This window comes from Somniosus microcephalus, chromosome 32, assembly GCF_052327205.1.
Source record: "Somniosus microcephalus isolate GS21.2 chromosome 32, FLI_Smic_1.0, whole genome shotgun sequence".
Lineage (NCBI taxonomy): Eukaryota > Metazoa > Chordata > Chondrichthyes > Squaliformes > Somniosidae > Somniosus > Somniosus microcephalus.
In genome coordinates, this window is record NC_141018.1 from 20,829,356 (window position 1) to 20,973,534 (window position 144,179).

Sequence of the window (144,179 nt, forward strand, 5' to 3'; positions counted from 1 at the left end):
GGTTGAGGACATTTTTATTACCTCTGGCCACTTTGAATGTGCATCCACCGCAATTAAAAACATCGAGTCCATAAATGGACCAGCAAAATCAATGTGTACCCTTTGCCATGGAGATGAGGGCCACTCCCATGGATGTAGAGGGGCTTGTGGTGGGGCGTTTTGGACCTTCTGGCATCCTGTACAGCTCTTGGTCATCTCTTCGATTTCTCTATCGATTCCCGGCCACCACACAAACGCTCTGGCTGCAGTTAACGAGCGTGACGCAAAAGCTATCGGCCTCTCTGAACCATCAAGGGATTTATGTGACAGTACCGCTCCAACACCGTAGGGAGACGCATCACACGCCAGTCTTATCGGTAGTGATGGGTTGTAGTGAGCCAATACTTCTCTAGAAGTGATCAGGCCTTTACACTTCTGAAAGGCCCGCTTACATTCATCGCTCCATTTCCATGCTACTCCAGTTTGTAGCAGGGCGTTCAGTGGGTGCAGAATTGTGGACAAATTCGGCAAAAACTTATGGTAGTAATTCACCAATCTGAGGAATGACCTCAGTTGCGACACATTTTCAGGCACTGGAGCCTTAACTACCGCTTCAATTTTGTCAGGGGACTTATGTAACCCCTCTTCATCAATCACGTGGCCACAATACGATATTTGTTTCTTTAAAAACTCGCACTTGGGGCAATTGGCTCGTAGCCCATGTTCTCTTAGTCTAGTGAGCACCTGCTCTAGGTTGGCAAGGTGTTCACTGTCATTTTCACCTGTCACTAGGATGCCGTCCAAGTAACACTGAGTCCCCGGAATCCCTTGCAGGACTTGTTCCATCGCTCTTTGCCATATAGCCGGAGCTGATGCAACTCCGAATACCAGTCGATTATACTGGTAAAGACCTTTGTGAGTGTTTATCGTGAGATATTTCCTAGAGGATTCTTCAACCTCCATCTGCAAATATGCTTGCGCTAGGTCAATTTTTGTAAAACGTTTCCCCCCAGATAGTGAGGCGAAAATATCTTCTATCCTCGGAAGAGGATACTGTACTGTCTGAAGGACTGGGTTCACAGTCACCTTGAAGTCCCCACAGATGCGAACCTTCCTTGGCTCCTCAGACTTATTGTTTAACGTTTTCTTCATGACAGGAACGATGGGTGTCGCCCACTCGCTCCAGTCTACCTTAGTTAGCACGCCTGCATTCTCCAGATTCTCCAGCTCTGCCTCGACGGCTGGATGAATTGCATACGGTACCGGTCTTGCTTTGAAAAACTTGGGAAATGCATTCTCTTCTATTTTTATCGAGGCGGTTACGCCTTTAAGAGTTCCCAGTTCTTGTTGAAATACCTCTTTAGCGTTAGCCAAGATTTTTGACAATCGTCCAGGTGTGACGTCGTCATCCTTTTTACTAGCCACCGTCAGTGCCTGAATGGAGTGCCAGTCTAAACTTATCTTTCTGATCCATTCACGTCCCAATAACGGTGGTCCACCATCTTGCAGTATGTACAGATACAATTTCTGTATCTCCTTGCCGTTGTATTCGACAGGCACCCTTATTTTCCCTCTGGGGTATACTTTCTGCCCCGTATATGTCTTCAAGACAATGGATGTGTTTTTCAAGGGTATGTGTGAGAATAGCCGCTCGTAGTCTCGTCGATTCATGACGGTCAGGGCTGATCCTGTAACCAATTCCATTTTGACTTGGGACCCTGCTATCGTGAGGGTGACCCAAATGGTTCGGTGATCCTCTTTTGTGATTACGTTGTGTAGTTTGAGACAGCTTAGTCTCTTGTTCTCGGATTCACTATCGCCCTTCTGGTCTTCGGAACTACTGTCCGTCATCTTTTGTACTTTCCTGTACTTTTCCTTAGTAGTCTTTTTGTTGTCGTTAGTCTTCTTCCCGGACCTGCAAACTTGTGCAATGTGTCCCATCTTTCCGCATTGCCTGCATGTTTTGTCCTTGGACCAGCAGTCCTTCTGGTCATGGGTTGTTCTGCCGCAGCGATAACATTTTTCAAATCCTCGTGTCATTTCATGGGTGCCGTATTCCTGTGGCTTTTGCTGTATTTCTGCAGCTCCCCTTGCTGCTGCTTCGTATGATACTGCCACGCTGAAAGCCTTATCTAGCGTCAGCTCTTTCTCTGAGAGTAACCCCTTCTGGGTTCCTTCACTCAGGAGTCCACAGACAAATTTGTCCCGTAGGGTATCTGCCAGTCCTGCTCCGAACTGGCAGTGCTTTGATAGCTTGCGTACTTCCGTAAGGTAATCAGCATTGCTCTCATCTTTATGCTGATTTCTCTTGTGGAATTTAAATCTTTCTGCTATCAGCAGCGGTGTAGGATTTAGGTGTCCCTGTAGGATATCAACAATTTCGTTAAAACTCTTCGCCATCGGTTTGACTGGAGTGATCAGGTTCTGCAATAGGCCGTACGTTCTTGCGCCCATTAAGTTTAGTAGTACCGATGCCTTTTTCTCCTCGGCTACTTCATTTGCCTTGCAATATACTTCGACTCTTTCCACATACGTGGTCCAGTCTTCTATTGCATTATCGAAGGCAGTGATATTGCCAGTCTTCGGCATCTTGGAGATCTAAGATGGCGCCTCCCGCACTTTGCCTTCTTCCCCGATTGAACAAAATGGCGCCTCCTGCACTTTTCCTTCTTCCCCGCTGGATTAAGATGGCGCCTCCCATGCTTTCTGTCTTTTCCGCTGCTGCTAGCGCTGTTGCTGGCGTTTTTATGCCTTGATGGCGACGCCCTATGGTCTTCGCGCACTTCCCCCCCCGTGCTGCTGCCAACGCCGCTCTCCGCGGTCCCCGTGGCAAACTGCAGCTCCTCGCAGCTTTCTGCGCTTCTAATTTCTTTTATTTTAATTACTGTTCTCGTCGTCAGAGCAGACCCTATGGGACACTTTCCTCCCTCTTCTCGGGTCTGTACGCTGCCCGGCTTCGTAGCACCGGCCGCGCCCTGTGTGCTCCACCCTCTCTCTCTCTCTCCTCTTCCCGACAACGCTGCTCGGCCCCGTTGAAAAGCCACCCGATCGAGCTCTAGCCCGCCGCAGCCCAGGAAGGATCAGTGTACTACCTGCCACCAGCCCGATTAGCTGGAACACCATAGACTGGATAACCAAGCCCAGCTCTCGACAGCCTCTCCTGCAATCTTCGAATTCGATGAATCAGAGGGCGGTTGCCCACGGTCGACGCCTGTTTCTTCTGTTTTTTTCTTTTTTCTTTTTGGATTTCTTCCTTCTGGCCTCGACCTCTAACAACTTCGCTTCAGGGATGGATCCCCGTGAGGTGGTGCAGAACTGTAGGTAAGTTCGGATCTGTTCGTCGCCAGTGTAACGTCCGTGTGTAATTGAGACACGGACTGCAGGAGTTGGTTATAACAGGTGTTTACTGAATGGAGACAAAACTGGAACTACTATACAAAGTTACTACACAGGCTTATATACCGGGGTGGTCACTACTGGTACTGCAGTATACAGGGGCTGCAGAATATAGTTCCTTCTTCAAAGTACATACACTACACCAGCAAGCCACTCAGTTGTACTAAACCGCTACGACAAAGTCAGCGCTGTGGGAGTACCTTCACCACACGGACTGCAGTGGTTCAAGAAGGTGGCTCACCACCATCTTCCAAGGGCAATTCGGGATGGGCAATAAATGCTAGCAAAACGCCCACATCCTGTGAAGGAATAAAAAAAAAACACTGAACTTTTTCTTAAAAAATCAGTCAGTCCAGTTTGTGTCCTACATTTCCCCATAACATTATGATTCCATTTTTATATATATATCTATAGATAGAGAAAGAGAGAGATATTTGTTTCTGGGATGTGGACAATGTTGGGAAGGCCACCGTTATTGCCCATCCTTAGTTACCCTGAGAAGGTGGCGGTGGGCCTTCTCCTTGAAGTATTACAGTCTGTGTGGGGCTGATGCTCATCACTGTTTGTGGGAGCTTGCTGTGCGCAAATTGGCTGCCACGTTTCCTCCATTACAACAGTGACTACACTCCAAAAGTACTGCACTGGCTGTAAAGCGCTTTGGGACATCCTGAGTTTGTGAAAGGCGCTACATATTACAAAGTATTTACACTACAGAAACAGACCAATCCATACAAGTCTCCCCGCTCCCCCCTCCGCCCCACCCTTCTTTATCTACATATCAACATATCCTTCTATTCCTTTCTCCCTTATGTGCTTATCTAGCTTCCCGTTAAATGCAACTATGCTATTCGCCTCAACCACTCCCTGTGGTAGCGGGTTCCACGTTCTAACCACTCTCTGGGTAAAGAGGTTTCTCCTGAATTCCCTACTGGATTTATTCGTGACTATTTAAGTACACTCTGGACACCGCGGTCCATTAAGCGAGTGCTTTTTTCGTGTATTTACATGGCTTGTCCACGTTGTCAGTCCAGCATGTGCCACAGCATGGGTTGGGGCGTTGGCGGGGGAATGGGATGGGCAGGGCCTGGGGTACAGTGTCTTAGGGCCTCACATGCCTTCAAGGGTGTCAGAATACCAGAGTTTGTCCTTCAGCATTGTGTTCTACCTTGAATTCGAGCTGGGTAGACGTTGTTTAGGTTTATCGTTTTTTACATAGAAACATAGAAGATAGGAGCAGGAGTAGGCCATTCGGCCCCTCGAGCCTGCTCCGCCATTTAATGAGATCATGGCTGATCATCCAAACTCAGTACCCTGTCCCTGCTTTCTCCCCGTATCACTTAATCCCTTTAGCTTTAAGAAATATATCTAACTCCTTCTTGAATATATTTAATGAATTGGCCTCCGCTGCCTTCTGTGGTAGAGAATTCCACAGGTTCACCACTCTCTGGGTGAAGAAATTCCTCCTCATCTCTGTCCTAAATGGCTTACCCCTTATCCTTAGACTGTGACCCCTGGTTCTGGACTCCCCCGCCATCGGGAACATCCTTCCTTCATCTAGTCTGTCTAGTCCTGTTAGAATTTTATAAGTTTCAATGAGATTCCCTCTCATTCTTCTAAACTCCAGCGAGTATAAGCCCAATCGACCTAATCTCTCCTCATACGTCATTCCTGCCATCTCAGGTATCAGCCTGGTGAATCTTCGCTGCACTCCCTCCATGGCAAGAACATCCTTCCTCAGATAAATTTGATGTGCTCGGTTAGTGTGGATGTTGGTCTCTAACCTTTGGTGCAGACATTGTATTGGGTTACATGTCACTGAATATTTGTAATATTTCCAGGGTGAGTGCTAATGTAAGCCTGGATATCTTTTTCGAGAAGGCTGTGTACCTTATAGTTATGGCCCCTAGTTCTAGTCTTGCCCGCAAGTGGAAACGTCTTCTCTACGTTTATCCTATCAAACCGTTTCAATCTTAAAGACCCTCTATCACGTCAGCCCTCAGCCTTCTCTTTTCTAGAGACAAGAGCCCCAGCCTGTTCAGCCTTTCCTGATCTTCTTCTTAGGCAGTCCCTTGGAACCGAGGATGACTTGCTTCCACATTAAAAATGAGCTCGCAGGTGACTGATGAGTCCAATGCGGGACCTACAGTCTCTGTCACAGGTGGGGCAGACGGTGGTTGAAGGGACGGGTGGGTGGGGTGCTTGGGTTGATGTGCGCTCCTTGCGCTGCCTGCGCTTGGCTTCCGCTTGCTCCCGGCTAAGAGACTCGAGGTGTTCGGCGCCTTCCCGGATGCTTCTCCTGATTTTCCTGATAGGTATAAGCTCTTTGTGTAAATTCAAGTTTTTTTTTTCTGTCTACTAGTTTGCCAACATTCACAATCTAGGCTCACGCGTTTGTCGCATCAGCCTACTCACAATGCTATGATTTAACTGACAGGCTTTTGCAAGATTACATAGTTAACATTGCATACCTGATAGAAAAGAGATTAGCTTCACTCATCAACGACACATAATTTAGCTACACTATATCTACTGATAATCACGCATTGCACACATATTACTGAATGAATTTTCCACACTATGATTGGAAACTATTTGAGTAAACTGATAAAAGATAACAACAATGTAGAACCGCTTAAAAAGGCAATCTCCAATTTACATGATTAACTTTGCCTCTCCACCCCATATACTGATTAGATTATAGCAAAACACTGCAGATGCTGGAAATCCGAAATAACAACAGAAAATGCTGGAAAAACTCAGCAGGCCAGGCAACATCTGTGGAGAGAGAAACAGAGTCGACGTTTCGGGTCAAACCCTTTTTTGAAAAAGGGTTAGACCCGAAACGTCGACTCTATTTTCTCTCCACGGATGTTGCCTGGCCTGCTGAGTTTTTCCAGCATTTTCTGTTGTTATTACGGATTAGATTAGCCATTGTCTATAGAAGTGTCGGTACTTGTAAATTCAACTGGTTGGTTTCAAAGTCAAAAATCACGCACTTCCCCCCATTATGCTCCAGTGGGCAGATTCTATCCTTGCATACTATATGGTAATATGGTGCTTACCAACTAGTTTCAGGGGTGCTGGCCAGTACATAACACAATCCAACTACCACTCTTGTTTATGGAAGGGCAGTGTTCATCTTGACAGACAAGCTGCAAGGCAGGGAGCCAGCTGCAGGAACGAGTCCTCGGGCTGATCAAGTAACTCTCAGGGATTATCACAGAAATCACAGAAACCCCACAGTGCAGATAGAGGCCATTTCGGCCCATCGAGCCTGCACCGACACATATCCCACTCAATCCCCGTAACCCCTACACCAACACATATCCCACCCTATCCCCGTAACCCCACGTATTTAATCCCCCTAACACTAAGGGTCAATTTATCATAGCCAATCAACCTAACCCGCACATCTTTGGACTGTGGGAGGAAACCAGAGCACCCGGAGGAAACCCACGCAAACACGGGGAGAATGTGCAAACTCCACACAGACAGTCACCCGAGGCCGGATTCGAACCCGGGCCCCTGGCGCTGTGAGGCAACAGTGCTAACCACTATGCCACCGTCCTGCCTAGTCTTTGACTGGGATCACAGGCAACCATCCAAAAACTTGCATTTATATAGCGCCTTTAACGTAGTAAAAAGTCCCAAGGCGCTTCACAGGAGCGTCATCAAACAAAGTTTGACACCGAGCCACATAAGGAGATATTACAGCCAGGTTGGTCAAAGAGGTAGGTTTTAAGGAGCGTCTTAAAGGTGGAAAGAGAGGTTGTGAGGCGGAGAGGTTTAGGGAGGGAATTCCAGAGTTTAGGACCTCAGCAGCTGAAGGCACGGCCACCAATGGTGGAGCGATTAAAATCAGGGCTGCTCAGGAGGCCAGAATTAGAGGAGCGCAGATATCTTGGAGGGTTGTGTGGCCGGAGGAGGTTACAGAGATAGGGAGGGGGCAAGGCCACGTCATACAGAGCACGGGCAACAACAGAGAGCACAGACAGGAAGGAGACGGGAAGGTCTTCTTCTTAGGCAGTCCCTCGGAACCGAGGATGACTTGCTTCCACATTAAAAGTGAGTTCTCAGGTGGCTGATGAGTCCAATGCGGGACCTACAGTCTCTGTCACAGGTGGGGCAGACGGTGGTTGAAGGGGCGGGTGAGTGGGGTGCTTGGGTTGACGTGCGCTCCTTGCGCTGCCTTCTGGAAAGGCACGGAAAGGTAACCAGGAAGCAAATAACACAAGAGAGAGAAAAGGAGTAACACAGAGACTGAATTAAATAAATGGGATAAACTGGCAAAGAATTTGCACTTGTATCATACTTCATTATGTCTCTCAAAGCACCTCACATACATTGTGCAAGTTGCTATTCTTATGCAAATAAGCGTAACAGACATTTTGTACATATCAAGATTACACTCCAGAGACTTGAGCGCAAAAATCTAGGCTGACACTCCAGTGCAGCGCTGAGGGAGTGCTGCACTGTCAGAGGTGCCGTCTTTTGGATGAGGCGTTAAACAGAGGCCTCGTCTGCTCTCTCAGGTGAACGTAAAAGATCCCGTGGCACTATTTTGAAGAAGAGCTGGGGAGTCCTCCCTGGTGTCCTGGCCAATATTTATCCCTCAATCAACATAACAAAAAAACAGATTATCTGGTCATTTATCACATTGCTGTTTGTGGGAGAAATTGGTCCTCATTGCATTCATTTTCAGGCGGAAAATGAGAGACAAAAAGGGCCATTTTCGCGATGTAAAGTGTTGTGCCCGATCTGCCCTGCGTTAGCAATGCCGCCATATTGGTAAAGGCAATTTCCCACCCGCCTGAGACAGACGCCTGGCCCCTTGCAAATCAGTGGCCTTGCGCCTGTTTGAGGACCTCTGCCAGAAACCCGCCTGCCCAGAGCGGAGCAGGCTCTGCTCTGCTCGGGATTATCGTGGCCACGTGCCACCCAGCCAGCGGTCCATTGGAGGTCCCAACTTTTTCATACTTACCTTCATGGTGGAGCTGGCAGGAAGAGGAGTGCTCCACCCGGCTCCACCAGCACCACTACAACAGGCCACTGCCGGCCTGCGCTAGTCTCCCCTCTCCTCACATACCCCCCCCCCCAAACGGACTTATCCGAGAGCCGCTACCAGTGACGGCCCATACGGTTCCCACAGCAACATGAGACCTGCCACTACGGGCGTGACGGGCACCAGTAGCTCATCGCAATTGTTAAAATGAGGACTGAGGACCACTTTCGGGTGAGCCGCGGGCTTCCAGGACACGTTGGGTTCTAACTGACCGTCCTTTGCCCGAACTTGGACCGAGACCAACCTCTTCCCCCATTGTATCTCCTTTAACGCTGGACTTTGCCGCCATTCTTCCATTGTTTCATTAAAACCCATGAATAAATACAGAATTCTTCCATTACAGCCTAATTATATTCCTGGAGCTCAACTTGAAGCATCCAGCTGCACCGTGTTAGTCACAGATTTAGATCATTTACTTTGTTAATGAAGTATGTGTGTAGTAGAAAATCGGGTCTGTTTTTTTTTTGCTCTCTCTAGTTCTGTATAGAAGTCCTCACATTCACCCTTTCCTACAAGAGCCAATCCTTCTTTCTTCCACTGCCACAAATATTCTTTCATAGAGTCTTAGAATGATACAAGATGGAAGGCGACCATTCGGCCCATCGTGGCTCTCTCTTGAAGTTGGTCACTCTTTCGGGGGGAAACACTGCTTCATGGACGAGGCACTGAACAGCTTCCGGAACCTAAGAGACCACCCTTTGTGTGTGACCCCAGACAGGGACTATCAATAGATTATTCAACAATGGGCGGGACTGGGGGGGCAATCACATGCTGAGCTTGGTCCCTGTTGACACGTACACACTTGGAGCAGGTTAATGGAGAGTAGGGGTGGGGACTTTGGCTGTTTTTTTGCCCCTTTTCTCCAGTCTGGAGAACATAAGAACATAAAGACATAGGAGCAGGAGTAGGTCATTCGGCCCCTCGAGCCTGCTCCGCCATTCAGTAAGATCATGGCTGATCTGATCTTGGCCTCAACTCCACTTCCCTGCCCACTCCCCATAACCCTCGACTCCCTTATCGTTCAAAAATCTGTCTATCTCCACCTTAAATATATTCAATGACTCCGCCTCCACAGTTCTCTGGGGAAGAGAATTCCAAAGATTCACGACCCTCTGAGAGAAGAAATTCCTCCTCATCTTCGCTTTAAAAGGGTGCCCCCTTATTCTGAAACTATGCCCCCTAGTTCTAGATTCCCCCATGAGGGGAAACATCCTCTCAGCATCTACCCTGTCAATCCCCCTCAGTATCTTATATATTTCAATAAGATCCCCTCATTCTTCTAAACTCCAATGAGTATAGGCCCAACCTGCTCAACCTTGCTTCATAAGACAACCCTTCGTCTCAGGAATTAACCTAGTGAACCTTCTCTGAACTGCCTCCAATGCAAGTATATCCTTCCGTAAATAAAGAGACCAAAACTGTACGCAGTACCCCAGGTGTGGTCTCACCAACGCCCTGTACAGTTGTAACAGGATTTCCCTACTTTTATACTCCATTCCCTTTGCAATAAAGGCCAACATTCCATTTGCCTTCCTAGTTACTTGCTGTACCTGCAAGCTAACTTTTTGTGTTTCATGGAGACATGGAGATGAATTGTTGTGCTACTACTGCCATAAGGTTAAGATCAACCAAGTCAGCAAAGACCAGGAATTGAACCTTGGATCATTTATTTACCAAGCCGCCAGTCCTCATTCTTTACTTCACAAACTACTACACAAGAACCTTTGATATTATTTGCTGCGACCTTATACTAAATGAAGACATTTGCCACAAACATAGATTCAAACTGATGAGACTCAACCTTGGAGGAGATGGCAGGAAGTTCCTGTTCATGCAAAGAGCGATTGACACTTGCAATGGACGTTCACGTAGAGGCAAAAACCTTGGAGCCATTTAGGAAAGAAAGACTTGTCTTTCACGACCTCTGGACGTCCCAAAGCAATTTACAGTCAATGAAGTACTTTTTGAAGTGGAGTCACTGTTGTAATGTGGGAAACGCGACAACCAATTTGCACACAGCAAGCTCCCACAAACAGCAATGTGATAATGACCAGATAATCTGTTTTAGTGATGTTGGTTGAGGGATAAATATTGGCCCCAGGACACCGGGGAGAACTCCCCTGCTCTTCTTTGAAAAGTGCCAATGGGTCTTTTACATCCACCTGAGGGGGCAGGCGGGGCCTCGGTTTAACATCACATCCAAAAGACAGCACCTCCGACAGTGTAGCACTCCCTCAGCACTGCACTGGAGTGTCAGCCCAGATTCTTGTGCTCACGTCACTGGAGTGGGACTTCAACCCACGACCTTCGTGACTCAGAAGCACGAGGGCTACCCACAGAACCACGGCTGACAACTGCACACTGCAACTGAGGAACTGCGGGTTCTTCGACATGGGCCAAGTAACCGTCCTCCTCCACGGTTATCTTTTGCTATCACTCTTGAAATCTTTCACCACAGGTGTCAGTCGTGGCTCAGTTGGAAGCACTCTTGCCTCTGAGTCAGAAGGTTGTGGGTGTAAGTCCCTACTCCGGAAGACTCCAGCACAAAATCTAGGCTGACACTCCAGTGAGTGCTACACTGTCAGAGGGTGCTGGCTTTCAGATGAGATGTTAAAATGAGACTGCCCTCTCAGGTGTATGCAAAAGCTTCCATGCCACTACTTCAAAGAGGGGCAGGGGGAGTTGTCCCTGGTGTTTTGGCCAACATTTATCCCTCAACCAACATCACTAAAGCAGGTTATGTGGTCACGATCTCATTACTGTTTATGGGACCTTGTTGTGCATTGCAACAGTGACTACACTCCATTAGTTGTAAAGCACTTCGGAACACCCTGAGATGTAAATGCAAGTCTTTTTCTTTCCTTAAAACCACAATCATTTGACTCCAGTCAGGCGACCATTCGTTGTGCAAGGAGCTTCGCTATAGAAACATAGAAGATAGGAGCAGGAGTAGGCCATTCGGCCCCTCGAGCCTGCTCCGCCATTCAATGCGATCATGGCTGATCATCCAAACTCAGTACCCTGTCCCTGCCTTCTCCCCATACCCCTTGATCCCTTTAGCCTTAAGAAATATATCCAACTCCTTCTTGAATATATTTAATGAATTGGCCTCAACTGCCTTGTGTGGTAGAGAATTCCACAGGTTCACCACTCTCTGGGTGAAGAAATTCCTCCTCATCTCTGTCCTAAATGGCTTACCCCTTATCCTTAGACTGTGACCCCTGGTTCTGGACTCCCCCGCCATCGGGAACATCCTTCCTGCATCTAGTCTGTCTAGTCCTGTTAGAATTTTATAAGTTTCAATGAGAACCCCTCTCATTCTTCTAAACTCTAGCGAGTATAAGCCCAATCGACCCAATCTCTCCTCATACGTCATTCCTGCCATCCCAGGAGCAGAAAAGGAGCAGCGCTGGGTAATGGGGCTTCTGACAGCTTTGCGCTGAAATCCGCCTTCTGCTTTTGAGATCCCGAATCATTAGTGGAAGCTGCTTATCCTGTTATCTACCTTCTGCAGTCAATGATTTGAGTGGCAGCATATATGAAACGCGTGAGGCATTAGCACTTGAAAGGATCTGTTGCAATCGACGTCCTGCTGTGATCTTTGAAGTGCCCAGCCTCTGATTAAAGCCAGATATCTTGAGAGAAAAAAATTGTTTCATCTCGAGAAGTTGTGTACAAACACTTTGACTTTTATTTTTTAAATTGCTCATTTATTTTCTCTTTGTTTTAGTCCTCCACTTCCATTACATCCTCACCACCAAACCAGAGTCCCACTCCAGAGACTTGAGCACAAAAATCTAGGCTGACACTCCCCAGTCCAGTGCTGAGGGAGTGCTGCACTGTTGGAGCTCCGTCTTTCAGATGAGACGTTAAACCGAGGCCCCTTCTAGCTCTCTCAGCTGGACGTAAAAGATCCCATGGCACCATGTCGAAGAGGAGCAGGGGGAGTTATCCCTGGCGTTCTGGCCCTCAATCAACATAACAAAAACAGATTATTTGGTCATTATCACATTGCTGTTTATGGGAGCTTGTTACAACAGTGACTACACTTCAAACGTACTTCATTGGCTGTAAAGCACTTTGGGATGTCCTGAAGTCAATATAAATATAAATACAAGCCTTTCTTTTTTTCCAAACAGAGATTCCGTTCAGACAATTTCATTTTGCGGGGAGGGTCACCTGGATGTGTGACACGTGTGCAAACCCATTTCCAGGAGTCTCCAAACCATTACAGAGAACAATTGCAATTTCTGTTCAATACAGAGTGCACGTTCCCTCCCTGCAGGGACATGCTCCTCTTACCCAAGTCCACAGGCCTTGGGCACAGATTGGCAAAGGCCAAGGCTGAGGGATCTCCCAAGTGACTGAGATTGAATGTGCCATAGGGTACTGCTAGGGTTTAACCCAGCTAACGGCACACTGTGTCAGCCACGGCTCGCTGGTAACACCCTCGCCTCGGAGTTAGAAGATTGTGGGTTCAAGTCCCACTCCAGAGACTTGAGCACAAAAATCTAGGCTGACACTCCCAGTGCAGCACTGAGGGAGTGCCGCACTTTCAGAGGTGCCGTCATTCGGATGAGATGTTAAACTAAGGCCCCGTCTACCCTCTCAGGTGGACGTAAAAGATCCCACAGTACTATTCAAAAGAAGTGCGGGGGAGTTCTACCAGTCAGTTTCATATTTCAGCTTTATTATATTATAGGGGATGTTAAGTCTGTGGGTTGTATTGCAAATAATACACAGACTCCAAGATTAACAAATAAAACAGGTCTTTACTATTCAGAGGTTCGGGCGAATCTGCCCTAGTTAACGTATCACAACCCTTATATACTGGTGTGGTCACTATCGGTATTACAGTATACATGAGCCAACAAATAGTGCCACCCTAAAGTAGTGCTCTTAAAGGCGAACGGTTACATTCTATAGTTCCCTTAAAGGTAAACGGTTACATACACAACACTCCTCCCTTTTTAGCTTATTAATTACAGAATCCCCTTTAAACATACAATCTTCAACTTCATATAAACAGTTTACAGATATACTCTCGATGGAGTCAACATCATATAACTTCATGTTTAACATAACATAATAACATATATAACTTCATGTCAAACAGATCACAGATTCAGTCTCTGCGGAAAACAGTTCACATTGCTGAAGTGACTCATTCAATAGTCCTTACAGATCACAGATTCAGTCTCTGCGGAAAACAGTTCACATTGCTGAAGTGACTCATTCAATAGTCCTTCCATGGATTTAACAGTTTGAACTTCCGAACTGATTTGGCTCCGTTCGGAGGGACCACGTGTGTGATCTGGTAGAGGTGATAATGGTTCAGATGGGTCATCTTCTGTTTTGACTTTTCCTTTTCTGCTTCTTGGAGACTCTCTGGGCTCCACTGTCAGCTGCCAGCTGCCTGCGCAGTTCCTCCTTCTCTGCCTCCTGTTTCCGTCGTAGAGCCAGCTTCACCCGATGTTCCGTAGACTTTTGGTGCTCCTCCATGATTTCTGCACTTTGGGAGTTGAAGTTACAAGCTGGGCAGGACAGGACATCGCAATATTCGGTGTAGTCCACCAGGTCATGGTAATATTCGGTGTTGTCCTGAGCTAGGCCAGCGAGAGGGTCGTCTATTTCCTCCATACCCAGCTGGACGTTAGCCAGCTCTTGTTCCAAATCCAGACATCTTTCCTGAAGAGACTTCTTCATGTGTACCTCTTCATCCAGCTTTTTCTGGGCTTTCAGCAAGTCGTTTACTAATGACCTCATTTGTGATTTTAATACTTCAACTTCCTTTGGAGATTGATTGATCAGACTATTCAATCCCTCTACCGGAGCAGCTGTTTCAGCGGTCTGTTGTTCTACCTTGACGTGAGTCAGCGTACTTTTGGTATCCAAGGGTTGCTCTGCTGCCATCTTCTCAGTCTGTGTTGCAACCTCAGCTATTTCAATAACTTTTGAGAGCTCCAAACCCCTCTCCTCTTCCACCACTAATGTTTCATCTATGGATGGAATCTTTACCGATGAGGCAGCCTTGGCCTGGAGCTCATCAAACATTTCCTGCAGCCTTTGGACTTCTTGCTCATGTTCAACCTTTAGTTGTTCATATGCTTCTACTGAAACTAGCTTTTCGGGGGTTGCCGAGTTAATCCCCTCCAGAATTGTAGTCTGGGCCTGTCCATACTATTCTTTCAACTTCTCACACTCTGCTTGTAAGGAGTCATAGAGAAGGACTGGAATAAAATCCTGGCTTCCTGAAGATTCCTCTGCAATTGTTTTTTTTGCAATTTCCTGTTGGAGTTCAGCCAAGGCTGTTATGCTATCTGCCTCTTGAAGTCTCACTGCCATCAATTCTTCTTTATTCTTGCAGTCTATCTCAGCCATTTCCCTTTTACTCTCATTTAACTGAGTGAGTAGCCCCTTATTCTGGGCTGAGAGATATTGCACCTTCTCATGTAGACCATAGCACTCCTTCTCTGCTCGACATAGCTGATTTCTGCTGATTTGGTTCTGTGTTTCAAGTTCCAACATCCTTTGCTTAGCTTCTTTCAGTTTCGCCTCAATAATCCCCTCTCGCAACATGTCCACATTATTCACATCAGGTAAAGAAGCGTTTCTCTTTTCCATGTCCAAGATTTGTTTCTGCATCTCCTTAAGAGCACACTGCGATTCAACTTCTCTTAACCTTGCCTGCACTAGCTCCGTCTCTAATTGCAGAACAAAATCCTCAGTGTAGCGTGGTTTGCCCTTCTGCTGTATCTCTAGATCATGCAAATATTCTAACTCCTGAACATCATAAGGGAGATGTGATCGGTAATTGGTCACGATGGCTCTATGGTCACTCTCTGCTTTAGCCAGTAGGTTCTGTTGTCTTTCCAGACCCTCCCATTCGGTGTCATAGAACTTTTTCATTGTTTTCATCTCTTGTACGAGGCGGTAACTTAATTGTTCTAATTGTTGTTGTACTTTGAAATAACGTTGAGTTCGAGCCCGGTGTTCCTCCGTAATGCATATGTCTGTAGCTTGAACAGACTCAGAATTCTCTGTCTTTATGCACGCCATCGATTTTCCAACCTTGTTTTTCATACATAAGCTGGACTTATCGTCTTCCGGCTCGGAGTCTGAGCTGCTTGTCTGCACCGAGTCCTCACTCGTCATTGCTTGTAGGTAGTGCCATTCCATGTCTATTTTCTTGATCCACTCCCGTCCTAGAAGTGGTGGTCCTCCCTCAGGTAGTACGTACAAATTCATTCTTGGGTGTACTTTACCCCTATCTCTCACCTTGACTCTTATTTTCCCCATGGGGTATACGTTATGCCCCGTATATGTCCGTAATACGAACTTGGTATTTCTTAAGGGTATGTGAGAGAATAGCCAGTGGTAGTCCTTTTGGTTGATGACTGATACAGCTGATCCCGTGTCCAGCTCCATTCGTACTTGGACTCCAGCTATTTTTAGTGTGACCCAGATCGTCTGTAGATCAGTCACTTTACCCACATTGTGGATTCTCAGACTATCCAACTCCTGGCTGTTTGGGTCTGAGTCTGAATTTTGTTCGTCTGAACTCTTTTCAGCCACCTGATGTACCTTGTTGTACTTTCCTTGTGGTGGTGGCTTCCTTTGCTTGTTGGTCTTCTTTCCGGACCTGCATACCTTCGCGATGTGACCCAGTTTGCCATATTTCCTGCACTCCTGGTTCTTAAACCAGCACTGATTCTGGTCGTGCGTTGTCTTTCCACAACGGTAGCATTTGGAAGTGCTTGCAGTAATTTGATCCTTCGCACTGCTACGATCTCTTCGAAGGTCTGGTCCATTGGTTTAACTGGTGCTATTAGATGTTTCAAGAGCCCATATGTTTTTGCTCCCATCGAATTTAACAAAGTTATTGCCTTGTCGTATATGGCTACGCAATATATTCCTATGCGTTCCACATACGTGGCCCAGTCTTCTATTTCAGCATTAAAATCATTAATATTTCCTCGCTTAGGCATCTTCTTCTCTTTCCGAGAACAGCACAAGTATTTCTTTACTTATTATTAATTTTCTTCTCTTCTTGAGAACACCACAAGTATTGCTTTACTTATTCTTATTTTTCCTCTCTTCTTGAGAACACACCAGCCTTTCTGAAAATTCTAATTAATTTTCTAAGATGGCGGTTTCCCGCTTCTGTCTTCTTCCCCAACGGTTTTCCCGCGAAAAATGGCGGCTTTCCCGCGCTTCTCGCTCTCCCCGCCCACTTCAATGGCGGTTTTCCCGCGCTTGACGGTCTTCACCTGACTCCCGACGCTGTCATTCAGCCCGAGTGCGGCCCTTATCTCCGCCGCGATCGATGGCCCGCGCTGTTCACCGCGGCTCTCGCGCCTTCAGTGTCTGCCGACTCTGCCCTACCAGCCCGAGTGCGGCCCTTATCAGGGATTGCGATCGATGGCCCGGCTGCGCCCCTCACTTCAAAGCGGCCCAGCCCTTATCAGTAGATGCGATCGATGGCCCGCGCTGCGCCTCTCGCCCGAAGCGGCTCTCGGCCCTTATCGCTGGTGCGATCGCTGGCTCGCGAAGCGCCTCCCGCTCGAAGCGGCTCTTGCTCGCTCCCTCTCGGGCTCTGGCTCACCCGCTCGCGCGGCTCTTGCTCGCTCCCTCTCGGGCTCTCGCTCAGCCGATTCAAACGCCTCTCCCCGACCTCCCGCAGTCCGGCCCTTTCCTCCCCGGCTGCGGCTGATTCTTCGCGGGTTATTTCGTTATTTATTTATTTATCGCCACCGCGCCTTGTGATCCTGGTCGCTGTCCGGCCTTTTTCACCCCCTCGACCATGGTGGTCACTGCCCTTATCCTCCGGATATTTTCCACACTTTCCCCTACTCACAGTCGTTGCGGTCGCCGGTTGCTTTCTTTTGTTAGTTGATCGACGCACTCCGCACCATGGTAAAAGGGTAGTTGTGCCTGTTGCTGATGAACTTTCGTTGCTAGTCTGCTTCCTGTCTGTTGCTGCAGCCTCGTGTGTTCTTCCAGCAGCACGACGAAGGCGGTTGCCTCACTTCGACGCTCCTTAGTAGCTTAGGAAGTACTGTTGCCGCAGGGTACGATCGTCCTCGTCGCCATTGTTAAGTCTGTGGGTTGTATTGCAAATAATACACAGACTCCAAGATTAACAAATAAAACAGGTCTTTACTATTCAGAGGTTCGGGCGAATCTGCCCTAGTTAACGTATCACAACCCTTATATACTGGTGTGGTCACTATCAGTATTACAGTATACATGAGCCAACAAATAGTGCCACCCTAAAGTAGTGCGCTTAAAGGCGAACGGTTACATTCTATAGTTCCCTTAAAGGTAAACGGTTACATACACAACAGGGGAGACTTCCATTTAGGAGCAATTTGAGTTAACGCTGGCAAACGGTAACGTGCTGTACTTTGCTACAAAGCTTTTGTGGAGCAAATGCTTTTATCTCCTTAGCTGAACTCTCCGTACCTTTAGTCAACCTTGAATTACTTCTGCAGCAGCTTTCAGAGCACCAGTCTTTACACACCAAAAATGTTTCCTTTTGACAAGTACACAAAACTCTTTACAAGTACACGGGCTCTTTACAAGTACGTGTATCGCACAATTGTTAAATTCGGAACTAGCAGCTCTCCTGCTGATGGAAAGTCAAAGGGGAGGAACGCTTTACCGTGTGATGCACAGTGTTCTCCTGCTGCTGAGGGGATGAACTGCTCGGTCCCTTTGAAGGCACAAGGGCTGAGTGCGGTCACATTCGGAGGTCAGTTGGAGGCTAATTGCTCCGACAGATTTCTCAGTTCAGTTTGAAGGTATTTTCTGACATTTCCCTTTTTTTTCAATACTTTGAAGTGTGACACAGAAATTTACATGGCGCCTGCAATGCTACAGATCTGTTTCAAAATTTTTAACACATCTAATTTTATTTTTTAATTTGTTCTCAGGGTATGGCTGACTGGCATAGCCGCATTTATTGTCCATTGCTATTTGCCCAGGGAACAGGAATGCAAGTAGGCCAGTCAGCCCCTCGTACCTGCTCTGCCATTCAATTAGATCGTGGCTGATCTGTATCTCAACTCCATCTACCCGCCTTGGTTCCATAACTCTTAGTACCCTTACCCAACAAAAATCTCTCCATCTCAGTTTTGAAATTGATAGCTTTTTGGAAGAAAGTATTCCAGATGTCCACTACCCTTTGTGTGAAGAAGTGCTTCCTGACATCACCCCTGAACGGCCTGGCTCTAATTTTATCTCCTTAGCAGTGGCAGGCAGTGACTAGTGGGGTACCGCAAGGATCGGTCCTAGGACCCCAGCTGTTCACACTATATATTAATGATCTGGACGAGGGAATTGGATATATCTCCAAATTTGCAGACGACACAAAGCTGGGTGGGAGGGTATGCTGTGAGGAGGATGTCGTGAAACTCCAGTACGATTTGAACAGGTTGGGTGACTGGGCAGAAACATGGCAAATGCACTATAATGTGGATAAATGTGAGGTTATCCACTTTGGTGGCAAAAACAGGAAGGCAGACTATTATTTGAATGGCAATAGATTGGGAGAAGGGGAAGTGCAAAGAGACCTGGGTGTTCTTGTGCACCAGTCGCTGAAGGTAAGCATGCAGGTGAAGCAGGCGGTTAAGAAGGCAAATGGTATGTTGGCCTTCGTAGCGAGAGGGTTCGAGTACAGGAACAAGGATGTCCTGCTGCAGTTGTACAGGGCCTTGGTGAGACCACATCTTGAGTATTGTGTGCAGTTTTGGTCGCCTTATCTGAGGAAGGATGTTCTTGCCATGGAAAGAGTGCAGCGAAGATTCACCAGGCTGATACCTGGGATGGCAGGAATGACGTATGAGAGATTGTGTCGATTGGGCTTATACTCACTGGAGTTTAGAAGATTGAGAGGGGATCTCCTCAAAACCTATAAAATTCTGTCAGGCCTGGACAGACTAGATGCAGGAAGGATGTTTCCGATGGCCGGGGAGTCCAGAACCAGGGGTCATAGTCTAAGGATAAGGGGTAAGCCATTTAGGACTGAAATTAGGAGGAATTTCTTCATCCAGAGAGTGGTGAACCTGTGGAATTCTCTGCCACAGAGGGCGGTGGAGGCCAGTTCATTAAATATATTCAAGAAGGAGTTGGATATATTTCTTAAGGCTAAAGGGATCAAGGGATATGGGGAGAAGGCAGGGACAGCCTACTCCTGCTCCTATCTTCTATGTTTCTATGTTAAGGTTCTACACCCCTTGTTCTGGACTCGCCAACCAGAGGAAATAGTTCCTCTCTATCTACCCTATCAACTGCTTTAATCATCTTAAACACCTCAATTAGATCACCCCTTAGTCTTCTATACTCAAGGGAATACAAGCAAGAATATGCAACCTGTCCTCATAATTTTACAAAAAGAAAATACTGCGGATGCTGGAAATCTGAAATAAAAACAGAAAATGCTGGAGAAACTCCGCAGGTCAGGCAGCATCTGTGAAGAGAGAAACAGAGTTAACGTTTCAGGTCGATGACCTTTCGTCAGAACTGGAAAAAAGCAGGAAATGGAACAGATTTTTAAGCAAGTGTAGGGGCTGGGAAAGGGGGGAGGGGAGGAAAGAACAAAAGGGAAGGTCTGTGATAGGATGGAAGGCAGGAGAGATTGAGAAACATTAAGAGATATTCAAGGCAAAAGGAGATGGTAATGGGACAGGTTAAGAAACAAAGGATGGCTCGAGATGAAGTGTGAATTGTGCTGGCGGAATGAAGGACAGCTGCCATGTGGGAGAGAAGAAAAAAAGACAGACAAAAAGTGTGGATAAAAAATATATATGTATATATATATATGATAGGGGCCGAAATTATGATCTGAAATTGTTGAACTCTATGTTGAGTCCGGAAGGCCTAATTGGAAGATGAGGTGCTGTTCCTTGAGCTTACGCTGGGTTTCCGTGGAACAATGCAAGAGGCCGAGGACGGTGAGGTCCGAGTGGGAGTGGAACGGTGAATTAAAGTGACAGGCGACCGGAAGCTCGGGGTCCCCCTTACGGACTCCTAATTTGACCCTTTTAGCCCCGGTATCATTCTGGTGAATCTGTGCTGCTCCCCACTCCAAGGCCAGTATATCCTGAAACGTTAACTCTGTTTCTCTCTCTCTACAGATGCTGCCTGACCTGCTGAGTATTTCCAACGTTTTGTTTTTATTCCAGTATATCCTTCCTGAGTTGCGCTGCCCAGAACTGAACACAGTGCTCCGGATGCGGTCTAACCAAAGCTTCCACCTCTTTGCTCCATATCGACACCTATTCCTAACAAAAATCCATCGATCTCCGTCTTGAAAGCTCCAATTGTTCCCCCAGTATCCACAGCCTTTTGGGGCAGAGAGATCCAGATTTCTACTAACCTGTGTGTGAAAAGGTGGCGAAGGGTCTTGTAGTGTCCGTGTGTAGATAAAGACACTGAAGACAGGAGTTGGTTCATAGGTATTTACTAAGCAAGTCTGGGGGGGGGGGGGGGGGGGGTTTCTAAAGGATATACACAATACACAGGCTTATATAGCCCAAGTGGCAATTACCGGCATTACGCACACCTGGGGCTCTTAAAGGCACATACACCATAATTGCTCTTAAAGGCACATACACCACAATTCCTCCCCTTCTAGCTAACTAGTACATCATATTTTAAGTAATTATTAATTACATGTTATATGCAAAATAATATACATTGCTGTATTAATTAATTATAAGTTAGTCTCTCAGGAGGCTTCCTGACTCGGTCCGGATAACGCCTCGGGGGTGTAGTAGTTTCTGGTGGTGTAGTAGGTTCTTCTGGCAAGGCTGATTCGGCTTGAAGGCCAGTGTCGGGTTCATCGGGCTCCAGTATCACCGGATCGGAGGTAGATATGGGTATCTCTACTTCATCGTTAGATGTATAGAGTGGTGGTGTAGGTTGTCCCTTTTCGGATGACTTGATGATTTGGTCAGCATGGCGCCTTATTATGCTGCCTCCGATGTCCACGGTATACATCAGTGGTCCTAATCGTGTGCAGATAGTTCCAGGCTGCCATTTCTCGGTACGGTAGTCCCGGGCCAAAACCGGTTGGCCTATCTGGAAGGCCCTAGTTGGCCTTTCATTCATGCCCTGAAACTGCCGGTTCTCCACGTCCCTTCGGATGTTGGGCTTGACCAAATCCAGCCGGCATCTTAGGTTTCTATTGTAGAACATCATGGCGGGAGTTTGGTTAGTAACCATCTGCGTTGCATTCCTATATGCAAATAAGAAGTTATCCACCTTGTGCTGAAGTTTTAATGTCTTCATTACCCATGGCCTTGATGGCCTTCTTGAAGGTCTGGACAAACCTTTCAGCCAATCCATTGGTGGCGGGATGGTATGGGGCGGACGTGTAGTGCTTTACCCCATTGTTCTTTAAGAACTTTCTGAATTCTTCGGACACAAATTGCGGTCCATTATCAGAACATATCTGCTCCGGCAGCCCATTCCTGGCAAATATGGTCCTTAATACTGTGATGGTATTTTCCGTGGTGGTGGAGGACATCTTTATTACCTCCGGCCACTTGGAGTGTGCATCAACTGCGATTAAGAACATTGAGTCCATAAATGGACCAGCAAAGTCGATGTGCACCCTTTGCCAGGGAGATGAGGGCCACTCCCATGGATGTAGAGGGGCCTGTGGTGGAGCATTTTGGACCTTCTGGCATCCTAGGCAGCTCTTGGTCATATCTTCGATGTCTCCATCGATACCTGGCCACCATACAAACGCCCTAGCTAGGTTCTTCATTTTCACTCCACCCAGATGCCCCTCGTGAAGCTCCTTTAGCACTTTATCCTGGAGTTTGGGTGGAATCACCACTCTGGATCCACACACCAAGGTTCCTCGGCACACTGACAGCTGTTCTCTTCTTTGCAAGAATGCTGGCAACAGTGGTTCGCCATGTGCTGGCCATCCCTTCACTGTTAAATCGTAGACCCGTGAGAGAGTAGGGTCATTTCTTGTCTCCCTTTCAATGGCAGAATTTGTCACCGGTAGACATTCCACTATGGTAGAGTGGAATATCTCTACTGGGTCTACTGTAGGTGCCTCTTCTATCGTTCGCAATGGTAGGCATGATAAACCGTCAGCATTCCCATGCTGTTTTGACCCTTTGTATTCAATGTTGTATTGGTGTGCCCCTAGAAAGAGGGACCACCTCTGTAGTCTTTGTGCCGTCATAATGGGGACACCTTTTTTAGGGTTGAATATGGAGATGAGGGGTTGATGGTCAGTCAGCAAGGTAAATTTTTGTCCGTGTAGGTAATGGTTGAATTTCTTCACTCCCCATACCAGGCTGAGTGCTTCCCTGTCTATCTGGGCATAGTTACGCTCAGCTGAGTTCAATGAGCGTGACGCAAAAGCTATCGGCCGTTCCAAGCCATCAGGGAATCTATGGGACAATACCGCTCCTATGCCGTAAGGGGATGCATCGCACGCCAGTCTGATTGGTAGTGATGGGTTGTAATGAGCCAAAATTTTCTCGGATGTGATTAAGTCTTTACATTTATGGAAGGCACGTTTACAGTCTTCGTTCCATTTCCAAATCACTCCTGTCTGTAGAAGATCATTAAGAGGGTGTAGAATAGTTGATAAGTTCGGTAAAAATTTATGATAGTAATTTATTAATCCCAGGAATGACCTTAATTGTGAAACATTTTCAGGTGCTGGGGCTTTTATAACTGCTTCAATTTTTTCAGGTGACTTATGCAACCCTTCCTTATTAATTATGTGGCCACAATATGATATCTGATTTTGGAAAAATTCGCACTTGGGGCGATTTGCTCGTAGGCCCCGTTCTTTCAGCCTAGTGAGCACCTGCTCCAAATTGGCAAGGTGCTCGTTGTCGTTTTCTCCTGTTATAAGGATGTCGTCTAGGTAGCATTGAGTCCCCGGAATCCCTTGCAGGACTTGCTCCATAGCTCTTTGCCAGATAGCTGGAGCTGATGCTATTTCAAAAACCAGTCGATTGTACTGGTACAGGCCTTTGTGTGTGTTTATTGTGAGATACTTTTTAGAGGTCTCCTCAACCTCCATCTGTAGATATGCCTGTGCCAAGTCAATTTTTGTGAAACGTTTCCCTCCGGATAGTGAGGCGAAAATATCTTCTATCCTCGGAAGAGGATACTGTACCGTGTGAAGGACCGGGTTTACAGCCACCTTAAAGTCCCCACAGATGCGAATTTTTTTCTGTTCCTCGGAGTTATTTTTCAATGTTTTTTTCATGACTGGAACGATGGGTGTTGCCCATTCGCTCCAATCTATTTTGGATAATACGCCTGCCTTTTCCAAATTCTTCAGCTCTGCCTCGACTGCTGGACGTATTGCGTATGGCACCGGTCTTGCCTTAAAAATTTTTGGAATTGCTGTGTCTTCCACTTTTATTGAGGCGGTGATGCCTTTCAAGGTTCCTAGTTTCTCTTGAAACACTTCTTTGGCGTTGGCCAAGATGTCTTTTAATCGTTCAGGTATGATGTCATCATTGTTTTTTTCCTTACTGGTCACCGTCAGCGCCTGAATGGAGTGCCAGCCTAAACGTATACCACAGGCACCCTTATTTTTCCTTTGGGGTAGACTTTCTGCCCCGTATATGTTTTTAAGATAATGCATGTGTCTTTTAGAGGTATATGCGAAAATAGCCTCTCGTAATCTCGTCGATTTATTACGGTTAGAGCTGATCCTGTATCTAGCTCCATTTTAACTGGGGACCCTGCTATTGTGAGGGTAACCCAAATGGTTTGGTAATCCTCTTTGGCAAGTACATTATGTAATTTGAGACAGCTTAGTCTCTTGTTTCCGGAGTCACTATCGCTATTCTGGTCTTCGGAGCTATTGTCCGTCATCATTTGTACCTTCCTGTACTTTTCTTTATTGATTTTTTTGTTTTCTGTCAGTGGATTTATTTTGTCCAGATTGGCATACCCGTGCAATGTGTCCAATCTTACCACATTGCCTGCATGCTTTGCCCTTGAACCAGCAGTCCCTCTGGTTATGGGTGGATCTGCCGCAGCGATAACATCTTCCGAACTCCTGTGTCATTTTATGGGTGCCGAAGTCCTGTGTCTCTTGTTGTATCTCTGCAGCTCCTTTTGCTGCTGCTTCGTATGATACAGCCATACTGAAAGCTTTGTCCAATGTTAAATCTTTTTCAGAAAGCAGTCTTTTTTGTGTTCCTTCACTTAAGAGACCGCAAACAAATTTGTCTCGAAGATAATCTGATAGTCCTGCTCCGAATTGGCAGTACTTTGATAGCTTTCTTAATTCGGTTAGGTAATCAGCGTTACTTTCATTCTTGTGTTGATTTCTCTTGAAGAACTTGAATCGTTCCGCTATCAGCAGCGGTGTTGGGTTTAAATGCTCCTGCAGGGTATCAACAATTTCTTTAAAAGTCTTGTCCTTTGGTTTGGCTGGAGTGATTAAATTTCGTAACAGCCCGTATGTCTTCGCGCCCATTAAGTTCAGAAGTACTGAAGCTTTTTTTTCATCTGTTATCCCATTTGCAGTGCAATAAACCTCTACTCTTTCCACGTATGTGGTCCAATCTTCTATTTCGCCATCAAAAGCCTCAATATTACCAGATTTAGGCATTTCAGAAAAGATATGGCGCTTCCCGCGCTTTTTTTTTCTCTGCAGCAACGATATGGCGCTTCCCGCGCTTTCCCGCCGCTGCTACCGATAACAACGCTGTTTTACTGTGGTTTCCGTTTATTCACTGTTGGAGACTCGTTCCCGACGGAGGTCTAAACGCTGACCTGCTTGCCGCGCCGGCCGTCTCTCGAGTGCACCCTCCCAGTCCGTTATTGCTTGCCTCCGATTTCGCTGCCTGTCTCAGCTGTAGAGCCCGCCGCTGGAGCTCCAGCCTGACGTCCAGGAAGGATTAGCGCAGTACCTGTCACCAGTTTGGCCAGCTGGTGAAACCACAGTTTCTCTTACTTCCTTGAGTCTTCTGGACGCTGGAGGAATCGATGTCCTTGAGGTGCTGCCGAATTGCAGGTAAGTCCGTTTCCACTTCGTCACCACTGTAGTGTCCGTGTGTAGATAAAGACACTGAAGACAGGAGTTGGTTCATAGGTATTTACTAAGCAAGTCTGGGGGGGGGGGGGTTCTAAAGGATATACACAATACACAGGCTTATATAGCCCAAGTGGCAATTACCGGCATTACGCACACCTGGGGCTCTTAAAGGCACATACACCATAATTGCTCTTAAAGGCACATACACCACAGGTCTTCTCTTTGAGCCACTGTAATCCTCACGTAAAGAGATACCCTCCAGCACCCTTGGAACTTTCACCTCGGTTATTATTGTGGCTAAGCTGAGAGGCCATTTGGCAAGAAAACGGGACTTTTATTTAACCCCAGTTACACTTCAACTCGCTTCCGACACTGGTGGTAACCCCAGGGTCTGAATAACTTCCCTAAAGGTTAGCTACAAAACCTCTCGCTTATCGCCACACTATAGGAAGGATGTGATTGCATTGGAGAGGGTGCAGAGGAGATTCACCAGGATGTTACCTGGGCTGGAGCGCTTCAGCTATGAAGAAAGACTGGACAGGCTGGGGTTGTTTTCCTTAGAGCAAAGAAGGCTGAGGGGGGACCTGATTGAGGTGTACAAAATTATGAGGGGCATAGACAGGGTAGATAGAAAGGAATTGAGTTTTGAAAAAGGGTTAGACCCGAAACGCCGACTCTATTTTCTCTCCACGGATGTTGCCTGGCCTGCTGAGTTTTTCCAGCATTTTCTGTTGTTATTTCGGATTTCCAGCATCTGCAGTATTTTGCTATCGTACTAGATAGAAAGGAACTTTTCCCCTTAATAGAGGGGTCAATAACCAGGGGGCATAGTTTCAGGGTAAGGGGCGGGAGGTTTAGAGGGGGTTTGAGGGGAAACTTTTTCACCCAGAGGGTGGTTGGAATCTGGAACTCACTGCCTGAAAGGGTGGTAGAGGCAGGAACCCTCAACATTCAAGAAGCATTTAGATGAGCACTTGAAACGCCATAGCAGACAAGGCTACGGACCAAGTGCTGGAAAATGGGATTAGAATAGACAGGGCTTGATGGCCGGCGCGGACACGATGGGCCGAAGGGCCTCTTTCTGTGCTGTATAACTCTATGACTCTATCCCCAACTGAACAGGTCTTTGGCCAGTTTGCCCATTCACATTAGAAACAGGACAATTTTTTTCATTAAAATGTTGAATTGATTTTATTTCAGGTGAAAAAAGTTAGGCCTATGTTTAAAAAATAGAATACACATTAAAAAAAACCCATTTCTATTACTTAATGAGGCTCATCTTATTCTGTGCATTTCAAGGGATGAGTGACAGGATGCCATGGAAAGGGAACGCTCCAGACATTGCAATCTAGTGGAGATCTAACCCAGCAGCCAGGTTCAGTCACGGCAGTTCCTCAACTGCTTGGTGACGCCCTCCAACCACACCGCCCGTCTTCATCCAATCCTTCCTTGCTTGTCGCTTAATGAAGCCACTTTAATCCAAAATGGTTCTCTCGGGTATTCTTCTCGAACAGTAAAGTGGCGCGGGATGCCCCTTTCTCTATTTGGTCTTGGATTTTCTGGATCGTTTCTTTGGGGCTTCAGGTTCTGCGGAGACAGAGAGAGAGAGAGAAATAATATCAGAAGCAACACATTATCATCAGTAAGGTAACAGGAGCTTCAAACAGTACCAGAGGGAGGCAATGGATTTACTGGGTGGGGTGGTGGGGGGGGGGGGCAGCCGTGCTTTGCAGACATCGCTCGCAGAAGTAGCCTGCTCCCGCTATCATAAGAACATAAGAAATAGGAGCAGGAGTCGGCCATACAGCCCCTTGAGCCTGCTCCGCCATTCAATGAGATCATGGCTGATCTTCTACCTCATCTCCACTTTCCTGCACTATCCCAATATCCCTTGATTCCCTTCATAGCTAAAAATCTATCAATCTCTGTTTTGAATATACTCAACGACTGAGCCTCCACAGCCCTCTGGGGTAGAGAATTCCAAAGATTCACCACCCTCTGAGTGAAGAAATTTCTCCTCATCTCAGTCCTAAATGGCCGACCCCTTATTCTGAGACTGTGACCCCTGGTTCTAGACTCCCCAGCCAGGGACATCCATAGGTAGGAGCAGCATGACCTCTAAGAACATAAGAAGTAAGAGCAGGAGTAGGCCACACGGCCCCCCGAGCCTGCTCCACCATTCAATAAGATCATGGCTGATTATCGACCTCAACTCCACGTTCCCGCCCGATCTCCATATCACTTGATTCCCCTAGAGTCCATGTATTGGACCCTGTACCCCTGTCAGAGGTTGCAATCAAGATACCAAACAAATTTCATTTTTCCCACTTAATGATAGATTCTAATCAGCCAATTGTTATTCCAGTTTGGCTCCAGTTGCTCCCCTTTGAGTCTGTCCCATTGCAGGACTAGGACACACAGGAGGTAACTTTAAAAGTAGGCGGGGGCAGGGTATTGGATGGGCCGCCCGTTATACAGCCCGTCCGCTTTTCCTTCCCCTTGCGGAGTAACGGCTGGCTGATCAGATACAACAACAACTTGCATTTATATAGCGCCTTTATTGTAGTGCAACGTCCCAAGGCACTTCACAGGAGTGTTATCAAAATAAAATTTGACACCGAGCCACATAAGGAGATATTAGGGCAGGTGAAAGAGGTAGGTTTTAAGGAGCGTCTTAAAGGAGGAGAGAGAGGCAGAGAGGTGGAGATGTTTAGGCAGGGAATTCCAGAGCTTAGGGCCTAGGCAACAGAAGGCACGGCCGCCAATGGTGGAGCGATGAAAATCGGTGATGCGCAAGAGGGCAGTATTGGAGGAGCGCAGATATCTGGGCACCACATTTGAAAGCCTTAAGAGAGAGTGCAGAAAAGATTTACAAGAATGGTTCCAGGGATGAGGGACTTCAGTTACCTGGATAGACTGGAGAAGCTGGGGTTGTTCTCCTTAGAGCAGAGAAGGTTGAGAGGAGATTTGATAGAGGTGTTCAAAATCATGAGGGGTCCAGACAGAGTGAAACTGTTCCTATTGGCGGAAGGGTCGAGAACCAGAGGACACAGATTTAAGGTGATTGGCAAAAGAACCAAAGGCGACATGAGGAAAAACTTTTTTACGCAGCGAGTGGTTAGGATCTGGAATGCACTGCCTGAGAGGGTGGTGGAGGCAGACTCAATCATGGCTTTCAAAAGGGAATTGGATAAGTACCTGAAGGAAAAACATTTGCAGGGCTACGGGGAAAGGGCGGGGAGTGGGACTAGCTGAAGTGCTCTTGCAGAGAGCCGGCACAGGCTCAACGGGCCAAATGGCCTCCTTCTGTGCTGTACCCATTCTATGATCTCGGAGGGTTGTAGGGCTGGAGGAGGTTACAGAGATAGGGAGGGGCGAGGCCACGAAGTGATTTGAAAATGAGGTTGAGCATTTTAAAATCGAGGCGTTGTTGGAGTGGGGGCCAATGTAGGTCAGCGAGCACAGGGAGCTCGGCTTCACGTTAGCCTGACCACATCCCCTACCCCTTCCCCAGCTCAAACATGTGCCACCCACTGCACTGTGGAGGCTGCTGTCTTTCCCACTGCCACATCTCCTGCTGGACTGCCCGAACGAGACGATTGTGTTATTGCCGAATGAGCCAGAACTGAGGGCCTGGACACGAGCTCACTGGGAAGCATTAAGTTCTGTTGTCATTTAGAATTATAGAACGATATAGCAGAGAAGGAGGCCATTCGGCCCACTGTTCCTGTGCCGGCTCTTTGAAAGAGCTCTCCAACTAGTCCCACTCCCCGGCTCTTTCCCCACAGCCCTGTAATTTTTTTCCCTTCCAATATTTATCCAATTCTCTTTTGAAAGTTACTATTGAATCTGCTTCCACCGCCCTTTCAGGCAGCGTGTTCCATCATAATAACGTGCTGTGTAAAAAAAGTTTCCTCATGGTTCTTTTGCCAATCACCTTAAATCTGCGTTCTCTGGTTACCGACCCTTCTGCCACTGGAAACAGTTTCTCCTTATTCACTCCATCAAAACCCTTCATGATTTTTGAACACCTCTATTAAATCTCCTCTTAACCTTCTTTGCTCTGAGGAGAACAACCCCAGCTTCTCCAGTCTCCCTGCATAACCTTCACAGCTAATCCTTGGCTCGCAAAGCCAGCAGAAAAGAGGGCTTATTTTTTTTTTTTTAAGTGCTACAGTAAACATTAGGGACCCTTGACGATCTCAACGCTTCACCTCAATCGCAGGTGAACCCAGCTTGTTCTGAAGGGTAGCCTCGGAAGATTCCTGCCTACAGTATCACGCCGAAAGGGAAGAGGGTTTTAGCAATGGGATCAGGCTGAAGTAGAATAGATTCAGTACCTATTTCTACATTGCATATTCATTCATCTAGTGGCAATATGAACATACGAATTAGGAGCAGGAGTCGGCCACTCGAGCCTGCTCCGCCATTCAATAAGATCATGGCTGATCTGATTACTCCACATTCCCACCTACCCCCGATAACCTTTCACCCCCTTGCTCATCAAGAATCTATCTACCTCTGCCTTAAAAATATTCAAAGACTCTGCTTCCACCGCCCTCTGAGGAAGAGAGTTCCAACGACTCACGACCCTCTGCGAGAAAAAATTTCTGCTCATCTCTGTCTTAAATGGGTGACCCCTTATTTTTAAATAGTGACCCCTAGTTCTAGATTCTCCCACAAGAGAAACATCCTCTTGTGTCTGCTTGATAGTGATCTAGAACTAGACACCAATGTCACTGCAGCAAACACTAATAATATTGATAATTGATTAAAAAATATATATTTTGAGGGGGGGGGAAAAAAAACTAATCTGACTTCCATGTATTTTGGTACAAAATATTGTTAGTGGCAACCTGCTAGGAGACCAAACTGAACAGATCTCACCCCCGTCTCGAGTGTGTCAGAGAGAAGCCTTTCATCCCAGGTTGGAATCAACCCCTTTCAGACTCCAAGATGAAAGGAGAGAGCACCAGCCCACTGTGCTCCCCCGTCACCAAGGTTCAATAAGGACTTTAAGTCAGAGCCACTTTAAATAATCAAAATGTTAAATGAAAGCTCACTTCAAATGAGCCTTGGTGCGGGAAGGCGGGATCCGCTCACACATGTGTTATGGTACTGTGTGTATTCAAGCTTTCGGCATTTAGGCGATTAAGGTTCATTTTAGGGCGATTTGATTTTTTTTGATCTTCAACATAGAAACACAGAAGATAGGAGCAGGAGTAGGCCATTCGGCCCCTCGAGCCTGCTCCGCCATTCAATGAGATCATGGCTGATCATCCAAATTCAGTACCCTGTCCCTGCCTTCTCCCCATATCCCTTGATCCCTTTAGCCTTAAGAAATATATCTAACTCCTTCTTGAATATATTTAATGAATTGGCCTCTACTGCCTTCTGTGGTAGAGAATTCCACAGGTTCACCACTCTCTGGGTGAAGAAATTCCTCCTCATCTCTGTCCTAAATGGCTTACCCCTTAGCCTTAGACTGTGACCCCTGGTTCTGGACTCCCCCGCCATCGGGAACATCCTTCCTGCATCTAGTCTGTCTAGTCCTGTTGGAATTTTATAAGTTTCAATGAGATCCCCTCTCATTCTTCTAAACTCCAGCGAGTATAAGCCCAATCGACCCAATCTCTCCTCATACATCATTCCTGCCATCCCAGGTATCAGTCTGGTGAATCTTCGCTGCACTCCCTCCAAGGCAACTTAGCTCTCTCGTGTTGGCCCGCTAAAGTTTTCGCAGGGAACGCAGTTACCCAGCGAGTTACCTGCTGCTTCTGGTTATAGGTCTGGCTTTGCTGCCTTTCTGACCTACTTTTAACAGTCTGCCGCGTTACCTTTCGGAGTCTCTGGGAGAGGCGACGATTCTCCTGACATTTTCTTTCTGCTGCGGGTAGATGTCCTCCTCGTTTCCTCACCACTCTGCAATCCCTCAGTGCTTGGCTTTCTAACCGTTTTGGCGCGCCGGGCCGTCTTCTGGGAAAGATCCTGTGAGATGTTTGGAGTCTTTCGCTGCTCCGACTTCTTCTTCCCTTTTTTGGATTCAGAATCCTAACGACAAAAGAAATTTGTACGGTAACAGGTTGGCAAGAAACAACTTGCAATTATATACAACCTTTCACGCCCTCTGGGTGTCCCAAAGCATTTTACAGCCAATGAAATGCTTTGGAAGTGTAGTCACTCGTGTAATGTAGGAAGCGCAGCAGCCAAATTGCACACAGCAAGATCCCACAAACAGCATATATTGGCCGTTCCTTCCTCATCGCTGGGTCAAAATGACGTATGAGGAGAGATTGGGTCGATTGGGCTTATACTCGCTCGAGTTTAGAAGAATGAGAGGGGTTCTCATTGAAACTTATAAAATTCTAACAGGGTTAGACAGACTAGATGCAGGAAGGATGTTCCCGATGGCGGGGGAGTCCAGAACCAGGGGTCACAGTCTAAGGATAAGGGGTAAGCCATTTAGGACAGAGATGAGGAGGAATTTCTTCACCCAGAGAGTGGTGAACCTGTGGAATTCTCTACCACAGAAGACAGTTGAGGCCAATTCATTAAATAAATTCAAGAAGGAGTTAGATATATTTCTTAAGGCTAAAGGGATCAAAATCCTGGAACTCCCTCCTAACAGCGCTGTGGGAGTACCTTCACCACACGGACTGCAGCAGTTCAAGAAGGCGACTCACCACCACCTTCTCGAGGGCAATTAGGGATGGGCAATAAATGCTGGCCTTGCCAGCGATGCCCATGAACAAATTTTAAAAAATAGCGTAGGCATCCTGCAAATGGTCTTGAGGCTAGGGAGGGCAAAATAATCCGCTCTTGATCACTGCTCCCAGACTCCTGATGAAAGTTGTGTGTATGTAGACAGTGAATAAAGGCGGGATTTACCATTGATGCTTCTGGTCAATAACCTGCTGACCCAGCCTGTTGTGTTTAAGAGCAGACACTCCACATTGAATGATACTGCACAGAAGGAGGCCATTCAGCCCATCGTACCAGTGCTGAGTCTTTGGTCGAGCTCTCCAATTAGTCCCACTCCCCCGCTCTTTCCCCATAGCCTTGTAAACATTTTCTCTTCAAGTATTTTTCTAATTCCCGTTAGAAAGTTACTATTGAATCTGCTTCCACCACCCTTTCAGGCAGTGCATTCCAGATCTCAACAATTCGCTGTAAAAAGGTGTTCCCTTATGTCACCTCTGGTTCTTTTGCCAATCACCTTAAATCTGTGCCCTCTGGTTATTGACTCTTCATTATTTACAATCAAAACCGTTCATGATTTTGATCACCTCTATCAAATCTCTTCTTAACCTTCTCTGCTCTAAAGGAGAACAACCCCAGCTTCTCCAGTCTCTCCACGTAACTGAAGTTCCATTCTAATAAATCGCTTCTGCATGCTTTCTGAGGCCATGGCATCCTTCCTAAAGTGTGGTGCCCAGAATCGGACACAATACTCCAGCTGAGGCCTGGCCAGTGTTCTATAAATGTTTAGCATAACTTCCTTGCTTTTGTACTCTCTGCCTCTATTAATAAAGCCAAGGATCCCCTGTGCTTTTTTTTTTTTTAAACAGCCTCCTCAACTGTTCCTGCCACCTTCAAAGATTTGAGTACAGATACCCTCGGGTCTGGCTGTTCCCGCACCCCCTTTAAAATTGTGTCTGCCCATTTCAGCCAGTCTGTCTATGTCCTCCTGAAGTCTACGACTATCCTCCTCGTTGTTTACTACATTTCCGAGTTTCGTGTCATCTGCAAACTTTAAAATGATGCCCTGTATACCCAAAGGGTGGGGGAGTGGGACAAGCTGAAGTGTTCTTGCAGAGAGCCGGCACGGGCTGGACGGGCCGAATGGCCTCTTACCGTGCTGTAACCATTCTATGATTCTAAGTCCGGGTCATTGATATAAATCAAAAAGGAGCAGTGGTCCTAACACCGACCCCTGGGGCAACAGCACTGTGTACCTCCCTCCAGTTCGAAAAACAACCGTTCACCACTACTCTCTGCATTCGGTCCCTTTGCCAATTGTGCATCCATGCTGCCATTGTCCTGTTAATCCCACAGGCTTTAATATTGCTAACAAGTTGGGCAATAAATGCCAGCGACACCACATCCTGAGAATTATTATTTTTTTTTTTTAAAACGTTTTTTAAGAACAGATTCTCCACATCAAATTTGATCAGCACAAGACAAACAGAATGGGAAAATAATAAACCTTCACATGTTACTGGGTGCTTTTTGCACATTTTTAATTTATAAACATGTGGGAGCTCTTTATTCTGATAATGCGTCTGGCTGCCATCGGAGCATCATCTGGGAGCCATTAGCACTCGATCGCTCGGTTACAGCAGTGTGAAATATCGGTTCAAAGACAGACCAGAAACCTCAAGGACAAGGTGAAGTCACCCATCCACCACACAGATCTACACACACAGGCTCCCTCAGACAAGACGAGGTCATAATTGAGGAAGGATATATGAATCGGTCTTCCTTTTCAAAGGAGTTTGACTTTGAAAACTAATAGGATTCATTGTAAGAAGCTCTCAAGTAAGTTTCCCTTCAGATTCAAAAGATGGACATTATTGACAGCTTTTTTTTTTTTTTTATAAAAAGAACTCCCATTTTATAACGCACCTTTCATGATCTCAGGACATCCCAAAGCACTTTACAACCAATGAAGTACTTTTGAAATCTAGTCATGGTTGTAATGTAGGAAACGCAGCCTCGGTTTAACGTCTCATCCGAAAGCTCGCATCCCCTCCCGGTCAATAACCAGGGGGCATAGATTTAAAGTGATTGGTCGGGGGATTTGAGGAGAAATGTTTTCACCCAGAGGGTGGTGGGGGTCTGGAACTCACTGCCTGAAAGGGTGGTCGAGGCAGAAACCCTCATAACATTTATAAAGTGCTTGGATATGCGCTTGAAGTGCCGTAACCGACAGGGCTACGGACCAAGAGCTGGAAAGTGGGATTAGACTGGATAGCTCTTTGTCGGCCGGCACAGACACGATGGACCGAATGGCCTCCTTCTGTGCTGTAAATTTCTATGATTCTATGAGTGCAGCGCTCCCTCAGCACTGCGCTGGGAGTGTCGGTCTGGATTATGTGCTCAAGTCTCTGGAGTGGGACTTGAACCCCCAACCTTCTGACTCAGAGGCAAAGGCGGTACCGTTGAGCCACGGCTGACACAGTTGTAAGACATCTGGAGGTGAGTCAGGAGATGGAGTCGTTCCTAGAGCTACAGGTCATAGCAGATGCTGCCTGACCAGGCAAAAATATTCCTCTTAAAAGTTAGATGCCAAAAGGAATTGTTGGAAACATTTCAATTGAAAAAAAAAAACCCACCCAGAAAATGCTGGAAATGCACAGCAGGATATAGATGGACATTCGAAAAAATAACAAGCAGGAAAATCCGTACTGGGCCATTTGGCCTGTCCCATACAGTGGCGGTGCCTCGCGCATCACGATACAGGCGCACCCCGCCCACCCGGAAGCCACGCAATCTTCTGGGAGAGGAGTAAAAGCCCAGGCCAATTGGGGGGGGGGGAGGGGGGGAAAGAAAATCTGAAAGGAAATGATAAATTCTGATGAAGAGTCTTCCTCTTGAAATTTTTTATTTTTTATTTTAAAGGGAGGAAAGAAGGAATTTAAACGTAGGCCAAAAGAAGATATAGCTTCAAGGATCAAATCAGAGTTAAAAAAAATACAGTGCAGGCCCCTATGTCTTCCCCTCGTGGAGGGGACCACACGCCCTCCGACCCCTTGCTGGATAGCTCTATATTGGTGGATAAGCTAGAGGACGAGGTACGTAAAGACATGGCGGATTTATATGGCTGAGCCAGCTGTGCTACCCACTTGCCCTCTAACCCCAACGCGAACCTCACCTCGGGTGTCACCGCCTTCTTTTCATTTTCATCCGTGGCCTTTCTCCTCCGGGATTTGGGTTTGGGAGTCTTGGATCCTTTGAGAGAAAACAGAAGGTTTTAGTTTTAAGAATAAAGTCACAGTTGGAGCCCCCATTATCTTCCATAACAGAGGGGACTACACCCCCACCCCCCCCTTCCCAGCTGTGGTGACTAATAGGAATTGGTGGATAACCGAGAGTTCAAATGGTTCTGCAATGAAGGCAAACACAATACAAACAAATTTTTTTTTTTTATTCATTGGATGTGAGCGTCGCTGGCAGGGCCAGCATTTACTGCCCACCTCTAATTGCCCTTGAGGTGAGCCACCTTCTTGAACCGCTGCAGTCCGTGTGGTGTGTCGCAGAGGTTTTTTTACAACTGAGGGGCTTGCTGGGCCATTTCAGAGAGCAGTTAAGAGTCAACCACATTGCTGTGGGTCTGGAGTCACATATAGGCCAGACCGGGTAAGGACGGTAGATTTCCTTCCCTAAAGGATATTCGTGATGGCTTTTTACGATAATCTGGTAGTTTCATCACCATTACTGATACTAGCTTTTTATTCCAGATTTATTTAATTAATTGCAGTAATACGGTGCCTTTAATGAAGTTAAACATCCCAAGGCACTTCACAGGAGCAAACAAATCAAACAAAATTTGACACCGAGCCATATTAGGACAGGTGATCAAAAGCTTGGTCAAAGAGGTAGGTTTTAAGGAGCATCTTAAAGGAGGAGAGGTAGCGAGGCGGAGAGGTTTAGGCAGGGAATTCCCGAGCTTAGGGCCCAGGCAACAGAAGGCACGGCCACCAATGGTGGAGCGATGAAAATCGGGGGATGCTCAAGAGGCCAGAATAACACCTCTATTAAATCTCCCCTTAACCTTCGCTGCTCTAAGGAGAACAATCCCGGCTTCTCCAGTCTCTCCATATACCCGGAGTCCCTCATTCCTGGTAATTTCGAGGAATTAGAATTGTCAATGGTCGGAAAATTGGGACACCTGCGAAAAGGATGTGCTAAACCGGGGGCGGCGCCTGATTAGTGCCGTCGACAAACAAGTCCTGCGCTGAGAGTACCTTGCAATACCTACAGTAGGACCTGGTCACGGGCCAGAGGCTTGTGAGTTGGGGGGGGGGGGGGGGGGGGGGAAGTGAGGTGCTACAATAGGATACGGCAGCAGTGGGACCTCAACTGCAGTCTCAGTGGCAGGTAGGGTCCAGGTCAGGGGACTAGGATCATTAACGTTATTTTTAATAATGGGCGTGAAACAGCATGGAAACTGAAATAAAACATTAAACTAAAAAAAATAAAGAATAAGGTCATACTCACCTTTCGGTGCCATTGGTCCTGGGTTGCCCTGGAATAAAATCAAGAGACATAAACTTGAAGTATATTAAACTGCTGCACAGAATATGAAAGCACAGAAATAGGCCATCAAGTTTGTGCGGGTATCTTGCTCCACACGAGCCACCTAGTCTAATCCCAATCTCCTGCCCACTGCCCGAACCCTTCAATATTCCTCTTTTTCAAGCAGCTAGCTAATTCTCTTTGAAACGTAGCTTTGAGATGGTTAATTATAACGAGCAATCCTTTTTTGTACCATCATCGGTCAGCTGTCGTTGGACCTCTTGCGACCTTCTTTATAAGGCAGGGTCTTGAACCCTGGTATGTTCAGGACTGTCCATGGTCGCTCTTTCACACTGATGCTGGCAGGCTGTGGACACAGCTGGCTGATTCAGCGATTATCCCTTGCATGCCTTTGATGGCGTTTCCTCCAGCCAAGGGTCCCACTCCTCTCTGCCAAGCGCTCATCCATCCGAAGCTGTGAGCACGTTCTGGCGGTACCCGGGTTGCCGTGGCTCAGTGGGCAGCACTCCCACCTCGGAGTCAGAAGGTTGTGGGTTCTCAAGTCCCACCCCAGGGATTTGAGCACACAAAGCTAGGCTGACACTCCCAGTGCAGTGCTGAGGGAGTGCTGCACTGTCAGAGGTGCCGTCTTTCGGATGTGATGTTAAACCGAGGCCCCGTCTGCTCTCTCAGGTGGATGTAAAAGATCCCGCGGCACTATTTCAAAGAAGTGTAGGTGAGTTATCCCTGGTGTCCCGGCCAATATTTTTCCCTCAATCAACATGACTGAAATTAAAAAAACTTAATGAAATCTGGTCATTATCACATTGCTGTTTCTGGGAGCTTGCTGTGTGCAAATTGGCTACTGCGTTTCCTACATTACAACAGTGACTACACTTCAAAAAGTACTTCATTGGCTGTAAAGCGCTTTGCGACGTCCTGAGACTCTGAAAGGCGCTATATAAATGCAAGTTCTTTTTAAACGGCCGGCCGCCTGGCCCTCAGGCTTGACCAGTCACAAGTAGCACCATCTACTGTCGTTGCGGTAGCAGGTTTTAACAGCTGTCCTGACTGAATCCCTTTAGTAAGGACTCACTACAGGAAACTCTCGTTTAAATGGCACCTAAATATCCGGAATTCTCTATTAACCGGCAAAATTCTCACTCAATAACCGGCAATGTTGCCGAGTCCGAGTCTCCCGTGGTGGCCGAGTTAGTCAGTGGGGGTAGTTCTCCAAACTGCCGCTACTCGGCTTCTTGGCGCTGTCGGAAGTCAGAACACCTCAATACCCCTGTAACAGGAGTCTGACTCTCTCGCGCTGCCAGTAGTCTCTTCTGATTCGCCATTTTACAGGGGTACTGTGTGTCTCCCACGCTGCTGGTAGTCATTGCATTGCATTACCCTCAACTGGCAGTACTGTACTTAATCAAGCATCTTCCACCATCCATTTAACACAACATTCTGTAGGTGAGTACCCAATTACTGTATACTGCACATTTCTTGATTTTTAAAAAATTTTCTTTGTTAAAAATAGCCTCGGTAGATAACCCTCTCCGTCATCCGGAATTTTTGATCAACCAGCAACACGCCGGTCCCGTCGGTGCCGGATACCAAAGAGTTTCCTTGTATTATGGAAAGTGCTTGTTGTCTGCATCAAGACACAGATGACAGCTACAAGGCCTCACTCATGTGAATCACACTGAAAAAGTGCGAGCTCGAAGTAGAAAGAGTAAATCTTGTGGTAGAATCTCATACAAACCCGCCTTGGGAGACAATCAAGATGAAACCGAACACGGTGTCCAGTCACTTGCAAGATCAGAGGTGCAACAGCGCTGCCACGGAGTTGCTATGACGACACCATCAGCAAGACAACATGGGGATGAGCTGTCATGTGCATCACCAAGGCAGGAGAAAAGTGTCTTCGTATTTCACTTCTCCCTAAGAGGCAAGCCCTTTGAAGTCTCTCTTTTCATCTTGTCTGCTTTTATATTAAGCGGGGGGGAAAAAGTGTATGTCGTGTTATTTTTGTTAAAAAGCTCCGCGAGGAGTGAGCAGTGTAGGATTAGTTTGATCTGAGCCGAGGCCAGTGCTCCACAGTGTGACCTGGACATGATGAGGTCTTGCACCTCTTTAGGTTAGCTCATTGGCAACACGAGAACTGGGCTCAGGGCCAAGGTAGCTCACTGCGTAGTGTAGAATTACTAGGAATATGGACATTCTCAGGGAAAATCTCTGCAGGTTGGTCACCATATTATACCTCACCTTGATACCCATGCAGGCATGGACATCCTATAGAGGACGTGCCAGCGATTTCATTTGAGCATAACAAAGACCGCCTATTTCCACCTGCGTAACATCGCCCGTCTCCGCTCCTGCCTCAGCTCGTCCACTGCTGAAACCCTCATCCATGCCTTTGTTACCTCTAGACTTGACTATTCCAACGCACTCCTGACTGGCCTCCCACATTCCACCCTACATAAACTTGAAGTCATCCAAAACTCGGCTGCCCGTGTCCTAACTCGCACCAAGTCCCGTTCACCCATCACCCCTGTGCTCGCTGACCTACATTGGCTCCCGGTTAAGCAGCGCCTCGATTTCAAAATTCTCATCCTTGTTTTCAAATCCCTCCATGGCCTTGCCCCCTCCCTATCTCTGTAACCTCCTCCAGCCCCACAACCCCTCGCGATATCTGCGCTCCTCTAATTCTGCCCTCTTGAGCATCCCTGATTTATAATCGCTCAACCATTGGTGGCCGTGCCTTCAGCTGCCTGGGCCCTAAGCTCTGGAATTCCCTGCCTAAACCTCTCCGCCTCTCTACCTCTCTCTCCTTCTTTAATACGCTCCTTAAAACCTACCTCTTTGACCAAGCTTTTGGTCACCTGCCCTAATTTATCCTTATGTGGCTCGGTGTCAAATTTTTTGTCTTAAAATACTCCTGTGCAGCACCTTGCGACGTTTTACTACGGTAAAGGCGCTATATAAATACAAGTTGTTGTTGTTGAGGTGTACCACTTTGGGCTTTTTTGTATTCGCTCTCGGAATTTGGCATGGCCAGCATTTATTGCCCATCCCTAGTTGCCCTTGAGAAGGTGGTGGTGAGCCCCCTTCTTGAACCGCTGCAGTCCGTGTGGTGAAGGTACTCCCACAGTGCTGTTAGGGAGGGAGTTCCAGGATTTTGACCCAGCGACGATGAAGGAACAGGGATATATTTCCAGATCAGGATGGTGTGTGACTTGGAGGGGCACTTGGAGGTGGTGGTGTTCCCAAGCGCCTGCCACCCTTGTCCTTCTAGTTGGCAGAGGTCGCAGGTTTGTTGAATATATGAACGAGAGAGGCCAGAATTGGAATGGGCACAGAGTTCTCGGAGGGCTGTAGGGCTGGAGGAGGTCACAGAGATAGGGAGGGTGGGCGAAACCATGGAGGGATTTGAACACAAGGATGAGAATTTTAAATTCAAGGCATTGCCGGACCGGGAGCCAATATAGGTCAGCGAGCACAGGGGTGATGGGTGAGCGGGACTTTGAGGGGGGTAGTCCAGCTATAGCTGATTATAACCTCTCCCAGCATCTACACATGGATGCACGCGTACACATATTCCAGCAGCGATCACTGAATGCCATTCTGACACAGGGACCCTGGCTGATTCCCCTCCATTCTCAGCTCAAGAACATGAAGGGTGACATGAATCAGTCATTCATGAAAGAAAGACTTATGAAATAATACTGAGCGGCCTACGGGTGGCGCTGTCCAGGGAGAGTATAAATACTCGGGCACGGGCCCAGCTTGCGCAGGATATTCTTAACAGGAACTAGTGAAGGACACAAATAGACCTCCATGTTGTAAAACAGTTAATTAAAACTTTGTTTAACGCTTAGACCAAGTGCCTAGTAGTTTTCTTACATCAAAGGGCATGTAACACTGCAAATGACCAAAGCATGTTCTTCAAAACAGAAAACAACAGTAGAGACACAGGAACCCCGGCAAGTTCATTTCAAATCAACGAGCGTGTTCCATTAAACTAACATGTAATTGCGACTTGCTAGCACCTATAATAAAAAAGATATTGAATTAACCCCCCACCACCACAGTGCAATCTAACACAATCTCAGGAATAAAAACAGAAAACGCTGGAAATACTCAGCAAGTCAGGCAGCATCTGTGGAAAGAGAAACAGAGTTAACGTTTCAGGTCGATGACCCTTCGTCAGAACTGGAAAATGTTAGAGATATAACAGGTTTTTAAGCAAGTACAGGGGCTGGGAAAGGGGGGAGGGGAGGACAGAACAAAAGGGGAGGTCTGTGATAGGCTGGAAGGCAGGAGAGATTAAAAGACAAAAGGGATGATGGTGCAAGGCAAAAGGGGGTGGTAATGGGACAAGTAAAGAAACAAAAGATGGGTCTAGAGGAGGTGAAAATGGCAACAGTAGAATCACCTGTTGGGGGGCAGAGGTTATAGTCTGAAATTGTTGAACTCGATGTCGAGTCCAAAAGGCTGTAAAGTGCCTAATGGAAAGATGAGGTGCTGTTCCTCGCGCTTCGTTTGCACTTCACTGGAACAGTGTAAAAGTCTGAGGACAGGTAGGTCCGAGTGGAGTGGGACGGAGAATTAAAATGGCAAGTGACCGGAAGCTCGGGGTCACGCTTGCGGACTGAACGGAGGCGTACCGCAAAGCGATCCCACACAATCTCAGGAAGACAGCCAGTGCATTTTGCAGAGGTGCCACAAGATTCACTATTCCCTTACATCCAACTCTCCAACACGGAGCAAGTCGCTTTATAAGGTGTCAGCCGTGGCTCAGTGGACAGCACCCTCGCCTCGGAGTCAGAACGTTGTGGATTCATGTCCCGATCCAGAGAATTGAGCACAAAATCCAGGCAGACACTTCAGTGCCAGTGCTGAGGGAGTGCTGCACTGTCAGAGGTGCCATCTTTCGGATGAAATATTAAACTGCTCTCTCAGGTGAAGGTGATCCCACGGCACTATTTTGAAGAAGAGCAGGGGAGTTCTCCCCGGTGTCCTGGGCCAATATTCATCCCTCAATCAACAGAACAAAAACCGATTATCTGGTCATTATCACATTGCTGTTTGTGGGAGCTTGCAGTGCGCAAATTGGCTGCTGCGTTTCCTACATTACAACAGTGACCACACTTCAAAAAGTAGTTCATTGGCTGTAAAGTGCTTTGGGACGTCCCGAGATCGTGAAAGGCGCTGTAGAAATGTAAGTCTTCCTTTTTTATTTATCGAATGAAACGAGAATACAGCAGGGGGAGCTGCCGTTATGTATAATATACATCGAGAGCCGCTCGCTGATGGATCTGGAAAATGTCCTTTTTGCAGCCCTTATGTTTTTCCTCACTTCGCGAGGAGCAGCAGCAAGTTGGGCCCAGCATATTAACATTTCTTAAAACACTAATCAAGCACCCAAGATATGCAGGATTTTCCCACTGGAGGGCACTCTTTACAGGCAGGAAGTCAACTCTTACTGATCGAAGCCGGGCCTTACTTTGCTGTGGGCTTATGTATAAAAGCTCAGACACACTAGCTCATGATAACTAGGAACATATAGGATCCAGAGTGCTGCCAGGGAGTTGGTACAATCGCAGAAGCGAGAGCAAATATGGGCTCGTGCGCAGGTAAGAGTGGTGAGGTAGGTTAGTTTTTATTTAAGCTTCCTGCAACCTGGTGTTCCCAGGCGGTCTCCCATCCAAGTACTACCCAGGCCGGACACTGCTTAGCTTCTGAGATCAGGAGTGTGTTTTTTTTAAATTAGATTCATCCAACATTAAACACATTTACAACATCGTGATTATTCCGTTGTACCATTTAAAAAAAAATTAGTTTATGGGGTGTGGGCGTCGCTAGGCAAGGCCGGCATTTATTGCCCATTCCTAATCGCCCTTGAGAAGGTGGTGGTGAGCCGCCTTCTTGAACCGCTGCAGTCCGTGTGGTGAAGGTACTCCCACAGCGCTGTTAGGGAGGGAGTTCCAGGATTTTGACCCAGCGACGGTGAAGGAACGGCCGATATAGTTCCAGGTCAGGATGGTGCGTGACTCGGAGGGGAACTTGGAGGTGGCGGTGTTCCCATGCATACACAGTCATTCCTTTACCAGATATTAGCTTCAGAAATTAAAGTTCAATTTGTCTCCCATGACATGTATAAGCCCAAAATCTGCGGCCGGAAAAAAATCTCCGAATTTACCTGCTGGCCCGGGAGGTTCGTAGATTCGCGATCCTGGGCCTCTCCGGGTACCCGCGGGTAGAGGCCCACGTATCCCAGGGCTGCAGGCGGTTCGCAAACGTCCCTGGCGTCACGTGGTCCGGCCCAAACAATGAAAGATGGGAATCCCCATTCATACTTATGGGAATTCTGTACGTACGGAAACCGCATAAGTATGAATGAGGATCACTTTAAATATACACAAACACACGAAATAAGTTAAAAAAAAATACATTACATATTTAAAATTAATTAAAATGACATTTACTTAAATATTTTAAACAAAAATTAAATTTTGGGGAAAAAAATGTATGTTTTAACGGGGCTAAAAATAAACTTATCTTATTGGACAGGCTTTTACTGGGCATAAGAATTTCACAGGCATTCAGCGGGCAGAAGTTGGGCAAATAGCGCCACTCTCCACCCGCAGAGGCCCTTCTCCTGGGGATTTTTGACCGATCGCAAGTTCCGGATTTTTGCGCGTGCGCTTCGCATGCCTAAACTCGGAACTTGCGCGGCCCCTACGGGCGTGTGCGCACCTCGTATGGGCCGCAAATTACGGCCCATAATCTACTGAATTTCAAAAACTGGTCAAAAACATGCCATCCTTAAATTTGCTATTTTGAGATGAGGATTGCAGGAGAGTCTGCCCGTGTCTGGTGGAGCGGCAATTAACAAATGTATAGTGTGGCCAGATTCATGATCGCACGATGAAGGAATACTCTGCTGCTCGTACAGGCGCTCCAAGTCTTGTTCACCCATCACCCCTGCGCTCGCTGACCTACGTTGGCTCCCGGTCTGACAACGCCTCAATTTTAAAATCCTCATCCTTGTTTTCAAACCGCTCCACGGCCTCGCCCCTCCCGGTCTCTGTAATCTCCTCCAGCCCTACAACCCTCCGAGATCTCTGCGCTCCTCCAGTTCTGGCCTCTTGAGCATCCTCGATTTTAATCGTCCCACCGTTGGTGGCCGTGCTTTCAGTTGCTGAGGCCCTAAGCTCTGGAATTCCCTCCCTAAACCTCTCCGTCTCTCCGTCTCTCTCTCCTCCTTTAAGAGGCTCCTTAAAACCCACCTCTTTGACCCAAGCATCTGTCCTAATATCTCCTTCGGTGGCTCGGTGTCAAAAATGATTTTATTGATATCGCTCTTGTGAAGCGCTTTGGGACGTTTTGCTACGTTAAAGGCGCTATGTAAATGTACGTTGCTGTTGTTGCCTTATAAGTGGAGAAGCATAAACCTGAAAGAGTATTTCAAATATAGACTAAAAGAACATGACGTCGGGATCTGGAACGCTCGACCTGAAAACGTGGTGGAAGCTGATACCATAAATAATTTTAAAAAGGGAGTTGGACGGGGTATCATAGAAATCTACAGCACAGAAGGAGGCCATTCGGCCCATCTTGTCCGCGCCGGTACTTGAGGATGAGGAGCTTACGGGGTTAGGGACTAGAAGCGGGGGAGGGGGTGGGACTGAACATGACTGCTCTTTCAAAGAGCCAGCATAGGCACAATGGGCCGAATAAAAGAATGAAAGAAAGACTTGCATTTATATAGTGCCTTTCACGACCACCGGACGTCCCAAAGCGCTTTACAGCCAATGGTCTCCTTCTGTGCTGTAATGTTTCTATGATTCTGTGATAAGGTTTCGTGGATTTATTATTGGGGAAAGAATCCAAGGATCAGGAGTGTTGGGATCAGTGTGGCTGCCTCCGGTAGGTTTATTCTATGGCTGGGAATAGAACGTGCATCATCCGCAGAGGATGGATAGAGATTGAGGCCGATCGGCTGTGGGGAAAATAAACCCCAAGTCCTGCTGGCCGCGGTGCCCCTAGTTCATTCTCTGCAAACCAACAGGAGCCCCCAATAATTGCAATGTTGGCGATATTTCATACATGGATTGTGTCATTTCCCCCAATTCAGCCTGGGTCTATCAATGTGGATGCACCCAGGGGCTGTAGCGTGATACACACGGACTGAAAATTGGCATATAATAAAATATATAAATATATAAAAAACATACATACAATATAAAGGCGTGTTATTTAAACAACAACAAAAAATCCTATATTAGATTAAGGACACCATTGACCAGAAACTTAACTGGACCAGCCACATAAATACTGTGGCAGCAAGAGTAGGTCAGAGGCTGGGTATTCTGCGGCGAGTGTCTCACCTCCTGACTCCCCAAAGCCTTTCCACCATCTACAAGGCATAAGTAAGGAGTGTGATGCAATACTCTCCACTTGCCTGGATGAGTGCAGCTCCAACAACACTCAAGAAGCTCGACACCATCCAAAACAAAGCAGCCCGCTTGATTGGCACCCCATCCACCATCGTAAACATTCGCTCCCTCCACCACCGGTGCACCGTGGCTGCAGTGTGTACCATCTACAAGTTGCACTGCAGCAACTCGCCAAGGCTTCTTCGGCAGCACCTCCCAAACCCGCGACCTCTTCCACCTAGAAGGACAAGGGCAGCAGGTGCATGGGAACACCACCACCTCCAAGTTCCCCTCCAAGTCACACACCATCCTGACTTAGAAGTATATCACCGTTCCTTCATCGTCGCTGGGTCAAAATCCTGGAACTCCCTCCCTAACAGCCCTGTGGGAGCACCTTCACCATCACCACACGGACTGCAGCGGCCCAAGGCGGCGGCTCACCACCACCTTCTCAAGGGGCAATTAGGGATGGGCAATAAACGCTGGCCTTGCCAGCGACACCCACATCCCAGGAACGAATAAAAAAAATACACATCAGGAGCAGGGGATGTAAATCACTCTATTGTCAACAATTATTCTTTATAAATTACATAAAAAGGGTAGCATTGATTAGGTGATAAACCACAAGTTTATGTGGCAGTTCATATTAGAATATAAAACGAGAGAACCTAAACTCTATCCCCTCTAAGTAACAAACCAGAAAATAATTGCTTCGTAGAAAACTCCCCTTTAAGATAATTGGCAACCAGAGGGGAGAAGATGAGGAGAATATATTTTTTTAACGCAGTGTGTTATGATCTGAAAGGGCGGTGGACTCAGATTCGATAGTAACTTTCAAATGGATATTGGATATATACTTGAAAAGGAGAAATTTGCAGGGCTCTGGGGAAAGAGCGGGGGGGAGTGGGATTAATTGGCCGGCTCTTTCAAAGAGCCGGCACAGGCACGATAGGCCGAGCAGCCTCCTTCTGTGCTGTAAGAATGGATGAAACCATTTTAAGTTGTCCTCGCCAATTGTACGCAGAAAGACAGAACCATTAAAATCAGCAGACGACCTCATCCCCTCGTCACAAAATCAGACGAAGCCCGCTCGCTGAGATACTCAGGGGTGGGGGCTTTTGAACTCGCAGCAAAGCTGCACTAATTACTGTACCTGGAACCAAATGGTTCTTCCGTTGCCGTCACGTAGCAACTGCATCCCAGCAACGTAATAGCAGCGGAGCCAGGCTTCGAAAGCAGAGGAATCGTCCGAATGCTCTGGATCGTAACCCTTGCCACCTGTAGTTGGGCAAGAAGCAGAGCGAGCGTTAAACAGTCCAATTAGCGCAGGTGAGTCCACCGTTTTCTTTTCAGTGTCAGCTGTGGCTCAGTGGGCAGCACACTCGCCTCCGAGTCAGAAGGTTGTGGGTTCACAGTCCCACTCTAGAGACTTGAGCACAAAGCTAGGCTGACACTGCAGTGCAGTGCTGAGGGAGTGCTGCACTGTCGGAGGTGCCGTCTTTCGGATGAGACGTTAAACCGAGGTGGACGTAAAAGATCCCCTGGCACTATTTCGAAGAAAAGTAGGGGAGTTATCCCTGGTGTCCTGACCAATATTTATCCCTCAATCAACATAACAAAAAACAGATTATCTGGTCATTATCACGTTGCTGTTCGTGGGACCTTGCTGTGCGCAAATTGGCTGCCGCGTTTCCCACATTACAACAGTGACTCCATTTCAAAAGTACTTCATTGGCTCTAAAGCGCTTTGAGACGTCCGGTGGTCGTGAAAGGCGCTATATAAATGCAAGTCTTTCTTTTCTTCTTTGCAGTATTTCTTCAAAAAGAACAGAAAATGCTGGAAACACTCAGCAGGCCAGGCAGCCTCTGTGGAGAGAGAGAAACGGAGTTAACGTTTCCGGTCCATGACCTTTCGTCAGCACGCCTGGCGAAAGGTCATGGACCGGAAACGTTAACTCTGTTTCTCTCTCCACAGAGGCTGCCTGGCCTGCCGAGTGTTTCCAGCATTTCCTGTTTTTATTGAAGATTTCCAGAATCTGCAGTATTTTGCTTTTGTTTTAGTGTTTCTTCAATGTAGTTGGTTGTGTATGTTGACCCGAGAGTGAGGATGCGGCCTGAATTCACTCTTGTGCCGTGCACTGGCACTAACTCGGTTGCAAGGATCAGTTTTACATGGAGCAATGTGGGAGGATGGCGCCATCAAATCAACAATCACACCCTCGCTTAAAATCAGGAGATTCATAGCCAAACACTGTGGGGTAGTGGTTCTGGTAGTTGCCTAGCAACCCAGCGGTCAGGAGTTCAAACCTCACCATGGCAACCTGTGAAAGTGAACTCAATCAATCTGGTAACTTGTGGGCCGGCACCTGATAAAATCACCGTGAAAACGGTCGGATTGTTTTAAAAAACCCAACTGGTCCACTAATGCCCTATAGCGAAGGGAAACTGGAGTCACATGTAGGCCAGACACTACACATGAGAGAATGCTATTGGCCCGTATTTTCCGATGCCTACGGGCTGTGTACACACCCGTAGGGACCTCACAAATGCCGGTTTCAGGCAGGCGAAGCGCACGCCCTGAAAACCGGCACTTCCGATCTGTCAAGAATCCTCCTGACAGATCCTCTGCCTGCCCTGGAGAAGGGCCCCTGCGGGGGGAGAGTTCTGCTTTCTCCAGAACCTCTGCCCACAGAAAACCCTTAAAAATCTTACGCCTGGCAAGGCCTGCTTTTACCAGCATAAAAGAGTTTAAAAAAGTTAAAAAAAAAAAAAAATTTCACTGATTTATAATTTAAAAATACTTTTAAAAAAGGTAAGTTTATTTTTAGCCCCGTAAAAAACTTTAATTACTTTTTCAAAAAATTTAATTTTTGTTTAAAATATTCAATTTAATGTCATTTTAACTCATTTTAAAAACATGATTTAAAAAAAAATTATTTCATGTTGTAGTGTCTTTTTTCAGTGATCCCCATTCATACTTTTGACGGGTCTACCTGTCAAAAGTATGAAGGGGGGATTCCCTTCGCCCATTGGCTCGCCTGGTTCACGTGATCACAGGGACACTTGTGAGCTGCCTGCGCCCCGGGATACCTGGGCCTCTGCGCGCGCGCACCAGGAGAGGCCCAGGAGCGGAAGAGTCCAGACCTCGGGAGCCCTCAGGTAAGGGCGTAGATTTTTCCCCCCTGATAGGATATGGGTATGATGTAATTGCCATTACAGAGACATGGTTGCAGGGTAACCAAAGCTGGGAACTGAATGTTCCAGGGTACTCAACATTTAGGAAGGACAGACAAAAAGGAAAAGGAGGTGGCGTAGCGCTGTTAATAAGGGATGAGATTGGTACGATAGCGATAAAAGATCTTGGCTCGGCAGATCGTGATGTAGAACTGGAATCAGTTTGGGTGGAGCTAAGAAACAGCAAAGGGCGAAAAACATTGGTGGGAGTTGTGTATAGGCCACCAAACCGTAATGGTAATGTAGGGCACAGTATCAATCAAGAGATTAGAAGTGCATGTAACAAGGGCAATATGGCAATCATGGGGGACTTTAATCTACATATTGACTGGGCAAGTCAAATTACCACTAATGGTGTGGAGGAGGAATTCTTGGAATGCATGCGAGATGGTTTCCTGGATCAGTATATGGAGGAACCAACCAGGGAACAGGCTATTCTGGATCTGGTACTGTGTAATGAGAAAGGGCTAATCAATAATCTTGTGGTAAAGGGGCCTTTAGGGACAAGTGACCATATTGAATTTTACATTAAGTTTGAGAGTGATGTAGTTCAATCTGAAACTAAGGTCATCAATCTAAACAGAGGAAACTACAAGGGTATGAGGGACAAGTTGGCCATAGTAGATTGGGAGACTACACTAAAAGGTATGGAGGTGGACATACAGTAGCTAACATTCAAGGAAATAATGCATAATTTGCAACAAACATGTATTCCTCTAGGGCATAAAAACAAAAGGAAAAGTGATCCAACCGTGGCTAACAAAAGAAATTAAAGCTAGTATTAAGTCAAAGAAGGAAGCTTATAAAGTTGCCAGAAAAAGCGGTCAGCCTGAGGATTGGGATCTTTTTAGAAATCAGCAAAGGGGGACCAAGAAATTGATAAAGAAAGGGAAAATGAAATAGGAGCACAAACTAGCGAAAAATATAAAAATGGATTGTAAAAGGTTCTATACGTATGTTAAAAAGGAAAAGACTGGCTAAGTTAAATGTAGGTCCTTTACAGTCAGCGACGGGAGAATTTATAATGGGGAATGAGGAAATGGCAGAGAAATTAAATAAATACTTTGTTTCTGTCTTTACAGAGGAAGACACAAAAAACCTCCCAGAAATACAAGAAAACCAAGGGTGTGGCGAGAATGAGGAACTTAAAGAAATTATTAGTAAAAAAACAGTACTAGCAAAATTAATGGGACTAAAAGTCGATAAATCCCAAGGACCAGATGACCTACATCCTAGGGTTTTGAAAGAGGTGGCCATTGGGATAGTGGACGCATCAGTTGTCATCTTACAAAATTCTATAGATTCTGGAACGGTTCCTGCAGATTGGAGGATAGCAAATGTAACCCCGCTATTTAAGAAAGGAGGGAAGAGAGAAAACGGGAAACTACAGACCTGTTAGCCTCACATCAGTAGTTGGGAAAATGCTGGAATCTATTACAAAGGATGCAATAACTGGGCACTTAGAAACTAATAGTAAGATTGGGCAGAGTCAACATGGATTTATGAAAGGGAAATCCTGTTTGACAAACCTATTGGAGTTCTTTGAGGATGTAACTAGTGGAGTAGACAAAGGGGAACTGGTAGATGTGGTGTATCTGGATTTTCAGGAGGCCTTCGATAAGGTCCCACACAAGAGGTTGGTGAACAAAATTAGGGCACATGGAATTGGCGGTAATATACCAGCATGGATTGAGAATTGGTTAACAGACAGAAAACAAAGAGTAGGGATAAACGGGTCTTTTTCAGGATGGCAGGCTGTGACTAGTGGGGTACCGCAAGGATCGGTGCTTGGGCCCCAGCTATTCACAATCTATATCAATGATTTGGATGAGGGGACTAAATGTAACTTTTCCAAATTTGCTGATGATACAAAGCTAGGTGGCAGTGTCAGTTGTGAAGAGGATGTGAAGAGGCTTCAAGGGGATCTCGACAGGCTCAGTGAGTGGGCGAGAACATGGCAGATGGAATATAATGTGGATAAATGTGAAGTTATCCACTTTGGTAGAAAAAAACAGAACAGCAGAGTATTTCCTAAATGGTGAAAGACTGGGGAATGCAGATGCTCAAAGGGACCTGGGTGTCCTTGTACATGAGTCACTGAAAGTGAATGTGCAGGTGCAGCAAGCCATTAGGAAGGCAAATGGTATGCTGGCCTTCATTACAAGAGGATTTAAGTACAGGAGTAAAGAAGTCTTACTCCAATTATATAGGGCCTTGGTGAGATCACACCTGGAGTACTGTGTACAATTTTGGTCTCCTTACCTAAGGAAGGATATACTTGCCATAGAGGGAGTGCAACGAAGGTTCACGAGATTGATTCCTCGGATGACGGGACTGTCGTATGAGAAGAGATTGAGTAAACTAGGTCTGTATTCTCTTGAATTCCGAAGAATGAGAGGGGATCTCATTGAAGCATACAAAATTATTACAGGGCTTGATAGGGTGGATGCTGGGAGAATTTTTCCCTTGGCTGGGGAGCCTAGAACCAGGGGCCACAGCCTCAGGATAAAGGGTAGGCCATTCAGGACTGAGATGAGAAGAAGTTTCTTCACACAGAGGGTGGTGAATCTTTGGAATTCTCTACCCCAGAGGGCTGTGGAGGCTCAGTCATTGGGTATATTCAAAACAGAAGTCGATAGATTTCTGAATAGTAAAGGCATCAAGGGATATGGCGATAGGGCTGGTGAATGGAGTTGAGGCAGATCAGCCATGATCTCATTGAATGGCGGAGTAGGCTCAAAGGGCCGAATGGCCTACTCCTGCTCCTATTTCTTATATTCTTAGGAGGCCTCGGCACGCAGGATGCCTCATATCGGAAATTACAGGCCATTGTAACTTCCAAAGTGACAGGTTTCCGGCCTCTGTTTACGGAATCTCCCCAAAGCAGAGTTGCAGTGGTTTATAACTCAGATAACTGCATGTGTCTTAGGGTCTACCTCAATTTTAAAATCCTCATCCTTGTTTTAAATTCCCTCCATGGCCTCACGCCCAACCCCCATCTCTATAACCACTTCCAGCCCTACAACCCTCTGCGATCCTCCAACTCTAGTTCTTGAGCATCCCCCGATCTTAATCGTTACACCATTGGCGGACGTTCTTTCGGCTGCCTGGGCCCTAAGCTCTGGAATTCCCTCCCTAAACCTCTCCGCCTCTCTCTACCTCTCTCTACTCCTTTATGACGCTCCTTAAAACCTACCTCTCTGTCCTGATATCTCCTTCTATGGCTCGGGGTCAAATTTTTATTGATAGCGCTCTTGTTAAGTGCCTTGGGATGCTATATAAAAACAAGTTGTTGTTGTTGCCCTACATGTGACGCCGGTTTCACTCTATATGGTTGCCTCTTCATGCCATTTTGAAGTGGCCAAGCAAACACTCAGATTGATGACTGGCAATAAATGCGGCATCGCTCACACCCTAAGAGCAAAGTAAAATATACTTATATCTTTAAAGAAAGTTACCAACTGGGTTGGGTCAGTGGCACAAATGATATCTTAGGAGATATCAACCACTGCCACATTGCTGTGGGGAGATGCCTGCCACTATTGGAGTTACTGGCAGCTGTGGCTCAGTGGGCAGCACCCTTGCCTCTGAGTCAGAAGGTTGTGGGTTGAAGTCCCACTCCAGAGACTCGAGCACACAATCTAGGCTGACACTCCCAGTGCCATGCTGAGGGAGTGCTGCACTGTCGGAGGTGCCGTCTTTCGGATGAGACGTTAAACCGAGGCCCCGTCTGCCCTCTCAGGTGGACGTAAAAGATCCCATGGCACTATTTCGAAGAAGAGCAGGGGAGTTCTCCCCGGTGTCCTGGGCCAATATTTATTCCTCAACCAACATCATTAAAACAGATTATCTGGTCATTATCACATTGCTGTTTGTGGGAGCGTGCTGTGTGCAAATTGGTTGCTGCGTTTCCTACATTACAACAGTGACTACACTTCAAAAAGTACTTAATTGGCTGTAAAGTGCTTTGGGACATCCGGTGGTCGCGAAAGGCGCTATAGAAATGCAAGTCTTTTTTTTTCTTGTTACAACTATGACTTGCATTTATAGAGCGCTATGGGAGTTACATAAGAACATAAGAAATAGGAGCAGGAGTAGGCCAATCGGCCCCTCGAGCCTGCTCCGCCATTCAATAAGATCATGGCTGATCTGATCCTAACCGCCAATCCACTATCACAGAGTTGATATAGCTTTCCCTCGCAAACACTGAATCCAACAGACACTGGCAAAAATGGCCTGCAGTTAGTTTAGGAAGTAAGGTGGATAGCAGTTGGATCTGTAGGGGTTGCCTGGACAATGGTCTCATTTGTGTTAAGGACTGCACTGGACACGGTGCATAAGGACAGAGCGACTTACCCAAATTAATGACCTCCATAGGCAGCATGTGGCAAAGTTCAAGAAGATCAGGATTCTCCAATTTCAGCTTTATCTTCTTACTCAGAGGCAAGTCAGCAGTCTTGAGAGAGTGAGAGAGAGATGGATAAGCAGTTAAGAGCTGCACATGAGGGACAGAGCTCCAGAGCAACAATGCGTTAGAAGGAATCTACTGATTTATAACAAAACCTTTTCCCTATAAAAACATTGGCCCATTTCCCAGTCGTGCTGTCTCAGTTCACGCCTTGCTTCCTCTAACTATTTTCTGCCCCAATCTTACTTCATCTGCCCTGGTTGTCATTCATACATCTCAAGACTAGCTGACTGCCCTTTCCCACTCTTCTCGCTCTCCCATCAGTTGGCCTTCTATAGCACAGACCCTGAAGGCACAGTACTTCAGTGCAAGAAACACTTAAAGGGTTGAAACAGCCCGCACGCTATGACAGCTTGGCTCAGTTGGTAGCACTCTGGTTTCTGAGTCAGAAGGTGGTGGGGTCAAGCCACACTCCAGGTCATTGAGCACGTACTCAAGGCCGACACTTCAGTGCAGTACAGGAAACTTTCTTTTATCCGGCACGGACGGGACCGACCTGGTGCCGGTTCATCAAAAATTCCAGATAACCGAACGCTATAGTAAAAGATACGGAGCTGACAGCTCCGTATAAAGCAACAAACCGTGTTGCTTAGCAACAAGTGTAGAACAATGGCCACAAGTTCCAAGCGTCTCTGTAGCTTAGCAACAGCTGCAGCCACACCCTTGCGCAGCAACAGACGGAGGAAGGCAAGTACAATATGAAGTAAAACCTACTCCTGAATTTTGCCGGTTAACCGAGATTTTCGGTTATTTAGGTGCCGGTAAATCGAAAGTTTCCTGTACTGAGAGAGTGCTGCACTGTCAGAGGTGACGTCAATTGGAGATGTTAAACCGAGGCTAGGTGGGACAGTTCTGGAGGATGCAAACGGGTCCTCGCCACTTTTTCCAGGGAGTTCTCCTGATGTCAACCAGCATGAACAAAATAAGTCAAATGGTCATTCATCTGACTGCTGACTGCCTACAAAACAACAGACATCACATCAAACGTAATTCATTGGCTGTGAAGCAGTGCCAGCCGTGGCTCAGTGGGTAGCACCCTCTCGCCTCCGAGTCAGAAGGTTGTGAGTTCAAGTCCCACTCCAAAGACTTGAGCACAAAAATCTAGGCTGAAGCGGTAGTGAGGGGGCGCTGCACTGTTGGAGATGCCGTCTTTCAGATGAGGCGTGAAACCGAGGCCCCGTCTGCTCTCTCAGGTGGATGTAAAAGATCCTATGACACTATTTCGAAGAAGAGCAGGGGAGTTATCCCCGGTGTCCTGGCCAATATTTATCCCTTAATAAACAACACCAAAACAGATTATCTGGTCATTATCACCTTGCTGTGCGCAAATTACCTGCCGTGTTTCCCACATTACAAACAGTGACTACACTCCAAAAAGTACTTCATTGGCTGTAAAGCGCTTTGGGACATCCGGTCGTGAAAGGCGCTGTAGAAATGCGAGTCTTTCTTTTCCCTTTGTGACATTCTGAAGAAGTGCAAAGTGCTAAATAAATCCAAGTTCTTCCCTTCAAGTTGATAATTATGCACGTATTTTAACTAATGAAAAGCCATGGGGCTGCAGATTGGGTGCACGGTGTACACTCCTGTTGTTAAAAAGCTCTGTTAAATTGGAAAATAAGCCTTTATATTTTTTTTCTGCACGAACAAGATGCAAACAGCCAATAAAATACATTGCACATTTCAGATACTTCAGTGGAACAATGTCATTAACATTTTCAGGCAGCCCCTATACAAATTCTGAATTATTTGTATGATGTATCGATTTTTTCCGGGGGTTAGTTATGCAAGTGACTTGGCCATTTTTTGCTCAATAATGTTTCTTGGCAAATTATGTCTGATTACGCTCTTGTGAAGCGCCTTGGGACGCTCTGCCAGGTGAAAGGCGCTACATAAATTCAAAAGTTTACTTGTACTTCTTGCAATCTAGTATACTGTATTCGCTGCTCACGATGCGGTCTCCTCTACACTGGGGAGACCAAACGCAGATTGGGCGACCGCTTTGCGGAACACCTCCGTTCAGTCTGTAAGGGTGACCCCGAGCTTCCGGTCGCCTGTCACTTTAATTCACCGCTTCACTCCCACCCTGACCTCTCTGTCCTCGGCCTCTTACACTGTTGCAATGTAGCTCAACGTAAGCTCAAGGAACAGCACCTCATCTTTTGATTTGGCACTTTACAACCTTCTGGACTCCACAACGGGCCAGAACTTCGGGTCCCCACGGGTGAGTCCGCGCTGGGTACTCACGCGTAGGCCCAACAAAAGTGCCGGTTTCGTGCATGCACTGCGCATGCGCGGGAAACCGAAACTTCCGTTCCCTTAAAGGAAGGGGTTCACAGGTGGAACGCGTGCGCCGGAGAGGCAGCGCGTACGCCTGGAACTTCCAATTTTTTTTTATTACAGGTTTCTCCGGGAGGGTAAGTCTCCAGCAGCTACACTTTTAAAAAGCAGTCGCAAGGCCTGCTTTTAACAAGGTAAGTGGTGAATTAAGTAAAATTAAAACATTTTTTCCACAGGTTTATTATTTTTAAATACTTTAAAGAAAGGTATAGTTATTTTATGTAATTTATAGTTATTTTAAAAATGTGATTTAAAAAAAAATGTATTTGAAGTTTGAGTTATGTTTTGGGGCTGAATTGTATCCATAGATTTGACAGGTCTTCCTGTCAAATCTATGAATACAGATTCCCTGCTACCATTGGCTCCCCATGGCCCATGTGATCCCAGGGGACGCTTCGAACTAACTGCGCCCCTGGGATACGCGAGCACTGGGCGCCGGCAGTTGGAGCAGGCCCAGGATCGGAATCCCACGCGGGCCCACAGCACAACGGCCGGCGCGCTAGGTAAGAGCAGGTCGGGGGCTTGCACCCGCGGGAAGCCCCCGACCCGAATTTCTGGGCCACTGAGTTCAACAATTTCAGACTATAGCCCCATCCCCCATTTTTCATGCTGTATGATTTTTACCATTCCCATTTGCAACATTTAATCTTTCCTGCCTCTTACAAAAGCACAGTACGTTCCTTCAATTCCTTCCTCCCCTCCTAACCCCCCCCCCCCCCCGTCTCTGCACCTGCTTAATCTGTTACATCTCCAGCTTTTTCCAGTTCTGACGAAGGGTCCCAGTCCTGAAACGTTAACTCTGTTTCTCTCTCTACAGATGCTGCCTGGCCTGCTGAATATTCCCAGCGTTTTCTGTTGTTATTTCAGGTTTCCAGCATCCGCAGTATTTTGCTATTGTACATAAATTCAAGTTGTTGTTTAAATTGCGCTGGCCCATGCTTTTGTTGGATCGAGAGAAAAGATTTAATGTAACAACTCCAGGTTCAAAGGGGGAGTGAGTCACACACCCGTACCATCCTAGCTTGTGGTTTCAGTAAGCTGGAAGGCAGGCACTGAGCAACTAGTGAGGCATCTCCTTACAAGGCTGGGAAACCAAAACGAGGCACCACCATACTGCTTCCTGGACCGGGTCAGGGGTCAGAGGGCATGGGACCAGGTCACCTGTCTGTCTCCCGTCCCAATGAATGGTTTCAGCCACTGTACCCTTGCCCTTCCAAAGCCCCTCCATCTCACTTCCTCCTTTCAAATCTTCAATGAGACACAATCTAGGCTGACACTCCCAGTGCAGTGCTGAGGGAGTGCTGCACTGTCGGAGGTGCCCGTCTTTTGGATGAGGCGTTAAATCGAGGCCCCCGTCTGCTCTCTCAGCTGGACGTAACAGGCACTATTTCGAAGAAGAGCAGGGGAGTTCTCCCCTGGTGTCCTGGCCAATATTTATCCCTCAACCAACATCACTAAAACAGATTATCTGGTCATTATCACATTGCTGTTTGTGGGAGCTTGCTGTGCACAACTTGGCTGCCGTGTTTCCTACATTCAAAAAGTACTTCATTGGCTGTAAAGCGCTTTGGGACGTCCGGTGGCCATGAAAGGCGCTATAGAAATTCAAGCCATTCTTTTTTAAGGATTTTTCTCTTCTATTGATCTTTTAGCTTTGCCCCTGACTTCATTTTACCTGTCCTTTCCCTCGTCTATTTTCTTCTCGTTTCTAAAAGAAAAACGAGGAAGAGGGGGAGGACGACAAGGGGGGGGGGGGGGGGAGGAGGAGAATGAGTAGGACACTGTGCGCGCATAACCGGACAAGGAGGAAGGTACTTCAAAATGAGAACACACTTCAGATACCAGCCTATTCCGTACTGCGGACGACTGGAAAACAACTGTCACAACGGTCAAGCTTTCCGCCGCTGAACTGCAGAGAAACTGGACATTAAGTTCCTCAAAATAAGAATAGACGTGAATACAAAAAAATTCAAAGCCAACTACGCAGAATCCAAACACTGCGGTGAGATGTAAAACGATGAAACGTCACAACAAAGTATTGTGTGGATCAAGCACTGGCGCAAAAGGGGTTAAATATGTCCCGAAAGCAGAAAGGGCAGATGGTGTCTCTGCCTTTGAAGTCCCTTTCTGATTTAAGTAGCTGCGGAATACAGGCTTCTTCTACGGAGCCGCTATAAATAAACCGCTGCTGAGACTAAACGCCACAACATTGGCTGGATTTTGCCAATGGGGAGCTTTTGGAGGCGGGACTCCCACTTGTCGGGTTTCAGTCCCGCCTCCATCAACTTCTGGCCAACCCACGCTATTTTCCCTTGATTGACCTTGTTAAGCCCGCCCAGTGGGCTCAGCAGGCCAATTAAGGGAAAACCGGTTACAGAGAACGTCAGCATATGACGTTTCATCTGTCAAAAAGTTTTGACAGATGAATTGTCATCATCTGTGAAGCTGTCAAACACTGACATTCTCTGTTGTTTGATGAGTTCTTGAATTCAAGACAACCCGCCTCCTGGGAAGATGGCACGGTGGCGGGTTGGGGGCGGGTTGGGCACCCGTCCCCTGATTCTGCCATTTTCCTGGCAGTCCCACCTCCCCAGAGCTGGCAAGATCCAGCCCCTAGACGCAACTTCTTCAACGCACTGGCTTTGCTGCTCAGAGATCCGCTCTGTTTGATAGGCTGGTGATTGGCCATGGAATTGCGATCCCGTGACTCTGTAATCCACTGCAGCAAGTGCGACTCTGCTCCAAAGCACTGGGATTCTTTTTTAATTAATTTGGCTTTTTAATAACTCCCATCAAAACAGGCCCAACTAAGGTTAAAAACACAAGTCAGCTCAAAACCAATTGCAAACCGCAGCCACCTGGTATCCACACCAATCTCTCCGTACATGTGGGTTATATTTAAGCTTCGGAATCTGAACGATAAAATTCAGTATTTCATATCCTGCCCAAACACCTGCTCTGCCTGTCTTCGACCAACAGCTTTTACTTCTCAAGCACTCTGTCGCTACAGGAAACACATTGGCCCAGAAATTCGGGTCGGGGGCTTCCCGCGGGTGCAAGCCCCCGACCTGCACTTACCTTGCGCGCCGGCAGTTGAGCTGTAGGGCCCCGTGGAATTCCGCTCCGGGGCCTGGTCCAGCTGCCGGCGCGCAGCGCTTGCTTATCCCAGGGGCGTAGTTAGTGCGATGCGTCCCCTGGGATCACGTGGGCCATGGGCAGCCAATTGGCGCAGGGTAAAGCCCATTCATAAGTAGTGACAGGAAGACCTGTCAAAACTTATAAATACTACGGCCCCAAAATAGTAGTAAACCTTCAAATAAATTTTAAAAAATCATCACACTTATTAAATAAATTATAAATTGCATTAAATAACTATTTTAAACAATAATTTAAATTTTTGAAATTTTTTTTATATTCAAACGGGGCTAAAAATAAACTTACCTTGCTTTAAAGTATTTAAAAATAATAAACCTATGGAAAAAATGTTTTAATTTTAATTAATTGGCCACTTACCTTTTAAAATGCAGGCCTTACGCCTGGTTTTTACATTTCTAAAATCTAAAGACTTACCCTCCCGGAGAAACCTGTAAAAAAAACGTAAGTTCAAAGCGCACGCGCAGACTCCCACGCGCACGTGTTCCACCTCTGAACCTCATCGTTCAGAGGAACGGAAGTGCCGGTTTCCCGCGCATGCGCAGTGCATCCAAGAAACCGGCACTTCCATCGGGCCCACGCGTGAGTGCCCCGTGCGTACTCACCCGTGAAGACCCAAATTTCTGGGCCATACATTTTACTACTTTTAATTTAATATGGGGTCTCCATTATTACGTCTCTTTCTTTTGGCAGTTTACGTTATTCCCATTTTCTCTTTCCTTCCCAATTCTGCTTCTCCTCCTCACTGGTTTTTTTGAAAGAAAAACATTGCTTCTTGTTAAAGGGGAGTTTTACAAACCCTTATTTGTGACTGCAGACATTAAATTGGCCCTGTGCGCCATTTCCACTGTCCACTTCAGCGTCTTTGTTTCTCTTGAGAATGCCAAATTGCAAGCAGTTTTGTGGCTGTGAACCCACACCCATTAGAACACAAGAATTAGGAGCAGGAGTAGGCCATACGGCCCCTCGAGCCTGCTCCGCCATTCAAGAAGATCATGACTGAACTTCTAAATCAATTCCAGTTTCCCGCCCGATCTCCGTATCCTTTGATTCCCCTAGAGTCCAAAAATCTATCGATCTCAGCCTTGAATATACTCAACGACTGAGCATCCACAGCCCTTTGGTGTAGAGAACTCCAAAGATTCACAACCCTCTGAGTGAAGAAATTTCTCCTCATCTCAGTCCTAAATGGTCGACCCCTTATCCTGAGACTATGCCCCCTAGTTCTAGACTCTCCAGCCAGGGGAAACAACCTCTCAGCATCTACCCTGTCAATCCCCTTCAGAATCTTATATGTTTCAACAGGGTTGCGCTGTGCATGGCCACTTCTTGTAGAGGCCATACAGCCATCAGACACTAGCCTCTCATCTCATCAGTCCGCAGTCCACTTGATGTCATGGGAACACCATCGCCACCAGGTTCTCCTCCAAGTCACGCACCATGGATGTACACCGCCCAACGTTCCTTCATGGTCGCTGGGTCCAAATCCTGGAATTCCCTACCCAACATCATAATGGAAACACCATCGCCACCAGGTTCTCCTCCAAGTCACGCACCATGGATGTACACTGCCCATCGTTCTTTCATGGTCGCTGGGTCCAAATGCTGGAATTCCCAGTCTAACACCATCATGGAAACACCGTTAGTACAAGGGCTCCAGCCTTTAAGAAGATGGCGGCCTACCACCACTTTCTCAGGACAGTGAGCGATAGGCAATAAACGCAATGAGAAAAAGATCAAACCCAGGTCCCAGATTTCAACAGACTATGTTCTAACCCATTCTGCCACGTAGCCCCATCAGAAGAAGGTTTAAGGATGCTCAATGCATAGATTGAGTCTCAGTAAATGACATGCAGACACTACTGGTACATGACGAAGCCCTTGCTGGTTTTACTTGTCCAGAAGGGATGCGTCACGGAAAAACTGTATCGAATGCAGAGTAGTCAAACAACCCAATGGGTCTGTGCTCATTAAAATTAAGATGGAGCCTTTGCAATGAACCACCTGGACTTAATCCATATACTGCTCTTCATTCTTGTACAGTGGAAGTGCTTAGGTCCATGAACACACCAGTCCTGTGAAAGCCTGGGGGCAGATTTTAAATCTTACCGTTTCTTTGTGTAGCAAAGGTTCCAACACAGTCCTCGCCTTCTCAAACGGGGGAACTTTCGACCTAAAGCAAAAAAAAAAGGGAGATTAATCACTCCAGACATCAGTCAGTCACGCCCACCTAACAGAAGCATAGTCCTCTGGATATGCCCAGAATCGGAGGTCCCACTGCGCTGACTGGGGCCTTCACATCATGCACATGAAAAGTACTTTCAACATCCTGGTACGTCTATCTCTCAATGTCATTACTGAGCCAGATGATCGCATAGAGGCCAGTAGGAAGAGATTCCACCAATTCTTAAACTGCAGGTGCCAGTACTGGATTTGCACAGTTGGGTGAAAAACTGGAACAAGATCAGTAACAACTAGGAGAATTACCTTTTTTTTTTAATTATTGGAAAGAAAATGCCAACGATTTACTTACCTTACTTCTAAAGATTTGAACATTTTCACAAGGTACTTAATTACTGTTCAACCAGCCCTAGTCAGAACAGACAGTGACACAAGTCTCCTGGGGCCTCACGGAGAAGGCAGAAATCGTTGGCCCATATTTTCCGATCGGAGGCTTCTTGCGTGCGATCTGGGAAAATTCTACGCCCTTACCAGAGGGCTCCGGAGGTCCGGACATTTCCACTCCTGGGCCTCTGCTCTACGAAATGCGCAGAGGCCCAGGTATCCCAGGGGCGCAGGCGTCCCTGGGATCACATGGACCATGGGGAACCAATGTGAGAAGGGAATCCCCCTTCATGCTTTTGACAGCACTCTACGCACAGATCTGTCAAAAGTATGAATGGGGATCACATTTAAAAACAGTTAAACACTAAATGAATTTTTTAAAATTTAAAATTAGTTAAAATTACATTAAATTAAATATTTTAAACAAAAATTTAATTTTTTGAAAAATAAATTTAAGTTTTTTACAGGGCTAAAAATAAACTTACTTTTTTTAAAGTATTTTTAAATTATAAATGAGTGAGAAAAAAAATTATTTTTTAAAACTTATACTGGTAAAGGCAGGCCTTACGCAGGCTTTTACCAGGCGTAAGTTTTTTAAGGGTGTTCAGCCGGCGGAGGTTGTGCAGAAAGCGGAACTCTCCCCCCACCCGCAGAGGCCCTTCTCCAGGGCAGGCGGAGGATCTGTCAAGAGGATTCTTGACAGATCGCAAGTGCCGGTTTTCAGCGCATGTGCTTTGCATGCCTGAAACCGGCACTTGCGAGGCCTCGAACGGTGGGTACACAGCCCGTACACACCCATAGGCGTCGGAATATCCGGCCCAATAATGAACACTTTTTCAGAGAGGCTTTTTCTCCTTCTGTGTTCTTTTGAGTTCGTTAGAAATATTAAGAACTTTTAAGAACAGGAAAAGGGCATTAACTCCAGCAAGCCTAGCCATTCAGAACAGATTTATCCCAGTTAAGTGCCATCTCACCATATCCCTCAATCTCTTCCTTCCAAAAACATCGCTTACCTCTTGAATCCACCAACACTGTCAACTCTATTGGCATTTACCTGAAAAAAGTGCTGAGTAGCTTCCTTCTCACTCCTACCTTCCTGATATTTTTTTTAAACTAGTCAGTCCTGGGTTATAAACCCTTTCACATAATAAGCAATCAGCCTGGATCGATTGCTTCATTCCTGCCTTAATTCTGGGGGGGGAAAAAACTTCAATTAGGTCACCACAAAGTCTCCTCTCTGCCAAAGAAAACAAGCCCAATTTCCTCATAACAAACTCCTCAAGCCAATAAATCATCCTTGCCGCTCCACTCTGTACTCCTTCCAAGATAACGCTACAGGCAACACGGCACCGAGCCACATCTCCCTCTGTAGCTTTGGCCTTTAAAAAATAAACAAACTTGTATTTAAAAAAAATGTCAGATACAGAACTCAACAGCTGAACTCTGAACCAGGGGGTCAGCAGTTCAACTTCAAGCCATGAGCAAACACCTACGCATGCCATTCAAGCACTTACGAGCCGAGTGCAGTGAGAGTACAAGGGTGGGACGCTGGCAGGATTTACCCAGTGGCCGTGGAGAGGCCTACAAGCCCAGACTATCCCACCCAATCACTTCCGGTGAAGTGGGTCATAGCGTCATAACGGCACAGAAGGAGGCCATTCGGCCCATCGAGTCCGTGCCGGCTCTCTGTAGAGCAATCCAGTCAGTCCCATTCCCCCGCTCTATCCCCGTAGCCCTGCAAGTTTATTTCCCTCAAGTGCCTATCCAGTCTCCCCTTGAAAACATTGAGTGTCTCCGCTTCCACCACTTCCGTCGGCAGCGAGTTCCAGGTCCTCACCACTCGCTGTGTAAAAAAGTTTCCCCTCACATCCCCCCCTGTATCTCTTTCCCAAAATCTTAAATCTGTGTCCCCTAGTCCTCGTACCATCAACTAGTGGGAACAGCCTTTCCCTGTCTAGCCTATCCAAACCTGTCATAATCTTGTACACCTCTATCAAATCACCCCGCAACCTCCTTTGCTCTAATGAAAACAAATCCAGCTTCTCCAACCTGTCCTTGTAGCTAAGATTCCCCCATCCCCAGAACCATTCTGGTAAATCTCCTCTGCACCCTCTCAAGGGCCTTCACATCCTTCCTAAAGTGTGGTGACCAGAACTGGATGCAATACTCCAGTTGTGGCCTAACCAGCGCTTTATAAAAGCTCAGCATAACTTCTCTACTTTTGTACTCAATGGGCTGGATTTTGATACTGGAGGCGGGTAGGAGGCGGGACTACAACTTTTGGGGTTGTAGTCCCGCCTCCATCGAGTTGTGGCCAACCCACTCGATTTTCACTTGATTGACCAGGCCAATTAAGGGCCACCCGGCAACAGGTGACGTCACAGATTGACATTTCATCTGTCGAGAGCTTTTGACAGATGAAATATCAGCGTTTGACAGCTCTTTGAAGCTGTCAAACACTGACAATCTGTACACTAAGTTAATTCCTTCCTCTCAGGCTGATTTAGAGATCTGTCCAGAACAGAAAGTTGAATGCTGCAACTTTTGACAGCTCGCGGCCATTCTGCTTTCTGTGACGGTGAGATGAGGGACTCCCGAGACCTGAAGGAAGGCAGACTGCATTAGTAAGAAAAGGTAAGTAAAACTTCTTTAAACACTTTACACACATCAAACACACTTACCTCTGCACTCATGCACCCATCACTCACCTGAACACCGGACATCTCGAACCCTCCAAGTCCTTCAGCCCGACGGTCCGCCTCGCTAACTTGGCGTGGTTTGGAACCGTCGGGAAGCCCACACTTCAGGGATAAAAATAGGGATTAGGCTAAAAACTGCCTGTTAACAGGCAGTTAATTGTAAGAAATCACACAACACCAGGTTATAGTCCAACAGCTTTATTTGAAATCACAAGCTTTCGGAGCGCTGCTCCTTCGTCAGGTGAAGTGGAGAGATGCATAAAAACACAGCTTATATAGTCAGAGATTGTCTCTGGCTATATAAGCTGTGTTTTTATGCATCTCTCCACTTCACCTGATGAAGGAGCAGCGCTCCGAAAGCTTGTGATTTCAAATAAAGCTGTTGGACTATAACCTGGTGTTGTGTGATTTCTTACATTTGTCCACCCCAGTCCAACACCGGCATCTCCACACCAAGGCAGTTAATTGGCACTAACCCCTTCCCACCTCGGGGAGGCGGCTCCCAGCACAGGTCAAATACCCGCCTCCTGTGATACGGGCATGGAGGCGGGATGGGTTCGTGCCCCCCGATTTTGCAATTTTAACCCTCCCCATGCCTCCAATCCCGCCTCAACGGCCCGATGAAATTTGAGCCCAATACCTCTATTTATGAAGCCCAAGATCCCATATGCTTTGCTAACCACTCTCTCAATACGTTCTGCCACCTTCAGGGACCTATGTACATTAACTCCCAGGTCCCTCTGTCTCTGCACACTCTTTAAAACTGTGCCATTAAGTGTATATTGCCGCTCCCTGTCCCTTCTGCCAAAATGCATCACCTCACACTTCTCTGTATTAAATTCCATCTTCCACTTGTCTGCCCATTCTGCTAGCCTTTCTATGTCCTGTTGCAGTCAATTGGTATCATCCTCACTGTTTGCCACACCCCCAAGTTTGGTGTCATCGGCAAATTTAGGAATTCTACTCTGTATTCCAATATCCAGGTCATTTATATATATCAAAAAAAGCAGTGGCCCCAGCACTGACCCTTGGGGAACACCACTGTCTACCATCCTCCAGTCTGAAAAACAGCCATTTACCACAACTCGCTGTTTTCTGTCCTTAAGCCAATTCCTTATCCAATCTGCCACTGACCCACCTATTCCATGAGCCTCGATTTTGTTAACCAGCCTTCTATGTGGTACTTTGTCAAACGCCTTCCTAAAATCCATGTAGACAACATCCATTGCATTCCCTTCATCAATCCTCCCTGTTACTTCATCAAAAAATTCAATTAGATTAGTCAAACACGATCTGCCTTTTACAAATCCGTGTTGGCTCTCCTTAATTAGCTTAAACCTCTCCAAGTGCCCGTTAATTTTTTCCTTGATTATTGTTTCTAAAATGTTTCCCACCACTGATGTTAAACTGACCGGCCTGTAGTTACTAGGATTGTCCTTACACCCTTTCTTCAACAATGGTGCCACATTGGCCACTTTCCAATCCTCAGGCACCTCCCCCCTGCATCGAGGGAAGATTGGAAAATTGGGGAAGAATTAAAATGAGATGAAGTTTTCCTCACCGGAATAGAATCTCTGCTCGGAGGTAATTCCCGATGCCGTTGAAGTATTTTTGATTTAATAGCACCTCACAGATTGGCTTGTCAAAGGTTTTTTCTGGCAGGTTTGATAGCACATTCGTTCTGGGAGAGGTGAAAAAGCAAAGTTAAAAATTCAACTTGCAGTTGCAGCGCAGGCAATGTCACCAACAGCAACTTAAAGCGCCTTTAACATTGAAAAATGCCCCAAGGCGCTTCCCAGAGGTGTAATTTAAGGGGAAGCTAGAGAAACACATGAGGGAGAAAGGAACAGAAGATTAGGCTGATGGGGTGAGATACATAGAAGCTAGGAGCAGGAGTAGGCCATTCGGCCCCTCGAGCCTGCTCCGCCATTCAATGCGATCATGGCTGATCATCCAAACTCAGTACCCTGTCCCTGCCTTCTCCCCATATCCCTTGATCCCTTTAGCCTTAAGAAATATATCCAACTCCTTCTTGTCTTGAATATATTTAATGAATTGGCCTCTACTGCCTCCTGTGGTAGAGAATTCCACAGGTTCACCACTCTCTGGGTGAAGAAATTCCTCCTCATCTCAGTCCTAAATGGCTTACCCCTTATCCTTAGTCTGTGACCCCTGGTTCTGGACTCCCCCGCCATCGGGAACATCCTTCCTGCATCTAGTCTGTCTAGTCCTGTTAGAATTTTATAAGTTTCAATGAGATCCTCTCTCATTCTTCTAAACTCCAGCGAGCACAAGCCCAATCGACCCAATCTCTCCTCATACGTCATTCTTGCCATCCCAGGTATCAGCCTGGTGAATCTTCGCTGCACTCCCTCCATGGCAAGAACATCCTTCCTCAGATAAGGCGACCAAAACTGCACACAATGCTCAAGATGTGGTCTCACCAAGGCCCTGTACAACTGCAGCAAGACATCCTTGTGCCTGTACTCAAACCCTCTTGCTACGAAGGCCAACATACCATTTGCCTACTTAACCGCCTGCTGCACCTGCATGCTTACCTTCAGCGACTGGTGCACAAGGACACCCAGGTCTCGTTGCACTTCCCCTTCTCCCAATCTATTGCCATTCAGATAATAATCTGCCTTCCTGTTTTTGACACTAAAGTGGATAACCTTGCATTTATCCACATTATATTGCATCTGCCATGCTTCTGCCCAATCACCCAACCTGTCCAAATCATACTGTAGTTTCTCGGCATCCTCCTCACAGCACACACGCCCACCCAGCTTTGTGTCGTCTGCAAACTTGAAGATATTACATCTAGTTCCCTCGTCTAGATCATTAATATATATTGTGAATAGCTGGGGTCCAAGGACTGATCCCTGCGGTACCCCACTAGTCACTGCCTGCCACTTGGAAAAAGACCCGTTTATTCCAACTCTTTGCTTTCTGTCTGCCAACCAGTTCTCTCTCCAAGTCAGTACCTTACCCCCAATCCCATGAAGAGAGGGGTGGGAGGAGGCTTGTGTGGAGCACAAACACCGGCACGGACCAGTCGGGCCGAATGGCCTGTTTCTGTGCTGTACATTCCACGCAAGGTAAATGGATGCTGAGCCAAAGAAGATTAGGAAGGCTGCTCGACAGCTTGGTCGAAGAGGTGCACTTTAGGAGGGTCTTAGAGGAAGAGATGGAGGCGGAGAGGCAGAGGAGCTTAGGGAGGGAACTCCAGAGTCTGGGACCTGGGCAGCTGAAGGCACAGCTGCCAATAGTGGGATGAAGGACGGAGGGCAACGTCAACGGCACAAGGGTCACCGTTTATTTCTACCCATTGCCGAGAAGGCAAAATTACTGCTTTAAAAGGAACGAGGCTTGGCCGTGCAGTTCACGCCAGTGGAGAGCTCACACGGGCTGTTGTGGATGGACAATTCCCGAAGGGGATGTCCATGGAAATTTTGGTTCGACAACCTCGGACAACAGTCCGACAAAAGATCTGAATCAGTAGACTTGGAGCCCACGACAGACAAGATTGGTGGGACCTCTTTTGGGCCTGTGCGGCTTCCAATTCCAAATTCTCCTCGACGCAGGGTGGATTGATGGATCAGACAAAGAAAAGAGCCTCAAAGTGTAGAGAGCTCGAGGTGAGGGCTAGATAAAGACCAGACGGTAGGCCTAGTTCCTGCAAGAAAGGGGCTAATCCACCCGTAGAACGTACAGCACAGAAACAGGCCATCGGCCCAACTGGTCCATGCCCCATGCGAGTTCAAAAAATAAAGCTGTGCACAGAGCTCCCCTTTGACCTCCCCCCACCCCCGACCTCTCAGCAGGTCGAGCCAGCGAGTAGCTGAGCCATTTGACCCGTGATGACCCCAGGTTCAGTCTCTGGATTGTGCGGACTGTCCTCGGTCAGGACAGTCGCACAATCAGCCTCAGCACCCTTGCCCTAGCGAAGAGACGACTGACTGGGATCCCCATTCTTGATCACCACCCAGCAACTCCCGATGGATGGGCGCACGTGTGCGGAGAAGAAAGGGCCCGAATGTGGCAATAGTCTGCCCCAACATTCACAGTCAGGGCTCGCATGTGAATAAATGGGCCAGCGCCCGCGTGAGCTGTGCCCGTAACTGTAGCCCCGTAAAGAGTCAACGCCTCGGGAGAGGAGGGAAATTAGGAAAATTGCCAAGAAAGAAAGACTTGCATTTATATAGCGCCCTCAATACAGTAAACTCTTTCGTATCCGGCACCGACGGGACTGGGATGGTGCCGCTGGTTGATTAAAAATTCCGGATAACAGAGAGGTAGGCAATTATTAACACCAAAAAAAATAAAAACCAGTGACTAACTCGGCCACCGCGGGAAACTCGGACTCGGAAAAACGAAAAATGGATGGATTCGGCAAGATTACCGGCTATCTATTTTGCCGGTTATTAAAGGATTCCGGTTGATTAGGTGCCGTTTAAACGAGAGTTTACTGTACATCCTAAAACGCTTTACAGGCAAATAAGTACTTTTTGAAGTGTAATCACTGTTGTAATGTAGGAAATGAGGCAGCCAATTTGCGCACAGCAAGCTCCCACAATCAGCAATGTAAATGGCCAGATATTCTGATTTTAGTGATGCTGGTTAAGGGATGAATTTTAGGCCAGGACACCAGGGAGAGCCCCCCACCCCCATCGCCCCCTGCTCGTCTTTGAAATAGTCCCGTGGGTTGTTTAACGTCCGCCTCGGTTTAACAGCTCAATCGAAAGATGGCACCTCCGACAGTGCAGCACTCCTCAGTATCGCACTGGAGTGTCAGCCTAGTATTTGTGCTCAAGTCTCGGGAGTGAAATTTGAACCCGCAACCTTCTGACTCAGAGCCTCTCCCCAGCCCCCTCACAGAAAGTAGAAAGTAGACGAGAAACGAGGAAGCACAATTATACCTGAACTTTTCATAATCAAACAACACGCAAGGTCCTCTGTCCAACTGCCAGGTCCCATTGACCTCCCAGCTCCCAAACCTCCTCGGGTCAACAAAGCACAGCACCTGCTTGGGCCTCCCTTTGGTGAAGAACTTGAGATGAGCGTGTTTAGGGACCTCTTCCTCGGTAGTCAGTTTGAAGGAGCCAGACATTCCAAAGCGGAAGATGATGTCCGTGGGGCCCGGTAACTCATCCTTGTGCTCCACCCCGTGTGGCTTTATGTCCTCCTTCCCGTCTTCCTCCTTGAGGGGGGTAAGAGTCAGCTTGACCTCTTTGCCTCTCGACACCGCGGAGATGAGGTAAGCGTCGCACTCGAAAGGCACGTCACAGTTTTTACTCACTGCAGATTTTTCCACTTTTCCTGAAAACACGGCACCACTGCAGACTCGGTTAACAAACCTGCTTGCTAAGTGAAGTTCGGGTCCTTCAGGCATTTTAGAAGACAATCTGGAATAATAATTAAAAAACAGTGATCAGGACAGAAGGCCAATAAGAAAAAAGAAAGACTTGCATTTATATAGCGCCTTTCGCGACCACTGGATGTCGCAAAGCGCTTTACAGCCAACGAAGTCCTTTTTGAAGTGTAGTCACTGTTGTAATGTGGGAAACGCAGCAGCCAATTTGCGCACAGCAAGCTCCCACAAACAGCAATGTGATAATGACCAGATAATCTGTTCCTTAGTGATTTGATTGAGGGATAAACATTGGCCCAGGATGGGGCGTGGATGAGGTAGGAGCACACGCATGCACGGAATTTTTTTTTTATAAAGCAGTCACGCATTGCTCTGTCACTGTGATGCCACTAAAATCAGCACCAGCGAGAACTGAAACGCATCAAAATGCAAACTTAATAGCTTCTGGATTTTACAAAGAATGCCATGGGAACAAGGAAAAGGTGCAAGACTCTTCATTGCTGGAATCCCCACACAATTCACACCACCTACCAGATGTCTCAGCGTTCTGAGGTTTCTTGAAGGATTATTATATTTTCCATTAGCTATATTAAACCTAGTTTCAGTCACTGCAGGTCCATATTTTTGATTCTCAACCTGCATTACAATTACATGCGAACCTTTTTTTTTGGCATGGTCTGTGTAGCTGAGTGGTCGAGGATTACAAACTATATACAGTGCGCGACTGTGGTGCCAGTGAAGACTGTCGAGACAAAGGAGCTGATTTTCCAAATCCACACGACCAGCAAAAAGCCTCACTGGCTGGCCGGGAAATCATAGGCATGCAGCCCTGCCCACGATCCCCTGATCACAGAATCTTACAGCACAGATGGAGGCCATTCGGCCCATCGTGCCTGTGCCGGCTCTTTAAAAGAGCAATCCGATTAGTCCCACTCCCCTGCTCTTTCCCCACAGCCCTGCAAATTTCTCCTTTTCAAATATCTATCTAATTCCCTTTTAGAAAGTTACTACAGGTAGACTATCCTTTATCCGAAAACCTCGGGACCAGCCGTGTTTCGGTTTTCGGAGAATTTCGGATTTCGGAAGGTGGGTCGGCAGGGGTCCACGGGGGGGTCGGCGGGGGGTCGTGCGCACGACTTACGCTGACGCTCAGCGTAAGTCAGCGGGGGTCGGGGTCGGCGGGGATCCGCGGGGGGGTCGGCGGGGGTCGGGGCCGGGCGCACGACTTACGCTGACGCTCAGCGTAAGTCGGCGGGGGTCGGGGTCGGCGGGGGTCCGCGGGGGGGTCGGGGCCGGCGGGGGGTCGTGCGCACAACTTACACTGGACTTACGCTGACCAAAAAAACCTTCGGTTTTTAGAGGGTTTCGGTTTTCGGAAGTCCGGATAAAGGGTAGTCTACCTGTATTGAATCTGCTTCCACCGCCCTTTCAGGCAGCGCATTCCAGATCATGACAATTCGCCGCATAAAAATAAAAATCTCCTCATTTCTCCCCTGGTTCCTTCGCCAATTATTTTAAATCTGTGTCCTCTGGTTGCCGAACCTCCTGGCAGTGGAAACAGTTTCTCCTGATCTACTCCAATACTGAACACCTCTATTAAATCTCCTCTTAGCCTTCTCTGCTCCGAGGACAACAATCTCGGCTTCTCTCCAGTCTCTGACAAAACCTGTCCTGGTTGCTCACATTCAGAAAAGCCTCTAATTGTCTCAAATACTGCCCATTTGTCACATAGGGGTACGGTAACATAGTGGTTATGTCACTGGACTAGTAATCCAGAGGCCTGGACTAAATATCCGGAAACATGAGTTCAAACCACGGCAGCTGGGGATTTTAAATTCAATAAATCTGGAACAAAAAGCTAGTATCAGTAATGGTGACCATGAAACTACTGGATTGTCGTAAAAACCCATCTGGTTCACTAATGTCCTTTAGGGAAGGAAATCTGCCGTCCTTACCCGGTCTGGCCTATATGTGACTCCAGACCCACAGCAATGTTTTTTTTTTATTTGTGGGCGTCGCTGGCAAGGTCAGCATTTATTGCCCATCCCTAGTTGCCCTTGAGAAGGTGGTGGTGAGCCGCCTTCTTGAACCGCTGCAGTCCATGTGGTGAAGTACTCCCACAGCGCCGTTAGGGAGGGAGTTCCAGGATTTTGACCCAGCAACGATGAAGGATCGGCCGATATACTTCTAAGTCAGGATGGTGTGTGACTTGGGAGGGGAACTTGGAGGTGGTGGTGTTCCCGTGCGCCTGCTGCCCTTGTCCTTCTAGGTGGTAGAGGTCGCGGTTGGTTGATTTTTAACTGTCCTTTGAAATGGCGGCTCACCACCACCTTCTCAAGGGTAATAAATGCCGGCCTTGCTAGTGACGCCCCCATGAACGAATAAAAAAATATGTACTTGGTAAAGATTCCCTCTATGAGTACTCAGTCCTGTTGCGTGCAACAGTGGGTACACTGTCCAAAAACAATGGCCGCCTAATGTCACAATATAACAGAAATATCAAAACAGTGCACTCCTTACAGTAACAGGAGCCCCGAACAGTAAAGGGTTACCTTATAGTGTAGGTTTCTGCAACTGACACCATTAACTGATAGAGATCAAGGAACACTTTCTATGTTAAAGGTGCTATATAAATGGAAGTAGCTGTTATTTATAATAGAATTATGGATTATACAGCAGAGTGTTTCACATGTAGTCACAGGTCCAATTCAGCCCCTGAACTCTGGCAACTCAGTTTCATTTGCGCTTAGAAAAATCAACGGAAATTAAAACTGTCCGGTCTCTATAACTAGCGGCTAATCCACACCTACAGTTTTAAGCCGAAGTTGAAAATCTACACCAGTAAAGACTTGTGTTTATATCGCACCTTTCATTACCTCAGGACGTCCCAATACGCTTTACAGCCAATGAAGTACTTTTTGAAGTGTTGTGGCGCAGTTGTAATGTGGGGAAACGCAGCAGCCAATTTGCACACAGCAAGATCCCACAACGAGGTAAACGACCAGATCATCTGTTTACTGAAATCAAAACAGAAAATGCTGGAAACGCTCAGCTGGTCAACGATCTGTTTAGTGATGTTGGTTGAGGGATAAATATTGACCAGGACACCGGGGGGGTGAACTCCCCTGCTCTTCTTCGAATAGTGTCATGGGATTGTCTACGTCCAGCTGAGGGGGCAGACGGGGCCTCGGTTTAACATCTCATCCGAGAGACGGCACCTCCAACAGCGCAGCGCTCCCTCGGCACTGCACCGGAGTGTCAGCCTGGATTATAGAAAGACTTGCATTTCTATAGCGCCTTTCACGACCACCGGACGTCTCAAAAGCACTTTACAGCCAATGAAGTACATTTTGAAGTGTAGTCACTGTTGTGATGTGGGAAACGCGGCAGCCAATTTGCACACAGCAAGCTCCCACAAACAGCAATGTGCTAATGACCAGATAATCTGTTTCTGTTATGTTGGTTGATGGGATAAATATTGTGCTTAAATCTCTGGAGTGGGACTTGAGAGCGCTACCACTGAGTCACAGCTGACAGCTTAAATCCAGGCTGATATATATAGCAAATATATGGGATAAACATACCAATAGGATGATGTGCATAACCTACCCACAAAGCAACATGAACCTAAACACACAATAACCCTGCACTGCTTCTCTTGGGCTAGGCTGGACAGTGACACTGGATGTGCAGTGTTTCCTCGCAATAATGGAGCAAGAGAAACTGGTTGGATTAAACGCGGCTGCTGAAAGGTTTAGACTTCAATGGGTTGCCTTTCTAGCCGGAAACCCCCAGCGTTTGCAGCGCGCCCTGCTCAATGCATTAAATGAAATGCCTGGGATTTGCTGTCGGGTCCGACACTTGAGCGTTACAAAACAGCTTGGGAGCCACCCAATGAAACGTACCGAGGTTGCAACAAGACCAGAATGATGCACACACACACACAAAGACCGGTGCGATTGGATTAAATGAGTTTGCAATGCAAAGTTTGGTTCGAACAAACCCCGAGCAATGTCAGTGCCTCTTCCCCCGTCCAGTGTGTGGGTTTCACTTCCTCACCGTTCTCAGTGATGCAATCTGGGACTTGTAGTCCCGTCACAGCGCTGTGACTTTCAGTCTTAAAGGAGCAGAGACTAAAAAGAAAAAAATAAGACTTGCATTTATATAGCGCCTTTCACGTCCACCGGTGCATCCCAAGCGCCTTACAGCCAATGAAGTACTTTTGAGTTGTAGTCACTGTTGTAATGTAGGAAACGCAGCAGCCAATTTGCACACAGCAAGCTCCCACAAACAGCAATGTGATAATGACCAGGTCATCTGTTTTTTAATGATGTTGATTGAGGGATTAATATTGGTCGGGGAGAACTCCCCTGCTCTTCTTCAAAATAGTGCCATGGGATCTTTTACGTCCACCCAAGAGTGTAGACGGGGCCTCGGTTTAACATCCCATCTGAAAGACGGCTCCTCTGACAGTGCAGCATTCCCCTGGAGTGTCAGCCTAGATTTTTGTGCTCAAGTCTCTGGAGTGGGACTTGAACCCACAACCTTCCGACGCAAGAGGCAAGGGTGCTACCTCACTGAGCCACAGCTGACACGTTCCACCTTTGTATTAATATTAAAACAAAGGGTACCCAATACCAATGGGAGGCTGTTTCGAAAAGAATTTTGATCTCTCCTACTCCTCCGTTGTGCGAAGCACCTTTCACAAAAAGGGTAGGAGGAATCTGGGACTCTCTCCCCCCGTGGATTTTGTGTCAATTGGAGATTTCAAGATTGAGACAGATTTTCATTGGGCAAGGGTAGCAAGGTAATGGAGCAAAAGAAAATGGAGGTGAGGTGCAGATCAGAATGACGGATCAGCCTCGAGGGGCTGAATGGCCTATTGCTATTCATATGTGTCAGCTTGGCTTAGTGTAGAACTCTGAGTCAGAAAGATCAAACCAGAACTTGAGCACTTAATCTGCGCTAACAACTTAGTGTAGTTCTGAGGGAGTGCTGGATTGTTAGAAGTCTTTCCAATGAGACGTTAAACCACAGTCCCCTTCCCCCACCCCGTCTGCCTGTGCGGGTGGATGTTAGCATCGCCAACTCTGATTGGACTTATTCCGGGAGGTTGTGTCCCCCGCAGGGAGAAACTCGCTGGGAAAAGACCCTAAGGGTCACACCAAGGGGAGGGCATGAGGGACCTGATCCCGATACTCTGCAAGCGGCAGGATGCGATCAACTCCATGGGGCAGAGCGGCTACCTCGCTCGGTTGCTGCAGATTGCTGAAGGTAAGTGTGTGAGGCTAATGGTGCAGTTTGTTGGATATGGCATTTGAACATGAATTCACTGACCTTGACCACTCGTGTGAGGCCATTAAACTTCTTTCTGCACTGCATCCAGGTCCTCGGGCTACACTGCTTTCATTGACAGCGACAGCTATCTGCTTCCATTCCCTTCACAGTGTCTGCCTAGAGGGCCTCCTGGCATACAGGACATTTCTCCTCCTGTCCCTCTCCTGCACCAGGACCTCGAGTGCTGCATCCGAAAATGTGGGAGCCCTCTCTCTGCCATGTTGTGCCATCTTCACTCTTCCTGTAGGTCACACACTCCTCTACAATGACTTCTAGTACCTGCTGCAGGTGCAGCAGGCGGTTAAGAAGGCAAATGGTATGTTGGCCTTCGAAGCGAGAGGGTTTGAGTACAGGAACAAGGATGTCTTGCTGCAGTTGTACAGGGCCTTGGTGAGACCACATCTTGAGCATTGTGTGCAGTTTTGGTCACCTTATCTGAGGAAGGATGTTCTTGCCGTGGAAGGAGTGCAGCGAAGTTCACCAGGCTGATACCTGGGATGGCAGGAATGACGTATGAGGAGAGATTGGGTCGATTGGGCTTGTACTCGCTGGAGTTTAGAAGAATGAGAGGGGATCTCATTGAAGCTTATAAAATTCTAACAGGACTAGACAGACTAGATGCAGGAAGGATGTTCCCGATGGTCGGGGAGTCCAGAACCAGGGGTCACAGTCTAAGGATAAGGGGTAAGCCATTTAGGACTGAGATGAGGAGGAATTTCTTTACCCAGAGAGTGGTGAACCTGTGGAATTCTCTACCACAGAAGGCAGTAGAGGCCAATTCATTAAATATATTCAAGAAGGAGTTGGATATATTTCTTAAGGCTAAAGGGATCAAGGGATATGGGGAGAAGGCAGGGACAGGGTACTGAATTTGGATGATCAGCCATGATCTCATTGAATGGCGGAGCGGGCTCGAGGGGCCGAATGGCCTACTCCTGCTCCTATCTTTCTATCGCGGTGGTGTGGGTGGACAGGGCGCCAGCAAGAGCCGAATGCTCGGGAACCTCGTGGGTCAGGGATTGTCACTCGGCGCTCGCTCATTCTGCAGCTTGCCAATGCAAAAAGAAACGGAAGGTGCCCTTTCAAAGAGCCGGCACAGGCACGATGTGCCGAATGGCATCCTTCTGTGCTGTCCCGAGTTCTTGCACTGTAAAGGTGAGTGTTCAGTCAGGGATCCAATGGTACAGATTTTTGTTGGGCGAGGGAATCAAGGGATGTGGGGATCGGGCGGGAAAATGGAGTTGAGGTAGAAGGTTAGCCATGATCTTATTGAATGGCGGAGCAGGCTCGAGGGGCCGAATGGCCGACTCCTGCTCCTATTTCTTATGTTCTTGTGCAACTGACGCGCAGCAGACAGATTATCAGAAAAGGTTGCTCACAGCAGTTTCTGGCAACTTGATCTTTAAACCCTGAAGACCGCAGAACAATTGGGTTGGCAACCCTAGTGGGCGTGAAGAACCTCATGGAACTATTTGGCAAGGACTAGGTGAGTTCTTCTGGTGTCCTGGCCACCATTTAGCCCTCAACCACCAAAGTACAACATCAACTGACCCTTCACCTCATTGCCGTATGTGGGATCTTGTTGTGCACAGAATGGCTGCTGTGGTTGCCTACATTACAAGGCTGACTATACTTCAGTAAGTAATTCCTTGGTTGCAAAATGCTTTTGAAACATCCTGAGGAAGTGAAGGGCGCTTTACAAATACACTCTTGAATGTTCTTCCTGGAGGCAATGAATAATGGTTAGAGTGGCAGTTTTTGACGTGTGTGTATTGTGTAACTGTGGGGAGAGGTTGGTGGGGACATATACGCCAGTTATTTTGAGGCTTAATTTGGTGCATTGTGCAGTGGATTTATATTCTTAATACAATAATATCCACTGATCAACTCATGTATGTTGTAATTAAATGCAAAATATAGTCTTTTTTTTTTGTTTTGACATGAATCAGTGAATAACTTGTATTTATATCGCTCCTTTAACATAGCAAAACGCCCCAAGGCGCTTTATAGGAGCATAGCCTCAGCCAGGAACACAAGAACCGAAGAAATCGATGATAAAAAAGGATGGAGCCTCAGTTCGGATAAACTTAAAACTTTATTTTCACAATTTATAAGTTTACATGCTGCCGTCAATTAGCCGCACAGTGCGTATCTCGTGCCCCAGCTTGTACGCCAAAAACCCAAAAGCAACTTTTCAGTCTCAGTGCTTACAACCAAAAAATACCTGTACATAGCATATAAACCCTACTGGTCAATTGTAGTACTCAAACATCTTCAACAGTGACCAAATGTGACCACACTACAGGAAACTCTTTTTTATCCGGCACCGACGGGACCGGCGTGGTGCCGGTTTATCAAAAAGTCCAGATTACAGAGAGGTATAGTTAAAAGGTACGAGAGCTCCGTACACAGCAACAAATCCAGGCTTCCCTGTTGCTTAGCAACAGGTGCAGGAACTCCGGCCACAGACCAGGCGTCCCTGTTGCTTAGCAACAAGTGCAGGCACCCCAGTTACACAGCCACAGATCCAGGAACGGCCACTAATATCAAGTAAAACTTACCTGAACCTACTCCTGAATTTTGCCGGTTAACAGAGATTTCCGGTTATTTAGGTGCCGGTAAATCGAGAGTTTCCTGTAGTTACGAAAACTGGATAGTAATACTACACAGTTACAATACTGCATGTTTCTAGTCCCTGATTAAGAAAAGTTACAATATCACTGTTATATCATCACATGGGTTTCTGCAGGAAGTAGAATATAATAAAGACAAATATTACAAAAATTGAAATTAAATGACACCCTTTCAAATTTAAATTTCTTCCGAGCCTCCTCTTTTTTTTGTAACTTTATTCCACATATACATGTAAACAATTACCCACAACACACATTCTAGTTTGGAATGGACATTCTCATTCACATTTCTGCCGTTGAAAGCAAAGTGAAGGTCACAAACTGCTCGACATCCCTTAGGTACCGAGAACTCAATGCAACAATTCGCCAATCATCAGTTGCCCTGTTCATGAAATTCTCAGCCAAGTTGTCTATTCTCATTGTGCCTGCTTCAGATCATCTTAAATATTTTTTTGATTTGGCGCGCCCAATGTTTTCAAGCTAAACTCAAAAACAGGACGTGAAAAATGAGCAATCGTTCTGCTCCATTTACGCTGTAGCGCAGACCCTACCCTCCCGGTGTTAGACTTTTCAAGTAGGAAGTCAGCAAAGACATGCACCCAGACTATTGGAAAACTTGCGATCTGCCTGGAAGAAAAACTCGAGTTTATTCCTTGTGCTTGTCAAGGTGAAGGGACGGGTGCTGAGAAATGGAACATCTTATTGTTTTGGGCAACCAGTGTCCGAGTCAAACATTCTCACAGCAGCAGAAGAGTAAAGCTTCCTGTACTCTGCCCTGTGATATGTTCCCTCGGCCCCATAAGACGCCCCTACTAGACCAGAGGGAGATGCCCATTCCCACACCAGCGGATCTGGGACCTTTCTGAACTGGATAACCAACATAGCCAAGTGACAGAGGAGCCATCAGTCTTGGCTGTTTCTGAAGCCAGGTCACAAGGGTTCAAAAGCCAACGTGGTAACCCACTGTGTCACTATAAATGGGGAGAGCGGAAGTTAAGCAGACACCAGATTTTTTTAAACCAGGGGAAGAATCGCATTTACTGTGTGGCTCTTTCTTTTGGGGTGGGTTCCTCCAGGTTACTAAAGTGGTTAGGCCGGAGCATGATACTATCTCAAAGGTTGGTCATCCAGGTTCACTTAGAATCTCCTTTTCTCCCAGCTGATTCACAAGCCAGGATAGTAATGTCACACAGCCAGGAACAAACCCATGGACTCCTTGAAAATACACTGACTCGGGAGGTTAGCATTCTAGTTATTTACTTGGCGTCAATTCTAGGTCCAACAAACATTTCGGTTGGAGACCAAACTGACTCCACCGGTCCTCATTTGTCCAAGTAACTACACATTCCTGGGAGATTACAGTGACCTGAAGTGTCCTGGATTCAGAGGTTTTATGATCCAAAGCTCAACCATCTCCAGCTTCACTCGAACGTAAAAGAGGTCAAAGATATTTGGTCAAACCTCAAAAGTTCATTTATTAATTAGGAGTTATGTGGTCATTAGAAAAATGACAGTATTGACAAGCAAACAATTATCTGTGCTCCTGGTTACTGTCGAGCTCTCGCAGCACAGGTAATGCACAGCATTAAAACGCAGAGCCCACTTATATTGTCCCAATTAAGTCCCACTTACTCAACTGAACTGACACGTCCCATTTTCTGTACCAAATCTTACAAAAAAGTGAAACTGTTAAATTCTGGACATCAGGAGTTGAGGAATCCCACTCAATCATGCGAACTGGATTAAGATGCTTGACTTAGTGCCCTTAACAACCACGGCAGAGAGGAGACTTTCGTCTGAATTGTCTTCGCTGGATTGGAACTAAGATTTTCAGAAGTGAACGGGCAATGTTTCAACCCGCCGCGCCCACCTGGCCAACCTCACACAAACCTTCGCTCAGAGGTCAGTCGGCTCGGCCATTTGACACGCCCACGTCAACGCGACTCGGTCAGCCTTGAAGAGACGCTAATTTCTCACGTTGCCATGGATATCGGGCGGCGGTAATTCAGTTGGTACCATTTATACTCCCAAGATATTGCAGCGCTGAAGCTAAATCATTACACACAAATCATTCTCTAGAAAGTGCTTTGTTACATTATGAATTCGGGTTCTAATCTTCTGAACAGACAAACATGTTTCTGCATCGTTTGTGTGAAGTGCCTAAATGGAATGTTCAAGCTCTGTGAGATCCACAACCCAAGTAACCTTATCAGAGGGCAACAAGAGTCGTTACGTTTTTTTTTTTTTAAATGTGTCAGAACATCCGCCCTCTCTCCCTCCAATCTCCTGTAAATCCAGCAAGCTCAACAGCTACCAGAAAAGTTGAACATTGTGGTACAAAAATCGCTTAGTTCAAGGCATTCATCAGTGCTTGTGCTTGCTTGAGTTCTGAGGGGGGGGGGAAAAAAAACAGTAGCCATCAGTCATTATCAATGAGTGACCTACTCTTAACAACAACTTGCATTGATATAGTGCCTTTCAAGTAGTAAAACGTCCCGAGGTGCTTCGTAGAAGTGTAATCAGACAAGGATTGGCTCCGAGCCAAAGATGGCGACATTAGGGCAGGTGACCTAAAGCTTGGTCAAACAGGTACCCGCCCTCCTGTATGCCTCAGAGACATGGACCATGTACAGCAGGCACCTCAAAGTACTGGAGAGGTACCACCATCACTGCCTCCGCAAGATCCTGCAAATTCATTGGCAGGATAGGTGCACCAACGTCAGTGTTCTCGCTCAGGCCAATATCCCCAGCATCGAAGCTCTGACCACGCTCGATCAGCTCCGATGGATGGGTCACATCGTCCGCATGCCCGATACGAGACTCCCAAAACAAGCGCTCTACTCGGAGCTCCGGCACGGCAAGAGAGCCCCAGGTGGGCAGAGGAAACGCTTCAAGGACACCCTCAGAGCCTCCTTGAAAAAGTGTAACATCCCCACTGACACCTGGGAATCCCTGGCCCAAGACTGCACAAAGTGGAGGAGAAGCATCCGGGAAGGCGCCGAACACCTCGAGTCTCTTTGCCAGGAGCAAGCGGAAGCCAAGCGCAAACAGTGGAAGGAGCGCACGTCAACCCAAGCACCCCACCCCATCCGCCCCTTCAACCACCGTCTGCCCCACCTGTGACAGAGATTGTAGGTCCCGCATTGGACTCATCAGTCACCTGCAAACTCATTTTTAGTGAGGAAGCAAGTCATCCTCGGTTCCAAGGGACTGCCTAAGAGAGAGAAGAGGTCAAACAGGTAGTAGGTTTTAAGAAGCATCTGAAAGGAGATGAGAGGTGGAGGTTTAGGGAGGTAATTCCAAGTGCTTGCAGCCTAGATGGCTGAAGGCAGGGCCGCCAATGGTGTTGCAAAGGAAATGGGGGAATGCACAAGAGGCCAGAGTTGGAGGAACGCGGAGTTCTCGAAGGGTTGTAGGAGTTTACAGAGATGGGGAGGAGGCGAGGCCATGAAGGGATTTGAACACGAGGAGGAGAATTTTAACAATGGACAGTAGACACCTGCGGAATACCAATCTTAGGACTGAAGCAGAAGGTGAAAAACAGGCGCTTTGGTTAGAAACGTTTGTTTAAACAGACAAAATAAGTGCAAAAGAAGATTTTCCAGAGACTGAAATGGGCCTAGTCGAATTTCTAAACTCCCATTTGTTCTGGGCCTGACCTACCTGTGAGTAAGACTCGGAACTTGTTGGCCGTCACTGAAACAGCTGTGGGCTCCACGGCACCCGTGTCTACGTTCCGAATGTTAATCTTCAGGTGAACAATCGGTTCATTTACCTCCTTCAGCTCACTGGAACTCAGCATGCAGTCCACTCGCCACGACACGGAGTCTAGTTTGTTTACTGCACACAAAAGCACATACTGCGAGTCGAGTTTACAAAGGGGAAGGGGAAAAAAAATTCCTACCTGCTTCTACAACACAAACTTCGCCACTGCACTGGAGAACATTTCATTTACACTGCACTAAACTGGAATAAATCCAAATAAGCAACTTATCACAAAGGAAAATATCACTTACGCCTGAGGCTACTGTCCTTTAGTCTGTCCTGAAGGGCAGTCTGTTTGTCTTCATAGGATTTACAGAGTGCAGCAGCATGTTCTGTAATTTTAAACACGAGATGCAGTTAAGGAGATTTTGGGCCCCGTATTAAAGACATTATCAAAGGCCATTTAGGGAGTACAATGGAATCTGCATAATGAGAGCGCACTGTTCAAAGCAAACCAGTCCACTACACCAAAACACTCCCAATCATTTTCACAAGAAGTAGGTCGTATTAACACAAAATTGAAAATCGCTCTTAAAGAATGACGGTGAAATAAAAACAGAAAACGCTGGAAGATAATAATGGGTCTGTTGGCAATCTGTAAAGAGGAAAGACAGATTCTAATAGTTCTGGTGTATACCCTAGTGCTTAAATCCCTTTGTGGCCTCACCCCCCTTCCCTGAACTCTCCTCACCCCTCACCCTCCATTCCTCCGATTCTGCTCTCTTGTGCATCGCCCCCTCTCCCTTTGCCCCACCGTTGGTGCATTCTAACCAATCTCGGTTTCTCTTGAATTCCCTCTAGGATTTATTAGTGATTACATAAACCAAATTTCCTAAATCAGAAGTATAACAGGCAGGAACAGTACCTTTTGGCAGACCAAGTTGTTGCAGTTCACTGGACAATGATTCACCATCAACGCCATATTTGGCAGCACTTAATAAAACAAAGTTTAGCACCGCGATAGTGGCCTTGACGTCGCTGGTTTCTGGAATTCACAAATGGAAAAAATAAAAGATCTCATTAATTTTTAGGAGCACTGAATGTTCCTTGCGCAGCTTTGTAAAGACTCATTTTGTAACAGAACATTTGCAAAAAAAAATAACTTTGGGAATTCAGTGTGCTAAAGAAGATTGGAAACGGTCACGAAATTAGTATTTTAAACTCTGCAGAAAGCCACCTGGTGACAGCACCCAAAAAAATGGAGACTTTCCCACTTAGCGACTGTGACTTGTAATCGTTTTTCTGTAGCCAGGTATGGCAGTTTCTCCCTCTGTAACACTGAATCTCATCATCAATGCAGGCACAACAGGTACAGCATATCTCACACCGCGACAGTGTGAAACTCCTGGGCACTGTGCAAAAGTGAAATTAGCCACAAAGTTCCCGATCTCAATTCACACGAGCCTCGCTTCAGGTTCCCGTGAGCCATGCAGGAAATCAAACTTCCCGTCGGGAAAAGGAGAGGGAGGAAAAATAAACAGCATGCATTTAATAAATGGGACGCACTGCCGGAAAAGGGCGGTGGAAGCAGATTCAATAGTAACTTGCAAAAAGGTGATTGGATATATACTTAAAAAGGAAAAATTTGCAGGGCTCTGGGGAAAGATCAGGGGAGTGGGTTTAATTGGAGAGCTCTTTCAAAGAGCCGGCACAGGCACCATGGGCCGAATGGCCTCCTTCTGTGCTGTATGATTCTATGATAAAGTGCCTTTCACGGTCTTAGGTCATCCCAAAGAACGACAGCCAATGAATAACTTTGCAGCAAGGCAGCCAATTTGAGCACAGAAAGGTCCCACAAACAGCAAATGAGATAATGACCAGGTAATGTGTTTGTGTGGCACGGATTGCCTAGGACATTGGCAAACCTCCCCTGCTCTGCTTTGAATAGTGCCGTGGGATCTTTTACATCAACCTGAATAGGCAGACTGGACCTCAGTTTAGCATCTTATCGGAGAGACCGCACCTCTGATGCAATACTCCCTCAGTACTGCCCTCAAGTTTAAACCTAGATTAAGTACCCAAATCCTGGATTAGGGCTCGAGTCCAGGACCTTCTGATTCACAGGCAAGTGTGCTGCCGGTGAGCCAAGCAAGAACCCCATCCTCAAAGATACACTGAATGCACCTGAAGTGCCGTAGCCTGCAAGGCTATGGACCAAGAGCTGGAAAGTGGGATCAGGCCGGATAGCTCTTTTTCGGCCATCACAAACACGATAGGCCGAACCTTTTGTGCCATAAATGTCTATGATTCTATGAGCATGCTATGTATGGAACCACTATATATTCTCAGTAACTGAATTAGCAAACTCAAAATCCATACACAATGGGCTGAATCTTAACCCCCAAAAATGAGTGGGCTGGGATCGGGGGAGATGCTAAAACTTTAAAAATCTCAAACCCAACCGCAACTCGCCCACTCCCGGGTTTAACGGAGGCAGGACAAGGAGCGGACAGCCAACCTACTCCCAGGAGCTGAGTTGGCGATTTAAATATTTTAATGAGGCCTCTGATTTAACCAGCTTTACAGGCCTCGGGAAACCCAGCAGCTGAAGGGAGAAGGTAAGTGCTTCCCCCCTGGCCCCCCCCTAATCCCATCAGGCGACACCTTCCCCCCGCCCCCCGGGGTCGGGGATCAGACCACCCCTCCCCTCCCCTATGCTCCCAGTAGCAGCAGGAGGCGAATGAACTGTGGCTGCGGCCTGCTCGGGAGTGCTCCCCGCCCGACTGGAAGCCAAACCTGTCAATCAAGCTGACTTCCTGTCAAAGAAAAACTACGCAGCAACAACTTGTATTTATATAGCGCCTTTAACGTAGTAAAACGTCCCAAGGTGCTGCACAGGAGTATTTTAAAACAAAAAATTTGACACCGAGCCACATAAGGATAAATTAGGGCAGGTGACCAAAAGCTTGGTCAAAGAGGTAGGTTTTAAGGAGCGTCTTAAAGGAGGAGAGAGAGGTAGCGAGGCGGAGAGGTTTAGGCAGGGAATTCCAGAGCTTAGGGCCTAGGCAACAGAAGGCACGGCCACCAAAGGTTGAGCGATTATAATCAGGGGATGCTCAAGAGGGCAGAATTAGAGGAGCGCAGATATCTCGGGGGAGGGGGGGGTGGTGGTTGTGGGGCTGAAGGAGATTACAGAGATAGGGCGGGGCGAGGCCATGGAGGGATTTGAAAACAAGGATGAGAATTTTGAAATCGAGGCGCTGCTTAACCGGGCATGCGAGGAAACCCGAACTTCCGGGTTTCCCGACAGAAACTCTACCCTCCCGCCTACGCAGCCAGCCCCCGTCAGGATTGGGGTCAATATCTCCCCACTAACACGCCATGAAATAAAGCCCAATATCAGAACTCAAATAGCGTGGTTTCATTGTGGGAGCCTTCTGTCCATTACTGTGTACTGGGACACTGGCAGACTGTAAAACCTTGGCAAAAAGAGAAGACAGGATCTATGAACCCTGCTTGTATAAATTACAAAAGACTAACTCATGGTGGAATGTGTTGCAAGGATGCAACACATCTTTATTTTCAGATGACATTGATCAACTTCTTAAGCTTTGCTCCTGCAGTTTATGACATGGTTTGAACTCAGCGCGTCACTGCTTTGTAACATACCAGCCTGATTCGTGTTATCCTATACGTACAATATATGAGCAACCCTAGTTTAACTCGTCAAATTGCCAGAATCGATGGAATGATACCTGAAGCAACGACTGTAAACCAAACTCTTAGACAAATTTCAGTAATCACAAAGTTCCAGGTACGCCGGCTAGAAATAGTAATTTATTTAAGGCTGCCAGACAAACGGCAATCTGGGGCACACAATGCTCGCCAGTGAAGCCGCTGTTGTCTGTAGGGAAACACGTCACCCAACTTGCACAAAGCAAGATCCCGCAATCAGTAAAAAGATGAATGGCTAATTTGTTTTGGCGGTGGTGCAAGAGGCAGAGGGTACTGGCCGAGACAACTCTGCTTCAAATAACATCTAGGGATCCTTAACGTTCGTCAGAGGAGGCAGACGGAACAACGTTCCCGTTAAGCTGCGCGGTCACGCAGTGGTCTGGAGGTCCCACGCAGGCCGCTCACCGGCTTTCAAACGGAACAACCGCACATGCGCGGAAATTTGAATGGGCCGCACAGCCCGTTAAAGGGGCCACGCACCCAAAAAAAAAAAAATTCGAGGGAACATTGGACGGAACCTCACTTTAATGCCTCATCTGAAAGTCACTGAAGATCCATTAACTACCCTGGTCTCAAGCAATACATTAAAAAAAAAACACATATTTCCAATTTTAACCAATTATTCAAGGCCCCATTTGCTGGACTGGTTCTGTGAGCGTCGATGATGCTTTTTTGCATTTTCATATCAGACTTTTATTCTGCATATAGGTAATAACATTCTCTGGCCAATATGAGCATGTAATATGAAAATATAATTTGCGTTACTTGGCACTGTATGAATGGTTCCAACTGCACAGCATTTTTAAAATACTCTTAAGCATTGCAAAGCTAATCAGTCAGTATGCGTGAAAAGACTTTATACAGACTTACCAAACTTGGCATCTGCAGTGAGTTTTGCAATCTTCTCATACTGTATGGGGGGAGACAACAGACAATAAATTATTGCTGACACAACTAAAGTCTAATTTGTTGCGAATGCAAAGAAGCTTCTCGTAAACCCAATACGTTGAGCTGCTTCTTTAACTACAAAAAAAAATGATTAGTCTAGGGCAAGGCCTATGTTTTCAAAGACTGTATTTGCATTGCTCACTGCAGTTAATTGCACATCACATGGATTCTCACCTTCACAATGGCTGCCAAATGGTGGGCCAGGCACCGTGCAATCATTGTTCAAGCTGACCATTGGCAGGAAAGTGATTGCAACGTACTGGAATGTTATTTTGACGGCCATTTAATGGGATTGACTTTTCCATTGCTATCATACTCTGTGATTGGACAGCAACAGTACCTCCACAACTTTGCTTGTGCCGATCTACAACGCCATAGCATACAAGGCTACGGACCAAGTGCTGGAAAATGGGATTAGAATAGACAGGGCTTGATGTGTCTGACAGGCAGACACGATGGGCCGAAGGGCCTCTTTCTGTGCTGTGTAACTCTATGACAATCACAACAAGTGGCCTACTCTAAGTGACTGGCAGCGGGTCAGCAAGAATGACACAGGACTTATCTGAATGTCCCTCACTTCCTTAAAGAGGTGTCGGGTTCATGAGCTTCTTACATTGGCAGGGGGTAAGGAGCAATACCACTTTGTAGCACCGTGCATTCAATATTGGTACCAACAGATTACCTTCAGTCAACATTATCTTCACTGACCCTCACAAGGCCCTTGTTTATGTTCCAGTGCTTTGAGGTGCCTGCTGTACGTGGTCCATGTCTCTGAGGCATACAGCAGGGCGGGTATCACTGCTGCTCTGTAGACCATGAGTTTAGTGCCGGGTTTGAGGTCCTGGTCTTCAAACACTCTCTTCCTCGGGCGACCGAAGGCTGGATTGGTAGGATAGGCGGGATAGGCGCACCAACATCAGTGTTCTTGCTCAGGCCAACATCCCCAGCATCGAAGCTTTGACCATGCTCAAACAGCTCCGATGGACGGGTCACATTGTCTGCATGCCCGATACGAGACTTCCAAAACAAGCGTTCTACTCGGAGCTCTGACACGGCAAGAGAGCCCCAGGTGGGCAGAGGAAACGCTTCAAGGACACCCTCAAAGCGTCCTTGAAAAAGTGTAACATTCCCACCGACACCTGGTAATCCCTGGCCCAAGACCGCACAAAGTGGAGGAGAAGCATCCGGGAAGGCACCGAACACCTCGAGTCTCTTCACCAGGAGCAAGCGGAAGCCAAGCGCAAGTAGTGCACGTCAACCCAAGCACCCCACTCACCCGCCCCTTCAACTACCGACTGCCCCACCTGTGACAGAGACTGTAGGTCCCGCATTGGACTCATCAGTCACCAGAGAACTCATTTTTAATGTGGAAGCAAGTCATCCTCGGTTCCGAGGGACTGCTTAAGAAGAGTTTATGTTGTCCTCTCAAATTCTTAACACACATACACCAAATGCAAGGCAAGAGTTGATATGTGCTATAGATATCTCCAAGAGACACGCAACACAGCATTAAGCACATCTCGAGTAAGGATCCACAGCGTATGCTCACACAGCCAAGTACTGGTTGACATTCAGTAGAAATATGCTGGCGTGATGCGTTGGTGCATCGTAACAGTCAACTGCACACTTTTATGGAAAGTTAAATCAAAATACTCAAGGACGAGTAAAAGGACAAGGGGTTATGCGCTTCCCGAAAGGATCAGGGACCACAGGCCTTGTAAATTCCCACCACTTTTCCAAAAAAATGCCCAGGCTTCCCTGCTTGAGTTGTGGAATCCACGGCTACAGATGGAGTCTCATCACTGAATGATCAGGGTCACTAGGGATGGGTTGGCCGCATTCAAAGAACACATCGTTTTAAAAATTGAGGCGATTCAACCCGGTGCAGAAAATAAACAAAATCAAGGGGGAAAAAATAATGAGCAGGCTGGTGCCTTTTGTAGAGCTGAAGTATCCAAATCCAATGCGATTTGTTCTTCGCTTCCCTCACTATGGAACAATTTATTTGGGCAGTATGAGGAAATCGGATCAGGGGTTTAAATCTAAAAGATTGCCAATCTCCTTAGATATTGACCGTTAGGATTCTGACCCAGAGATGATAAATACAACAGCAGCAACTTCTATTTATATAGCGCCTTTTAACGTTGTAAAACATCCCAAGGCGCTTCACAGGAGCGTTACAGAACAAAATTTGACACCGGGTCACATAAGGAGACATTAGGGCAGATGAGAGGTAGGTTTTTAAGGAGCGTCTTAAAGGAGAGATGGTAGGAAGGCGGAGAGGTTTAGGGAGGGAATTCCAGAGCTTTGGGCCTCGGCAGCTGAAGGCACGGCCGCCAATGGTGGAGCGATTCAAATCGGAGATGCTCAAGAGGCCAGAATCTGAGAGGTTCTTTACTGTCGGACTCAGCTGTTAGAGGCAAAATCCTAGGATGTATTTTTAAAGGGGAATGTAAAATTGAACCGTATCCTCAAACTTTTAGTATACAGTTTGACTTTCTCCCTTGCAGCCCTTTCTTAAAATCTTTCTTCACTATAAAAGTCAATCAGTCGCCCTGATTTATTTTTGAAACCCATTCTCGGGATGTGGGCATCGCTGGCAAGGCCAGCATTTAATGCCCATTTCCCAGATGTCGTAGCGAAGGTCTTGAACCGCCGCAGTCCATGTGGTGAAGTTACTCTTGCAGTGCTGTTGGGTAGGGAGTTCCAGGATTTCGACCCGGCGATCAATAGGTCACAGACTCCTCTGGAATACCAGAAGCAACTCCACTCTGGGAGACCCAGTAATGAGCCGCAGACTGAACTGGGCAAAGTGTCACTGACCCAACAACAACCCTTACATAAAAGTGGGCAGAACCCCAATTTAAATACAAGGCACACAGAAAAATTGTCATAAAAGGGATCTGCCATCAAAGTCTTCACACTTGGAAATGATCTGCTTATGTGAAATCAGTCATATGCTGTGCAGACACTCTCTTGTCTAGCACAGAAGACCCTCTTACAAGGATGTCTTTGAAACCCATACAAGATCGCCCTGTGGTAAATCATTTTATAGATTTCGCAAATGGGTTAGCCATAAAGTACATTATGTCAAAGGTCATTTTAAAAAATTCATTCTTGGGATGTGGGCGTCGCTGGCAAAGCCAGCATTTATTGCCCATCCCTAGTTGCCCTTGAGAAGGTGGTGGTGAGCCGCCTTCTTGAACCGCTGCAGTCCGTGTGGTGAAGGTGCTCCCACAGTGCTGTTAGGGAGAGAGTTCCAGGATTTTGACCCAGCAACGATGAAGAGACGGCCGATATATTTCCAAGTCAGTGTAGTGCAAGACTTGGAGGTGGTGGAACTCCCATATGCCTGCTGCCCTTGTCCTTGTCCTTCTAGGTGGTAGGGGTCATGGGTTTGGGAGGTTATGGTCTAATACAACTGTGGTGGTGGTGGGGGGGGGGGGGGGGGGGAAGGGAAGGGAAGATAATATTTACAAAGCTGCTCAGTAAAAATGAAAGCCAGAAAGACATCACAAAAATATGGAACTTTTCAGCACGTGAGACACTGACTGCTCCTTTAAGGCCTTTGTTGCACAGGTCACATAATAATACTTTTAACAATGCCTCTTACATCAATTCCATCTCCCAGCAGGTCTTTCAGTACCTGGACGCACAGCAACTTCACCTTCACGGAGGACTGCAAGAAAAATCAATGATATTAAAAGACAGGAGAGCACAATCGTAAAATGATTCTTATATTAACCTCCTGCACAGACTGCCCATTCCACCATGAATGTGGAACCCTTCGACACAGGATATGGAATGAAATGAGCCAGACCATTGAATACCAGCAATATCAAGTTGCCAATACTATTATTTGCCGAATTGCGTGTCACACGGCCAGGCTGGTTGGTATTTTAACTAGCAGGTTGCCCCAGGTGTCACGTTTAGCTTGAATGCAGAGTACTAGATTCCTCCATGGCTTCCCACACAGAAGTGCTCAGTTTATATGGTGATGACACACAGGGCACCGAGATGCTGTGGGAACCCTGAAATCTCTACAAAGTAGGAGGCCTGAATAAGAACGAGAAGCGTAACACTGTACAGCAAAAATGAAAGGCTTTTTACTAAAATTATGTTTTAACGGCCAGCTTCTATTCTTTTACCTATCTTAGAAAAATAAGAAATCCAGAGCTCTCCAGCAACATTTTGAAGAGAAATGGCATTATTTCCTCAGTGATGTAACCAAAGTTCCCTCTAATTTCCACCCCACCCCCCCCCGCAGAGTGACTGCTGCCAACGAACCAGAAGCTGGTACAATACCAACGACCGGAAGCTGCGCAGAATCGTTCTGCGCATCCGCAACTACTTAATCAGCTGTCAAGATCCAATGATTGGCATCGGAAACAACCTATAGTGGCTCCAAAACCATCGGCCCTGGAGGCTGCTAGCTAATCAGAACATCGGAGGCCTGGCTTCGCCACACCTATAGGTTATGTTGACTTGCTTGACCTTGCATGTTGCCATGGCAAACAAAAACATTCTTTTATATAAGGGAACAGTAGCGTAGTGGTAATGACACTGGGCTAATAATCCAGAGGCCTGGACTAATGATCTGGAGACGCGAGATCAAATCCCACCACGGCAGCTGGGGAATTTAAATTCAGTTAATTAAATAAATCTGGAATAAAAAGCTAGTTTCAGTAATGGTGACCATGAAATTATCGGATTGTCTTAAAAACCCACCTGGGTCACTAATGCCCTTTAGGGAAGGAAATCTGCCGTCCTTACCCGATCTGGCCTATATGTGACTCCAGACCCACAGCAATGTGGTCGACTCTTAACTGCCCTCTGAAATGGCCTAGCGAGTAACTAACTGCTACAAAACATCATAACTCCCTGCCTAACAGTGGGAGTACCTTCACCACACGGACTGCAGCGGTTCAAGAAAGTGGCTCACCACCACCTTCTCGAGGGCAATTAGGGATGGGCAATAAATGCTGGCCTTGCCAGCGACGCCCACATCCCATAAGTGAATTTTTTTTTTAAATATACGACCAAAAAACATTCCCCCCCCCCTCCCCTTGAAACAATTTTTCATTGTTTACGAGGTACTAAATCTCTAGCAAGAGGTGAAAGATGTTTGGGGACTGAAACCCGAGCCGCTTTTTTAAACAGCTGTCAAAAAAAAATGTAACCCCTTCGGTGCTGCCCTTCCCCAGAATTGTTATTATAATCAATAGTGAAAAACCAAAAAAATACCATAAACTGAGCGTGAGCAGCTACTTCGACTTCATTGGTGGCAGTCGCGTCCTTTATTTTGTGTGCGGTCCCTTTAAATCTGCCGCGTGCGCGGTACCCTTTACAGCGGCAGCAGCTGGCGAGCGGCCTGCGCGGGACCTCCCGATTGGTGCGCGGCCCCGCACCTTAGGGGAGCATTGGATGTAACTATTTTTTTGACATGCAAATTACAAACAGATATTTGCGACAATCTAATTGCGCTAACAGATGACAAAGTACGACAGCACTAGGGATAAAAGCAACAAAAAATAAAACGCTGGCAATACACAGCGGGTCAGTCAGTCCTTGTAAAGAAACAAACGATAGCTGCATCTTTCAGGTGTTAAATGTGAAATATTAACCTGCCCTTTCTCTTTACAGATGCAGACGGACCTGCTGTACATTTGCAGCGTGGCCTGTTTTTAGCTTACATTATGTTCGTACGCCAGGGATTCAAAGCCAGCTGTTGGTTTGGGACGAGGGCAAGCGCTTTACCTGCCCTGCACACCGTGGACCTGGTCACTGCCCCTTTTTCAGCACCACGGCCGAACGAGCAGAGTCTGTTTTAAGGTGCCTGCGGTCCATCAATGTTAAGAGATGCGGTTCTGCTCACCACATTATAGGAAGGATGTGATCGCACTAGATGGGGGTACAGAGGAGATGTACGAGGATGCTGCTAGGACTGGGGACTTTTAGCTATCCGGAAAGATTGGGTAGGCTGGCGTTGTATTCTTTGGAACGGAAGTGGCTGAGGGGAGATTTAATTGAGGTTATAAAATTATGAGGGGCCTAGATAGAGTGGATAGGAAGGACCCATTTCCCCTCGCAGGGAGGTCAATAACCATAGATTTAAAGTCATTGGTAGAAGGATTAGAGGGGAGTTGAGGAGAAATGTTTTTCACCTAGAGGGTGGTGGGGGTCTGGAACTCACTGCCTGAAAGGGTGGTCAAGGCAGAAACCCTCTTTGCATTTAAAAAGTACTTGGATATGCACCTGAAGTGCCGTAACCTGCAGGGCTACGGACCAAGAGCTGGAAAGTGGGATTAGGCTGGAGAGCTCTTTTTCGGCCAGCACAGACGCGATGGGCCGAATGGCCTCCTTCTGTGCCGTAACTTTCTACGATTCTAGGCTAACGGAATGGCTCTCTGCCGTTTAAAACAATAATCTACGCTTGTATCTGTTCCCTGAAATGAATTAATTCGCCAGAGATGCTGCACATTTTTCCTTGAAATGATAATAAAGGAGCGTTTCTCGACTGGCGCCCCCCCCCCCCCCCCCACCTTTGTTGGCAGACACAGCTGCCTAATTCCATCATGTCCCACTTGGCAATGGCCAGGATAATCAATTATGGAGTGAAACTGACAAAAGGTAAGAAATTAACAAGGTCAGGCAGTTCAATTAAACATCGCAAGACTGCAGCAATTAATTTTTGCATTAATTAGATAGAAATTCACATGAACATCCACTTACGGGCGCTTTCGCCCAACACCAGTGAATGGCGGGTAAAGTAATTAAAAAAATTCCCCCTTCATTTAAAATTGATAAGACTTGGCGCATCGCTCGGTGCTTCCCTCACGTCAATATAATCAACTTTGGTTAATGTTGTGTATGTAACCTGTTCCACCTTAAGAGAGCTTAAGCCTGTTCCACCTTAAGAGATGTACTACTTTCTCAGGCTGCTGTAGACGTAATACCGGGGGTGAACACACCGGTATATAAGCACTGTGCAGTAATCTTGTATTCAGTATAGTCCCTACCTCCAACCAGTAAAGACCTGTTTTTATTGTTACTCATTATTCTGTTTTAATTAACTAAATAATTCACAGACTTAACACTGGCGACGAGTCAGGTTCTTACCCTGCGGCAGTTATTCCACGGCGGTTGAAGAGAGGTTTCAAACCTCACCACTCACCACCCCACTGGAAGTGACAGGCATTAGGACCCTGAAGCCTCCATCAGCTTGTGAACCGGAGTAGAAGACAGGACTGGGGAAGAGAGAGGTATAGGGCGATAGCGATCGGCAGATAAGGGCCGGGCCGCTTTCAAGTGCGAGGCGCAGCCGGGCCATCGATCGCATCCGCTGATAAGGGCCGCACTCGGGGGCTGAAGGGAGACGGCGTCGGGGGACGGGTGAAGACCGCCAAGCGCGGGAAAACCGCCATTTTGTGGGCGGAGGACGACGGCAAGAGCGGGAAGCCGCCATCTTTGATAACAAGTAAAGAAAATAAAATCTGAGAAATTGCAAATCTACAATGCCTAAACACGGGAATATTAGCACCTTTGATAGTGACCTCGAAGATTGGGCCATATATGTTGAAAGAGTAAAAAATTATTGTAAGGCCAATAAAATTCGTGACCAAGATAAAGCTCTAACATTATTAAATTTAATGGGTGCGAAGACATACGGGCAATTGAAACACCTGTTATCACCAGATGAACCGGCGGATAAGACGTTCGATGAGATTGTTACTGTCCTGAAAGATCATCTAAACCCCACGCCGCTGATGCTAGCGGAACGATTTAAATTTTACGACAGAGGGCAGCTACAGCATGAAAGCAATGCTGAATATTTGCTGGAATTGCGTAAATTAGCGAAATATTGCCAGTTTGGAACGGGACTGACAGAGGCACTTCGAGACAAATTTGTGTGTGGTTTATTTAAACAGGATACACAAAAGCGACTGCTCGAGGAGAATGAGCTGACGCTTGAGAAGGCGGTCACTATGGCAGCAGCACACGAAGCCGCAGCGAGAGGCACGGCAGTAATGCAGCTACGGTCACCGGAGCTCAGTGCACACAAATTGGGTGAGAGTTCTGGCAAATGTTATCGTTGTGGAAAGACAACGCATGATCAGAACCAGTGTTGGTTTAAAAACCAAGAATGTAGAACTTGTGGTAGGCTTGGACATATAGCTAGAGTATGCAGGTCAGCGAAGAAGACCAGCAACAAGAAGTCACCGCAAGGGAAATACGCAAAGGTACACAAGGTGGCCGAACAGGAGTCCGATTCAGACGCAAGCAGTATTGAACTGGCTAGCTTAAGGGTACTCAACGTTGGTAAGGGTGCAGACCTCCAGACAATTTGGGTTACTCTTCAGATAGAAGGAGTCCAAGTAAAAATGGAATTGGACACTGGATCGGCATTGTCGGTCATGAGTAAGAAAGATTACAGAAGGTTATTCCAACATATTCCCCTACAGGATACGGAGATTATATTGACAACCTACACGGGGCAGAGAGTGTACCCCATCGGGACAATAAAGGTTGCAGTGGCCAACAAGGGCGAAGGAAGTCAAATAATGGACTTATATGTGCTACCGGAGGGAGGTCCACCACTACTAGGCCGGGAGTGGTTTAGAAACATAAATATGGACTGGCATTCGCTAAAAGCCATAAAGAGTGAGAACTCGGTGCAGATAATCAGCCCAGACTCTAGAACTGATGATGGTAAGACCAACCCATGTGCAAAAGACAAAGTTTCAGCACAGAATTCCACTGAGCAACAACAACATAGTTTAACAGAGAATTCTGAGTCTGTCAAGTCTACTGATATGCACATTTTTGAGGGACACTGGGCTCGAACTCAACTCCATTTCAAACTACAACAGCAATTAGAACAAATGATTCGCCGTTTTGAGCAAGAGATGAATGAAATAAAAAAGTTCTTTGTTACAGAGTGGGAGAATCTGGAAAGTCAACAGAAGCAACTGATGGAGAAAATGGAGCAGGAGCACACCAACCATCTGCGCGAGGAGGCCGAACGAATCAAAGCTGATTCAGGTTCTGAAGGTGCGTGCCATAATCTGGTGTCAGAAGAGTTAACGGTCAGCCAACTCCTTCATATGCTGAGGGACAAGACTCTGAAATGGGAAAAACTTGAACACGAGCTGCGATCTTCAAAGGAAAAGGGTTCGGAGCTCTCAAAAGTCATTGAGATGGCTGATGTGACGACACAGACTGAAACGACTGCAACAGAGCAGCCATTGGATGCCAAAAGTACGCTGACTCACGTCAATGTAGAACAACAGACCGCTGAAACAGCTGCTCCGGTAGAGGGATTGCATAGTCCGATCAATCAATCTCCAAAGGAAGTTGAAGTATTAAAATCACAAATGAGGTCACTAGTAAACGACTTGCTGAAAGCCCAGAAAAAGCTGGATGCAGAGGTACACATGAAGAAGTCTCTTCAGGAAAGATGTCTGGATTTGGAACAAGAGCTGGCTAACGTCCAGCTGGGTATGGAGGAAATAGACGACCCTCTCACTGGTCTAGCTCAGGACGACACCGAATATTACCATGACCTGGTGGACGACACCGAATATTATGATGTCCTGTCCTGCCCAGCTTGTAACTTCGACTCCCAAAGTGCAGAAATCATGGAGGAGCACCAAAAGTCTACGGAACATCGGGAGAAGCTGGCTCTACGACGGAAACAGGAGGAAGAGAAGGAGGAACTGCGCATGCAGCTGGCAGCTGTGGCAGCTGACAATGGAGCCCAGAGAGTCTCCAAGAAGCAGAAAAGGAAAAGTAAAAACAGAAGATGACCCATCTGAACCATTATCACCTCTACCAGATCACACACGTGGTCCCTCCGAACGGAGCCAAATCAGTTCGGAAGTTCAAGCTGTTAAATCCATGAAAGGACTATTGAATGAGTAACGTGAACCGACTACACCACAGAGATTGAATCTGTGAACTGTTTTCCGCAGAGACTGAATCTGTGATATGTTACGTTAAACATGAAGTTATATATGTATATATGTTATTACGTTATGTTAAATGGGGGGATGACTATAAAGCTAAGAAGGGAGGAGTGTTGTGTATGTAACCTGTTCCACCTTAAGAGAGCTTAAGCCTGTTCCACCTTAAGAGATGTACTACTTTCTCAGGCTGCTGTAGACGTAATACCGGGGGTGAACACACCGGTATATAAGCACTGTGCAGTAATCTTGTATTCAGTATAGTCCCTACCTCCAACCAGTAAAGACCTGTTTTTATTGTTACTCATTAGTCTGTTTTAATTAACTAAATAATTCACAGACTTAACAGTTAATATGCAGTGCCACGAAAATAAATCATACCGTTTCCTTTTACGCATTAGTGGATTTTTTAAAAATGATGCGAGGTTATACATCCCAAAACACTTCACACAAGGTTCCCTCTAATTTTTTCTGTGCGCGGTCCGTTTAACTGGGTGTGCGGCCCACTCAAATTTTCGCGCACGTGCGGTATCTTCCCTGTGGAAGCCGGTGAGCGGCCTGCGCAGCTTAGCGGGAACATTGACTTCACAGCCTGGCCAAGACTTATCCCTCAGCCAGCACCTAAAACAGATCACAATTGCAAAATACTGCGGAGGCTGGAAATCGGAAATCTGGAAGCGCTCAGCAGGCCAGGCAGCATCCGTGGAGAGAGAAACAAGAGTGAACGTTTCAGGTCTGGGACCCTTCATCGGAACTGGAAAAGGCTGAAGATGTAACAGATGCAGAGGCAGGGAAAGGGAGGGGAGGGGAGGGGAGGGGAGGGGAGGGGAGGGACTGAAGGAACATTCTGTGCTAGGGTTGGAGGCAGGAGAGATTGAATGTTGCAAATGGGGATGGCAGAATCATAAACAGCCTGAAAAATGGGGGCAGGGGTTATAGTCTGAAATACCTAAAGCAGATTATCGGGTCATTATCGCATAGCTGTCTGTGGGAGCTTGCTGTGCGCAAATTGTCTGCCGTGTTTCCTACATTACAACAGTGACTACACTTCAAAAAGTGCTTCATTGGCTGTAAAGCGCTTTGGGACGTCCTGGGGTCATGAAAGGCGCTATATAAATGCAAGTTCTTTACTTCTTTCATGGAAAAAAGGAGGCAACACAGTTTGAATTTTGGTGCCTTGCTCTACATTTGTTAACAAAATACTGTAAAATTATTGATTGCGACAAAATGTTGCAATTGACTTTTAAAGGGCAACTATTTACTGTACCGATCACATGGTTAGAACTCAGCAGACTCTTGGATAACTGGTATTAGTGCAAAGACTATTTCCCTTGGCACAGTTGCTAGGTTAGAGTATGCAGCATAACAATCGCAGCAACGCTCAGACATTCAGAAGGATGGATACTCAACTATTTTTGCCAAGGTGCTGATCTCTGCCAGGACCCAGTCGGGGCAGTCTAGGTCGCCACAGAAACGGAACCTCTGCAAGGTAGAAGGTCACAGTGTTAGCGTCTCCCTCTGAGGGCCACGTGAAAGTTAGAATGCAAAATTAAAAGGCATGAATCTGAAATGCAAAGCTCGACATTATAACGTTTCATATTAACGATTTGGAAAATATGGCAGCGTATAAAGAAACAGAAAAATATGTACACAATGCTATGGGTTATCAACATCAGGAAAGATTGGACAGGCTGGGGCTCTTTTTCCTAGGAGAGAGAAGGCTGAGGGGTGACCTGATGGAGGTCTGCATGATTATGAAGGGGTTTGATAGGGTAGATGTACAGAAATCAAATCAAATCAACTTTTGTCATTGTTAGTGCACAAGTGCAGTACAACAAAATGTAGGCTTGCGGCTCCAGAGAGTGTACATTTAGATTAAGACATTTAAACATTCAACATACATTTGGCTTGTAATACATTAACATTAACATAACCATAATAAAGTGCATTGGCAGATGTGCAGGCTTTAGAGTTTATTTGTGGAGTTCAGTAGGATGACAGCCCTGGGAAAGAAGCTGTTCCTAAATCTGGTCGTACGGGTGCGAATGCATCTGTAGTGTCTCCCAGATGGCAGGAGGGCGAACAGACTGTGGCTGGGGTGGGTAGGGTCTTTGATGATGGACCGTGACCTCCGTAAACAGCGTTTCTGGTATATGTGCTCTATGGTCGGTAGCCGGTAATGCGTTGGGCAGTTTTGACTACCCGCTGCAGGGCTTTCCGGTCATAGTAGCTACAGCTGCCATACCATACTGTGATACAGTTCATCAGGATGCTCTCTATTGTGCAGCGGTAAAAGTTAGAGAGGATCAGGGGTGACAGGTTACATCCCTTCAGCCTCCTTAGGAAATATAGGCGCTGCTGGGCCTTCTTCACCAGAGAGGAGGTATTGAGGGACCAGGAGAGGTCTTCCGTGATGTTTCCACTTGTGTCGGGAGACCAAAACTAGGGGTCATATATACAAGATAGTCACTAATAAATCCAATCGGGAATTCAGGAGAAACTTCTTTACCCAGAGAGTGGTTAGAATGAGGAACTCGCTACCACGGGGAGCGCTGGAGGAGAATAGCACAGACGTATTTAAGGGGAAGCACAAGAGGGAGAAAGGAACAGAAGGCTGTGCCGATAGGGTTAGATGGAGTAGAGTGGGAGGAGGCTAGAGTAGAAGATAAACACTGGCATGAATCAGTTCAGCTGAATGGTCTGTTTCTGTGCTGTACATTCTACATAATGTGCGACAAAGAGAATGAAACAATTAAACCAGAGATAGAGATGCAGTTCTTAAAAGTGGAACAAACCAGCACAAAGCAGTCCTGTTGATCAACAGCTCAACCACTGGAGTCAATATCCAACCCCCGAGCTGACTTTAATGGCACCTCCCAAGCACGAGCGTGGGGACATCACCTCCAAGCCTCACGCCAAGCTGACTTGGAACATATACCGCCATTCCTTCATCATCGCTGGGTCAAACTCCTGGATTTCAATACCCACCACCATCACTGCAGCAGTTCAAGAAGATAATCCACCTTCTCAAAGTAACTAGGGCTTTCTTTCAAGGCCAGCCATCACGTGCAGAGAGAGAGGCTGGATATAAAACTTGCTCGTGAGGTAATGGTCAGCTCATTTGTGATACATTTATCAGAATCTTGCAGCTCAGAAGGAGGCCATTTGGCCCATCGTGCCTGTGCCGGCTCTTTGAAAGAGCGATCCAATTAGTCCCACACCCCTGCCCTTTGCCCATAGCCCTGCAAACGTTTCCCCTTTCAAGTATATATCCAATTCCCTTTTGAAAGTTACTATTGAATCACATATCATGGCTGCATTTCAAAAACACAAAACCTTTGTTAAGCAGCAGCTACAACATCTGAAGCTACGTGAACTTGCCCAGAACTTTATTGTAAAGTTTTCTGGTACAGGCCCTTATAAGGAACTGAACTAGGGTAAAAAACACACAGCCCCACAACGTCCCTTTAAAGAAATTGACACCAGCCTGGTTGAACTTTAGAGTTCCAAGTTACTTTACTTTTTCAAAGTTGCATAAAGTGACAAAGGGAATGGGTTAAACTTTGCAAGCCGGAAAGAGGCAAGTGCTGCAACACACACACACACACACACACACACACACTTTGGCAATGTTTTAAACATTAGATGCTGGATAGCTTTTGCACCACCTCACACACACACACATAGAAAATTTAAGGTGTGAACATCAGATTTAGACACAAACTGCAACAGACTACAATTCAGACTTGTCTTGTCACCCACCCACCCCGAGCCTGACCTTACACTGTGAGCAATGAGCTGAGCCCAAGTCCTGGAACACGCCCTAATAACAGTGAACTTCAATTCCAGTGACTTTGTGCAGAGCTGTCAGTTTGGTGCAAGGTTCATTTAGCCCTTGCCCTCTTTGTGCCAAGGCTGAGCAGCATGCCTCCCCCTACTTCTACCTCCCTTGCTCCTTGTCGAAGGACAGTCACAAGCCTGGTTTTCCCCCCCTGGGTGCAGCGCAGCCCATCCCCTTGCACTGTGTGCAGTGCAAACACTCACCATGGTGGCTCCAGGCTGCACTTCCACCAGGACCTGATGCCAATCAGCTGAGCACACAGCCCTGACTCTGCCTCGTCAGCTGGCCAACCACCTGCTTTCCCAGGAACAGCAGCAGTCGACTGGCCAACTATGAGCTTCGCCTGGAAGTGTTTTAAAACAGTCTCTTGTGCTGTGCAGCAGAGAGCATCTAAAATAACAAGCAGCCCAAGTGTGCTTAAAATGTTGCACCAGCCAAGTTTTTCTCCTTCACGATATTTGCAGTTTTGGTTTTGCACCATCGAGAGGCCACCAGAGCAGCGGTTCAATTATCATTTCTTAGAGAATTTGTAGATGCATCGAAACAATAAGGGGTTGATTTTCAGTGTGCCGTGAGGCGGGCTTTTAGGCGTGCGGGGGGCTAAAATCCCGAATTCGGAGGTCCCGACACCATCCCGCCCAAAACCCGCCTCCATGTAAGCTTTAAGTTCCTCGGAGCCCACATCACGGAAGACCTCTCCTGGTCCCTCAATACCTCCTCTCTGGTGAAGAAGGCCCAGCAGCGCCTATATTTCCTAAGGAGGCTGAAGGGATGTAACCTGTCACCCCTGATCCTCTCTAACTTTTACCGCTGCACAATAGAGAGCATCCTGATGAACTGTATCACAGTATGGTATGGCAGCTGCAGCTACTATGACCGGAAAGCCCTGCAGCGGGTAGTCAAAACTGCCCAACTCATTACCGGCACCCGGCTACCGACCATAGAGCACATATACCAGAAACGCTGTCTACGGAGGTCACAGTCCATCATCAAAGACCCTACCCACCCCAGCCACAGTCTGTTCGCCCTCCTGCCATCTGGAGACGCTACAGATGCATTCGCACCCGTACGACCAGATTTAGGAACAGCTTCTTTCCCAGGGCTGTCATCCTACTGAACTCCACAAATAAACTCTAAAGCCTGCACATCTGCCAATGCACTTTATTATGGTTATGTTTATGTTAATGTATTACAAGCCAAATGTATGTTGAATGTTTAAATGTCTTAATCTAAATGTACACTCTCGGGAGCCGCAAGCCTACATTTCGTTGTACTGCACTTGTGCACTAACAATGACAATAAAAGTTGATTTGATTTGATTTGATTTGAAGTTTCAAAGGAGGTGGGTACCCGCCCCGCACTGGGACCCGCCGACCCGAGGCGGGAAGGGATAGTGCCAATTAACTGCCTGTTAACAGGTAGTTAACAGGCAGTTTTTAGCCTAATCCCTATTTTGAAGGTTGTCGTGTGGGATTCCCGACGGCTCCAAACCACGCCAAGTTAGAGGAGTCGGCCCGTCGGGTTGAAGGACTTGGAGGGGTCGACATGTCGGTGTTCAGGTGAGTGATGGGTGCATGAGTGCAACGGTAAGTGTGTTTGGTGTGTCTAAAGTGTGTAAAGAAGTTTAAATTACCTGTACTTACCTTAACAGCCTTTCTTCCTGTAGGCGTCGGGAGTCCATCACTCAGCCGGCACAGAAAGCAGAATGGCTGCGATCTGTCAAAAGTGACAGCCTGCAGCTTTCAGTGCCGGCGAGATTTCTAACTGAGTCTGCGTAGAAGGACTCAGGTTAGAAGTAAGACTGTCAGTGTTTGACAGCTTCAAACAGCTGTGAAACACTGATATTTCAACTGTCAACACGTCTTGACAGATGAAATTTCAGTCTGTGACGTCACTTGTTGCCGGGTGGCCCTTAATTGGCCTGCTGAGCCCACCCAGCGGGCTCAACAAGGTCAATCAATTGAAAATCGCGTGGATTGGCCGCATCTCGATGGAGGGGACTACAACCCGAAAGTTGTAGTCCCGCCTCCTTCCCGACTTCTGAATGAAAATCCAGCCCTAAGGGTTTGTGGACACGGAGTAACGAACTAAGATCAATGTCCCCTGTAAGCTGCGCTTTGCTCCACATGGCCTGTTTCTTTTAATGCACGGTCCCTTTAAATTTCTGTGCATGCGCGGTATTTACAAAGTAAAGGCCGGTGAGCGGCCTGTGTAGGACCTTTCCCATTACTGGGCGGCAGGGCACGTGCGCAGCTTCGATGGAACACTGGCTAAGACTGCAACATAATTGTTTTATTCCCTTTTATTCATAGCTACTCCCCCCCCCTTAATTCCCCTGTCAAACCATGAGTCAGGCAGCTGACATGCTCCTTGTAGACACGACAATTGCCAGTGTTTTAAACTTGCCGTCCGAGTGTCAGTAATGACTGACAAACAACCAGCTGCTGTATACTGTAGTCAGGATTTGCTCTTCCATCAGCTGTGGCTCAGTGGGTAGCACCCTCGCCTCTGAATCAGTAGGTTGCGGGTTCAAGTCCCACTCCAGGGATTTGAGCACAGAAAGCTAGGCTGACACTCCAGTGCAGTGCTGAGACGTTAATACCGAGGCCCCGTCTGCTCACTCGGGTGGATATAAAAGATCCCGTGGCACTATTTCGAAGAAGAGCAGGGGAGTTACCCCGGTGTCCTGGCCAATATATCTCCCTCAACCAACATAACAAAAACAGATTATCCGGTCATTATCATATTGCTGTTTGTGGGAGCTTGCTGTGCGCAAATTGGCTGCCACATTTCCCACATTACAACAGTGACTACACTCCAAAAGTACTCCATTGGTGTAAAGCGCTTTGAGGCGTCCGGTGGTTGTGAAAGGCGCTATATAAATGCAAGTCTTTCTTCCAGTATTCAGCGGCCAAAATCATTTCCACTAACTGCAAGATTCGGATTGGAGCAGTGTCGGTAGAGAAAGGAGGGCAAGTGGAAGAGGCAAGAACCAGAAGCAGTTTTTTAGGGGAGGTGTCGGTTTGCCAATTCTCATCGTTGTTTTCAAATCCCTCCATGGCCTCGCCCCCCTCCCTATCTCTGTAACCCCCTCCAGCCCACAACCCTCCCGCGATCTCTGCGCTCCTCCAATTCTGGTCTCCTGCGCATCCCGATTTTAATCGCTCCACCCATTGGCGGCCGTGCCTTCAGCTGCTAAGGCACTAAGCTCTGGAATCCCCTCCCTGAAGCTCTCCACCTCTCTCCTTAAAACCTACCCCTTCATCTGCCCTAATATCCCCTTATGTGGCTCGGTGTCAAATTTTGTTTGATAACGCTTCAGTGAAGCACCTTGGGACGTTTTACTACATTAAAGGTGCTATATAAATGCAAGTTGGTGTTGTTATGGGCCTTAGAGGAAGTGCAGCGTAGGTTTACCAGAATGATACCCGGACTCCAAGGGTTAAATTATGAGGAGCGATTACACAAATTAGGTTGTATTCCCTAGAATTTTGAAGGTTAAAGGGTGATTTGATCGAAGTTTTCAAGATATTAGAGGGAACAGATAGAGAGAAACTATATCTGCTAGTTGGGGAGTCTATGACTAGGGGACATAGTCTAAAAATTAGAGCCAGACCTTTCAGGAGTGAAATTAGGAAACTTTTCTACACACAAAAGATGGTGGAAGTTTGGAACTCTCTTCTGCAAATGGCAATTGATGCTAGATCAATTGTTAGTTTTAAATCTGAGATTCATAGGTTTTTGTAAACCAAAGGTATTGAGGGATAATGGGCCAAAGGCGGGTAGGTCACAGATCAGCCATGATCTCATTGAATGACGGAACCAGCACAAGGGGCTGAATGGCCTCCTCCTGTTCCTGTGTTCCTATGTTCCAGGAGCTTTGATCACGTGACATTTGACCACGTAACGCCTGGCCATGTGACGTCTGATCACGTGACGTCTGCGGATGTTACTGCATCGACTTTAGAAAGGTTGGGTCCGACAAGTTCCGAGAACCAAGAGGCCACCTGTGAGCAGCAAAAGGAGGGACACCAAGGACGGGGAAACCAGAGGTTGGAGGAACTTTGATTTCAATTAGTAACTCCCTGAATGTGCACCAATAATTAATAAAAAGAAAGACTTGCATTTATATAGCGCCTTTCACGACCACCAGACGTCTCAAAGCGCTTTACAGCCAATGAAGTACTTTTGAAGTGTAGTCACTGTTGTAATGTAGGGAAACACAGCAGCCAATTGTGCACAGCAAGCTCCCACAAATAGCAATGTGATAATGACCAGTTAAACTGTTTTTGTTATGTTGGTTGAGGGATAAATATTGGCCCCAGGACACTGGGGATAACTCCCCTGCTCTTCTTCGAAATAGTGCCTTGGGATCTTTTACATCCACCTGAGAGAGCAGACGGGGCCTCGGTTTGACGTCTCATCCGAAAGACGGCACCTCCGACAGTGCAGCGCTCCCTCAGTACTGCACTGGGAGTGTCAGCCTAGCTTTCTGTGCTCCAGTCCCTGGAGTGGGACTTGAACCCACTGACATGAATCAGTCATTCATGAAAGAAAGACTTATATGAAATAATACTGAGCGGCCTGCGGGTGGCGCTGCTGTCCAGGGAGAGTATAAATACTCGGGCACGGGTCCAGCTTGCGCAGGACATTCTTAACAGGAACTAGTGAAGGACACAACTAGACCTCCATGTTGTAAAACAGTTGATTAAAGCTTTGTTTAACGCTTAGACCAAGTGCCTAGTAGTTTTCTTACGTTACCCACAACCTTCTGACTCAGAGGCGAGGGTGCTACCCACTGAGCTGCAGCGGACACTGGTACTGGTTATGGTACTGTTAATCTAAAAGGGGAGGAATTGTAATGTATATACCTTTAAGGGGGGAACTATGTTTTACAGCTCATGTATACTGCAGTACCGGCAGTGACCACACCTGTATATAGCACTGAGTAGTAATCTGTACAGATAAGTTGCAGTGTGAGCCACGTTGAGTAAACACCTGTTGTACCGTTCTCCGCAGTCTGTGTCTTATTATACACGGACGCAACACAGAGGCCCCTCATAATTGACAGTAATACAATAACTCACTGATAATCTATATGTATCTGGTAGTAATAAGTGCAATGCCCTGATTCTTACCTGTAACTAGTAGTTATCCTATAACCCACTGATATTCACCTTGTAACTACAGCCAGAACCCCCCCCACCCCCCCGCACTGAACAAGATGCAGTCAGGCTCCCCAGTCGATGCCACTTTTAACCGTCGCTATGTCTTTTGACTCTGGTTTGGACTCCGGTTCCGTGTGACGGTGATGACTCTGAACTGGGAGCCTCAGTCCGAGCCGATCTGTGCTCGGACTTCACACGTCCAAACCGCTCGGCACAGACCGACCTGAACCAAACCACCAGACGGCACAGAGGGCAGGGGGCTCGATGTTTGCCGCACTTCTCACCGGGGCACGTCGTGCTAAGCTCAGCTCGGCACCAACAATTCTAAATCAACTCCCTGGGCTCGTACTCAATAAAGGAGAGTTTTCACAGAATTATAGCAATGACAGCACAGCAGGAGGCCATTCGGCCCCTAATGCCTGTGCTAGCATACCCTCCTGTAACCACATTCCCCTCAGATACTTTTATATTCCCCTTTACAAATCTTTGTCGCATTCACTTTTAAATTATGCTCTGAGTCTCTGCCTTCATAGCCATTTGTGGTGAAGCATCCCATGGTCTAATAGCACTGTTTAAAAACCTTCCTTCTCCCTTGGTTCTTCCAGCGGGAATCTTCGGTCCCCTTATTCCCCATTCTCCCACCAGAGGGAACAATCTGTTTACCCGCAGTGAGGTCCCCGGGTTTCACTCGCCCCTTTACTGGCTGCTCCTCTTCTCAGTGCCGCTCCCACTCTCGCCACCTTGCTCCTGCTGCTGCTCCCGGCTCTGCAGGAAATGCTGGGCTCCACATCCACCTATTTCCCAGTCTCCCTCTCTTCACCGACCCCACCACCCAAGCCCCAATCCCCCAGTCTCCCTCTCTCCCAATGCAACCCCCAGTCTCCCTTTCGCCTTCCACCTGTACCTGTACCCCAATCTCCCAAACTTTAATCCCCAGTCTCCCTCTCTCCTCCGAGCCCTTATTCTGCACTCTTCCCTGAATCCCCATCCTCGGACTCCCATTTCCCAGTCTCCCTCTTTGCCACTGAGCCATTTCCGATCCCCGGTCCGCTGTCACTCTCTTCCCCCCCGCCCCATAAACCCCATTCCCCTTGCCCTCTGGTCCCTGGTCACCCTAGCCCCACGCCTATCACTGCTCTGTCACTCTGTCTCTCTACCCACCCACCCCCCCCCCACCCCCACCCCGGTCCCCTAAGACTTCTGGCAACCACCATAGAAACATAGAAGATAGGAGCAGGAGTAGGCCATTCGGCCCCTCGAGCCTGCTCCGCCATTCAATGAGATCATGGCTGATCATCCAAACTCAGTACCCTGTCCCTGCTTTCTCCCCATATCCCTTGATCCCTTTAGCCTTAAGAAATATATCCAACTCCTTCTTGAATATATTTAATGAATTGGCCTCAACTGCCTTCTGTGGTAGAGAATTCCACAGGTTCACCACTCTCTGGGTGAAGAAATTCCTCCTCATCTCTGTCCTAAATGGCTTACCCCTTATCTTTAGACTGTGACCCCTGGTTCTGGACTCCCTGTTTCCGATCACCCCTAAGTGGGGCCTGCTCTCTGCGGTGGCTGGGCTGGCATCGCGGAGTGGGGAGGGAGGGAGGGGTCCGGTGCTGCGGAGGGAAATTTAACTGACGGGAGAGGGGAAAAGTACCAGCACGAATGCAAACTGCTTGCATGGAGTTTCAAGGGGAGACGTGTGGCGGGTTAAATTGAGGGGGAGAAGGTGCAGCATGTCAGTGTTGACTGGAAGGGTTGGGGGGAAATGTGCTCTGTCAAAAGGGGGGTTGGATGGGGTCCAGTGGGGTTAGAGCATGCCTCTGTGAACTGGAGTGGAAAGGACTGGATGTGGGAGTGTGAATGTTGGGCTAATTTCTGGAGGAGTGGTGTTCGAATTGAAAATCCAAATATCGTTTTCTATGCTTCTTAAAGCCATATGCTAAAATGGAAAGGTCAGCTACATAAATGAATAAATATTAGCATGAATTCCTCCCTCCTAAGAAGTACTGGGCACACAGATTTTTGGAGATTATTTTTAAAAAGCTAATCAATCATAGAAAGAGCAGAACCTATACACACACACACAGAAGAGAAAATGATCATTCGTTTTGTTTTGCCTTCAAGATTAAAATTTATTTGAAGTATAAAAGTGATCAAAATTTTCCAGAAATTTTAATGAAGTCCCAGATTTCCTAGAATTGTAACATCAGCATTTACCCCCTTCAGCCTTTCAGGAATGTGTTTTTTTTCCCCGCCAATATAACTATTGTGTATATCGACAGCGTAAGTTACAAAGCGGTCAGGAATCTACATGTTTTGACGCATCAGGCCTGTTATACGGTTTCACCTTTTTTTTAGGGCACGTATCAGGTTTTCTTTCTTGGTCAGGTTCTTCATTTAATGTCTTTCGGATGAGATGTTAAACCGAGGCTCCGTCTGCCCGCTCAAGTGGATGCTCAATATTTATCCCTCAATCAATACCACTACAGCAGATCATCTGGTCGTTATCACAGCGCTGCTTGTGGGAGCTTGCTGTGCACAACTTGGCTGCCGCACTTCCCGCATTACAACAGTGACTACGCTCCAAAAACACTTCATTGGCTGTAAAGCGCTTTGGGACGTCCTGAGGTCATGAAAAGCGCTGTATAAATGCAAATTGTTTCTTTCTTCAAAGGGTCCAAGAGATAGACTTCTGCCGGTCTGGGGGGCTTAGGTTACCAGGCACCGCAAGCCTGTGCTCTCTCTATTGTTTTTCAGTGATTGTTGACTTACTGGGGATGTTATTTCTGTGAGCTTAAGAAAAACTATTTGCTGCACTGATCATTTTTGTTTTCCTGTGGGTTGCTGACGGTCGGTCTGAATCTGCAACCAGTCATAGGCAGGAGGCCATTCGGCCCAGCGTGCCTGTGCTATCCAATTAATCCCATTCCCCCCACTCTTTCCCCGCAGCCCTGTCAAAAAATGGTCCTTTTTTTGAAGTATTTATCCGATTCCCTTTTTGAAAGTTACTATTGAATCTGCTTCCACCAGCCTTTCAGGTTAGTGTATTGTTGCTGAACACATCACACCATGGGTGGGCAAGCAACAACAACAACAACAGCAGCACCACCCAGCTTCTTTTTTGGGGAGTGCAGTTCGCTCTTGGCTGGGAGGACCACGTCGGTGCTCTTTGGCGCGGCAGTTGGCGGTCCTTCTTGGCTTGGAGGACCGCAGTCGGCTCTTTGGTGCTGGAGGAGTCGCTCGACGGGTAGGCGCGAGCGGGCCGGGCGGGCTTTGTCGGTGAGCGGGAGGAGAGCCCGGGGGCGGTGGAGCGGACACTCCCTCCTCACCTCACTCTCACCACACCCTCACCCCCCTCACCCCACCCTCACCCGCCTCCAGACACCCACCGCGGGAGCCGGGCCCGCGCCCGCCGTCAGACAGGCCTCGCCCCTCGCCCTGCGATCCGGGGCGGCAGCGGACCCGCTGATTATTGGATGGAGGGGTGGGTGAGAGGGAGGGGAAAGGAGGTGGGTGAGGGGAAGGGGGGAAGGGAGGTGGGTGAGGGGAAGGGGGGAAGGGAGGTGGGTGAGGGGAAGGGGGGAAGGGGTGGGTGAGGGGGACCATAACTTGGCATGACTGAATTGTAAAGTACTATACGAGAGCTGAAGAATATCTTCTTTCTTTTTCAGAGTGGCAATAATTTATTAAAATATATCTAAATATCAAAACAGAATGCCAGAGAAAGACAGCATCTTCAACAGTGGCAGCGACAAGGCCGGCCACAGCTCGAACGACGTATGCCGCGACTTCATGCGTAATGTCTGCAAGCGGGGCAAGCGCTGCAAGTTCCATCACCCGGAGCTGAACGAGGCGGCCAACCCCAGCGTCCCGGCGGAAGAGCCGCCCGCCGCCCAAGGAGAGGTGCCCGTCTGCCGCGACCACTTGAACGGCGATTGCCAGCGCGGCTCCAAGTGCAAGTTCCGCCACCTTGAGCCTGAGAGCGCCGGCGAGGCCTGCGACCACCTGCTGAAGCGCCGGCGGGTGGAGAGCCTGCGCTTCGACTCGTACGACTACGGGGTGCCGCGACCATTCCCGGTCGACTATCGCTACCTGGAGGAGGAGAACCTGATGCTGCGCAAGCGGGTGGAGGAGCTTCAGAAGCAGGCGTCGAACCTGATGGCCACCAACGAGATGCTGCTGGAGCAGAACGCGCACTACCGCAGCCAGCCCAAGGTGGTGACGCTGGCTGCGGCGGCTGAGCAGCAGCTGGCGCCGCCCACAGTGGCCGCCGTCACCGCCTACAACCACACCATCGTGCAGGCCCACAACTCGCTGAGCAGCCAGCCCCGCCAGGAGCTGGTGGCACAGGCCAGCGCCAGGCCCCCCTCCAGCACCGCCCCGGGCCCGCACCTGACCCCCGAGCTGGCCCTGGCCCAGACCATCGCCCAGGGGCTGGCCACGCCCGTCACCGTCTCCATCGCGCAGCCAATCCCGTGCATCACCATGAGCCACGCCACGACGCCGATGGTCAGCTACGCCATCGCGTCGCAGAGCATGAGGATCACACCGATTCCCCACTGAGAGCGAACAAATTCTGCTCCAGCTTCCTGCAAAGCGTTTGGTTTTAACCTCCTGATCACCGGGCTTAATTGCAAACTCCGATTTGCGCACCATTATCGATAGAATTCCAGCGTGCCAGATAGCTTTGCATTTGCTGCAGTAATTCCTGGTCTCAATAACCCTTCAGTTTCTCCACTGCTGCAAGCATCCAACTCCACCCCAGATACCAATAAGATTTCCTATTCTCTCCTAACCTTTGGGGGGGGGGGGCGGTTTTGAGGTCTAATCTGTGTGTTGCCCGAAAATACAACCACTTGCAATTAGGCGAGGCTCTTTGACAGCAGCTAGCAGAAAAAGACCAACATTTCAACTCTGTGCCGCAACATCCAGAGCCGCCGCATCGTCTCAACCGGCTGGTGTACGGGTTAAATGTGCAATCTTGATGGACATGTAGAGCTCCCACTTCTTTTAATACTGCACGGACTACTCCATGACCTTAATCCATAGCCGAGAAGATTTGAGTTCAAATGTAATGTTTGGCGCACCGCTTCCTTTGTCGCCCTTTTATGTTTAATTTAAATTAAGTTCAGTGCATTTTAAGGTGCAAAGTGTTTCTTTTCTTTTAGTGTTTATGAAAAGTTTGAGCGTGATTTTTTTTTTTTAAAAGCTCCTTCCTTTCTGCTACAGACAGGTCTGCTGCTTTTCTCTCACCTCGTGCATGTCCATTTACAACCTGCATATATTCTACCGATTTTTAAAGATCGTAATGTCAAATTTCTGGATTTAGGAGATGATCTTGTAAGTTAACCCCACCAGCAAATAAACATCAACTGTTTGTGTCTGTCGCCCAGACGGTTTACACTTACTGGAAAAAAAATTCCTGAAATTAGCTTCAAAAGGTAATGTTTTCTAGTTGTCCTAACTGATGTGTCCAAATTTTAGACCGTAGTGGAGAAGGCATAGTAGATGTCTTTTTGGCTGCTAAATAAGCTGATGGAGCTTCTATTTCCGTGGTTAGGGAGGTGGGGGGGGTCGGGGGGGGCGGGAGGTGGGGGGGGTGGGGGGGGGGCGGGAGGTGGGGGGCGGGCGGGCGGGGCGGGGGCGGCGCGGGGGGGGGGTGTGTGTGTGTGTGTGTGTGTAGGGGTATGTGTGTAGGTGTGTAGTTGCTGGGAAGGTGCACTGGAAAATGGTTAGATTGGAGCAGGTTACAATCAGGTGCCAGCACCAAAGCCAGTTGCCTAATGTGAAATTCAAATTGGCAACCTACAAAAGCGAACCTTTTGTACTTTTCTGCTAAAATACTCGAGCATCTTAACAAGTGCAAACATTGTATAGAAAAACAAGCTTCCCTGACGGCACAGTAACTTTGTCAAGTGAGTAGCTGAACAGTACGGACCAGAAAGGACCCAGATACGATCATCAGCCTGTGTTGAGTTTGCCCATCATAGCCACGGTGGCAGTCGGGCACCGCATTTGGTCTCGTTGCCCCTGGATTGAGGAGGGGAAAATCAACCAGAGTTCCCACTTCTGGCTTCTGTCTGGTGTCTCCCGTGGTGCCATAGTCTGCCAGCACTCGCTGTCTACGCTTGCAATAAGTATTGTCCCATTGTGGGTAGATATCAGGTACAGTTCCTTTATTTTCTATTGTGGTACTCCATGTAGATCATGCAGAGGAGCAAATCGATTAATTGGCCTATATGGGGTGTGGGGGGGGGGGGGGGGGGGGGGAGAGATTGCAGCAACTAAATTCATACTGAGCTGTAGTGCCTGCATCTTTATATACACACAGAGGAATGTGTGTTGGTCACAGTTCTAAAAGACCGCAAGGAGCACGACGCAGTGAGTCTGCGGTGGTACAGGAGTCGATCATTCCCATTGTTTCAGGTCCGCCGCGGTTTGCATTCACCTGGCTGTTGACCAGTGTTCATTTCCAGCCCTACAAATCCAATTGCATTGAGTTGGTTGGAAAAATTAAGGTTGTTCACATTGTGGCTAATCATTGGCGAAACTTGCACAGCGTCTGCAGAAGCCGCTGAATTGACAACTCCCAGTTAACCTCATGGTCACCCAGAATTAGTCTAACAAGGTTAACATTTCTGAATTGGAAATTTAAAAAAAAACTCGACTAACTGCAGCGCTGTAGTAAGCTTCAATATATAGCCATATGATTGACTATATCAATACTGACTAGTCTGGGAATTGATAAACATTTGCTTATCCCCAGCAGAGACTGGCTTCTGCTGCATCAAATGTTTGAATATATGTGTCATTTTAAATTGTACCAAACAGACTGTTCTGTCCAATACTCTCATACCAGCAATGTAAAGGAGTTTCTATTACTGGGATTTGCAACTGGCTATTTGGGTGTGAAGTTGTTTGAATGATCGAGAATATTAAGCAGTCGCGATGTTTTAATTAATGTACTGGGGGGGTGGGGAGCTATTGGGAAGTATTCAGTGTCTCATTCCTACACGAGCTCGCTAAGCAGGTTAGTTATTGGAGAGACATTATTATATCAAAATGAAGGGGAAAAACTCTCCTGTGCTATATTTTACTCACTGAAATCTCCAGCCCAGAGTGACTACAAGCGTGCCAGACTTAACGATCTGGTCTTAACTGGAATTTCAGTCATGTTGGAAACATATCCAGTGACCATAACATCGACCCTTGACCTTTTGCGCTGAGGTTGCCAAAGTTCACAGGGTTACAAGATGGTCATTTAATTTTATTAACCCGGATGGGTGACCCCCCCCGCCCCAAGGGGCTGCAAAATATGCTGAGCCGGGTCGGTTCGAGGGATTGCAAAAAGAAAACGCGAGTGCCCCTTGACACCTCCTCCCCCCCCCCCCCCCCCCCCCACCCCTTTGTAAGCCCTTCTCTTTAAAATGCTTCATTCATCAGGGTCCAGCTCCATGATTGGGCCCCGTTCCTGCCATTGGATGGGCTGGTGTACCAGGACAGCAGGCCAGCGCTATGAAAACTCTCCGGCTATGCTCCCTCCTACGACACTGACGCCTCGTAGGATTGCCAGGTGGCTCGGCCCCTTGCGAGGCCTCACTGAAGGCTGGGACCCTAATTTGCGGCCCTTCTGGCACGCTCCTGCTGGGCTTGCGGGACTGCACTGGAAAAGGCTACAGCCTATGTTGACAACCTAATCTCGGAGACTAGCAAAAACAGCTCCTGATCTGGATTAGTAGGAATCTAGGACCAACCTGATGGTGATGGTTACAGAAAAGGAGTCAAAAGGGTGCCATTAATTGTATTGCCCAGTCATAGTGCTATTAATGTGTACTTTCATTTGTCATAATCCAAACAGCATTTATAGCCTCTCAACTCTTCAATTTCTAATTCAAGTAATTAGAGCTTTTAACTTGTTGTCTTGTCATTGGTGGATTGTCTATCCTTACTATAACCAGTCAATAAAATGCTCAATAAGATGAGCGAATACACTCTGCGGCAGACAGCTTGGATGTGCAAATCAATGAAACATTGACCACTGACCATTATTTTATTACAGCTTCAGTGGCTAGAAAGGTTTAACCCGGACTGATGATGGTGTACATAATGATGCACGGAGTAATATTAATATCTGCAGTCATGAGGTTTTTTTTCTTGCACAGTGTTTCTTCCCACGGTTAGCTGTTCCAATTGGCCCATTTAAGGTAATTGTATACCCTGCTTTATAATTCTTTTGAACTTTAACGTTCAGCTTTTTTTATTGAATAAAAAGTTCACTAAAGTTTCTTCCAGTCTGCAGATGTAGACAGCCAAGCACCAGATTAATGACCTGTTATCAATATTCTGGTGTCTTCGTTATTCAATAATCTTTAACACAATTATATCGGATATAGTCAGTTTGCCCAATTGAAGACCACAAGAAAATAGAATGAGAGTAAACTAGCGAGAGACATAAAAACAGACTGTAAAAGCTTCTATAGGTATGTAAAAAGGAAAAGATTAGTGAAAGTAAATGTGGGTCCCTTACAGGCTGAGACAGGAGAAATTACAATGGGGAATAAGGAAATGGCAGAGAAATTAAACAAATACTTTGTGTCTGTCTTCACGAAGAAGACGCAAAAAACTCCCCGGAAATAGTGGAGAACCAAGGCTCCAGCGAGAATGAGGAACTGAAAGAAATTAGTAATTAGTAAAAAAAATAGTACTGCAGAAATGAATGGGACTGAAAGCCAATAAATCCACTGGATCTGATGACCTGCATCCCAGGGTTTTGAAAGAGGTGGCTATAGAGATAGTGGATGCATTGGTTGCCATTTTCCAAAATTCCATAGATTCTACAATGGTTATCGCGGATTGGAAAGTGGCAAATGTAACCCCATTATTTAGGTAAGGAGGGAGAGAGAAAATGGGGAGCTACAGAACAGTTAGCCTGACATCAGTAGTAGGGAAAATGCTAGAATATTATTAAGGATGTGGTAACAGGACACTGAGAAAATAATAATAGGATTGGGCAGAGTCAACATGGATTTATGAAAGGGAAATCGTGTTTGGCAAATCTGTTAGAATCTTTTGAGGTTGTAACTAGCAGAATAGATAAGGGAACCAGTGGATGTGGTGTATTTGGATTTTCAGAAGGCATTCGATAAGTTGCCACACAAGGTTATTAAACAAAATGAGGGCTCATGGGATTGGGGGTAATATACGAGCATGGATTGAGGATTCGTTAACGGACAGAAAACAGAGTAGGAATAAACGGGTCATTTTCGAGTTGGCAGGCTGTAACTAGTGGGGTACCGCAAGGATCAGTGCTTGGGCCTCAGCTATTCACAATCTACATCAATGATTTGGATGTGGGGACCAAATGTAATATATCCAAGTTTGCTGATGGTACAAAGCTGGGTGGGAATGTAAGTTGTGAGGAGGATGCAAGGAGGCTTCAAGGGGATATAGACAGGCTAAGTGAGTGGGCAAGAACATGGCAAATGGAATATAATGTGGGGAAATGTGAAGTTATCCACTTTGGTAGGAAAAATAGAAAAGCAGAGTATTTTTTAAATGGTGAGAGATTGGGAAATGTTGGTGTTCAGAGAGGCCTGGGTGTCCTTGTACACGAATCACTGGAAGTTAACATACAGGTACAGCAAGCAATTAGGAAAGCAAATGGTAAGTTGACCTTTATTACAAGAGGATTTGAGTATAAGAGTAACGACGTCTTGCTGCAATTATATCGGGCCCTGGTGAGCCCACACCTGGAGTATTGTGTACAGTTTTGGTCGCCTTACCTAAGGAAGGATATACTTGCCATAGAGGGAGTGCAACAAAGGTTCACCAGACTGGTTCCTGGGATGGGGGGATTGCCCTATGAGGAGAGATTGAGTAGACTAGGCCTATATTCTCTAGAGTTTAGAAGAATGTGAGGTGATCTCATTGAAACATACAAAACTCTTGACAGGGTAGATGCAGGGAGGATGTTTCCCCTGGCTGGGAGTCTAGAAGCAGGGGTCACAGTCTCAGAATAAGGGGTCGGCCATTTAGGACTGAGATGAGGAGAAATTTCTTCACTCAGAGGGCGGTGAATCTTTGGAATTCTCTGCCCCAGAGGGCTGTGGAGGCTCAGTCGTTGAGTATATTCAAGACAGAGATCGATAGATTTTTGAATATTAAGAGAAGGGATATGGGGATAGTGCAGGAAAGCGGAGATGGGATTAGAAGATTAGCCATGATCTTACTGAATGGTGGAGCAGGCTCAAATGGCCTACTCTTACTCCTATTTCTTGTGTTCTTAAATACTATGGGAATGCCCTGATCTGATGACTTGCACAAATTTCATATGTGCAACATCAAAGCAAAATCATCTTTCCTGTGAGTGTGTTTGTGTGGGTTTTTCTGGAGAGGGTGGGTGGGAGGGGGGCAAAGGGGAAACTTAGTTTAGGCTTTGATATACTTTGGAAGATGTGTTAATTGCAGTGAATCCTATCCACCCAGACGGCAGAGAGTAGAAAAAGAAAATCTCCTCAGCCTGTAATCAGTGGCGAAGCAAAGGCATTCGTCACTGACCCCGAAGAAAGCTGCCCACAAAGATCCCGCGGTCTCTGTGGCGAGAAGTTTGGCTTTTTCGCCGTTCAGTTACGATCAGTGCCGTGTAGTGGGAATCCCCTAGTGCGATCCGCTGTGACCTCAACAAGCTGTCTAAGCAGCCAATCAATGCAGAATTCTCAGACAGCGAACCAGGAAGTGCAGGAGCTCCTATGATTCTGACTTTTTAAAAACGAAGATTGAGTTTCTGTCTGGGGGGAAAAGGTAAACCTGAACTAAATATGAACAAACCTTAAAATATATATATATATTTTTAAGTTTCTTAAATTGTAATTTTTATTATACTGGATAAATTTTACACCACAAAATTAAAATTCGTTTTAATTAGAATCAATGGTTACAGCACAGAAGGAGGCCATTCGGTCCATCGAGCCCGCACCGGCTCTCTGGAAGAGCACTTCAGCTAGTTCCTTTCCCCGTAGCCCTGCAAAATTTTTCCCTTCAGGTACTTATCCAACTCCCTTTTGAAAGCCACGATTGCGTCTGCCTCCACCACCCTTTCAGGCAGTGCATTCCGGATCCGAACCGCTCGCTATGTAAAAAGTTTTTCCTCGCATCGCCTTTGGTTCTTCTGCCAATCACCTTAAATCTGTGTCTTCTGGTTCTCGACCCTTCCGCCAATGGGAACAGTTTCTCTCTACTCTGTCCAGATCCCTCATGATTTTGAATACCTCTATCAAATCTCTCATCCTTCTCTGCTCCCAGGAGAACAACCCCATCTTCTCCAGTCTGTCCATGTAACTGAAGTCCTTCATCCCTGGAACCATTCTTGTAAATCTTTTCTGCACCCTCTCTTAAGGCTTTCACATCCTTCCTAAAGTGCGGTGCCCAGAATTGGACACAATACTCCAGCTGAGGCCAAACCAGTGTTTTATAAAGGTGGTTCATAGTTTCCACATGTTTGTACTCTGCTCTATTTATGAAGCCCAGGATCCCGTAAGCTTTTTTAACCACTTTCTCAACCTGCCCTGCCACATTCAAAGATTTGTGCACATACACCCCAGGTCTCTCTGTTCATGCACCCCCTTTAGAATTGTACCCTTTAGTTTATAGTTAATAATTAGCAGTCAATACGGTATACCTGATCCAACAAGGCCTAACATTTAATGGGGTATTTAACAGCGATATTACTGCTGAAAAGCCCCTGTTTTTTGTCAGTTTCCCTGATTGCCAGCTACGTTTGGAGGGGTGCGCTATCACAGCGCAGCCAGTGTCGGAGCCGTGAATGACTGACCGCAACTTCGGGATTTCCACGTTAGGATGTGCAAAATCTTGAAGTTGCGGTCAGTTTCAAGGGTAATTCCGGGCTGATTTTTCCCCCCCATCCCCGCCCCCTTTCAATATTTGTGTTAGCACACTTGAACCACAGTTGTATATGGAGTGGAACAGTGCCCTGCATGACTCCCCACCATTTAGATTGATAACAAATCTATTATGTGGGCTTACTAATCTGCAACTCATTAAAAAATCTTGCGACGGGCGTACGCTCCGTTGAAAAGGGTTCATGCAGACATCTCCTTTGGGAACTGCAATGTTAAAATGGCCACACTTGCCTGTACTGTATGTGTCCCATCACTAGGTGGTACTCTAATGGGACTTCCAATGTTAAAATGTAACACTGGCCTGTAATGGGTATCTGTTAGGCTGTTCAGTGTTGCTGTGATCTTGTCCCCACAAGTTACACAATCCCTTCTGGGAAATAAAATGCCCCCTTTTTTTTCTCATTACCAAAATTTCTGATGTCCAAAAGTAAGATTTTAAACAAAATTAAGAAGTTTTATATTTCACTGAAACCTGATTAAATCTATCCCGTGAAATGTCCTTTTTAATGTCTTTGTTGAACTTGTTACCTGAAGGCCTCGGCCTCTGCCAAAAGCCTGGGCTTGGACATGATACACTTGCCTAGAGCGGTTTGCAACCTTAGTGTCCTATTTGACCCCGCGATGAGCTCCCAACCACATTATCCGCGCCATCAGCCAGGCCGCCTACTTCCACCTCCGTAACATCACCCGACTCAACCCCTGCCTCAGCCCATCCACTGCCGAAACCCTCATCCATGCCTTTTTTGCCTCTAGAGTTGCCAACGCACTCCTGCTGGCCTCCCAACTTCCACCCTCCATAAACTTCAGCTCTTCCAAAACTTTGCTGCCCGTGTCCTAACTCTCACCAAACCCTGTTCACCCATCACACCTGTACTGCCCGTGTCCTAACTCTCACCAAACCCTGTTCACCCATCACACCTGTACTGCCCGTGTCCTAACTCACACCAAACCCTGTTCACCCATCACACCTGTACTGCCCGTGTCCTAACTCTCACCAAACCCTGTTCACCCATCACACCTGTACTGCCCGTGTCCTAACTCTCACCAAACCCTGTTCACCCATCACACCTGTACTGCCCGTGTCCTAACTCTCACCAAACCCTGTTCACCCATCACACCTGTACTGCCAGTGTCCTAACTCTCACCAAACCCTGTTCACCCATCACACCTGTACTGCCCGTGTCCTAACTCTCACCAAACCCTGTTCACCCATCACACCTGTACTGCCAGTGTCCTAACTCTCACCAAACCCTGTTCACCCATCACACCTGTACTGCCAGTGTCCTAACTCACACCAAACCCTGTTCACCCATCACACCTGTACTGCCCGTGTCCTAACTCACACCAAACCCTGTTCACCCATCACACCTGTACTGCCCGTGTCCTAACTCTCACCAAACCCTGTTCACCCATCACACCTGTACTGCCAGTGTCCTAACTCACACCAAACCCTGTTCACCCATCACACCTGTACTGCCCGTGTCCTAACTCTCACCAAACCCTGTTCACCCATCACACCTGTACTGCCCGTGTCCTAACTCACACCAAACCCTGTTCACCCATCACACCTGTACTGCCAGTGTCCTAACTCTCACCAAACCCTGTTCACCCATCACACCTGTACTGCCAGTGTCCTAACTCACACCAAACCCTGTTCACCCATCACACCTGTACTCGCTGACCTACATTGGTTCCCAGTCCAGCAACACTGCAATTTTAAAATTCTCAGCCTTATTTTCAAATCCCTCCATGGCGCCGCCCCTCCCTATCTATGTAACCTCCTACAACCTCCAATTCTGACCCTTTGCGCATCCCCAGTTTTAATCGCTCCACCATTGGCGGCCATACCTTCAGCTGCCTGGGCCCTAATCTCTGGAATTCCCTCCCTAAACCTTCTGCATCTACCTCTCTCCTCCTTTAAGACCTACCTCTTTGACCAAGCTTTTGGTCACCTGTCCTAATATCTCCTTATGTGGCTTGGTGTCAGACTTTGTTTGATAACGGTCCTGTGAAGTGTTTTGGGACATTTTACTACATTAAAGGCGCTGTATAAATGCGAGTTGTTGTGACTCTTAGCTGAATGCAGATTGTGCAGTGTACCCAATCTCCCAGGGCGCAGCAGTGCCATTTATTCAGCTGATGCAACATTTTTATTCAGCTTCTAACTTTTTTGTTCTGTTTTTCCAAATTGTTGGAAGAAAACCTAAAGGGCAAATTAAAAAAGCATTATTCAGGTAAAGTTTATAATGAGTGGTTGTTATCATACACCTAATGCAGCTTTACAAAATATTTAAAACACAGAAACAGGCCACTTGGCCCAACAGGTCCATGCTGCTGTTTATGCTCCACCTGAGTCTCCTCCCACCCCTCTTCATCTAACCCCATCAACACATCCTCCTATTCCTTTCTCCCTCATATTGTAGCTTTGTTTTGTGTTCCATATTAAGCTGAGAGGGGCTTTTCTCATCCGGATTTGAGTTCATTGCTTCAAAAATCAATGTTTTAAAAAAAAATCAGAGAAGCTCTACAACAACCTGCATTTATATAGCATCTTTAATTTAGAAAAATGTCCCATGTCAGCTGTGGCTCAGTGGGCAGCACCCTCGCCTCTGAGTCAGAAGGTTGTGAGTTCATGTCCCACTCCAGAGACTTGAGCACAAAAATCTAGGCTGACACTCCAGTGCAGTACTGAGTGAGTGCTGCACTGTCAGAGGTGCCATCTTTCGGATGAGACGTTAAACCGAGGCTACACCTGCCCCCTCAGGTGGACATAAAAGATCCCATGGTACTATCCCAAAGAAGAGCAGGGGAGTTATCCCCGGTGTCCCGGCCAATATTTATCCCTCAATCAACATTGCTAAAACAAATTATCTGGTCATTATCACATTGCTGTTTGTGGGAGCTTGCTGTGCCCAGATTGGCTGCCGCGTTTCCTACATTACAACAGTGGCTACACTTGGAAAAAGTACTTCATTGGCTGTAAAGCGTTTTGAGACATCTGGTGGCCGTGAAAGGCGCTATATAATTGCAAGTCTTTTTCTTTCATGCCAGTTTGAGAAGCCTTTCATGCAAGCTTACTGCCTGCACACACCCAGACTGCCACACAAGAAGGTAAGAATGGGCCAACTGAGGGCATAGCCATAAGCTACCATGGATTGTCTTCCGTTTTATTGACCTCCCACAGTCTAACACAGAGCAGTGACTCAACCTTGCAAAACTGTTCTCTATGAATGTGTCCGCTTCAACAACACCCACCCAGTTGAACCCCAAGGATGCAGCTAAATCATCCTGACCCCCAAAAATGCATTTTTCCCCAGTGTGCTCAAGTGACAATAATTAATAAGTAATATAAACTGACAGCTGATCATCCAGCTCTTCTGGAGAGCTGATCACATGGAGTTACACGCTAAAAGATTACAAGGTTTGCGATATACAAGTGGACACTTTCATCGGTGATTTCAACAGGCTTATTTGAAGCAATCAATTGTATTGCAGAAATAACAACAGAAAATGCTGGAAAAACTCAGCAGGTCAGGCAACATCCGTGGAGAGAAATTTGAGTTGACGTTTCGGGTTTGACCCTTCTTCAAAACTGGAGAGAAAAGGAACTAGATCGAAGGCAGGGCTGCGATCGGATTGTATTGCAGTATGTGGATGACAAGGTATAAAAGAAAGAAACTTTCATTTATATGGCACCTTTCACAACCTCAGGATGTCCCAATAAATATTGGCCAGGACACCGAGGAGAACTCCCCTGCTCTACGAAATAGTGCCATGGGATCTTTTACATCCAGGGGTGTGAGAAAAATGTTAGAGAAGCCCCATCACAAAATGATGTCAAGGCCTTGGAGAGGGTGCAGAAGAGACTTACTAGAATGGTACCAGGGATGAGGGGCTTCAGTTAAGTGGAGAGACTGGAGAAGCTGGGACTGTTCTCCTCAGAGCAGAGAAGGTTAAGTGGAGATTTAAAAGAGGTACTCAAAATTATGAGGAGTTTTGATCGGGTGAAATTGTTTCAATTAGCGGGAGGGTCAGTAACCAGAGGACGTCAATTTTTTTTTTTTTACACACTGAACTGTTACGATCTGGAATGCACTGACAAAGGGTAGTGGAAGCAGATTCAATAGTAACTTTCAAAAGGGAATTGGATATAAACCTGAAAAGGAAAATTGTGCAGGGCTATGGGGAAAGAGCAGGGGAGCAGGAATACTTGGAGAGCTCTTTCAAAGAGCCGGCACAGGCAAAATGGGCCGAATAGCCTCTTTCTGAACTGTATGATTCCATGTTATGGGAGCAGTTTTCAACTCTTGGATTTACAGAGAGCTTAGAGTGGTTGAAGGGAAAGAAGCGTTTGACATGAAGGAGGAAAACAAACTTCATGAAAGCCGTTTTAGCATTGGAGGAGAGATGGGGTTCCAAGTGAGGCCAAGAATGCCAATTGATGATGACGCAATGAGGCTGGAGCCATCTAAGGCAAGAGGTTGTAGCTATTGGTCTGACTTGCCAGAGACGTCAGGCAATTGTCATTTGAAGAATTGGAAGAGACTAGATTGTCACTGTCCCATTGAAAGACATAGCGGATGTGTAGATGCAATGAATCAGCCGCTGGTTTGTGATCTGAAGTTGATTAATGTGGTGTGGAAAAGAATGGGTGGTGAAAGCCCTTGGTGCGGGGCAAGTCTTTATTTCCCCAGCATCCAGAAATGCTAGCCTTCTAGAAACTGAAGAAATTAGGGATAGCATAAGATCCAAGGAGAGGACATAAAAATTAGCCAGAAAAAGCAGCAAACCTGAGGATTGGGAGCAGTTTAGGATTCAGCAAAGGAGGACAAAGGATTAAGAGGGGAAAAATAGAGCATGAGAGTAAGCTTTCAGGGAACATAAAAACTGACTAAAAGCTTCTATAGATATATGAAGAGAAAAAGATTGGTGAAGTCAAGCATAGGTCCCTTGCAGTCAGAATCAAGGGAATTTATAATGGGAAACAAAGAAATGGCTGACCAATTAAATACATACTTTGGTTCTGTCTTCACAAAGGAGGACAAAAATAACCTCCCAGAGATGTCGGGGAACATGGGGTCTAATGAGAGGGAGGAACTGAATGAAACCAGTATTTGTAGGGAAATTGATGGGATTGAAGGCCGATAAATCCCCAGGGCCTGATCATCTACATCCTAGAGTACTTAAGGAAGTGGCCCTAGAAATAGTAGATGCATTGCTGGTCATCTTTCAAAATTCTATAGACTGGCACAGTTCCCATGGATTGGAGGGTAACTAATGTAACCCCACGATTTAAAAAAGGTGGTAGAGAGAAAACGGAATAATAAGCCTGACATCGGTAGTGGGGAAATGCTAGAGTCCATTATAAAAGATGTAATAGCAGAGCACTTGGAAAACAGTGACAGGATTGGACAAAGTCAAAAATAACAACAGAAAATGCTGGAAATACTCAGCAGGCCAGGCAGCATCCGTGGAGAGAGAAACAGAGTTAACGTTTCAGGTCTGGGACCCTTCATCAGAACTGGAAAAAGCTGGAGATGTAACATATTAAGCAGGTGCAGAGACGGCGGGGGGGTGGGGGGGGGGGTTAGGAGGGGAGGAAGGAGTAGAAAGAGGTAAATCGTGTTTGACTAATCCACTGGATGTAACTGATAGAATAGATAAGAGAACCAGTGGATGTGGTGTATTTAGACTTTCAGAAGGCTTTCGATAAGGTCCTGCATAAGAGATTAGCGTGTAAAGTTAAAGCACATGGGATTGGGGGTAAGGTACTGACTTGGATAGAGAACTGATTGGCAGACAGGAAGCAAAGAGTTGGAATAAACGGGTCTTTTTCCGAGTGGCAGGCAGTGACTAGTGGGGTACCACAGGGATCAGTGCTAGGACCCCAGCTATTCACAATATATATTAATGATCTAGACGAGGGGACTAGATGTAATATCTCCAAGTTTGCAGACGACAAAGCTGGGTGGGCGTGTGTGCTGTGAGGAGGATGCCGAGAAACTCCAGTATGATTTGGACAGGTTGGGTGATATGGCAGATGCGGTATAATGTGGATAAATGCGAGGTTATCCACTTTGGTGGCAAAAACAGGAAGGCAGATTATTATCTGAATGGCAATAGATTGGGAGAAGGGGAAGTGCAACGAGACCTGGGTGTCCTTGTGCACCAGTTGCTGAAGGTAAGCATGCAGGTGAAGCAGGCGGTTAAGAAGGCAAATGGTATGTTGGCCTTCGTAGTGAGAGGATTCAAGTACGGGAGCAGGGATGTCTTGCTGCAGTTGTACAGGGCCTTGGTGAGACCACACCTTGAGTATTGTGTGCAGTTTTGGTCGCCTTATCTGAGGAAGGATGTTCTTGCCATGGAGGGAGTGCAGCGAAGATTCACCAGACTGATACCTGGGATGGCAGGAATGACGTATGAGGAGAGATTGGGTCGATTGGGCTTATATTCGCTGGAGTTTAGAAGAATGAGGGGATCTCATTGAAACTTATAAAATTCTCAGTGTGGATGTTCCTGATGGCCGGGGAGTCCAGAACCAGGGGTCACAGTCTAAAGATAAAGGGTAAGCCATTTAGGACAGAGATGAGGAATTTCTTCACCCAGAGAATGGTGAACCTGTGGAATTCTCTACCGCAAAAGGCAGTTGAGGCCAATTCATTAAATATATTCAAGAAGGAGTTAGATATATTTCTTAAGGCTAAAGGGATATGGGGTGAAAGGGACAGGGTACTAAATTTGGATGATCAGCCATGATCTCATTAAATGGCGGAACAGGCTCAAGAGGCCGAATGACCTACTCCTGCTCCTATCTTCTATGTATCTAATCCCTTACAGCCAACTGAACCTGGTTTTATGGGAGTACCATTTTGTTTTCATATACAGTCTACTGTTCTTTATTCAAGTTATATGATAATTCATCTTTTTTAGCATTAATTTCAAACTTTTCTGTTTGTGTTGCTTAATTCAATTTATTTGACAAATTCAATTGTTACAGGCACTTAAAAAATAAATAAATAAATAAATAAAATTAAAAAATGACTGGATTATGGCAGCCGAAATATTCTGAACCGGCATGGGACCTGTAAGATTTCATGCAAGTTCATTTCAATCAGAGTTATTGAAACCTGTTCAAGATTGCTTTTAAGCAATGCGCCGTTGCTATATCTGTGGCAATAGATTCCTGGGGCGTAGGTTGGGCCCACCTTTTGGTACGTGTCGGGACATGACTGTATACTAGTCCGATAGCAAGGTGCCGAAAATAGGAGCTGCAAGCAGCAACAATGCACTTTATTGACTTGGATCTGCGTTGCCTTAATCGATGCTAAGGCCTATTTAATGGGTATGTGTAGTGTATGTAACTGTTCTACCTTTAAGAGAACTATTGTATGTAACCGTCCACCTTTAAGAGAACTATTTTAGGGGTTGCACTACTTTATCTTGGCAGCTGTATACTGTAATACCGGCGGTGACCACACCGGTATATAAGTGCAGTGTAAGGATTTATTGGGCAGATCCGCCCTGACCTTCGAATAGTAAAGTCCTGTTAAAGTTTACTCTTGTGGTCTGTGTAGTCATTCGCTATATAACACACAGACTTTACAGTGGCGACGAGTTCGATCTTACCCTGCGGCAGCGATACATCCGAAGCAGTTAACGGGTATCGAGAAGAGGCATCCGCCCTCGTCATTCTGCTGAGAGAAGACTCGAGTCTGCAGAGCAAGGAAGAAGGAAGAATTCTGACACGAAGCCTTCCATCAGCAACAGGCAGTGATCATCCCTTCTATCACGGTGGTGAGTGAGCCGATCAGCCACGAGAAGCAAGTCGGCCACGTTGACTGTGAGTAGGGGAGAAAATAAGAAACGGAGGATATAAGGGCGGTGAACTCGACCACGGCCGGGGGAAAGGAGCCGGACAGAAGTCGGGGCCAGAGGCGCTGAGACTGGGGCAGCGTAGGGCACGGAAGCCGCGGTACAAGCGGGAACGCAGCCGGTGTGAGAGACCGGGCTACAAGCGGGAACGCAGCCGGTGTGAGAGACCGGGCACAAGCGGGCTGGGAGACGCAACAGCGTCGAGAGACAGCTCGACCGCGACAGGGGAAAAAGGCCGGGCACCTACCGAGGCCGCGAGGCGCTGCGACCGGGATCGTAAGGCGCGGGAGGTAATAAAAAAATAATAAATAAAACCGCGGAGAACGCAGCCGGGGGAGGAAAGGACCGGACTGCGAGAGGGCTGGGAGGCAGGATTGAAAACTGCTGAGGGAGAGACAGAGCCCGAGCGGGCGAGAGAGATAGAGCCCGAGCGAGGGAGACTGAGCGAGCGGGAGAGACAGAGCCCGAGCGAGGGGGGAACGGGACCGAGCGAGATTTCCGCCCAGCGGCTTACAGCAGCTTGCTGGAACTGTCCGCCGCCAACTGGTTGTCCCCAGCGCCCGGTTGCCCCTGTCGAGAAAGGGAACAAGGAACGCAATCAACTGGTCATGGAGTCATAGAGTTTTACAGCACAGAAAGAGGCCCTTCGGCCCATCGTGTCTGCACCGCCCATCCATCCCTGTCCAGTCTAATCCCATTTTCCAGCATTTGGTCCATAGCCTTGTATGCAATGGCATTTCAAGTGCTCATCCAAATGCTTCTTGAATGTTGTGAGGGTTCCTGCCTCCACCACCCTTCAGAATAAACTGAAGCCGGCGCGCAGGCTGCGAACCCCGAAAGCCAGCGGTCGTCGCCCGAGGGCAAAGCTTACCCCTCCCGCCAGAGGAAGAAACGCGGGAAGCCGCCAGTTAGGCGGGGAAGAAGACAAGCGCGGGAAACCGCCATTCTCGGAGGCGGGGAAGAAGATAAGCGCGGGAAACCGCCATTTTTGGGGAAAAAAAAGGTTAAAGAAAAATTTCGTTGTTGTTTCTCAGAAAGATTGTGAAGATGCCTAAGCGTGGTAACATCAACGATTTCGATTCCGATGTGGAAGATTGGGCCACGTATGTAGAACGCATCGAGATATATTGTAAGGCCAATAAAATAGCAAATGATGATAAAGCTCTAACCTTACTAAACTCAATGGGTACAAAGACATACGGGCTATTGAAGCATCTTCTATCACCAGCTAAACCAGCGGATCAGACTTTCGCTAATATTGTTGCTGTCCTGAAGGATCATTTGAACCCCACACCGCTGATGTTAGCGGAAAGATTTAAATTTTATGCGAGAACGCAACTGAAAGAGGAAAGCAACGCGGAGTACTTGGTTGAACTGCGTAGACTAGCGAAATACTGTCAGTTTGGGGAAAATCTGACAGAGGCACTGAGAGACAAGTTCGTGTGCGGGTTGTCGAAGGAAGGAACACAAAAGCGACTACTCGAAGAGAACGATCTTACACTTGATAAGGCTGTCCTTATTGCAGCATCGCATGAAGCCGCAGCGAGAGGCACTGCGGAAATGCAGCTGAAGGCAGCGGTACTCAGCGTGGATCAAATGGCTTCGGGTACAACGAAATGTTATCGTTGTGGGAAGACAACACACGATCAGAACCAATGCTGGGTTAAAAACCAGGAATGTAGAAAATGTGGCAAGCTTGGTCACATAGCTAAAGTATGCCGGTCCGGAAAGAAGACCAGCAACAAAAAAAAGTCACCGCAGGAAAAGTGCAGCAAGGTACACAAGGTGGCTGAGAAGAGTTCGGATGAACAGAATTCGGATTCAGACTCCAACAGCCAGGAACTGGGTAGTCTGAGAATTCACAATGGGAGTAAGGAAGCTGACCTACAAACTATCTGGGTCACGCTCAAAATAGCCGGAGTCCAAGTGAAAATGGAATTGGACACAGGATCAGCCCTAACAGTCATAAACCGAAGGGACTACAAGCGGCTATTCTCACATATTCCCTTGAGAGATACCAAGATTGTATTGCAGACATACACGGGGCGAAGAGTATACCCCATCGGAAAGATAAAAGTCAAGGTGAGACACAAGGGCAAAGAACACCAAGGAATGGACTTATATGTACTACCTGAGGGAGGTCCACCACTTCTGGGACGGGAGTGGATCAGGAAAATAAATATGGACTGGCACTTCCTAAAAGCCATAAAGAGTGAGAACTCGGTGAAGACAATCGGCTCAGACTCTGGAACTGATGATGGTAAGACCAGCCCATGTGCAAAAGACAAGTCTAAAATGGACTTGCAGACTAATGTTGGAAAAACGAAGGAGTGCATAAATGCTTATGCTTCAGAGGAGAACAAAGTTTCAGAACAGAATTCCACTGAACAACAGCAACATAGTTTGACAGAGAATTCTGAGTCTGTCCAGTCTACAGACATGCACATTTCTGAGGAACACCGGGCTCGAACTCAACTCCATTTCAAACTACAACAGTAATTAGAACAAATGATTCGCCGTCTTGAGCAAGAGATGAATGCAACGAAAAAGTTCTTTGACACAGAGTGGGAGAATCTGGAAAGACAACAGAAGCAGCTAATGGAGAAAATGGAGCAGGAGCACACAAACCGTCTGCGCGAGGAGGCCAAACGAATCAAAGCTGATTCGGTTTCTGAAGGTGCGTGCTCTAATCTGGTGGAGCAAGATGTTCAGCAACTGAAGGCGCTTGTTAGCAGGTTGCAGGCAGAAAAGGCTGATTTGGTTGCCATGAATTCCGAGCTCCTACTGAAGTTGGGTGCAGCATCACCGGACGATTCATTTGTTGAAATTCGAATGGTGGAGGCTGCGGATAATGGAGAATTAAAAGCAGCAAAGGGGCCCCAGTGCAAGGTTACAAACAGCCCTGCAGCCTATACGTCAAAAACACATGACGACGATACTGGGAAACGTCGGATGTCAGAAGAGTTAACGGTCAGCCAACTCCTTCATATGCTGAGGGACAAGACTCTGAAATGGGAAAAACTTGAACACGAGCTTCAATCTTCAAAGGAAAGGGGTTCGGAGCTCTCAAAAGTTATAGAAATAGCTGAGGTTGCAACACAGACTGAGAAGATTGCAGCAGAGCAGCCCTTGGATGCCAAAAGTACGCTGACTCACGTCAATGTAGAACAACAGAATGCTGAAACAGCTGCTCCAGTAGAGGGATTGAATAGTACGATCAATCAATCTCCGAATGAAGTTGAAGTATTGAAATCACGAATGAGGTCATTAGTAAAAGACTTGCAGGAAGCCCAGAAAAAGCTGGATGAAGCTCAACACATGAAGAAGTCTCTTCAGGAGAGATGTCTGGATTTGGAACAAAAGCTGGCTAACGTCCAGCTGGGCATGGAGGAAGTAGAAGACCCTCTCGCTGGCCTAGCTCAGGACGACACCGAATATTACCATGACCTGTGGGACGACACCGAATATAACGGTGACCTGTTCTGCCCAGCTTGTGGGGAAATTTTCCAAAGTGCAAAAACCATGAAGAATCACAAAAAGTCCAAGAAACACTGGGAGATGGTGGCGCTAATACGGCAACAGGAGGAAGAGGAGGAGGAACTGTGCATGCAGCCCAGAGAGTCTCCAAGAAGCAGAAAAGGAAAAGACGAAGCAGAAGATGATGACCCATCTGAACCATTATCACCTCTACCAGGTCACGCATGTGGTCCCTCCGAACTGAGTCAAATCAGTTTGGAAGAAGAAAAACTTCCCAAGGTACTCGAGCCTTTAGAAGTCAGCAAGGCTGGTTCTGAAGTTACGAAAGTTCAAGCTGTTAAGTCCAGTGAAGGACTATTAGATGAGTCACCCCAGCAACGTGAACCTACTACACCACCGAGAACTACTACACCACCGAGGCGTTACCCGGACCGAGTCAGGAAGCGCAGGAGGCGCCTCCGCAGAGACTGAATCTGTGAACTGTTTTCCGCAGAGACTGAATCTGTGAACTGTTTTACATGAAGTTGTGTATCTATGTTATGATGTTATGTTTAATGGGGAATATATATATTGTAAGCTAAAAAGGGAGGATTGTAGTGTATGTAACTGTTCTACCTTTAAGAGAACTATTGTATGTAACCGTCCACCTTTAAGAGAACTATTTTAGGGGTTGCACTACTTTATCTTGGCTGCTGTATACTGTAATACCGGCGGTGACCACACCGGTATATAAGTGCAGTGTAAGGATTTATTGGGCAGATCCGCCCTGACCTTCGAATAGTAAAGTCCTGTTAAAGTTTACTCTTGTGGTCTGTGTAGTCATTCGCTATATAACACACAGACTTTACAGTATGCATCTTGGACTTGGCTGAAAATCCACGTCACAAGTAACTCTGCTTAGTCATCGTGACGCATAATAGATTAGTGTGATGAAGCGGGGCTCTGGACTTCCGCGGGGCTCAGTTTTTTTTCACCCCTTAGATTGGAACTGATTCCACAAGTTGTCAGGTTTGATTGCTAGCCTGTCCTGAGTTAGGAGATTTGAGCCAGGATGTTGGCAATTGCTTTCAACATTCCTAGCCAAGGAAGGAGGGCGGGGCGGGCAGGGCAGGGCAGTGAACAAAACACCAAGGTGGTCTGTCCCTTTCATGAACACGACGTCCCAAAGTGCTTTACAGCCAATTAAATACTTTTTTTTTTTAAGTGTAGTCACTTGTAATGTAGGAAACGTGGCAGCCAATTTGCACACAGCAAGCTCCCACAAACAGCAATGTGATGATGACCAGATAATCTGTTTTTTAGTGATGTTGCTTGAGGGACAAATATTGGCCAGTACATCGGGGAGAACTCCCCTGCCCTTCTTCAAATAGTGCCATGGGTCAATAGTGCAAGATCCTGCAAATCCATTGGCAGGATAGGCGCACCAACGTCAGTGTTCTTGCTCAGGCCAACATCCCCAGCATCGAAGCTCTGACCACGCTCAATCAGCTCCGATGGACGGGTCACATTGTCCGCATGCCCGATACAAGACTCCCAAAACAAGCGCTCTACTCGGAGCTCCGGCACGGCAAGAGAGCCCCAGGTGGGCAGAGGAAACGCTTCAAGGACACCCTCAAAGCCTCCTTGAAAAAGTGCAACATCCCCACCGACACCTGGGAATCCCTGGCCCAAGACCACACAAAGTGGAGGAGAAGCATCCGGGAAGGCGCCGAACACCTCGAGTCTCTTCACCGGGAGGAAGCGGAAGCCAAGCGCAAGGAGCACGCGTCAACCCAAGCACCCCACCCACCCGCCCCTTCAACCACCGTCTGCCCCACCTGTGACAGAGACTGTAGGTCCCGCATTGGACTAATCAGTCACCTGTGAGCTCATTTTTAAGGTGGAAGCAAGTCGTCCTCGGTTCCGAGGGACTGCCTAAGAGAAGAGTGCCATGGGATCTTTTACGTCCACCTGAGAAGGCAGACGGGGCCTCGGTTTAACGTCGCATCCGAAAAATGGCACCTCTGACAGTGCAGCACTCCCTCCGTACTGCACTGGAGTGTCAGCCTAGATTTTTGTGCTCCAGTCTCGAGTGGGACTTGAACCCACAACCTTGTGACTCATGTGAGGGTGCGACCCACTGAGCCAACAATAAAATGCCATCATTTGTTCCAAGGTAATTTGCAGGATGTTTTCTGTGCACATGAGTTTTTTTGTGCCTGTGTCTGTGTTTGAGCCTAGATATCCAGACTTTTTTCCCTCGTTAAACCAGAACACATTTAAAATTGACGCTAACATTTGGATATTGTGTTCTTTCAGGCACGGTTTTATGAAAAATAGACGACTTCTTTTAATTTAAAGTAAAAACAGAAGATGTTGGAAATGCTCAATAGATCAGGCAGCCTCTGTGGAGAGAGAAACAGAGTTAACGTTTCAGGTTGATGACCTTTCATCAGAACTGGACAAGGTAAAAGAGACAACTGGAAAGCTAGTCGGAGAGAAGAGCAGCACCTCTTCAAGGTGTGCGTTCTTGGAAGAGAAGTGGCAGTGAATTAAACACTAAAACAAAAGCAAAATACTCTGAAATAAAAAAAACAGAAAATGCTGGAAGACACTCGGCAGGTCAGGCAGCATCTGTGGAGAGAGAGAGAGACAGAGTTAATGGCCTGGAATTAGCGGTCAGCGGCGAAGCAAAGGCATGTGCCGCTGGCCCCGAAGTAAGCTTCGCACAAAGATCTCGCGATCTCTGTGTCGAGAAGTTCGGCTTTTCCGATGTGTAACTCAAATCAACGGAGTATAGTGGGGATCCCCTTGTGCGAGCTGCTATGACATCAACAGGCTGGCTGAGCAGCCAATCAAAACGCAGAATTCTCACAGACAGTGAACAAGGAAGTGAGTAAGCTCTTAAAATTCTAACTTTTTAAAGATGTTAGCGAGCAAAACAAAGATTTGGAGCTCTCGCATGGGGAAAAGGCTAACCTGAAATAAAGATGAACAAACGTTTTTAAAAAAAAAACTTTTTTTTAAAGTTTCTTAAAAATTCAAATTTTTATTAAAATGGATCAATCTGACACTGCACAAAATTAAAATCGGTTTTTCAGGGCCATAACCTTTGTTTAGCAGTCAATAGGCTGTTAAAATCCCAGTTACACCTCATCCCTTTAGGTCTAACTTTTAGTGGGGAATTTAACAGTCGATTTGAGAGATTACACACACTGATTGCCGGCTCTGGGGGAGGGAGGGGCACAGTCCAGCCTGTGGAGAAGCAGTGAATGACAAGACCGGAACTTCAGGATTCCTGCATATGCCTGCGCTAAATCCCGAAGTTGCGGTCAGTTTCAAAGGCAGAATGATGGCGAACGCCGCCAGTTCGCCGTCCTCCCGATCGCAAATTCCGGGCCAGTGTTTCAGGTCGATGGCCTTTCATCAGAACGGTCATCGGTTTAAGCAATTTAAAGTTGCTGAATTCGAATGATCCGATAATTCAAGTTTTTCAGCACTAACTTCCTGCTTTGCTTGTTTTAATTGCTTAATGCAGCTTTGAATAATCAGATTGGATTAGCAAACTCGGTTGGAAAGTGAAAATATGTATCAAGATTCTACTAAAGAAAGAATTTGCATTTATTATAGCGCCTATCGTGTCCTCCGAACGTCCCAAAGCATTTCACAAGACAGTGACGTACTTTTGAAGTGCAGTCACTTGATTGGTGAGCAAATGTGGGAGCCAATTTGCACACAGCAAGGCCCCACAAAAACAGCCATAAGATAACCAGATGAGATTATCAATGTCAGCGTTAATGCAAACAGTCAATTTCACAGCATGCACGTGCACAGGTTGCTGTTCCTCGCACGATCCCACCAGCCTTTAGGCTCACAAGAATGGAAGCAATTGTATATCATTTGCCCTCCAAGCTCATTGTGTTATTTTGTTGAAGGTGCCGACCCATTTAAAATAAATACAGAAATCCCCTTGTTAAATGGCAGGCAGAGGGGTTTCATACAATCTCATTAAGCGCTTGTACACTAAAACATCCTTGCAGCAATTGCGTGTGTTTAGTCTGTAACCATGGCGCCTGCGCAGATCCGTGATGTAATTCCCTTCAGTGGACGTCAACAGAAAAAAAAAGCACACAGATGCCTGTCAGTTCAGAGCCAGCGGGGCTGCTCACGGCAAGTCAGAGGCTACAGCACGGTAGCTGGGATCGGGGTTGTGGGAGCACATGTATGGGCTGGAATGGGAAAGAATTGAGGAGGGCAGCACGGTGGCATAGTGGTTAGCACTGTTGCCTCACAGCGCCAGGGACCCGGGTTCGAATCCGGCCTCGGGTGACTGTGTGGAGTTTGCACATTCTCCTCGTGTTTGTGTGGGTTTCCTCCGGGTGCTCCGGTTTCCTCCCACAGTCCAAAGATGTGCGGGTTAGGTTGATTGGCTATGATAAATTGACCCTTAGTGTTAGGGGGATTAAATACGTGGGGTTACAGGGATAGGGTGGGATATGTGTCGGTGCAGGCTCGATGGGCTGAAATGGCCTCTATCTGCACTGTGGGGTTTCTGTGATTTCTGTGAGGGAGGAAGGAAGGAATACAATACAATGACCGGTGTTCATCAATCTGTTTTAGGTAAAACCTATTCGGAATTTTTTTTTTTAAATACAGGCCCACTGATGTGAAGTACTTAAGATAGTTTCATAGAGGCAAATATGTGGATAAATGTATAGTGAAAGGAGAAAAGACTGTCATGAATCGATGGCTTAATGAGTAAAGGTAACAGCAACATGGAGCAGTGGTAAATAGTGCACTTCCAGTTAACTAGGTCTGGCTGGGAAGATGCTCTTGCACCCGACTAAACTGAGGCTGTGTGTTCACATGCCTGTGAAGTCCCATCCACCCATCACTCCTTGTGCTTGCTGACTTGCATCGGCTCCCGATCCACCAATGCCTTGAATTTAAAATTCTCATCCTCGTGCTCGAATCCCTCCATGGCCTCGCCCCTCCCTATCTCTCTAACCTCCTCCAGCCCTACAACTCTCCAAGAGCTCTGCATTCCTTCAATTCTGGCCTCTTATGCATCCCCCACTTTCTTCGCTCCACCATTGGCGGTCGTGCCTGTAATGTATATATAGAATGTATATACCTTTAAGGGGGGAACTACTTTTACAGCTCATGTATACTGCAGTACCAGCAGTGACCACACCTGTATATAGCACTGAGTAGTAATCTGTACAGTTCAGTTCCAGAGTGAGCCACGTTGAGTAAACACCTGTTCTACCGTTCTCCTGCAGTCTTGTGTCTTATTACTGACGGACACAACATTGGCGACGAGAAAAATTCGATCCTACCTGCAACTCTGCATCACCTCCCAGGGATTCGTTCCTGGAGACCAGAAGATTGGAGGTCAACGCCAGAGACACGGGCGTCGACCACGGGCAACCGCCCAGTCATCCATCAGAGCAGCAGAGACTCGAGAATTGTGGGGGAGGCTGTTGAGAGCCAGGCTTGGCTTTCCAGTCGCGGTGGTCCAGCGAAACGGGCTGGCAACAGGTAGTGCGCAGACCCTTCCCGGACAGCGGCGGGCTAGAGCCCGACCGAGCGGCACAGCAAAGGGCCGAGCAGCGTCGACGGGGGAGAGAGAGAGAGAGAGGGCAGAGCGCACAGGGCACAGCCGGTGTTCAGGGGCCGAACAGCGTCGAGGAGAGAGAGAGAGACGCGCAGAAACCCGCGAGGCGCGGCATTGGCAGCAGCGTAGGAAGGCCTGCGGAAAACTCGGCAGCAGCGGGGGAGGAAGGAAAGCACGGGAGAAGCCATTTTAAACCACACCCAAAATGCCGAAGAGTGGCAGTATCACCGCATTTGACAATGAAGTCGAAGATTGGACTACATATGTCGAACGAATAGAGGTATACTGCAAGGCAGATGAGGTGCCAGATGACAAGAAAGCGCTGGTATTGTTAAACTTAATGGGTGCAAAGACGTATGGCTTATTACGAAATCTAGTAACCCCAGCGAAGCCAGTGGAAAAGAGTTTTGGAGACATAGTGACGATATTACAGGAACATTTAAACCCCACACCGCTGCTGATAGCAGAAAGATTCAAGTTTCACAAACGGAACCAGCATAAGGATGAAAGCAATGCTGAATATTTAGCAGAACTGTGCAAACTATCGAAACACTGCCAGTTTGGAACGGGACTGGCAGACACCTTAAGGGACAAGTTTGTGTGTGGGCTTCAAAGTGAAGGAACCCAGAAACGGCTTTTATCTGAAAAGGACCTTACGCTGGACAAGGCTTTCAGCATTGCGGTATCATATGAAGCAGCAGCACGGGGCGCTGCAGAGATACAACAGAGACCGCAAGAATATGGCACAAACAAAATGTCATACAGAACAGAGAAGTGCTAGCGCTGCGGCAGAACAACACACGACCACAATGATTGGTTCAAAGACAAAGTATGCAGACAGTGTGGAAAAGTAGGACACATAGCACGAGTCTGCAGGTCGGGAAAGAAAACCAGCAATAAGAAATCTCCAAAAGAAAAGTACAAGAAGGTACATAAGGTGATGGAGAATAGTTCAGACGAACAAAAGAGTGATACCGACTCCGAAAGCAGGGAGCTGAGTTGTCTGAAACTACATAATGTGATCAAAACGGAGGATCACCGAACCATTTGGGTCACTCTCAAGATAGCAGGAGTCCAGGTAAAAATGGAATTGGACACAGGATCAGCCCTAACAGTCATAAACCGACGGGACTACGAGCGGCTATTCTCACACATACCCTTGAGAGACACAAAAATTATTTTGAAGACGTACACGGGGCAAAAAGTCTACCCCAAAGGAAAAATAAGGGTGACCGTTATATATAACGGTAAGGAAACACCAAAACTAGACCTGTATGTATTGCAAGATGGAGGACCACCATTACTGGGACGTGAATGGATCCGGAAAATACAGCTAGATTGGCATTCCATACAAGCACTGACTATGGCTGCCAAAAAGGATGACGACGTCACACCTGGGCGACTCAAAGGTCCTAACCGACGCGCAAGAAGTGTTCCAGCAAGGACTTGAACACTAAAAGGCATGACCGCAACAATTAAAATCGAAGAAAACGCAATCCCAAAATTTTTTAAGGCCAGACCGGTACCTTATGCGATCCGCCCAGCCGTCGAAGCAGAGCTGGAGAGTTTGGAACATTCAGGAGTACTGTCCAAGGTAGACTGGAGCGAGTGGGCTACGCCCATCATCCCTGTGATGAAAAAGTCATTGAGCAGCATGCCTGGGGAACCAAGGAGGGTTCGCATCTGTGGGGACTTTAAGATAACAGTGAACCCAGTCCTTCACACCGTACAATATCCACTTCCGCGGATTGAAGATATTTTCGCCTCGCTATCTGGAGGGAAACGCTTCACTAAGATTGATCTGGCCCAGGCGTATCTGCAAATGGAGGTAGGAGAAGCATCAAAAAAATACCTCACAATCAACACCCATAAAGGTCTCTACCAATGCAACCGGCTGGTATTCGGGGTAGCATCAGCGCCGGCTATTTGGCAAAGGGCAATGGAACAAGTCCTGCAAGGGATCCCAGGGACCCAGTGTTATTTGGACGACATCCTGGTCACGGGCGAAAATGACAGTGATCACCTCGCCAACCTGGAGCAGGTGCTCACTAGATTGAAGGAATATGGGCTCCGAGCTAACCGCCACAAATGTGAGTTTTTTAAAAAACAGATCTCGTATTGTGGCCACGTTATCGATAAAGAGGGGTTACATAAGTCCCCAGAAAAGATTGAGGCAGTAGTCAAGGCTCCAGCACCGGAAAACGTGTCACAACTGAGGTCGTTCCTTGGGCTGGTAAACTACTACCATAAGTTCTTGCCAAATTTGTCTACAATACTACACCCACTGAACACCCTACTGCAAACTGGGGTGCCATGGAAATGGAGTGACGAATGTAAACGAGCTTTCCAGAAGAGCAAAACACTAATCACATCGAAAGAGGTATTGGCCCATTTCAACCCAGCACTACCAGTTCGGTTGGCGTGTGATGCGTCACCCTACGGCATTGGAGCGGTGCTGTCGCACAAATTCTCGGACGGCTCAGAGAGGCCAATAGCCTTTGCGTCACGATCACTAACCTCAGCCGAGCGTAACTATGCCCAGATTGACAGGGAGGCCCTCAGCCTAGTGTGGGGAGTGAAAAAGTTCAATCACCATCTGCACGGGCAGAAGTTCACCTTGCTGACTGACCACCAGCCCCTTGTCTCCATTTTTAATCCGAAGAAGGGCGTTCCGGTGATGACTGCGCAATGACTACAAAGATGGTCACTCTTTCTAGGGGCGCATCACTATGAGATTGAATATAAGGGCACGAAACAGCATGGAAATGCTGATGGGCTATCACGCCTGCCACTGCCTACTGCGGAGGAAGCACCAGCAGTGGATCCTGTCGAAATATTTCATTCGACTATAGTTGAATACCTACCGGTAACTAACGCTCGTATAGAAAAGGAGACCCAAAATGACCCGACACTGTCTCGGGTATATGATTTGACGGTGAAGGGATGGCCAGCACATGGCGACTCACTGTTGCCAGCATTCTCGTCAAGAAGAGAACAGCTGTCAGTGTGCCGGGGGACCTTGATGGGTGGAATTACCACTCAGGATCCACACAAGTTAAGGGATAGAGTGTTCAATGAGCTTCATAAGGGTCATCTGGGAGGGGTAAAAATGAAAAGCCTTGCCAGGGCTTATGTGTGGTGGCTGGGAATCGATAAACAAATCGAGGACCTGACCAAGAGCTGCTCAGGATGCCAGAAAGTCCAAAATGCACCACCACATGCCCCTCTACACCCATGGGAGTGGCCCTCATCTCCATGGCAACGGGTGCATATTGATTTTGCTGGTCCATTCATGGACTCAATGTTTTTAATAGCCGTGGATGCGCACTCGAAATGGCCTGAGGTGATCAAAATGTCCACCACCACCACAGAGAAAACTATTGCAGTCCTACGGACCAGTTTTGCCAGGAACGGCTTGCCAGAACAGATTTGCTCTGATAACGGACCACAGTTTGTGTCCGAAGAGTTCCAGAGGTTTATGAAGAAGAATGGGGTAAGGCATTACACATCCGCCCCGTATCATCCAGCCACAAATGGATTGGCTGAGAGGTTCGTACAAACCTTTAAGAAGGCAATAAAGGCTATGTACAATGACAACATTCCGCTGCAGCATAAGGTGGACAATTTCCTGTTCGCCTACCGGAATGCGACACATGCAGTCACCAACCAGGCCCCGGCCATGATCTTTAACCGAAGGTTAAGATCGCGCCTGGATTTGCTCAGACCAAACGTACGAAGAGATGTTGAGAGTAAGCAATTCCAGCACATCCATGAGAAGCCAATAAGGAGCTTCAATGTTGGGCAACCAGTCTTGGCCCGCGACTACCGAACAGAAAAATGGCAGCCAGGAACGATATGCACACAGCAGGGCCCACTAATGTACACATTGGACGTTGGGGAGAACATCGTGAGACGCCATGCTGACCAGATCCTAGAGTCACAGGAACAAGTCAACCCCATGTCTCGCCCATACGTACCTGGTGAGGAACCCGACGTACAGGTCGCATCTACCTCAGAAACAGTAGCATTGGAAGCTGATGACCCAACCGACGACAGGGTGCCAGAATCGCCTCCGCACCAAGAGCGAGACACTCGGGAAAGGCGATATCCAGAAAGGATCAGGAAGCCTCCCCAAAGACTGAATATATAAATGGACTATTTTCAGATAACGTATGTTAAAAGTGTTAATTGTAATTAGTTTGATATTTAATTGTTAAATGAGTGTTATGGTACTGTTAATCTAAAAGGGGAGGAATTGTAATGTGTATATATAGAATGTATGTACCTTTAAGGGGGGAACTACTTTTACAGCTCATGTATACTGCAGTACTGGCAGTGACCACACCTGTATATAGCACTGAGTAGTAATCTGTACAGTTCAGTTCCAGAGTGAGCCACGTTGAGTAAACACCTGTTGTACCGTTCTCCTGCAGTCTTGTGTTTTATTACTGACGGACACAACAGTGCCATCAGCCACCTAGGCCCTAAGCTCTGGAATTCAATCGCTGAACCTCTCCATCTCTTCAGTTTTCTCTCCTCCTTTAAGAGGCTCCTTAAAACCTACCCCTTTGGCCAAGCTTTTAGTTCTAATATCCTTTGGCTCGGGGTCAACATTTTGTCTTATTACGCTCTTGTGAAGCGCCTTGAGACATTTTACTATATTAAAGGCGCTATATAAATGCAAGTTGTTGTCGTCGGCATGATGTTTTGGTGACTAACCAGGCAAGTGGCCTGCCAGCAGAGGCCTAGTGTAGACACCAGGAAATAAGTGCTTAGTAACCAACAAGATTCATCAACACAGCAGCAGGCCCAAGAGGGAGGGTGTGTCATACAGCTGGATGCACAATTGCGAGGGTTGGGAATGAAAAAGTGTGAGGTCTGAACGTGAGGGCGAGGCGATGAGAGCAGCTGCGAAATTGTGCCCTTGGCTTGAGATATTGCAAATGACACTCCAGTATATAAGATCGGAGGAAGGAACTGGGAAACTACAGACCTGTCGGTGTAATGTCGGTTCTGGGAAGTTACTGAAATCTCATCAGGGTGACTGAATATTTGAACTAGTATGAGCTATTCAAAGAGAGCATGGAGTTGTGAAGGGAAGCTCGTGTCTAACTAATGGAGTTGAATTTTTTGAGGAGGTCATTAACAAGGTGGACAGGGCAGTGCCTAGGGATGTTGTCTATATGGACTTCCAGAAGGCATTCGATAAGGTCCTACACAAGATACTATTAGCAAAACTGAGTGCATGGAACTGGAGGTAAACTTAGGATGTGGGTTGAAGATTGATTGGGAGATTGGAGAGAGAGAGTAGACATAAAGGGAATGTACTCCTGAGTGGCGGAATGTGACAAGTGGTGTTCCACAAGGACCTGTACTGGGACCTCAGCTTGAAGGGTTGTGGGTCAATGGTGGGGAAATAGAGTTGAGGGACAGACCAACCAAGATCTAATTAAATGGTGGAGCAGGCTTAAGGGGCTGAATGGCCTACTCCGGTTGATATGAGAGTGGGGTTGAGGTTTAGGTGAGAAGGGGGAACAGAAAACTTCAGAAAAGTTGCCCAAATTTGTTTTGCGGGGATTTTGTTGGTTAGTTTTATGCAATGGCTGCTTAATAGTAGTTTTTTAGCGAATGGAAATTTTTATGAAAAGAAATGGTTTCTGATTGAATCATAGAATCATCAGCACTTGGTGCCTGGGCCGAATGGATGATTGGAAATGAATCAATGGATTCGATCAGTATGATTCCTTTTAAAGATCGTGCTTTCTGATTCATCTACTTTTAATCAATGGAGCATTTTAGCAATTCAGGATTTTTTGCTCTACGGAGTTTAATGATGCACTCCAGACTTTTTTTCCCCTTTGGGACACATGCCAGATACAAGACTCTAGGTATCCCCTGTGGTGTTACACACAGTGAATCATGATCAAGTGCAGTTTTCAAGTGAAGCGGAGGTGTAGGGTGGGGTACATTTGGATCAGGGCATGCAAATATAATGTAGTCTCCATTCAATAGCCATACATTCCATCCTTACTTTTATATAATACTTTGATTTTAGACTGTTATTTATCGTTGGGTAGCAAAACATGTGAATAACAGTAGAGTTGGTTGGAGCAGAGGAATTTGATGCAAAATAGAGGTGTTACAGCACCACCACTGGTGGGAGAGTATAATTATAGCGTGACATGTTTACATACAAAGTTTCCATTATAAAAGTGGACATAGAAATTTATAATGGAGGTTCGTGCAGCCACAATACTACTTAATGTTAAAGATATAGATTGCTCTAAAAAGGGAACATTAGGATTGAAACAGAAGTACTGTAGGCCACATGACAGGGTACGCACGTTGCATTGAGAGTACTTCCTCTTTAACAATGAAAGCAAACAGGAAAATACGCTACGGGCTGCAGCAGGGAGGAAGATGAGAGTTAAGAGGGATATTGTAAATTCCTCCTGCTGTCTGCGTTAATTATTAACTTCTCCCTGAGGGCGCTACAAAGAAAAGCTTGCAAACTGCTCCACTTTCCCCAGTGCCATTTGTCATTTTACGATGTATCTAAATAGCAACAACATGTCTTTTCATTCATGATTAGTATATGACCTAGTTACAATGCACAATACATTGGGTAAATAGTGACACCACTGATTATATTAACCATTGTGTTTGAGTCATAATGAGAGGACATTTGAGACTATGGCGGGTTGTTAAAACTTGGCACTGAATTTCCTGTGGGTGCCAGAACATATTTATGCTTCCGTCAGTAGGGGGCAGGGTAGGGAAAACATCTGGGGCATCTACTCGTATTAGCATGGGCGCTAGGAAACTAGCACAACTGCGATGCAAGTGCCACAGTTCCACCTTATTCTTCTGGTCAGTCAAAATTCTGCAATATAGAGTGGATAAGGCCAACTTTTAAATTGAGTCCTCTATACACAGAGGCAATTTTAAAGTTAGTCGTTAAAAGGGGTAATTTGTTCCCGTCTGTTGCCATGCAGGGTTCAGAATCCATCGCAGCAGGGGTTTTTCTGAATGGACTTGAAATGGGTTCTCCAGCTGTGGATAGAAAAGAGCAATTAGATGGGAAGATCAAATAAACTGCAGCCATTTTTTTTATTATTCATTTTATGGGATGTGGGCATTACGGGCAAGGCCCACATTTATTGCCCTTGAGAAGGTGGTGGTGAGCCGCCGCCTTCAACTGCTGCAGTCCGTGTGGTGAAGGTACTCCCACAGTGCTGTTAGGTAAGGAGTTCCAGGATTTTGACACAGCGACGATGAAGGATTGGCGATATACTTCTAAGTCAGGATGATGTGTGACTTGGAGGTGGTGGTGTTCCCATGCGCCTGCTGCCCTTGTCCTCCTAGGTGGAAGAGGTCGCGGGTTTGGGAGGTGCTGCCGAAGGAGCCTTGGCGCGTTGCTGCAGTGCATCTTGTAGATGGTACACACTGCAGCCATGGTACGTTGGTGGTGGAGGGAGTGAATGTTTCAGGTGGTGGATGGGGTGCCAGTCAAGCGGGCTGCTTTGTCCTGGATGGTGTCGAGCTTCTTGAGTGTTGTTGGAGCTGCACTCATCCAGGCAAGTGGAGAGTATTCCATCACACTCCTTACTTGTGCCTTGTAGATGGTGGAAAAGCTTTGGGGAGTCAGGAGGTGAGACACTCCCCGCAGACTACCTAGCCTCTGACCTGCTCTTTTTGCCACAGTATTTATGTGGCTGGTCCAGTTAAGTTTCTGGTCAGTGGTGAGCCCCAGGATATTGATGGTGGGGGATTCGGCAATGGTAATGCCGTTGAATGTCAGGGGGCAGTGGTTCGACTCTTGCTTGTTGGAGACCACGTGATGCGTACCTCTGGGGCCAAAGGTCGCACTCCGAGCAGGAACAAACAAGATATGTACATGCATTAGGCGCAGGACCAGAGTTAGTATTCAACTAAGCAGGAGGAGCCATTCCTGGCCTTCCCATCTCACTCTCCGAGCCATCTATAAATGGACAAAAACATGGGCAAAGTGTTTCCAAATTCCCAATGACCTGGACTTGGGTATAGGGGACATAATTTCAAAGTTTGTGGATGAGACAAAATGTAGTAAACAGAGGAGGATAATAGTAGACTTCAGGAGGACATAGACAGACTGATGAAGTGGGCAAACACATGGCAGATGCAATTTAATGCAGAGAAGTGTGAAGCGGCACACTAAGGAAGTACGAGGAGCGGCAAGCTAAACTAAAAGGGGGTGCAGGAACAGAGAGACATGCTTACATACACAAATCTTTGACGGTGGCAGGAAACGTTGAGGAGGCTGTTAAAAAAGCATATAGGATGCTGGGCTTTATAAATAGAGGCATTGAATACAAAAGCAGCAATGACCGCACAGTGCATGGACTACATTACCAGCAACCAAGGGTCTATTTGAGAAGTAGTTTCTATACATTTTATGCAAACAACACAAGAGAATATCCTTTATAACACCTCCTTTTGGATCAGAAGCCTAATGGAGAGATGAAACCAATAGAGAGGGATTCCATAACTGTTTATTTATCTTCAGCACCATAACCCGAGGCAAGACAACTGACGCCACTGACAACTACTGTGCAGTAACACTTTTATCACCAAATACTATTGGACGCACCTTGTTTCAGTTGTTTTCCACACCAACCATCACTATAGCCTCAGTAAATGTGGTAATCTAGTTTGAATTTATGCTTAAAGATGGGCAGCCATGACTCACCAGCAACTAAATAAACAGTCTTTAAACACAGCAATTAAAGGATGGCACCTTCTTGACTGTGCACCAACTCTCCTGTTCGACACTAGAGCTGTCTGACTTGGGTTTACCAATAAAATATCCATTATTCATCAAAGAACCAGCATCATTGACAATCACTGAGAGTTTCTGCCTCTTGCTGATCTGTAGGCCGTCTTTCGGATGAGACATTAAACCGAGGCCCCGTCTGCCCTTTCAGGTGGACGTAAAAGGTCCCATGGCACTATTGAGAAGAAAAGCAGGTGAGTTCTCCCTGGTGTCCTAGCCCTCAATCAACGTAACTAAAATAGATGATCTGGTCATTATCACATTGCTGTTTATGGGAGCTTGCTGTGTGCATATTGGCTGCCGCGTTTCCTACATTACAACAGTGACTACATGCCAAAAAGTACTTCATTGGCTGTAAAGCACTTTGGGATGTCTGGTGGTTGTGAAAGACGCTATATAAATGCAAGTCTTTCTTTCTTGTTTCTTTGCTAATGGTCCTCAAACTGGGGTCTGTGGACCCCTGGGGGCCAGTAGAGACTTTCCGGGGGTCTGTGAAATAATTTGAAAGTTACTTAGCTGAGAAACGTCACTAATTCTACTTACAATTTTGTGCATCCTATTTAGGATTTGCTCGACAGAAAAGCCATTTGGAATCAATGGCATGGAAATGGCTTCTGATGTGTTCATGGCTAAGTGATCGCGGTTGCTAAGTGATGTCAACCCCAGGCTCCAGCGCGGGGGCTTATTGCAACAGTCGGGTAGAGACAGCCGGCCAGACAGGCAGTGGGGGTGAGGGGCGCGGTGGCTCAGCTTCTTTCGGGAGCCAGCGGAGGGACAGGAAGTGGCAGACTTGAGCTGCGAGTGCTAAGTGTCGACCTCACTGAAGAAACAAGAGGTGAGTTGGAGCCTGATACAGTCGGTACACTCGCTGATAGACTGTACACGATCCCCTCCCGGGCTGGGCCCCTACCCCCACAGAAGCTCTGAAGCGATACAAATGAGTTTATATATATTTAAATCTTGTGAAAAACCAATGTATAATTAAAACAAATCCACAGTGAGAAAACTCCAATTAAACCCCAATTACAGGTGGGAAACTATTAGTGCTCAATGCATTTTCTTACAAAGCACCTTTCATGACATGGAAAGTACCTCATTACCATAGAATGATACAGCACAGAAGGAGGCCATTTGGCCCATCATGCCTGTGCTGGCTCTTTGGTAGAGCTATTCAACGAATCCCACTCCCCTGCTCTTTCCCCATAGCCCTGCAAATGTTTTCCCTTCAAGTATTTATCCAATTCCCTATTGAATGTTACTATTGAATCTGCTTCCACCGCCCTTTCAGGCAGCGCGTTCCAGATCACAACAACCCGCTGTGTTTAAAAAAAAAAAAAATGTTTCCTCATGTCGCCTCTGCTTCTTTTGCTGATCAGTATCCAGAATTGGTTAAAGAAGCAATGAAAGTGTTGCTACCGTTCTCAACAACACATTTGTGAATCATCATTTTCTGCTATGGCAGCAATGAAGACAAAGTACAGGTCCTTAAAAGCATTATTAAAACACACTACATGCGGCACTTTCCTATCATGAGCAATGTTCCCCCTTATTTACTTTTTCGGTGCGCGGGCCCTTTAACTGGCTGTGCGGCACATTCAGATTTTTGCGTATGCGCAGTGTTTCCCATTATAAAAGCCAGTGAGGGTCCTACGCGGGACATCTAGCCCGTTGCACGGCCGCACAGTTTAACGGGAACATTGAGTATTTTCTAGTATTATAATTTATATGGGGAGCACTAATCCATTTGAAAAGGGGTCCTTCAACCAGATAAGTTTGGAGAACCACTGTTGTAGGCAACTTGTCGCTCGTGGATAGTCTCAGGACGGTGTGTATTGGCAGCTTCCCCCGCACAATGGCAAAAGAACTCCTTTACAGATAGAGCTAATGACCTCATTTTTAAGTCATGAAGAGAAAAAAAATAAAGAACTTGCATTTAAATAGCACCTTTCATGACCTCAGGACATCCCAAAGTGCTTTACAAACAATAAAATACTTTTAAAAGGTGGTCACTGTTGTCACATAGGGAAATGCAGCAGCCAATTTGTGCACAGCGAGATCCCACAAATGTCAATGAGATAAATGACCAGATCCTCTTTTTTTAGTTATGTTGGTTCAGGAAAAAATATTGGCCAGGACACTACGTAAGAACATAAGATGTAGGAGCAGGAGTAGGTCATTCGGCCCCTCGAGCCTGTTC

At 46.9% G+C, this 144,179-nt stretch overlaps 3 protein-coding genes across 8 annotated transcripts; 1 reads left to right on the forward strand and 2 right to left on the reverse strand.

The window, feature by feature from the left end:
• Positions 1–25,503: 25,503 nt before the first annotated feature.
• Positions 25,504–73,076, reverse strand: neil1 (nei-like DNA glycosylase 1). 5 transcript variants are annotated; one of them, XM_085972204.1, is made up of 11 exons: positions 72,982–73,054; positions 71,855–71,995; positions 68,527–69,012; positions 65,169–65,288; positions 60,453–60,516; positions 52,742–52,841; positions 46,305–46,429; positions 36,696–36,723; positions 35,350–35,426; positions 31,313–31,526; positions 25,528–27,062 (listed from the first exon to the last, which is right to left on the reverse strand). In XM_085972204.1, exons 2-11 carry the CDS (start codon positions 71,986–71,988, stop codon positions 27,016–27,018), a joined length of 1,395 nt encoding a protein of 464 aa, XP_085828330.1. In that variant the 5' UTR covers positions 71,989–71,995; positions 72,982–73,054; the 3' UTR covers positions 25,528–27,015. The 5 variants fall into 5 exon arrangements, with proteins under 5 accessions (XP_085828331.1, XP_085828330.1, XP_085828332.1 ...); XM_085972205.1 differs by lacking the exon at positions 65,169–65,288 and having other exon boundaries at positions 25,504–27,062; positions 72,982–73,055; XM_085972206.1 differs by lacking the exon at positions 71,855–71,995 and having other exon boundaries at positions 72,982–73,076.
• A 3,301-nt stretch (positions 73,077–76,377) lies between these two features.
• On the reverse strand, positions 76,378–98,292 carry commd4 (COMM domain containing 4). The gene is made up of 9 exons (XM_085971997.1): positions 98,224–98,292; positions 98,094–98,108; positions 96,709–96,780; positions 88,950–89,015; positions 85,259–85,298; positions 81,579–81,698; positions 80,965–81,045; positions 80,612–80,788; positions 76,378–79,336 (listed from the first exon to the last, which is right to left on the reverse strand). Exons 1-9 carry the CDS (start codon positions 98,290–98,292, stop codon positions 79,296–79,298), a joined length of 681 nt encoding a protein of 226 aa, XP_085828123.1. The 3' UTR covers positions 76,378–79,295.
• A 9,156-nt stretch (positions 98,293–107,448) lies between these two features.
• Positions 107,449–109,699, forward strand: LOC147097330 (zinc finger CCCH domain-containing protein 10-like). Of its 2 annotated transcripts, none has more exons than XM_085972209.1 (2): positions 107,449–107,554; positions 107,979–109,699. In XM_085972209.1, exon 2 carries the CDS (start codon positions 108,022–108,024, stop codon positions 108,868–108,870), a length of 849 nt encoding a protein of 282 aa, XP_085828335.1. In that variant the 5' UTR covers positions 107,449–107,554; positions 107,979–108,021; the 3' UTR covers positions 108,871–109,699. The 2 variants fall into 2 exon arrangements, with proteins under 2 accessions (XP_085828335.1, XP_085828336.1); XM_085972210.1 differs by lacking the exon at positions 107,449–107,554 and adding an exon at positions 107,585–107,791.
• The last annotated feature ends 34,480 nt before the right edge of the window (positions 109,700–144,179 follow it).

Bases quoted from the DNA above. Each gene is read 5' to 3' on its own strand.
- neil1 (XM_085972204.1), bottom strand. From the start codon at position 71,988: ATGATCTGGTCGTTTACCTCGTTGTGGGATCTTGCTGTGTGCAAATTG. The intron at 60,517-65,168 runs GTGAGGAAAACT...TTTTTGCTTTAG, and splicing joins CGAGCAGAGATTCTATTCCG to GTCGAAAGTTCCCCCGTTTG. The intron at 35,427-36,695 runs GTGAGTATGACC...TTTCTCTCAAAG, and splicing joins AGGACCAATGGCACCGAAAG to GATCCAAGACTCCCAAACCC.
- commd4 (XM_085971997.1), bottom strand. From the start codon at position 98,292: ATGGTGGTGGGTATTGAAATCCAGGAGTTTGACCCAGCGATGATGAAG. The intron at 81,046-81,578 runs GTACTGTTCCTG...TTAAAATTACAG, and splicing joins ACAACTTGGTCTGCCAAAAG to AACATGCTGCTGCACTCTGT. The intron at 79,337-80,611 runs GTAGGTCAGGCC...CCCCCCCCTCAG, and splicing joins GTTCCGAGTCTTACTCACAG to AACTCAAGCAAGCACAAGCA.
- LOC147097330 (XM_085972209.1), top strand. From the start codon at position 108,022: ATGCCAGAGAAAGACAGCATCTTCAACAGTGGCAGCGACAAGGCCGGC.